The following is a 144179-nucleotide window of genomic DNA, read 5'->3' as shown; positions in this document are numbered from 1 at the left end:
GACTGTTGGAGCATTATTGGGAATAAAGACACAGCAGCTCGATTGGATCATTCTGCATACCCCACCTCGATCTGCAAGTATTACGTCTAGAACCATACGGTTCTGCAACGTCATGAGTCTATCCGCCTGAAGCTCAGCTGTCAAATTGCTAAGGGCACCAGCAGTTTCGGTAATAGTAGATTCAACTACCCGTGTTAGCTGACGTATGTTTCTACTATTGGCCATAGGCCCCCAGAACGGAATGAAACCTTTGAAGAAGTCTCCAGCTTCCTGACCAGTGGTGTCTTCCTTGCTGAAAACACCTCTTGCTACTCTGGTCTTGTGATAGTCTGAAGAAGCAGTGTATGTTGGAGGCAACAATCGAGCAATATAACATGAACCTGAAAAGTCAGCAGGCAACCATGTATACGCTCTGTCTTGACAGATGAAGTAAGTACCCCTAGCAGTAAGGAAGGCAGGGGAAGAGTTAGACGGAAACACGTAAGTCTCAACGCACTCACTCCTCCCTAGCTGAGCTCTCGGATTTCTCCCATTTCCTTGCAAACAGACCTGACCTCGGTGAGGTACAACCCAGATTGGAGTGGAGCTTTTACGCTTGCTTTCTCCCAAACTAAGGCGATACTCTGTAGAGTTCCAACTCAAATATACTCGTAATTCGTCTCTAGGGTAAGATGGAGTATTATTGACGTCCTTGATCATATCAATAATTCCCTGGACTAAAGCTTTGTTGGCAGAGTTATATTTAGTGGAACGTGGTGGACGCGGAGGACAGGTTTCAAGGGCATAGGCAAAAATGGTCTGAAAGGCCTGAAATGATCCATTATAGCTAAAAGGCAAAACCAGATAGGGAATGCCTTTATCCATAGTGTGGGGTATCAAGCCACACACCCAGCAGTCCGTAGTGTTGACCACCAGTTGGTGTTGGTGCAAGAGCTGTACGAAAGTGTTATTGATAAATTCTGAGCGTCGAGCTTGCTCATGTTCAGAAAACGAGTGAAAAGAGTGCATAGAAGAAACAGTAGAGGTAGCAGGATCAAGGGGAGGTACTGTAGTTACTGGCATAAAAATTAAATTTATACCAAAAACGATTCCACCCACCAACGTTATCAAAACAATTAAAAATGTAATAGCACATTGCATCAGAAAACATTTGCTATGAAGAATTCTGTAAAGTCTGTTTCTGCGAACATAAATCACATTTTCTCGTTGCAGCGCAGGAAGCTCCATCTTCTACAATCCGCTCGCGACCACTGATGATGTGTACGTAGATGAAAATGCCTCTATCAGCCCTGGGAGTTCCCAGAACCAACAGAAAGATCGACCTTGTGTCTGACCCCCGCAGATTCAACTAGGCACACAGCCACGACCCTACGGCTACCCAGACGGCAAGGCAATTTTAAAAACAATAAAACAACAGCAAACTTCCTGGCTGAAGGCAAAGTGTTAAAATTTCAAATGTGTAAAATAGGCAGTTTCCTGCTTTATTTGTCCATATTGCGAGATCGTAAATTGTATCTCAGTTTTGCAGGAACTGTTTGATCAGCAGAGGTTGCAATGTTCAAGTCTGCAGATGGCAAAGTTTCTTCTGATGCAGAGGGCAAGTGTTCAGGAATCAAAGAAGTAGTTTCAGGAGGAGAGTCAGAGTTCGATGTGTCAGTTATCAGTTCGGCATCGCTGAAAGGGATAAACTTGGGTGTTCGCTCGAACTCAGAGGCACCAATTCTCTCCTTAATCCAGTTGTCATAAGGAAGTGGCAGAGGCACACGTTTGACGTGTGTCGCATGTATCCAGTGTTTGCGTCCGGCCACACGAATAGCAGTTCTCGTTGCTAGCAGTACTTGATAGGGGCCGACAAATCTGGGTTGAAGGTTCTTCGTCCTCGCAAAGTTGCGCACCACAACGTGGTCACCTGGTTTCAGCTGATGACCTGGACTCTCCGGTGGCTTTGGCAATGTATCGAAAACCTGTTGGTGAATAATACTCAATTTAGCAGTCAAGTCGTAAAGGTAATCAATCAACATTGGATATTCCAGAGAACAGAATTCCTTTGGCCTTGGCACTCCCCAAATGTTAGCGGGACGGCCAAAGACAATTTCATACGGACTAAGCCCTACTCTAGAATGTACAGTCGCTCTCGTGGATAATAAAGCCAAGGGTAGTGCGTCTGGCCAGGATAAACCCGTGGATGCCTGTATTTTAGCAAGTTTTAGTTTGAGGGTGCCATTGTAACCCTCAACTAAACCAGCAGACTGGGGATGGTTTGCACTGTGAAACTTTTGCTTGATCCCTAAACCGGCACACACACTCTGCATAACTTTCCCTATAAACTCACTTCCGTTATCTGACCATACAATCCGTGGCATTCCGAACCTAGGGAAATATTCCTTGAGAAGAATTTTGGCAGTTGATAGGGCAGTGTTGTCCTTTAGTGGATATGCTTCGATCCATCTGGAGAAAGCACAAACTACCACCAGGACGTATTTTAGGTTGTTGCACCGATCCATGTGAATGAAGTCTAACTGAATCACTTCAAAGGGGCAAGAGGGAGGAGCGAAGTGACCAGCAGGTGTTGGGACTCCCTTGCCAGGATTATGCATCAGGCATACCATACAATTTTTCACCACTCTCTCTGCACATTTACTAATCCCATCATTCTTCCAGACTGGAGCCAACATCTTACAGATTCCTTTAGAACTAATATGCGCTACTCCATGTGCCATTGTCACCACTGCAAGCACATACGCATCAGGCAACATCCAACGCTGTTGTTCCGACAAATCAATCCAACACCCACTCGAGTCCAATTTACCCATACTCTCTTTCCATGCAAGCTTTTCCTCCTCAGTCGCCTCTTTCTGAATCTCTTTCACACTTTCCACTGTGTCTTCGCACATTCCAGACTCAGAAATCCATCTCGCAGATGTAGCCACATACATTCCACTCATCATATTTCTAGCTGTCTGTTTAGCGGTCTCATCAGCAAACGCATTCCCACGACCAACATCATCCTTGAATGCTTTATTCGCACTGCATTTCACAATCGCAACTTCAGTCAGCAAGGTTAGAGATTCCAACAAGTCGTTAACTAACTGACCATGTTGAATCTTAGTCCCATGGGACGTAATGAAACATCTTTCTTTCCACAAACGGCCAAAATTATGGGCCACTCCAAATGCGTACTGACTATCTGTAAACACATTCACTCTCTTTCCCTTTGCTAAAACACACGCTCTCGTTAGAGCGATTAATTCTGCAGCTTGGGCAGAATTCTGACTCACTCTTGCAGTCTCCACAATTGTACTCAAAGTCGTTACTGCATAAGCAGCAGTCACATCACCATTCTCCAATTTAAAACATGACCCATCAACATACAACGTGCCACCTGGATCTGACAATGGAGTGTCTTTTAAATCAATTCGTCCTTTTGTCTCCTCCTCGGTTCTGAAAAAGCAGTCATGGGGTTCAGAATCACTCGACTCTTGATTAGCCGGCAACAATGTTGCTGGATTCAATACATTGCATCTTTTGATCTGAATATGACTCGCTAGCAGTGTCAGCTCGTAGCCAGATAATCTGGCACTGGTAAGGTGTTGTGTCTTGGTTCTGTTCATGAGTGTATCCACAGCATGAGGAACCATGACCACTAGCATGTTATTCATCACCAAACCAGCAGATTGTCGAATGGAAGCCGCAGCTGCCGCTGTAGCTCTCAAACAACTAGGCAACGCTCTAGCTACCGGATCTAATGTTGATGAAAAGTACGCACAAGGGCGTTGTTTATCACCGAATCTCTGTGTCAGAACACTCAACGCGCAACATTCTCTCTCGTGAACATAGAGCGTGAATGGCTTGCTGTAATCGGGTGTACCCAATACAGGAGCTGAACATAGTGCATTTCGTAACTCAGAAAAACTCTCCTGACATTCAGCAGACCATGGCACCGGACTCGGAACATTTTTCCCAGTCAAAGCTACCAATGGTTTTGCTAAAAGAGAAAAATTTGGGATCCACTGCCTACAGTAAGAGGTAATACCTAAAAAGGCACGTACTTCTCTCTGTGTGCGAGGAACACTCATCTGCGTAATTGCTTTTATTCTCTCTGGGGTCAACTTCCTTCCCTCCTTTGACAAGAGATGACCTAGGTAGGTCACTTCTTGGCAGCAGTATTGCATTTTCGAAGGTGACACCTTGTGATTCAAATTAGACAAATGATGCAATAACGAAATCGTAGCTGCTTTGCAAGTTTCCTTGTCATCGGCAGCCACTAGAAGGTCATCTACATACTGCACTAGAGCAGAACCTGGAGGAAGTACAAAAGAATCTAACTGACTTTTTAATGCTTGGCTGTAAATGGATGGGCTCTCACAATAGCCTTGTGGAGCGCGTTTAAACCTGAAGCTTCGACCTCCTAGACAGAAGCCGAAAATATCTCTGCTTTCCTCGGCTATCGGAATGCTGAAAAAGGCATTCTTCAAGTCGATGACTGAAAACCATGTAGCTGTTGCAGGAATCAACGTTAACAATGCAGTAATATCTGGAACCACAGGAAACTGCGGAACCACAATTTTATTAACCTCTCTGAGATCGATAACAAATCTATATACTGGAGGCTTTGAAGGATCAGTACGTTTCAAAATTGGCAATACAGGACTATTACAGACATTTCCTCTAGTTTCTTCAACCACCCCTTTCTTAATCAAATCTTGCACAATCAATAAGAGTGCACGTTCGCCTTCACTAGATATTCTGTATTGAGGAATTCGTGGAAATTTGACATTTGCTTTCAAAGTGACTACATATGGTGGTATTTCTAAAAGGCCTACATCGTTAGGACCAGTTGCCCAAAGAGTATCAGGGAGAGAACGCAGCTCTGGCGGGAGTGCATCCATTGACAAGTACATCGGAGAGGTGATTCGTTTACCCAACGTAAGCTGTACTCCTTCCGGAGAACAGTACAATGTCGCATATAGGCGTTTTAACAAGTCTAAACCAAGCAGATTTTCATTACAACCTGTCGTCAAAATCAGGGGGGCTTTCAATTGACACGGTCCAACAGAAATAGACAAAGGACCAGATACTGGATTGTAAACAGGGGCGCCTGAAAAACCTACAGAAACATTTGTTAAGCCGGAAAAAGGTGCGCCAGGGAGTTTCGCATGAATGATAGAACTTTTTGAGGCACCAGTATCCAACAGAAACGGTTCGACTACACCTGATGTTGCTACTGCGACATAAGGCCCACTCTGATCCACTGGAACTGATACTACTCCCTCTCTCTGTCCATGGCTGTCCTAGTACTCATTTTGTTGAAATCCCTCATCATTTTCACAATAGTCTTCGACATGATACTGTTGCGACCTATTCTGTTGAGCAGACTGTCCATTTCGCTGATCAAAGTGATTGGAAGGCCGATCGTTCGTTTGTGGAGGCATAGCACCTCGTCCTCGACCTCTAGAATTTTGCACAAAACCACCACGACCTCTCTGAGCTGCTGCTGCGTTATTTTGCGCTAAGACTGGACACTCATTCTTATAATGACCCTCTTTCTTACAATACGCACATTGATTCCACTGGTATTGCGGTCTCTGAGAACCATAATCTGTCCTTTGATACGACCCTTGCTGTGTATTATTCTGATTCATGCGAGGCGGATATGCCTGTTGCAGAAGAACTTTAGTCTTTAAATCTTTCGTTTTTTTATCTGATTTCTCTTTCTCCTCTTTATCCCTGTTTTCATAATACTGTGCCGTTGCAAGTATTTGCGCAGTTGTAGAGACAGCCCACGCACTCTCGGAATCTTTCAATTTATTGCAGAGCTCTGGTAGCAGATTGTGTACAAATTTATCGACAAACAATCTCTGTCCTCCTTCTGTGCTCATATCCTGACCACTGTGATCTACAAAAGTCTCTTCGAACCTCGTGAAAAAGTCGGAGACACTTTCGTCTTTCTTCTGCCTGCATGCGGACAACTTGTCCCAGTTAACGCGCAATGCTGGCATCAGAGTCTTCATTAAGTCAATTATCCTACCTGGAAGATTAGCAATTAGAGGTTCGGGTTTGGAACCACCTATTTGCTGACCATCTGCTGCAATGATAGCTGCCCAATCACCAAATAGAGCAACAGGATGATTCTCTTTACGAATTTTAGCCCAAATTGGTTGCGGAACTACATTCCCAAATAACATGTCAATGTCCGCTAGATTCATTACACAAGCCTCAACTGTCTGTGCTAACTCCTTATAGTATCCGGCAGGATTCTTACGCGGATCTGGCAAGGCCTGTTTCACTGCTAACACTTCAGCTCGCTTCCACGGAATGTGTATCCACACTCTCTGGAATTGGGCCGGAGCGGCTGCAATACCATTAACAGCATCAGCTTGTACAGCGTCCCGCCAAATTGGTGGAACCTCTCTCATTGGATATTGGCGATTCTGCTTTGTACTATTCTTCTCTAAGTCCCTTGGTGAACGAAGTGATGGATCATTCCTATAACTTAAAATTAGTTCCATCGCTTCTTTTATATTTTGACCTACTATCATGCCTGCAGCAAACTCTTTCTGAACCTTAATCAATTCTTCTAAACTCGAGTCAGAGTCATCTTCTTCTAACTCTTCTCGTAAAAGAGAGCACATCTCGTCGAACACATATCGTTGTGTTGGTTCGTTCCACTGCATAAATGTATCCAATACATCTCTAGTACTGTATCTTCTACTCTTCGAAATCCATCTGAGAGCCGTGGAATCTAATATTCCCCGTTCCTCAGTACTTGGGAGCTGACTACGTCTTTGTACAGAGTCAGAAGTAGGAGTCTTAATTAAGGTTTTATGGAAAGGAGACAGAATGTTAGAGACAGAATCAGTGATTCTTTGACGAACAGAAAGCGGAGTCATAATAGTAGCAGATGTAGAAAACACAGTAGCAGTTGGAACAGATAGTACAGGGACAGTAGGAGTATCAAGTAAGGTAGCTTGTGAAGCAGTAGGTGTAAGCGATACAGGTATAGGCAAAGAAGTCGGCAACCCAGGAAGAGGGGGTGCCGAAGGAACATTCACATTAACCACAGGAAGTACAGGAGCTTGATTCTGAGGGGCAGGAGCAGGAATACCAGGTTGTCCTGCAACCGGCAATTGAACATTCGGTACAGGCGGAGCCGTAGTACCCTGTGCAAACGGTGGGGGTGACTGTAACAAGTAAGATAACAGAGGATCGTTTTCAGGGTCCTCTACTATCTTAGTTGTACTCGATGTCAAGGCAGGGTAGCACTTGTCTATCGCTAAATTACGCTCTCTAGTAGCTATCTCTATTGCCTTCTCAGACTCGTTGACTTGCAGCTGCTTAGCCGCCTGTTCTAAAGTCAACTCTTGCTCTTTCTGTTCTTTCTTCAACCTTTTAATTTCTCTCTGTTTAGATTCTTTTCGCCAGTAACGGAAAGAATCAAACATTGCCGGCCGGGCTTTCTTTTTAAACAATCTCACTTCTAAATTGTCAAGCTAAGGACACCATCTTTTTCCGTGTATCGGACCCACACCTCATTATAAGATATAGGACCCACACCATGCTTACAATACAGATCATAAAGAGGAGTCCCAATCGGAGGAACCAGACATGAGTCCTCCAACCGGGAATCACTGTTGCAACCAAAACACGACAACATACAATTTTTCCGACTTACCATTTTGTAATCCGGAACACAGAACAAACAATCACAAACAGGAATGTGCACTCGAACCAAGAACTTAGGCCTACCAAAAGCGAACCAATGTATCGATACCAGACTAAACCAATAGATTATCGTAACCAGAACAACCGGTGATAATCTTACGAAACCAAACCAAACCAAGAACTAAAAAGGATTTTAAACAACCCTTACGAAGTAACCAACTAGCAACCACTAAATACTTAACTGAGGCACTGAAGACGTCACCAAGGAGAAACCCGTCACATTTCGCCGTAATAAGGACTGCACCTCGGGTCCAAGACAGGGCGACGGTCAAGTCAACGGACCACTGCAGCCGTCCTGAACGGGAACCCTCGTGGAAGAGAACGTCGGGCCACTTTTGCGATATGCCGGGATCGATGAAGTGGGGCGCCTCCCTCAGGAATCTTCACACGAAGCTTCTCGAACTCTTCAGGCTTTTGGACCGGTACCGAATGACGTCGCCCCACATTGGGCGCCAATTGGAGTTCTGGACTTTTTGGTTCCGTCCAGAGGTGTCAGGGATAACACCCGAAGACCCCGGAGTTCCACCTGTCTCGGTGCACAAATAAACAGAAACACGGGCTTCTCGATGGTGGCGTCAAAGACCAAAGGTTTATTACTGCAGGGACACAGAAGTCACAGAAACTACACACGGGCAGTGTCTAGGAGCCTGTTCGATTTGTACAAGAGGGGTTGCTCCTTATATACAAAATATTAGCCTTCAGGCGAATTCTTCACAATGCTAGTACATTCCCAAACCTTTGTGTCCTAACAATAAATATTTGGCGTTGCACAGGAATCGTCGATAATATTTGATGTCAAACATTACGAAGAGGAGTTCCCACTATTCCATCACAATTCCATGTCAACATTTCATTCAAGAGCCGGACCGCCTCATCGTAAATTTCGTTACCTCCCCCTAATAAAGGCCCAGAAGGAAAGGAGCAGAGCCAGGTGCAGAAGATAGAAAAGCAGGATAAGGGATGTTTGTGGGTCGTAAATGGGCAAGGCTACCGGTGTTGGCCGCCTAATCATGATCAGGCCAACGAACACGAGAACCAGTATAGCAAGGCTGGCCTCGGGCAGAGGAGGCAGCCTTTGTCGAGTCATGCAGCTACAGCATGTTCTGTTCTAAGGTGCACGTGTCACTAGAAAGGTGAATCGCCGGCTAAGCCTACGTGTCTTTAATCGAAATGAAGTAATCAGAGGTCATTGCGTATGTGAGGGCAAGAAACACAAAATGGCTGCTATGATCTAAGATGGATGCCATGGGTAGATCGGAAATGTGTTTGTAACAGGAGTACTCTTGCTCGTAGCATAGCGAAAACACCAGGATATGCTAAATGGATCATTTGCGGTTCGCTGATACCAATATTATGTATTTACGACAATGTTGAAAACACGGGTTCAAATCGTCACGGAACCTCAGGACATGCTAGCCTCAATGGTGTAAAACTAGAACAGGTAAACGAGATGACTTACCTGGGGGTGGCTCTGGACCACAGACTAAGATGGACCGCTCAGCTAGACGTACTGTCATTAAAATTTTCACAGCTGAGTGGGACACTGGTCAAAGAGCATAGATCATCGCTAACTAAAAGAGTGAGTCCAGCACTCAAAATTTATAACATCAATATCAGATCAGCAATCACCTATGGTGCGGACCTATGGGGTTATGCAAACCTGTCACAACTTGAGCTAGTACAAAAAAAATTCTTACGTAACTTGGTGGATCTCCCTCAATAAACGACCATGCTTCCTCTTATGTTGGACCTAGGCTGTTATTCTATAGAGGAAATAGCCAAACTGCAAATGATTTTATTATGGAGGAGAATCTGGGCTACCCCGGAATTGGCCTCCTTTGTTGAGGGTATAGAAGACCTTAGAGGTATAATAGGCTGTGGCAATCTCCCTTGGTTCAAAGCGGTTAGAACTATCCTGGTACATATGGATCTTAACCAACTATGGAACGATCCTAGGCACAGTGTGTTTCCTGGAAAGAAGGATGTCAAAGACCAGTTTTGGGCTGCTTATAGAAGCAGACTGATCATGGCTCATAGCTCAATAACACTTTCTGGTAGATTCCTGAGTCATAAAGTGGACACACGGTTGGAGAACTATTGGGACGCCATAACAAAGAGTAGAGACAGGAAATTGTTCCATCAATTTAGAGCAGGAACGTTACCTCAAAGGTCTTTTACCCAGAAATGGAGAGGGGGTACAGGAGATTCTTGCCTTTGGTGCAAAAGTCAAAAGGAAACCGTGAGCCATTTCTTCTTTGTCTGGCCGGCATATGTTAGCCCACGGATAAAATGGCTGAAACCTATTTGCCAAAAACTAAAAACGAGAAGGGCTGGGGAAGCTCTAAGGTTATTAGGGGCGGTAACATCTCTCCCGGTAGCCATATCTGTTGCCAAATATTAAGGCTGGTCCTGGATAATCAGAATGAAATTTATGCATACCATAAGTTAGTTAGAAGGTTCTCTTGTTATTATTGTTTTCCGCATTTCTTAACTGTATATCTAGAGATATTACCTTGTACTATGTGAATATGTATTCTGTTGATTTTAATAATGTATTGTGTATTTTAAATTGTGTGTTTTATTCTGTGATGTCTTTTATGGTTAATTTTACTGAAATAAAGACTTAAGAACGAACGGATATAATGCTAAGAATCCTCATGCATAATAAATGAGGTTAGTTTCAAGGGAGCTTATCGACATTTATTTAGCACATAACTGGTGCAGAGCAAGATTGGATAAATGTAGTTAAAAGGTTGTTTTGCTACTTAGGCCTAGGTTAGGAAACATAACAAATGAAATTGACTTTCATACATTTGGAAATTCTAAAATCAATTGTGATGGGTTTCAGGTACTTCCCTTCCCACTGTCCATGAGTTTATCTCCGAAGTAGATAAACAATCCCAGTTGTACACCTTTATGTGTGATTCAGACCCTCTTGAAGTGTACTCTTGAGTCCAAGTCCAGCCAGCGGAGCTCTTTCAACGCTCTTTCAACATGCATTTGATGTGATCAGATTTCTTGGTATCCTTGATGAGACAGGTGGTCATATGCAGGGTGACCCTCAGCAGAGCACTGTAGACTTTGGAAAGCCAAGGAGAAAGGTTTTGCTGCCATCAGAGGTGTGATACTACTGGGCTAGAACAGTGGTCCTGAAATATTCAGGTGGCGAGCCAGACTTGAGTTTTTTGAGGCGGTGGAGATATATGGAGGCTATGTTAGTTAGTTTCGATATGTGTGTTATCCTGGATATATCCATCCAAAGCATCATGCCGGGGTGTCCAATGTTGGTGTGATGCATAGGTGTGTGAGCCCTTGTAACCAGTGATGGATTGTAGAAGGCGAGCTTTGGTAATGTTGAATGGAAATCCAGTTGTAGAGGCATTGTGTTGAAGAAACAATGTGTTCATCCACTTTATATGTTTTCCCATGAATAGTTTAATGATTTTAATGCCCAAACGGGTTCGGCATTTTGAGTTTGTTGGACGTGGCCCTTTTTGCAGGGTTGTACCCAAAATTTTTGCTTCTTCCTCCTATCTCTTCCAAACATGTGGAAGTTGGCTATTAGTAAAGATGTTTTTTTAATTGTGTGTTTGAAAATACCACTTTTAGAAGGAATGCAAAAACAACAGTTGATGGACAGAATGCAGAACAATGTTATACATTCACCCAGGTACAGAGATCGGTGCCTTCATCCATTGTTGTTTTGTTTGCTCACCATGCCATTCCAGTTTGAACCCAGCCATATGCAAATCAGTCTTGACCCGGTGCCCCATGGAACAGTACAGCCCGAACTACCAAGCCATGTCCTCCCTGGACTGGAAACAAGCATACTAGGACCTGTTTCGGGCTTTCAGTCCTTATCAGCCAGAATAGCTTGATTTCAGTGGCATGGAGAGCACGGACTCACGTCTGAGCATCCCCGTCCCACTCGGGGTGACAAATGCAAAAACAACCGTTGATGAACAGAATGCAGAACAATGCAATCAATACTGATTTGCATAAGGCTGGGTTCAAACTGAAATGGCATGGTGAGCAAAAAAACTTTGGATTTAGGCCCAGATCTCTGTACTGGTGTGAATGTATGACATTGTTCTGCATTCTGTCCATTGAAGGAACCAAATTTTACAAGGCCGTACTATACTTACCAATAGTCCATAGATATATATAAATCCTAAAGGAATAATAAGGCAGTCGACAATGGAGAAGGTCGAATCGTTTATTGAATCAAATGCAAGCCCTGACAGGGGAGCCTCGGTCTACACGACCCATGGAGGTGCGCAGAGGAGACTGACTAAATACCAATGATACAAAGCATATATACGTTTTCACACATTCAGGTTAACACCCTACAAAGAAAAGCACAAGTTGTCAGTAAGCCAGCAGGAAAACCCATATAAGGCATCACGAATTGTTGGTATCTAAGCTGAAACTATTCCAGGGGTAGGTCAGTGAAGCGCCCTGTCATCTATCTAAAACCCAGGGAGTACAGGAATGGGCCCTGCTAGAACGTGCGCATCCCACAAAAAGGGCAGGTGTGACCTTGGGTTTCCCTGAGCTACACACAAAATATCAGAGAAACAGACTGTGCAATTTAGCCTGGTTTCGTACCCTGAGCTAAACCATGTGACTTTTGGGAAACAGTACATGAACAAAGGGAAACGAAACACAGTGGCCCCAGCTATACCAATAGGTCTAAACGGACCTTCATAAACCTATCATTAAGCTAACATACATTGCTTATTTCTATATGATTATTAATGCGTATATGCGGTTATATGGTACATAGTGGGCCAATCATGATTACATACGATTTTATATCTCAACAGACGGCCCTTTTGGCCTACTATGGCCAATATAACTATTCTCTTCTATTCTACAAACACCCCTTCATCGATCTGCATAAGATCTGTTACTTCTTTGTGAATCATTTGTTTTTTTATCTTTTCTTGTCGAGAAAGGGTCAGAGCAGAGGCTATTTTAGTGGCACAAAAGATACAGCATGCCGGGCCAAAGTGAAGGCATAAGCAGCCGGTGAAAATTATTCCAAATACTCCTGCCAAGACCATGAATATCTTCCAGCCCCAAGTAGCTAAGAGGCCCCAGAACCACCCACTGAGGGACCAAGTACTGTTCTCTTCATGTAGCTCGCTAGCTAGTCGATGTAATTTTTTAATAGCGAGATGTATGGTAGGGGCCGAATCAGGAATGTAAACGCAACAAGAGCTGCCAATCACGCGACAAGCTCCGCCCCTATCTGCCAGGATGACGTCTCACACCATCCTATTTCGAAGAGAAACAAGCCTCATAGCCTGAAGCTCTACAGTGAGGTTGGTCAAAATTTCAGTTGTTGTTTGGACCACATTTTCCACAATCCTAGACAAGCGCCTTATATTCCGACTGTTAAAAATCGGACCCCAGAATGGGACCAGGCCCTTAGAAATGTCTTCAAACTGTTGTAGTGAGGTATCTGTCTGATCAGTACTATCAGTATCTTAGCTTCTAATAGTCCTTTTAGTTTCTATGTCTCTCTTCTTCAGATGATGAGTCCTATGGTAATCAGAAGGGGCAACATAAAAGGGAGGGTAAAGAAAAGACAGATAACACCGTCCTGCCCATCCTCGTGGAAGCCAAGTATAGGCATTTTCCCCGCAGACAAAGTATACATTAGGGGGAGTGATCATCCGGGGAGTACTGTCGGTCTGCAATGTATAAGTATAATTACAGGTACTACTTCCTACCTTAATGTGACCTCGCCCCCTAATACAAAACAAAGAAGTGGAATTTATAGTAGTGATTGGCAGGGCTCTGTCATTGGTAACATTGCATTCTTTAAAATGCTGAAAATACAAAGTGGAATTAAAAAGGTCAAAATCCTGCATCTCTTCTTGCAACCAGGTATCATTTTTGGAGTCAGTGTATACATTCATGCAGGCATTTGGATTCAGGGTCAAATCCTTGGTGTCGCTCTATATATTTTAAAATAGCCTCATAATCTCTTTCAGAATATATTTTGGGATTTGCGACATAGTGGGAGTACATCAACGATAAAAGTTGACACCATGCTACGCAACTGGCTAAATACGATAAAGGGAGAGAGATGAATAACTCATGTTGATGCATAACTGATGGTAACAAACCGCAAACCCAACAGTTCGTTTTGTTTGTGGTACTGTGGGTCTGGTGTAACATCTCAATGAAAAGATTCTTTGAATAAGTCTCCCTATGCCTAGCCTTATGCGGGGGCAGAGAATAAAAATGGTGTTCCTCTGGAGCAGGAGTAGTTTTCAACAATTTCTGCACTGGATGTTGGAATTCTAAGTATACAAACACACACATCATTATTACAGTAATTAGGGCAAATAAAGCAACGAATGCCACCTTCACTCTGGTGGGCCATCCGGAAAACAATTGCATATCATCAACCTGACGCCGAGGGGCCAGTGGTCATTCACCCTCCATCATAAATCGATCAAAGGGAAACATACTCTCTAAAAGTCCAAATCTATCTCGGTCCCTTGCTAAAAGTCCACAACTAATCTTTGTATCCACAAAGCACGCCAACCACCAGAGGGTTTCTTCTTTCCACCAAGGGATTTTCTCCCTGTGTCCGTTTTTAGAGACTCACAGGCAGACCCTTATCTCTTATCCAAGGAAAAAGTAAACTTTCACATTCCAAAGGTACGATCGCGGCCCTTAACTCAGTCTTTCTTTCTGAACAGAGCCTATTACACAATGTTCCAAGCTCTCTGCGAGTTCAGTCCAGTGTCTCGCTCAGCACCCCAATCACTCTACTCGACGTTTTTTTATCACAAAGTCTCGATCTAATTTCTTCCATGAGAGAGTGGGGTGCCGTGCTGTTTTCGGGACCACAGATCGTATCGACAACGACCAGGTTGCTCCTGGTCAGAAAACAATTCCGTGGCAAGGGTAACAGACTCGGTCACCTCTCGTGCTGCCTCGAGACTTGCAGTTGCTTCTAATTGAGCTATTTCACCTTCCCCTTCAGGCAACACTGCACTCGATTGCCCTTTTTCTCGAGCATCCGAAAAGGGCACAAAGCTCCGAATCAGTTCTCCTTCCTGACTCGGCACTCCGTCTTTGTTCTGCCGGTCAGAGGGCAGGGGCAGCGGGAGGCGCTTGATGTGGCTCGCGTGGATCCAGTGTTTGCGGCCGTGCACCTTCACCGCCGTCCTCGTCACCAATAGAATTTGATAGGGATCAGACCATCTGGGCTCCAAACTTGATGTTCGTTGATAATTCTTCACCAGTATCCACTGGCCAGGCTCCAATCGATGTCCAGGACCCTCCGGTAGTGGCTGCAATGTGTCCGATACCTGTTGATGAATAGAACGCAGATCTTTAGTCAAAGCATCAATGGATAATCAATATCTCTAAAAGATCTGGGTCTAGGGACTCCCCATACATTTGCAGGACGGCCAAATATGACTTCATATGGGGACAGACCAGTCCTAGAATGAGGAGTCGTTCTAAGGGATAGCAAAGCTAATGAGAGAGCATCGGGCCACATTAGTCTAGTATTTGCACAGATTTTGGCCATTTTAAGCTTCAATATGCCATTATATTTTTCGACCAGCCCTGCGGATTGTGGATGTCTAGCGGCATGGAATTTTTGTCTAATTTTTAGTCCATCACAAACACATTGTACAAGTGTGGCATTGAAATGGGGGCCGTTGTCCGACCAGATAATTCGGGGCAAACAGAATCTAGGGAAAAACTCCTTGATAAGAACTTTGACAGTGGTAATTGCAGTAGCATCTTTGGTGGGATAGGCCTCAACCCATTTACTAAATGCACACACTACCACCAATACATCCAAAACTGTAGAGAAAAATGCACAGGGTCTCTGTTTCCCACCAAAAATCTGTGTTAACACTGACAATGAACAACCGTCTACCTCATGCACATAAAGTGAAAAAGGTTTCCGGTAATCTGGAGTTCCCAACACAGGTGCAGAACAAAGAGCAGATTGTAAAGATTCAAAGGCTTCTTGACAATCATCCGTCCAAGGTAGTGATTCATGCACATCTTTGGTTGTCAATTACAACAAGGGTTTAGAGAGAAGTGAATAATTAGGAATCCACTGGCGACAGTAAGAGGTTATGCCCATAAAAGCATGAACATCACATTGAGTACGAGGGAAAGACATGTTAGTTATTACAGATATTCGCTCTGGAGTCAATCGTCTCCCCGCTTTTGACAGAAAATGGCCTAAGTAGGTCACTTCCTGTCGACAATATTGAAATTTAGAAAGGGACACTTTATTTCCTTTCTCAGCCAAATGGTGTAAAATTTTTACCGTAGCCTCCTTGCATCCCTCTTTAGTATCAGAGGCCACTAGTATATCACCTACATACTGGATAATGGAATTTCCGGCTGGCAGAATTAATTCATCAAGGACTGCTTTTAATGCCTGGCTATAAATACTGGGACTTTCAGCATAGCCTTGAGGAGCGCGTGTAAATCTGAAACTTCGGCCAGCCAATGAGAAACCGAAGACATGTCTGCTGTCTGGATGAATTGGGATGCTAAAGAAGGCATTCTTCAGATCTATTACCGAAAAATACTGAGCTGTGGGAAGAATCATGGTTAAAATAGCAGTTATATCAGGTACAACTGGATACTGTGGAACCACAATCTTATTAACTGCTCGAAGGTCAATCACAAAACAATATGTGTTTTTATAATCTGGAGCACCGTCAACTGGTGTTTTCTTTAAAATTGACAAAATCGGACTATTACAAGTATTTGCTGCTGTTTCTTCCACTACCCCCTCTTAATAAGGTCACAAATAATGTTTAACATAGCCCGTTCACCTTCAGGTGAAATTTTATACTGTGGAATGCGAGGCAGCTGCGCATTAGGCTTCAGGGTAATGGACACGGGGGCTACCTTTAACAGACCAACATCAGTGTCTCCTGTTGCCCACAAAATCTGAGGAATTGTAGAGAATTCAGGGGGAAGATGCTCATTTTTCGCAAAATATTGAGCGTCCTGCAAAGAAGGTTTTTGCATTGTCAAATATACACCATCCGGTGAGCAGTAAATCTGAGCTTGTAATTTTTTCAAAATATCTAAACCCAAAAGATTCTCACCACAGTTAGATGTTAGCAAAAAGGGCGACTGTAAAGAAATAGGTCCTATAGTGAAGGGCAGACGCTTGGAAATAGGGCTTACCACTGGTATTCCAGAGAACCCTACTGATACATTTTTGTGGTCAGACAGAGCCGCCTCTGGGACCATGGTATGAGCAACTGAACTATTCATTGCTCCAGTATCCACTAAGAATTTTACTGATGCACCCAACAGTTTCCCCTGTACATAAGGTCCTTCTTGGTCGATTGGAACTGTAATGTGGCCCCCTCTCTGTCCTTGGCTGTCTCATGCATAATCCTGCTCATCGTAGTTGTCATCTACGAAAGTCTCATTACAGTACTGTCTGTTCTGTGGATTATCGAAAAAAAATTTCTGAGAATCACCATCTTCTCTTCTCATGCTATTTCGGTCAATTTTTCCCAGGCCCCGCCCTCGTCCCCTACAGGGAACATTTCTGGCCATTATCAAAGGGCAATCCGCTCTCCAATGCCCCTCCTCTTTACAATGCGAGCATTGATTCAACCCAAGATTCGAGGGACCTCCTCGTCCTCTGCCGGTCCTTCTTTGGAAGGAACCGCGCCCACTTCGCCCTGAATTCTGTCCTCTACTGACTTGTTGTAGCAAAACTCTAGTCTTCAAATCTTTTGTTTTCTTCTCCGTCCTTTCCTTGCTTTCATTCTCTCGGTGCTCATAGTACTGAGCCATACTAAGGATCACAGATGGGGTGGACGTAGTCCATGTACTTTCTGCCGCCTGAAGGCGTGTCATAATCTCTGGTAACAAATTTGTCACAAATCTATTTACAAACAATCGTATTCCCCATCCGTGGATAAATCCTGCCCACTAAAATCTATGAATGTTTTCTCGAATCTAGTGAAGAAATCCGAGACACTCTAGTCCTTCTTCTGTTTACAAGCAGCTAACCTATCCCAATCTATCTTTTTAGGAGGCAGGAGTGTTTGCATGTACGTAATTATTTTGTCTGGTACTGCCAATATTTCATCTCTGGGTTTTTCCCCAGGTTTCCGTTCTTTATCCCAATCTTTTAATTGATCCCACGCTGCTCCTAACTCGAGAATATGATCTGTATCATGTATCTGTCTCCAGATATCGACCGGGATCAAGAGGCCAAAGAACAGCTCAATATCTGCTATAGTCATGATCGCAGAATTGGCAGCCTCGCCCAGTTCTTTGTAGTAAGCAGTGGGATTTTTACGCGGGTCAGGGAGCTGAGCTTTTAATGCAAGGACCTCACTTTGTTTCCAAGGGATATAAACCCATTGTTCCTGAAGCCTTGCGTCCTCCCTAGCTCTAGTTACGTTGCCCCTGGCATCCTTAAGTTCAGGTAATTTTGGGACAAAAAGGGGATGTACCTCTCTCATAGGATTCTGTGTTCCCCAATCGGTACATCTCCGATGCATTCGCTCACGATACTGCAAGAGAGTTGCCACGTTCTGATATACTTCATCAGCCTGTGGATGGAATTTATGGGCTCTGTCTCTAATATCTTTTAGTATCTGTGGTGCATATCATTCCTCAAAACACTGTTCCCACAGCGAAATCAAACGAATCGCCATATTTTCTAAAGCTAATTGTTGGGCAACAGGCTGGTAATCCTTCATAGTACTCCAAATATCCTCTAGTGTATAAATAATATTCTGCATCCATTGGGACGCCTGATTTACTATAGTTTGTCGTTCTTCCATTCCCATCGCAGACCTGGTATAAACCCGTTGGTCACTCAGATCCGATCTCAAACGTTTAGGGGTTGTATCTAAGGCAGCCAAAGCTCGAGGATCTATAACACTTCGAGCCGGAGGGGAGATAAATATTGGACTTGACATAGACGGTTCAACCGAATCCGGTTGTAATGTAACCAGGAGAGAAGTAGAGAGTCGGAGCGAAGGAGGGGGAAGCAACGCATCCCGTACAGACCCGTCTAATGGGGCCGTAGCCATTACTCCTACAAGATTTCGTATGGGAGGTGCTGGTGGTAGTGGGGGCGCAGCGGAGGTGCAGGCGCAGGCGCAGGCGCTTGATGAGCCAACGGCACTGCTGGATATAGACCCTGTGGGGCATAAGGAGGAGCCGGACGGGCTTCTAACAACCCCTCTAATTCATCTCCCGTATCGAGTCGGGTTACATAACTTTTGTCTGTTTCTAAACGGAACTGCCTATCCATTTGAGCAATATTTTCCTCTAGTTTCCCCCTATCATAAGCTACCGCTTTTTGAGTTATGGTCTGTCCAGCTTTAATTCTTCCTAATTTCTCTTCCCTTATTCGCCGTCCTTTAGCCTCTTTTAACCATAGGTTCAAGGAGTCAAACATAGACTGGCGACTTTTCTTCATAAACATTTTATTTTGCAAATACGTTATTTTGTTTTCATCAAACGACCCTGTAAGGGGCCATTGCAATTCGGTATTATCTTTTGTATACCTATTCCATAATGTATTAAATAAAATTGGAGTAAGACCATGTTTAACATACATATCAAAACTGGGGCTCCCTTCGGGAGGGGCAGGCTGTCTTTCTTCCAGCCGAGTACCTCTCCCACAGCAGCACCCAAAGCATAGTTTACTAAAAGAAGGCATGTTAACAATAACGTTACAAATGTTACAATTTTGTCAATTTCCTTCTTTCATACGGGCGCGCCCACTGCACCATTCACTCTCTTATACTCTTCCGATCGTTTTCATACAAGATGCCGCAAAGGCTGCAAGGTTTCACAAATGAGCTCTTCTACAAAATCAAATACCAATGACATGTCTTGTAATACGAACAGAGACCGTCGACTCCTGTTCGGGGAATCAAATTCCAAAGAATTCCAAAAATCACAATAAAGCCCCTTGGTAGGAAGACCACAAACTCACTTTTTAGGTATCCCTTGGTCACCTTCTGGTTGGGCTGGTGTTTCGAGGCCCAAGGATCCACAATCCTAGCTTACCCAGCCGCTCCGAGGACTTCTCCTGAGTGAGTTTGGCCGAGCGAACACCCCGTGCTTCGCTAGGCACGAAGTGCAATTTCACAAAGTAAATACAAATCTTAAAGGTGTTTGCACGTGCAGCCCCTGCACCGAAATGCCAGACCCTTTTTCCTGATTCCCTCGTGGTCCGGCTTCCCCGGCCACCGTCAAACAAACAATTTCCAAATAGACACTTCCTTCAAGTGTCTGATTCCATTCAGAAGATTCACTCACCTGGTGTACTCAGGTCGATCCCGACTTCTCCACTGCCGAATTCTAGACAGACTGACACAGTCTGTATTTCTCTCAGGTTAAGCCCGTAGGACTCCGGCGTAGGGTCTTCAGCAGCCGGGAGGGATACTGGGTTAGAGGGCGGACTCTCTGCTAACGGGGTCTTTAAATAAAAACTTCTTGTCCACCCACTCGGCCAGAACCCCTCCCTGTCCCTTCTGCTTCTGATTACAGGAGGGAACGAACCTAACGCAGAGTCCCAGCGGAGTTGCCAACTGAAAGATTCAAATTTCTTAAGGCTGGACTATACTTACCAATAGTCCAAGGATATATAAGTATATAAATATATCCACAATCAAGGAATAACAAATCAGCCGGCAATGGAGAAGGTCCAATCGTTTATTGAATCAAAATACGAGCCCTGACAGGGGAGCCTCTGTCTACACGACCCATGGAGGTGCGCAGAGGAGACTAACGAAATACACATAACACAAAGTATATATACGTTCTACAAATTCTGGTTAACACCCAAAAAGGAAATACAAAAGTTGTCCGTTAGTCTACCAGAACACCCATTTAAGGTTTTCACTCATTTGTCAATAGCTAAGCTAAAAGCTATTCCAAGGGTAGGTCAGTGAGGTGCCCTTCTTGTCTATCTTGGACCCGTGGAGTACAGAAACGGACCCTGCTAAAATGTATGCGTCCTACGAGAAGAGCAAGTATGACCTTGGGTTTCCCTGAACCATGTTCTAATCAAAAAGAGGCAGACTTAAGCGATTTAACCTGTTTTCGTATTTCTGTGTTATACAATGAAGCATCAAAACTCTTATAGATAGACGAAGGGAGATGATACCAAGTAGTCCTAACTACATTAATAGGACAGAATGAACCTCTATAACCTATCATTAGGCTATCATACAATAGTGTTTTATTCACGATCATGGATACGTATATAGGTTATATGGTACATAGTGGGGCAATCATGATTACATAATTTTACATTCCAACAGTGCAGCCCCTGCACCGCAACGCCAGACCCTTTTTCTGATTCTCTCGTGGAACGGCTTCCCCGGCCACCGACAAAAAGCAGACAGCTATTTCCAAATGGACACTTCCTCCAAGCGTCCTCCGAATCTAATCAAAAGGTTCACTCACCTGGTGCACTCAGGCCGATCCCGACTTCTCCACTGCCGATTTCTAAACAGACCGACACAGTCTGTGCTTCTCTCGGGTTAAACCCGTAGGACTCCGGCGTAGGGTCTTCAGCAGCCGGGAGGGATACTGGGCTTGAGGGATGATTCTCCAATTGTCAAACCACTAACGGGTGTTTCGGATCAAAAAATACTTCTTGTCCACCCACTCGGCCAGAACTCCTCCCTGTCCCTTCTGCTCCTGATCACAGGAAGGGACGACCCTAAAGCGGAGTCCCGGCGGAGTCACCAACTGCAGGAACCATATTTTACAAGGCCGGACTATACTTACCAATAGCCCATAGATATATATAAATCATCAAGGAATAATAAGGCAGTCGGCAATGGAGAAGTTTGAATCATTTATTGAATCAAATGGAAGCCCTGACAGGGGAGCCTCGGTCTACACGACCCATGGAGGTGCGCAGAGAAGACTGACTAAATACCAATGATACAAAGCATATATACGTTTTCACACATTCAGGTTAACACCCTACAAGGAAAAGCACAAGTTGTCAGTAGGCCAGCAGGAAAACCCATATAAGGCACCACTAATTGTTGGTAGCTAAGCTGAAATTATTCCGGGGGTAGGTCAGTGAAGCGCCCTGTCGTCTATCTAAAACTCAGGGAGTACAGGAACGGGCCCTGCTAGAATGTGCACATCCCACAAGAAGGGGAGGTGTGACCTTGGGTTTCCCTGAGCTACACACAAAAGATCAGAGAAACAGACTGTGCAATTTAGCCTGTTTTCGTACCCTGAGCTAAACCATGTGACTTCTGGGAAACAGTACATGAACTAAGGGAAACGAAACACAGTGGCCCTATACCAATAGGTCTAAACGGACCTTCATAAACCTATCATTAAGCTAACATAAATTGCTTATTTCTATACAGTTATTAATGTGTATATGCAGTTATATGGTACATAGTGGGCCAATCATGTTTACATATGATTTTATATCTCAACACCATCAACTGTTGTTTTTGCATTTGTCACCCCGAGTGGGACGGGTATGCTCAGACGTGAGTCCTGTGCTCACCATGCCACAGGAATCAAGCTATCCTGGCTGATGAGGGCTAAAAACCCGAAACCGGTCCTAGGATGCTTGTTTCCAGTAGAGGGAGGACCTGGCTTGGCAGTTCAGGCTGGACTGTTCCCATGGGGCACAGGGTCAACACTGATTTGCATGTGACTGGGTTCAAACTGGAATGGCATGGTGAGTAAAAAAACAATGGATTTAGGCCCAGATCTCTGTACTGGGGTGAATGTATGACATTGCTCTGCATTCTGTCCATCAACTGTTGTTTTTACATTTGTCATACCGAGTGAGACACGTATGCTCAGACATGAGTCCCGTGCTCTCCATGCCACTGGAATCAAGCTATCCTGGCAGATGAGGGCTGAAAGCCCGAAACGGGTCCTAGGATGGTTGTTTCAAGTCCAGAGAGGACCTGGCTTGGCAGTTCGGGCTGGACTGTTCCCATGGGGCACAGGGTCAAGACTGATTTGCACATGGCTGGGTTCAAACTGGAATGGCATGGTGAGCAAAAAAACAATGGATTTAGGCCCAGATCTCTGTACTGGGGTGAATGTATGACATTGTTCTGCATTCTGTCCATCAACTGTTGTTTTTGTATTTGTCACCCCGAAAGGGACGGGTATGCTCGGACGTGAGTCCCGTGCTCTGCATGCCACTGGAATAAAGCTATCCTGGCTGATGAGGGCTGAAAGCTCGAAACCGGTCCTAGGATGCTTGTTTCCAGTCCAGGGAGGACCTGGCTTGACAGTTTGGGCTGGACTGTTCCCATGGGGCCCAGGGTCAAGACTGATTTGCATATGGCTGGTTTCAAAGTGGAATGGCATGCTGAGCAACAAAACAATGGATTTAGGCCCAGATCTCTGTACTGGGGTGAATGTATGACATTGTTCTGCATTCTGTCCATCAACTGTTGTTTTTGCACTTTTAGAAAGAAGGCATTTTCTTGTTTAACCATTCTGTGTGCCTCTGCCTGTTTGTGTATTGACTGTCTGATTTTGGAGTGACAGGCTGGGGATGTGCATTCACTGTAGAGAGCCACCGTGGGAGTTGAGGTGTGCTTGACCCTTCCTGGATGACTCAGAGGTGAGCTGAATAGACCTTGGCTGAATTTAGAGTAGTGGGAGGAGATTTACTTGCACCTGAATAGAGCCTGTCTCCCTTGCACAATGCTGTCTCCACCCCCTGTGGTCATACTGTACCACTGAGGATAGAACTCATTTGGGCTGAGCTTAGAGACCCTTGCACAAACAGAACAAAGACAAATTGGGGTATAAGCAGTTGACCTTAAACCCGACAACTTGAGATTACTTCTGGAATCAAGAGGAACATTTGCCAAGGAGAAGAGCTGGAGAGCTGTGAGGATGAGTACTGCCCCTATACTGTGTTCTGTTGGAGTTGGCCTGTACTTTCTGCTTATGCCAAGGAAAGGCCAAAGGACTGGACTTTGCTGTGTATCCTGCTTGTGAAGTTTCTCCAAGGGCTTCTCTGTGCTAGCCTCCTGATAAGAAGTCTCAGGGACACAAACGACTTCCTGCAAATCTGCTGGTGCTGCTTGACTCTGCCACCTGTAAGTCCTACCCTTGCCTGGGGTGGCTCATTCTAGTACAGGGCCTTAGAGGTGGGTTTTGCAGCTAATCTCTGCAAGACCCGGCACAAAGCATTGCAAAACCATGAAAGCCTCTTGAAACTAACGGTGGACGATGCAAAGGCTCGCTGAGTCCCACCAAACAGCTAAAAGCCTCTCTGAACCAATGCCAGAAGAAGCGAAGCCTCAACGAGTCCCACCAGGCAACCCAAAGCCTTGCCACACAGCCTGCAGCACAGACACCGCATGACACAAAGCCTTGCAATACGAGTCATCACCTCTGGTGTGTCACGCATCGTACCTGTGCACCAGGTTTTTCCACATATCACCTGCAAACCAGTATCGTCTTGGATTTTGATGCCTCACCTTCCCCTACAGTCCGGATTCGGCGCATCACTTTTCCTGTGTGCAGCAGAACTGTCGCCTTACCTCCCCAAGGACTTAGGAACTGATGTATCGCTGTGCTTTCCAATGCTTCCTTTCTCTGCTGCTGTTTGACCGTGTGAAATTTGGCACATCTACAGGTACTGTGTGAAGAATCATGCATCCATAGTTTTCTATGGACCAAGTTGTTTGAATCATTTTTAAAGTCATATTCTTAATACATGTATGTTGGATTTTTTGTCATTTTGGTCTTGTTGAGTTTAGATAAAGATACATTATTTTTCTAAACTGGTGTGGTGTCCATTTGAGGTGTTATCACTGTATTACTGTGTGTTTTGAGTAAAAATTTACACAGTGCCCTTGGGATAAGTTTGTCTGCTCATGCCAAGATACCAAGGGGGTGAACAGAGGTTATCTAAAGTGTGCATCCTCCTTACCCTTATTAGAAGCAAGGGTCCCTATTTGGACAAAGGTACCTACCTCTGCCAAGTAGAGACCGCCATTTCTAACAGAGGTGGATTTGGGATGTGGTTGAGGTCAGTTTACTGGTGAATTCTTATCCCTTTCATGTGCACCATAGGTCAAAGAGTCTCCATATAAAGGTTGTATGGGAGAAATAGGAGAGATGTAAATGTAAATGTACAGGAATTTATATAGCGCAAATCACCAACCGGTCTCTAAGCGCTTGCTTAGGGAACCCGTCCTGGTATTCCCCTGTGAGATAACCCAGGCAGGGTATCCCCAAGGTGAAAGCCAGGCATCCTGCCACGAATTTTGCGGATCTCGCGTTCGCGAATTTTGCGGATTTGCGGATTCGCAATCCGCAAAATCCGCGAATTCCCGCGAATTTGCGGATTTTTTTTTTGTGTTCGCCCGTGTTTCTGCCAGTTCGCGAGGGTTTTTACAATTTCGCAATTTGCGAACTTACCTGTCGGGTCGCAAGTTTTGCGAACTTGTTGTTTCTACGTGTCCAGCCTGTTTGGGACACTCTTCTTCATCACTGCCACTCTCTGTCACCACTGCCACTCTCTGACTACTCATGCCACCCTCTGGCCCACCCATGCCACCCTCTGTTTCATCACCACACCCTCTGGTTGTCCAGTGTACATTATTTTCGGCAAAGCAAAGCACACCTTCCCTGCCTCAAGTGACCTGAATTAATTTGGGGCTGATTAATGTGTCACAGAATATTTTTTTAGCTGGCACCTGCTTCCTTAGTGCGCCCTGATTATTGATCTTTTGCACTTGCTAAGTGCTTTCATTGTTGCAAAATTAGTTACAACACCTGCCCTGCCCCAACTGACAATAATGAATTAGGGGCTGATTAATGGATTTTAACTTCCAGCCTGGCTCCTGCTTGTCTCCCTTAGCTGTAATTCAGGACCTTTGTGGCATATGTGTAACTATTCTGAGGTTCAGAGCAGGGTCACATAATAGTTTCAACTGGCAACTGAACTCTGGAGGGGCCCCTCAGGAAGCACTACAGGAAATGGCTACTAATGATGAGCCTGAACTTTTGAACCTGGTAAGTAGTTACTTTCAGTTTTGCAAAGATCGTATTTCTGCAATTTTGCACTTATTCGCGGGGCGCGAACTCACGCGAACAGTGCGAGCAGTGCGAGCAAAATCCGCTGCTCGCGGATTTGCGGATTTTGCGGGAGATTCGCGAATCTCGCGGATTGCGGATTTCCCGAAAATCCGCAAAATCCGCGAGCGGAACGGATTTTCCACCCATGCCTAGCCGCTGTGGAGATTAAGCAAGCTATTGCCCAGAGTCGCAGAGTGTGAACCAGTGAATCGAGTAGGCACCAGAGCGAGAATTGTCGAGTCCATGGACATTTTAGGACTCAAGACCCCACCGAGCCGGGAATTGAACCCTGGTCCCGGGCTGACCTCTGCTTCCAGGTCTGCCTCCGCTAACCAGTGAGCCACACTTCTCCACAAGATGACAGGATACTAAGGTACAACACAGCATAGAGCATAGGCTGCAAACTACATTTTTCCAATTTTACAAACTGTGATCTGCAGATGATGAAGGATTAGCACCATTTCAGAACAGTGTCTTCTTTTTCCATTCCGAATTTTCAGAAGCAGTCGATGGTTTATGGTGTTAAAAGCTGACTAAGAAGGCAGACTAGTAGGAGTTTAGGAAGTTGTTTGATAGGTTGGAGGAAAGCTGAATGAATGCAGCTTTTGCTAAGACCTTTCCAAAGAATGTTAGTTTGATAACTGGAGAGATATACCGCCAGATTCATCAACACAAATTGCGATCGCAATAGCTGTGAAATAGCTATTGCGATCGCAATTCCATGAATCGCAATTCATGAAATAAAACCTGACCAAATTACGAATTTGCAAAACATATTTTGCGACTTCGCAAAGAAAATCGCAGAATCAAGGTGGAACCACCTTTGCGAATCGGAAATTGCGAGTTCCCGAAGATTTTGCGATTTCATTTGTGAATTCGCAAAATAATCGCAAACCATGTGCATGAAATATTGCAATTAGCGAAAAACCTCAAAATCGCTATTTGTGAGGCACAATTTAAGGAGAACCCAAACCAGGTGGTAACCATGAAGTTATAAAAAAATTAATAAATACATAAATAAACCTAACTAGCCACAGGTGTGGGGCTGACCAAACACACTTAAGGAGACACAGAAGGAGCATGAGGACATTCACAATGCCAGGACTCTACATGGTGGTTAGGCGGCGAAGGCTCCAGGCTGCAGCAAGGAACAGACGCAGGATTCTGTAGCTAATTTTCTGCCAGCGGATCACACTACTGGGCCAAACTGAGGAGGAAATCTACTCAAAGTACCGGCTGAATGGGGCAATGATTACAAAGCTCATCCGGGACCTTGACCCCCTGATGCAGCACCTAACGAGGAGGGCCAATGCCGTGCCCACCCATGTCCAGATCTTGTGCAGCCTGCACCTCCTGGCCTCCGGAAGATTCCAGGGGATAGTTGCCGTTGCAGGCGGGATCTCCCAGAGCACCATGTCCTGCTGCCTAAGGAGTTTCCTGGAGGCCATGCTGACCCGGCTACACCATTACATTAAATTCCCAACCACCCAACAGAACTTGAATCAAACCAAGCTACAATTTTACAACATTGCACAATTCCCCCATGTAATTGGATGCATTGACTATACCCACAAACACATCTGCCCACCCGCAGAGACAGAATACATGTACCGGAACTGCAAGTCCTACCACTCACTAAACATCCAGATGATGTGCAACGCTAAGACAATCATCCCTGACATTTTGGCACAATACCCGGGTGGCATGCATGACTCCTTCATATTCCGGCACAGCGACATGCACACACGACTGGCCAGGGGAGACTATGGCGAAGGACACATTCTAGGTAAGTACACATGCCAACAAACAGTAAATCGAGACCATGTAGCTGCGCATGACAAGCACTCACCCTCTGCTCCTTTCATTTAGGTGACAGCGCATACAGCCTCCGTGAGCACCTCCTCACTCCATTTCTCAACCCTGCCACACCACAGCAACAGCGTTACAATGCTGCACACATTCGCACTAGAAATTGCATTGAGAGGACATTTGGGCTTTTAAAGAGTCGATCCCGCATTCTACACAAGACTGGTGGGGCCATCAAATACCAGCCTGAGGTCTGCTGCCGCATCGTGGCCGTGGGTGTAATACTGCACAACATTGCTACCAAGCGAAGGATCCCTGTGGATATCTCTGGCAGTGAGTCGGAAGGGGACAACCGCCCACCTGCACATGTGCGTCATGCACGGGGGGAGAATCCTGCTGAAGGACACAGGCACCGCAACCAAATCACAATGAACTGTTTCTAGTGCACCCATTCCCCTCACACAAAACTGCACTCATGCATGACAAATGTAATAATGACATGAGTCGGATTTACTTGTGACCATAAATTCCTATTGTTTTTTCACAATAATGGGCACGACAATTTTTGTAAATATTACATGCGAACTGTATTCCCTCATACAGCCCCATGATAGGGTAGAGGGCCTGCTTGTGTAATCAGCATGGCCCTGCTGGTAGAGTTCAATGTGTCACTGGTGCTTCCAGCTGGACGCACCCAGTTGCCTCTCCACGTCCTCCACGACACTATTGGCCCGTGATGGTGCAGTGGGCCTGGTGTAGGCGTGGGCGGAAAATCCGTTCCGCTCGCGGATTTTGCGGATTTTCGGGAAATCCGCAATCCGCGAGATTTGCGAATTTCCTGCAAAATCCGCAAATCCGCGAGCAGCGGATTTTGCTCGCACTGCTCGCACTGTTCGCGTGAGTTCGCGCCCCGCGAATAAGTGCGAAATTGCAGAAATACGATCTAAGCAAAACTGAAAGTAACTACTTACCAGGTTCAAAAGTTCAGGCACATCATTAGTAGCCATTTCCTGTAGTGCTTCCTGAGGGGCCCCTCCAGAGTTCAGTTGCCAGTTGAAACTATTATGTGACCCTGCTCTGAACCTCAGAATAGTTACACATATGCCACAAAGGTCCTGAATTACAGCTAAGGGAGACAAGCAGGAGCCAGGCTGGAAGTTAAAATCCATTAATTAGCCCCTAATTCATTATGGTCAGTTGGGGAAGGGCAGGTGTTGTAACTAATTTTGCAACAATGAAAGCACTTAGCAAGTGCAAAAGATCACTAATCAGGGCGCACTAAGGAAACAGGTGCCAGCTAAAAAAATATTCTGTGACACATTAATCAGCCCCAAATTAATTCAGGTCACTTGAGGCAGGGAAGGTGTGCTTTGCTTTGCCGAAAATAATGTACACTGGACAACCAGAGGGTGTGGTGATGAAACAGAGGGTGGCATGGGTGGGCCAGAGGGTGGCATGAGTAGTCAGAGAGTGGCAGTGGTGACAGAGAGTGGCAGTGATGAAGAAGAGTGTCCCAAACAGGTTGGACACGTAGAAACAACAAGTTCGCAAAACTTGCGACCCGACAGGTAAGTTCGCAAATTGCGAAATTGTAAAAACCCTCGCGAACTGGCAGAAACACGGGCGAACACAAAAAAAAAAAAATCCGCAAATTCGCGGGAATTCGCGGATTTTGCGGATTGCGAATCCGCAAATCCGCAAAATTCGCAAACGCGAGATCCGCAAAATTCGCTCATGCTTAGCCTGGTGCTGCGGCGGCGTTCCGTTACCAGCGGCAGTAACAGGCTGCTGTGACTGGAAGTGCCCTCGCTGGCATCATCCCCCTCACTTGCTTGGCCATGGCCAGATGCCTGCAGACTCTGCACAGCTGTTGTCACCTGTTCAAGGGCCCTGGAAACGTCCTGGCAGCATTGGACCATCTGCATCTGCATTGCAAGGGAGCGGCGCGAAAGTTGGGAGGTGGCATTTCCTATGATATGGTTAGATCTGGTGTAGGCTGACAGGCGGGTCAGCAGCTGGTGGTGGCGGCGGCGGGTGATATCCTGCTGGGACACCAGGATCTGGCTGTTCTCACAGACAGCTGTGGTCATGACCTGCATGCTCTCTGTGAGCTGGCCCACATTTCGCGGGGTCTTATTCAGCTGCAGGTGGATGGCTGCAAAGTGCCGTGCCTGCTTCTGATGTACTGCAATCATCCGGCGTTCTATGGCCAGCCCAGGATCCCGGACATGTACCCCCCAGCTAGCGCGTTTTGAGATGTCGCGCTGCTGCCTCATCAGTCCACTGGACTGGGATCGCACAGTGGCTGTACGCCGTGTCTGCCTCCTGAGTGCTGGTGGTGTGGCCTGTACCACTGCCATGGGTGTCACTTGGGGTGGTTGCTGGGCACCTGCGACTGCAGGGGTGGCCCTGTTCATATGGGGAGGTGGTGGTACTGCTGCTGCGGGCTGAGATGATCCGGGTCGTGGGGCAGGATGGCCCTCTCCCTCAGTGTCCTCCTCTATGTGTAGGGCCTCACTGTCGGTGCTGGGTTGTTTAGACGCACCTGTGATGTAAATGGGTGCATGATTAATGATATGTATCTTGCACATGGGATGTTGCTACATGCACGCAGGCTTGCATTCCCTGACTGGCTTTAGGAATAACTTTCACTTGACAGGTCTAGCTGTGTGGGGCTATCCGGGAATTGTGGTCACACTACAAGTCCCACAATGCAATAGGGCATTTCAGGTGTGCCTGGCCTGCATAACTGGGGTTATCAAATAGCTAGCTCTGGAGTCATGGGCATTGTTAGGGGACGGGGTCGCAGTCGCATGGCACTTAACTTGGGATTGTTGGGTGGGTCGAGTGGAGTCCAGCCGGGTGACCCCCACGCAGGCTGCAGGATTTAGGGTGTCCTCCACAAGGTCTTCCAGTGGAGTGTTGGGTGCAACAGTGGGGTCTCCTCCGCCGGTGGCAAGTCGCTCCCCCAGCCTCTCAGCAATGCGTTCTTTGGCATGCCCTCTGAGGTCGTACCACCTCTTTTTTAGTTCATCGATGGAGCGCTGGGTCACTCCGACTGAGTTCACCTTTGCGCGGATGCGCAGCCAGATGCGCCTCTTGTCCGCCTCAGGCACCCTCCGGGACTCCTTTCCAAAAAGGCGATCATGGTCCTTAGAGACTCCCTCAATGAGGTACTCCAGTTCCTTCTCTGAGAATTTGATTTTCCTCTTTCTTCCTGGTGCACTGCTCCCTGCTGCTTCCTGGGACATTTTCAGTAGTTCTTTGTGTCCTCGTGTGGTGCTGCAGGTAGTCTGTTGTGGAGCTCTGGCCAGTGCTGCGTCCACTCTCAGGCTCAGTGATCAGAATGAGGGAGGGAACTGCCTACTTCCTGGTTGTGATGTCATCATTGTGCTCAAAATGCGACTTCCCGTTTTTGCGATCTCGCAATTAGCGAGATCGCAATTTGCGATTTCGGTAATTGTGAGTTCGCAATTTCTACATGGAAAACGGGCGACTCTGCAATTTTTATGCGATTTTGGGAAAATCGCAATCTGCAATTGCGGCCGATTGCGATCCGCTTTTTTTAATCACTTTTCTTGATGCATCCCATTCTGCAAATTCTAAATTGCGATTCAGTATTTTTCGCAGAATATGGGCTTGATGCATCTGGGGGATAGTCTTTCCAGATTTGAGGAAGGATGGAAACAAACTTTAATAACAAGAGGAGTTGATTATTTTGAGCGAAAGGATGGCAATTTCCTTCACACAGTTTTAGTAGGTTGGCTGGCACACAGTATACAGAGTTAGAGGGGGGTTTCATTGATTATATGATATGAAATACCCTGGACAAGTCTTTTTAGTGACATTTTGACTGCTTTGGTGTAGTCCTGCATGGAATGTTCTCAATTATGATGTTTTTGATATATTTTTCTTTCTGTTGTGAATTTGTTGAATTTTTTCAAGAGCAAAGTTAACAATATTTTTTTTGTTGTAAAAACGTTATTTCGCCCATTCAGGCCATAAAAGTGCATAATATTCCCACGTATACACACAATTTATACAGCAATTACATTTTCCTAGTGTATGCACGGGTAAAAACACCCACTACAAAATACATTTTTCTAAAAACGAGCCGGACAATCAGTGAAATGCGCTTTAAGAATGAAAAAGGGGTGCCTCCAATTAATCCTCCCCTATACATGCTTTAAAAATCCTCTCCTAATGTGCCACATGGCATTTAAAAACAGAGATACCGTGAATACAATTGGAGGATCGGTATCATGTTTTAAAACTCTGAAATGCTCTGAACAGTGGGTAAACCCTACATTTTTACATAATTGGGTTACCCAGCGTTTTCAGGGTAGCACATATGCCGGGCAGAAAAACAGCACATGCAGATAAGTTTCAGCCGTTAATTTACAACTAGGGCACAAACTCGAGTTCTCCGGAGCCCATGAAGTAGTGTACTCTGCCAAAAGTAAATTCCCCAATCTAAATTGTGCATACAGTTTTCTCGCCATAGGTGGCTGGATTGCATCCAGAAAGGTTTCCTTTATGTACATCTGCTTACTTGTAGAAACTCCCTAGTCAACCTGCTCTCTTTAGTGCTCTCCTGTAGTGACGGCAGGTTGAATTGCCTAAACTGTTTCACAAGATCCACCATGGATATCGTGGGACAGGATAGCTCAGCAGATAATCAAAGCTCTGGTCTCCCAAGCTTATTCGCAAGGCTTCTAATATGGGCCAACCATGGAGTTTTACTAGGATTGAGTCTGGGGAGGAGCTCCTTCAGCTCTTCTTTAAACATACTTGAGGGCGAGCTCCTGATCAATTGGCCTAATACCCAAATCCATGCAGAGGGGAACCAATGGGGTGCTGCGTGGTAGCCCTATGAGCTGTCTCATGAAATTATTTTCTAGCTTCATAAGGTCTGTGGTAGAACTCTGCCCCCAAAGCTCCGCCCCATATAATGTGGCCCCTCTTGCTTCAGCCTTGTACATCTCCACCACCGGGGCTGCTGGCTTTAAAGTAGATGTTCTGAGCATTTTCATTATCCCCCCTGATGTCTGGGTGAACCTAAGCCGTGCTTTGGTCATCTGGGGGCCCCCACCAAAATTGTTCGGACAATGTTATGCCCAGATAATCAAATGTCCTTACTTTGTCAAGGAGGGTGCTATTAAGAGAGGGGTTTGGACACAAGCTCTTTGGAGGGTAAAAGACCATAAATTTGGTCTTTTATAAATTTATCTCCAGACCTCTCATATTGCAGAACTGTGCAAACCCATCCAGAATGCGTTGAATGCCTAGGGGTGACTTAGAAAATAACAAGGTATCGTCGGCGAACATCAACGCAGGAATTTTCCCAGTGGCCAGTTTTGGTGCATCAGTATCTTTTATATTGTTTAGGAAAGCAATAAGCCCATTGATGTAAAGGCAAAATAATGTGGGGGCTAAAACGCAGCCCTGTCTAACCCCCTTTCTGACAGGGAAGCGCAAAGAAAGTTCCCCAAATTTGCCCCATCTAACCTGTGCATAATTGTGTGTGTGTAGCCTCACTAGCACATTAAGAAGGTATGGTGTACACCTAAGCTCATCAAGCACCTCCCACAGCTTCTTTCTAGGCACAAGATCGAAGGCGGACTTCATATCAACAAATATGAGACAGAGGCTGCCACCCTCCATCTTCACCGTTTTCCAGAAGAGTAGCTGTAGTCTAAATATCTGGTCCACGGTGGACATATTTGATCTGAAGCCGGCCTAGTAGGGGCTCAGAATTCCCTGCTCCTCCTTCCACCCCTGTATGCGGATCAATAAGACCCTGCCCATCAGTTTTTGGGTGTTATCAATTAAGCTGATGGGTCTATAATTGGTGGGTAGGAGAGGGCAACCCTTTTTTAATATGGTTACTATCTCCGTGCCCTTCCAAGTATCTGGGGGACTCATACCCTTTAAAAATTGCGTTAAATAAGGCACACAGGTATGGGGCCCAAAGAGTGGGCTCTTCCCGAAAACAATCCCCCGGGAGATGGTCAAGACCCAGGGCTTTATTGGGGAGTAAGCTTGTTAAAGCATTTCGAACGTCAATCAGCGTAATCTCCCCACCTCCCTCCTAGCAGATATCTAAAATGTTACTCAAAATTTCTGGGCTTGGGTTGCCTTCCGCCAACCAATCATACAGGGACCCAAAATGTGACTCCCAAACTTTGTGGGCGCTATGTTGGGCTCAATAACTGCACATCTCCCCTCCTCACCAGAGTTAATTAGCCTCCAAAACAGCCTGAAATCGATAGCCCCCCAAGGCCTCCCACCTTTCTATTTCCCAATCTTTCTTTTCCTGATACAAGATTCTCCTATGCTTTATTCTGGCTGACTTGATATTTGGCCTATCTTTGGCTTTCAACACATTTACAAGCTCTTGTTTTGCTTTATGGCATTTGCTGTAATACCAAGAGCATTTAGGTTGATCTATTTCCCTCTTAGAGGTTTCCGGGTAGAATACCTCTGTCAGCTTTGCTACTAGCTCTTCATGGATTATTCTAGCTTTGTTTTTGTCCGCTTCAGATGTCTTCACCTGTCCCAACGTTCCCATTTTGTCTATTATAGGTATTGCAAGCTAGTACACTTTTGCCATTTGGGGGGAGATTGCCGGACACAATTCTATCTTACTTTCCTCCTGTTATTAGTGGTTACTAGACCAACAATGCTGGTCGCCGGGTTTGCAAAAACAACAACTGATGGACAGAATATTGCACAATGGCAGAACATTCACCCCCAGCCACAGATCTGGGTTTAATCCATCCCTATTTTACTCACCAGACCACCCCAGTTCAGACATGACCATATGCAAATCAGTCTGTCCATCAAAGGTTGTTTTTGCATTTGTCAGGCTGATTTTCATATGGCCATGTCTGAACTGGGATGGTGTGGAGTGCAAAAAACAATAGATTTAGGCCCAGATCTCTGTACTGGGGTGAATTTACGACATTGTTCTGCATTCTGTTCATTAACTGTTGTTTTTGCATTTGTCACCCCGAGTGGGACGGGTATGCTCAGACGTGAGTTCCGTGCTCTCCACACCACTGGAGTCAAGCTATCCTGGCTGATGATGGCTGATAGCCAGAAACCAGTCCTAGGATGCTTGATTCCGGTCCAGGGAAGACATGGCTTGGCAGTTCAGGCTGAACTGTTCCCATGAGGCACAGGGTCAAGGCTGATTTGCATATGGCCATGTCTGAACTGGGGTTGTGTGGAGTGCAAAGAAACGATGGATTTAGGCCCAGATCTCGGTACTGGGATGAATGTACAACATTGTTCTGCATTCTGTCCATCAACTGTTGTTTTTGCATTTGTCACCCCGAGTTTGGACGGGTATGCTCATACGTGAGACCCGTGCTCTCCACACCACTGGAGTCAACTATCCTGGCTGATGACGGCTGATAGCCAGAAACTGGTCCTAGGATGCTTGATTCCGGTCCAGGGAAGACCTGGCTTGGCAGTTAAGGCTGGACTGTTCCCATGAGGCACAGGGTCAAGGCTGATTTGCATATGGCCATGTCTGAACTGGGGTGTGTGGAGTGCCAAAAAACAATGGATTTAAGCCCAGATCTCTGTACTGGGGTGATTGTACGACATTGTTCTGCATTCTGTCTATAAACTGTTGTTTTTGCATTCATCACCCCGAGTGGGACAGGTATGCTCTGACGTGAGTCCAGTGCTCTCCACACCACTGGAGTCAAGCTATCCTGGCTGATGACAGCTGATAGCCAGAAACCGGTCCTAGGATTCTTGATTCCGGTCCAGGGAAGACATGGCTTGGCAGTTCGGGCTGGACTGTTCCCATGAGACACAGGGTCAAGGCTGATTTGCATATGGCCATGTCTGAACTGGGGTGGTGTGGAGTGCAAAAAAACAATGGATTTAGGCCCAGATTTCTGTACTGGAATTAATGTACGACATTGTACGGCATTCTGTCCATCAACTGTTGTTTTAGTATTTGTCACCCGGAGAGGGACGGGTATGCTCAGAGGTGAGACCCATGCTCTCCACACCACTGGAGTCAAGCTATCCTGGCTGATGACGGCTGATAGCCAGAAACCGGCCCTAGGATGCTTGATTCCGGTCCAGGGAAGACATGGCTTGGCACTTTGGGCTGGACTGTTCCCATGAGGCACAGGGTAAAGGCTGATTTGCATATGGCCATGGTGAACTAGGGTGGTGTGGAGTCTAAAAACACAATGGATTTAGGCCCAGATCTCTGTACTGGGGTGAATGTACGACATTGTTCTGCATTCTGTTCATCAACTGTTGTTTTTGCATTTGTCTCCCCGAGTGGGACGGGTATGCTCAGACGAGAGTTCCGTGCTCCCCACACCACTGGAGTCAAGCTACCCTGGCTGATGACGGCTGATAGCCAGAAACCAGTCCTAGGATGCTTGATTCCGGTACAGGGAAGACATGGCTTGGTATTTCGGGCTGGACTGTTCCCATGAGGCACAGGGTCAAGGCTGATTTGCATATGGCCATGTCTAAACTGGGGTTGTGTGAAGTGCAAAAAAATGATGTATTTAGGCCCAGATCTCTGTTCTGGGGTGAATGCACGACATTGTTCTGCATTCTGTTTATCAGCTGTTGTTTTATCATTTGTCACCCCGAGTGGGACGGGTATGCTCAGACATGAGTCCTGTGCTCTCCACTCCACTGAAGTCAAGCTATCCTGGCTGATGAAAGCTGAAAGACAGAAACCAGTCCTAGGATGCTTGATTCCGGTCCAGGGAAGACATGGCTTGGCAGTACGGGCTGGACTGGTCCCATGAGGAACAGGGTCAAGGCTGATTCGCATATGGCCATGTCTGAACTGGGGTGTTGTGTAGTGCAAAAAAGCAATGGATGTAGGCTCATATCTCTGTACTTGGGTGAATGTACGACATTGTTCTGCATTCTGTTCATCAACTGTTGTTTTTGCATTTGTCACCCCGAGTGGGACGGGTATGCTCAGTCGTGAGTCTCGTGCTCTCCACACCACTGGAGTCAAGCTATCCTGACTGATGACGGCTGATAGCCAGAAACCGGTACTGGGCTGCTGGATTCCGGTCCAGGGAAGACATGGCTTGGCAGTTCGGGCTGGACTGTTCCCATGAGGCACAGGGTCAAGGCTGATTTGCAAATGGTGTTGTCTCAACTGGGGTAGTGTGGACTGAAAAAAACAATGGATTTAGGCCCAGATCTCTGTACTGGTATGAATGTACAACATTGTTCTGCATTCTGTCCATCAACTGTTGTTTTTGCATTCGTCACCCCGAGTGGGGCAGAAATGCTCAGAAGTGAATCCCATGCTCCCCACACCACTGGAGTCAAGCTATCCTGGCTGATGATGGCTGATAGCCAGAAACTGGTTCTAGGATGCTTGATTCCGGTCCAGGGAAGACATGGCTTGGCACTTCGGGCATGACTGTTCCGATTAGGCACAGGGTCAAGGCTGATTTGCATATGGCCATGTCTGAACTGGGGTGATATGGAGTACAAAAAAACGATGGATTTAGGCCCAGATCTTTGTACAGGGGTGAATGTACGACATGTGTTCTGCATTCTGTCCATCAACTGCTTTTTTTGAATTTGTCACCCCGAGTGGGACAGGTATGCTCAGACGTGAGTCATGTGATCTCCACACAACTGGAGCCAAGCTATCCTGGCTGATGACGGCTGATAGCCAGAAACCGGTCTTAGGATGCTTGATTCTGGTCCAGGGAAGAAATGGCTTGGCAGTTCAGGCTGGACTGTTCCCATGAGGCACAGGGTCAAGGCTGATTAGCATATGGCCATGTCTGAACTGGGGTGGTGTGGAGTGCAAAAAAATGATGGATTTAGGCCCAGATCTCTGTACTGGGTGAATGTATGACATTGTTCTGCATTCTGTTCATCAACTGTTGTTTTAGCATTTGACACCCGGAGTGGGACGGGTATGCTCAGAGGTGAGTCCTGTGCTCTCCACACAACTGGAGTCAAGCTATCCTGGCTGATGACAACTGATAATCAGAAACCGGTCCTAGAATGCTTGATTCCGGTCCAGGGAAGACATGATTTGGCAGTTCGGGCTGAACTGTTCCCATGAGGCTCAGGGTCAAAGCTGATTTGCATATTGTTATTGTTATTGTTATCTGAGGTTTGTATAGCGCCAAATCACCGTCAGGTCTCTAGGCGCTTCTGACAGATGCAGTAACAATTGAAAGATGAATGGAAAGTACATGTGTAACAAAACGTGATCAATTGGAACAGAAAGCTTCCCTAAATAGCTGCGTTTTCAATGACTTCCTGAAGGGGAAAAGATTAGTTTCTTTGCGGAGGGGCTCGGGTAATTTGTTCCACATCTGTGGGACTTGGACAGAAAAGGATCTCCCACCTTTAGTTGCCATTTTGAATCGCGGACAAGACAACAGCTGGGAGTTGGAGGACCTCAACGCTCCGTTGGGCTTATAGACCTTAAGCCGTTCTTTTATATAGGCAGGGGCCTGCCCCTAGATTGCCTTATGGGCGATGCATAAGCTTTTGAATGCCACCCGTTGCTTAATAGGAAGCCAGTGTAGCTTGTGCAATGATGGGGAGGCATGGGTCTATCTAGGTGATCTAAAAATTAGCCGCGCTGCATCGTTTAGGAGAACCTGCAGGTGATTGATCAAATTTTTCGGCAAACCTAGGTAGAGTGCGTTCCCATAATCAATCCTTGAGATTATAGTAGCCGAAATGATAGTTCGGAGCATATTTAGGGAGAGTAGGGGAACTAACTTGCGCAATTGCCTAATTAAGTTGGTGCAAGTTCCGACAACGGAGGATACTTGACTAGCCATTGTCAGCTCATGGTCGATCTTAATACCAAGGCTTTTAACATTAGGACATGGTTTTGGAGTGGGGCCGAGCTCTTGGGGCCAGAACAAATCACCCCAAGGCGAGGCAGCAGTTGAGACCACTAGGACCTCCGTTTTTTCAGGATTTATCTTCAACAGGTTTGCCGTCATCCAGCTCACCGTAAACCTTAGTATATTCTGGGCCTGAATCTGTGCGGATGTCGTGTTGTCAATACTCAGCAGCAGCTGAGTATCATCTGCATAGTTAGAAATTCTGCAGCCCATACTTGCCAGGGACTCTATCAGTGGTTGTAGACAAAGATTAAATAAGAGTGGTGACAATGCAGAGCCCTGCGGGACTCCACATTCAAGAACACCCACCTCAGATATGCAATCAACTAATTGAATCCTCTGGATCCTCCCTGACAAAAAGGATTTTAGCCATTGAAATGCCAGGTCTTTCATCCCAAATGCGGCCAGTCTGTCCAGGAGCAAGGCGTGGCTGACAGTATCAAACGCCACTGAAAGATCTAAAAGTATCAGGGCACTTGGTTTTTTACTGTCAGCCATGCTTCTGAGCTCATCTAGCACCGAGAGCATTACTAACTTGGTGCTATGATGTCCACGGAACCCCGCTTGACGCTCCTGGAGTAGATGGTGTGACTCCATGAAGGAAGGCAGGGATTTTAGCACATGTTGTTCTAGTATCTTGGACAGGAACGGCAGCTGGGATATAGGCCTATAGTTTTTCAAAATGGCCGGGTCCGCCCCCGGCTTTTTTATCAGGGGCTTGAAGATGGCATGTCTGAACTAGGGTGGTGTGGAGTGCAAAAACACTATGGATTTAGTCCCAGATCTCTGTACTGGGCTGAATGTATGACATTGTTCTGCATATTGTCCATCAACTGTTGTTTTTGCATTCGTCACCCCGAGTGGGACGGAAATGCTCAGACGTGAGTTCTGTGCTCTCCACACCACTGGAGTTGAGCTATCCTGGCTGATGACGGCTGATAGCCAGAAACTGGTCCTAGGATGCTTGATTCCGGTCCAGGGAAGACATAGCTTGGCAGTTCGGGCTGGACTGTTCCCATGAGGCACAGACTTTGGATGGGGTGATCTGTGGTTCAGTGATTGACCAATAGAGGTCTTCTTCTGAGGGGTCTTCCTGAAAATTGTCAGTTAATGGTTCGAATTGACAATTAAAATCACCTCCCATAATCAACAGAATTGCTGGATCCAAGGTTGGAAGATATTGGCTGAGGTGGTCTATAGTGTCAGATTCTACAGGTCTAAAATAGACATTAATTAAGGTCATTTTCATGTTATCGGGGGTATGACCATATAACAATATCATTAATTGGTTTGGCTGAGCTAAATGTATTTGTTTCTTTAGATGTGTAAGTGAAAGTTTTGGTGGTTTAGAACAGCATCATATGGGAGCTCAATGTCCCACCTAAGTTACTTTTAAGGAATTGGTCTTTGTGTGAAAGTCTAGATCCTTGGGTGTTTTTCTTTGTTCAGGGCTTGAGTGGATGCTGTGGTATGTGTCTGCCAAGCTCTTTCTTGCTAATTTTCAAGTTTTTCTTGCAGGTATTTTTCCTTGATGGATATTGACATTGGCGGGCTAGTTTGTTGATTAGGTGCATTTTGACTTGTTTAATTTGTGAGGGCATCTGTGGAGCTTTGTGTGGTTGAAGAATAAGTTAATATCTTTTTTCAATTCTTCAAAGTGTTGGTGAATGCAGATGTCTTTTAACAACTATGTCAAGATTGAGATGGTTTTGGTTAATCTTTTATTTTATGCACTGATGCAGTGATGTAGAGTGATGAAAGTCTGACTAACCAAACCTGAAAAGATCCTCTTCCTTACTGATTACAGGGGGAAATTATTTGTCTAAGGTGGTAGTTTCAAAGGGCAGGGTTTTCAGATGTTGCAGGGGATTTTGAAGCTACCTATTGAATGACCAGGGGATAGTGGGAAAGGTGGAAATAAATGGATACAGTGGTAGTCCATCTCTTTCCACTGAACAGCAAGAAGTGGATAATTGCCATCCTACAGGTTGTTTTGTGGGTAAATGGGGAAGAGGAAGAAAAGGGAACTTCAGTTGGATGATTTGGTTCACAGTGGTTCCCCTTGGTAAACATCTCTCTCTCCTTCTAGAAGGTGTTAAATGGACTGCACTCACTACTGGTACAGCTACTCTGACTATAAGGACAAAGTTATTTCATTAGACAAATAAAAAATACCAGTGGAAACTGTCATTGTCCAATCCCCTTCTCCAGGTACTTTGTGGAGACCTTCACCTAACTCAGTAACACCAGTAGATGCAGAGCAGGTGCAGTAACATTGAGCAGCAATCAACGGAGGAAGGGCAAGCTTGCAACGTTTATTAACAAGTGCGATGATAGAGAGGAAGAAAACATAAAGGAAAGGGGAAAAACAAAATAAATCTGTAGGGAATGCCATATACGCTAAATGAAAAGGAAACCAACAGCCAATCAGTTGTGATGGAACTTATTCCCACTACCTGGCTGCCTAAATTGCACTGAATGCAATCCCATTGCTATTCTGATTGAGTAACGGTTTCTCTATGACCTGGAAGACCCGGCTACTGTATCTTAGCCCAAGCCACCATAGTCTATTTATGCACAATCTCCATGTCTCTGGTTTCAATCATTTTAGCATGTGTTTATTGCATTTTTACCTGATCTATTCAAACCTCAGATTCTAATCTGACACATAAGGACCCCTTGAAAGATATTGATGAAATATTTGGGTCAAGATGGAGGTAAAGAGGTAACTGAATGTGTGTTGTGCCCTCGATAGCAGTAAATAATGTAGAAAGAATGTCTCTTTTTTGGGTCAGTTTAATTGAGAATCTAAGGTTTTCAAAGGATGTGAATGTAAGGGAGTGGCGTGGTGCATGACCAATTATTCATTCGGATAAAGGCTAATCAATCTCCATCTTTGTTGGATCTGTCTTTTGCTACCATGATGTCAAAGGAAGTCAAGGAAGTAGGTTATAGCCTGGTTTCCATAGTGAAGAAGAGGTTTATGGTATAGGGTATAACATGAGCTGCAAATTCCGAGGCATTAACATAGGAGGATTTTGGAATCATTAGCATACATTTTAGGATGGATTCTTTGAGGGGTTAAACATGAGCACGGTGAATAGGTTTTCCAGAGTAGAGTACCCCAGTTTGGTTTTAGCATGTGGCATGATCATTTCCCGTTGGAGTGAATTTAGGCTGAAGTCTTTTCTGTGTTTGTGATGGACATATCCAAAACATGTATATCAGTTTGCCAAGTACATCATATTCATGGCAAATAGGTGCTATTGTAGTTTAAAGTGGATAGGAAAAATTGAAGCACCTTGAGACTCACTATAACTAAAGGTGGGCGTAGTTCGCGAAGTAGCGCTACGCGAAGCTACGCGAAGTGCACTTCGCACTACGCAAACTTCACGTAGCACTATGTGAGCTGCAATCATTGAAAGCAGCATCTTGCACAGTGCGAGCTGTAGTTTCTGCTGCTCAAGTAGATTTTTACTCGAGTGGCAGCTTTCTCAACGTGGACTGGTAGTTTCTCATTGCGAGCGGTCGCGAGCATGCGCGACCACTCGCAATGAGAAACCTGACCTCCCCGCGTTGAGAATCTCGCCGGGATGCCATTTTGCTTGCTCGCGGTCGCGAACATGAAGTTGAGGACTGCGAGCGTAGCGCTGTGCTTCGCCCAGGGGTTAATTATAACAAAGAACTTTGGGTTGTATTACAAATGGTGTACTGGGTTGTAAAGGGAGTTTGCACTCATGTTTACACCTATGCAGTGCTTTAATATTATAGAAATGTTTGAAGATGTTTGGGTGGTCCTTTCTGTAACATGAATTCTGAGGGTGGATATTTGGCATCTGTCCCAACCAAAGGGTTGTTCACTCATTTGTATGAAGGAATACCCCAGTATAAATGAAGAAACACCTTTACCCCTGTACTCCATCAAAAGGGGAATGTTTTTTTCGGATAACCCCAAGCCAGTTCCCTCAAGCAGATGCAGTGGCACCCCACACCATCCTGTAGATAGAACCTGCCCCCTCTTGCAACCCTGGCCAGCCTCACATTTAGCAAAAGATGGAGGCACAGTTTTAAAATATGGGCCCACCTTTCACTGATGCACTCTTCCCAGCACAGAAGCAAACTATTAGAATTGGCACCTGTGTTGGTGAGGAGCATTATGTTCTAGAATTCAGTACAATGTCCCAGTCTTTTCTGGAAGCACCCACCTAAAGATGTGCTGAGGCACAGAAAGGGGAACTGCACCTGAAAGCTAATACCGCCAACAAAGCTTACACAGATTGCTGACTTTATTAATTATATTAATTTGTTTACTAGCATACTTGTTGGACCTGGGCCTTTTTGATGGGTTATCCCCAAACTTTTTGACTTCCTCCAATAATTTGTCTGACCTGTTTTTGTTGCCTTTAGGACTCCGGGCACTTTACCACTCTATTCAGTGCTAAAGTGCATGTCCTCTCACCTTTAAATATGGTATGATTGGCCTACACCAGTTTGTCATATTTAGCTTACCTGTAAGTCACTTGTACAATGGTATCCCATATACCCAGGGCCTGTAAATTAAATGCTTATAGTGGGCCTGCAACGCTGCTTGTGCCACCCACCGAATCAGCCTTTCAAACCTCTCTAAGGTCTGCCCCTGCAGGGCGTGCGTGCGCAGTGTACTGCCACACTGACTTGGCATTTTCAATTACTTGCAAACTTGAATTTCCCCTTTTACTACATTTAGGTCACCACTAAGGTAGGCCCTAGGTAACCCTATGGGCAGTGTGCTATGTAGGTAAAATGTAAGACATGTGCCTTTATTGCTTGGCATGTCCAGGGAACGACAAACAGCCTATTTGGCTTCTCACTGCTGTGAGGCCTGCTCTTCTCATAGGTTGACATTCAGAATTCCCTGATATATTTTTCAGTGGTAATTTCTGATCTGGAAGGACTAGCGTCACCATGTTTGGTATGTTTGGAATAGTGGTGAGAAATCCTGATTATTGGTGTTGGTGGATCTTTCATTACTCTTGTCGGAATACCACTTTTAAAAAGTGTGCATTCCTATTTGCTCTTGACTTATTGTGCTTTACAGCCTGACTTCAGTCCAAGTCTAGTATAAGTGACAGCTGGGCTTGTGAATACTTTCCAGATAACCATCACACAGGAAGGGTTGGGTGTAACAGGTTTGTATCCGCATTCATCTGCATGTTGAATGGTCTTCCCGGACTGGAAGAGAGGAGTAGGGTCACACATTTGTAAAGGCTGGGCCATGCCATCACACAAAGGGTTTGTTTACCCCTACTGATGTCTGTAGCCAGAGCTGGGATTGAATGAGGGTGTAGTGCACTTCTAAAGTTCTTTTGAAGTTACCCAAACATAAAAGATATTTTGAGTATAAGTACAGGGGTTCTGACACCATGATTTTAGGCAGTGCATTGGACGTACAATGAGACGCTCCTGGCCCCTGCACAAAGCCTACTGACATCTCACTGGTGGGAGAGCAACTCTCTCTGCACACAAGAGAGCCTGCACCCTGGCGAGGCTGCAGGTGTCTTTCCCAACCTGTAACACTCCCACCTGATGGTACCTGCATTCCACACTGCCATCTTGATCCCCAGGGGCTGTAGCCACTTTGTGCTCGAGGCAGTAGGGACCCCCTGGGGCCATACTTGTGAGTGCTCTTCCCACGCTCCCTCTGAGAGGAAACCAACGGAATGATCCCCGGCTGGGATCACAACCAGCCCCAGAAGTCCTTGAATAGTGTGCCTATGCGCTCTTATGTGTCCAGTCTTGTGACCTGGGTGATCGGTAGGGCTGCAGGAATACTATGTTTCCCGGGGGAGACCAAACAAGGCCTTCCAGCTTGATTTCTCAGTGTGGGCGCCCCCGCACACGTTGGCGCATACTTTGGGGACACTTGTTCTTTATTAGGGGCATTCTGGGGAGAGTCCTCGACAAAGGTCCCACTTCATTGAAAAAAGTCACTGAGATTATCATATTCACTGTAGTAGGGGTTCAAATGCCTCTGTAACCTACGGTTGGTTACCACGTTACTGCCTAACATATAATAGAGGTGCACGAGCACCCTGTCTATGTGTGTATGATGGTATTTTGTTATTCAGGTATTACTGATGGTATGTTAGAGCCACAGTTGGTGTTTTATGTACTACAATGATATTTGGTGTTTCACATGTTTTCTCTCACTAACCTAACTGCTGCATTTCATGCCCTGATGTTATGAGATATGTCTTTATCTTATTGCACTAACTGTGAGGTTTTGACAATTGCCTAGTTGGAAAGGCTAATGCTGGTTTGTGTGGTATATGTTTATATGCAATACAGAAATTTATTTTTATATAATATAGCGTGAAGTCTCTTTAGTGGTGTATTTATTGTGTCAGTGGTGTGTGCGTGTGTGTTGCACAAATGCTTTACACTCTGCCTCAGGGATAAACTGAACTGCTCTGCCAAGCCACCCAGGAGGTGAGCATGGGTTATCTTGGGTGTGTAACTCCCTTGCCTTGACAAGAGTGGTGGGTTCTACCTAGATTAGGTGCATACCCTAGCCAACCAGAAACCCCATTTTTAACAGTATCTAAGAAAAACCCGTACAAAAGATACAAGACATTTTCTGGCTGGACCTAAAAAACCAGAAACTCTGTAGTGCGGTAGTCATAGAAGGGCGCCCTGCGATACAATAAAATTAATAAAACAACCGTTTTTGCCACCATTACAAGACACAAATATAACCCATGCTTGCATTTCCAAATGCATTTTGCTGTAGCCCAGCAACTGTGCAAACAATTTTAGAACTTTATCCATGGATTTAAAAAAAAAAGCTGCTAATTAACTGGGGATTATCAATGTTCGAATATGTTAGCACTGATTCTTGGCAGGTGCAAATCCCCAGTTGATTCAATGCCTGTTTCCATAAAAGACCACACTCACAAATCAAGACTGATCAGCAGCATAAAACATGAGCTAGGAATTTATTAATGAAAGCGCACTGTCTATAGCAGGAGGGAGTTGTACACTAGTTCCAACTGGAACGAAAGTCATCCAATGTGAGGAGGGAAAACAAAGCTGAATCATTTTGATTTTTACTGTCGAAGTCAGAGATAAGCAGCATAAGGCTGATTGTAAGAAGAGTAATAGGAATTAAGAACCGCCCATGAGAGTTTCTTTGTTGTAAAAGCCATAACATCGAAAAAAAATGATTTTGACTAATTCATTCAATTTATTTTTGAACACCAAATATGTTGATTAAGTTCTCTTCATTATTCAGTGATATGTGTTTCGGGTTTTATTAAAAAGCGTGGTTTATTGGAACCTCGCTGAGCTGCCAGGGAAGTGTATTTCATTTATAAGATAGACTTTAGTGTGCCATTAGGCACTAAAATGGATACAGAACCACATCTTCAAATGAGAAGCTTTAATGGTGAGTTTGTTTGGTTAAACTAACCTCAGGCGAAGACACGTTTGAAATGTTTTTTACTGAACTAAAGCAAAGCAACTTTAATTTGCCGATGTGTCCTCAGTGCTGTAGATCAGGGATAACTGGTCCTGGGTTGCTTGTGCTTCCGTTCAGAGGAGACCTGGCTTGACAGTTCAGGCTGGAATGCTCTAATTGGACCAGGGTAAAAACTGATTTGCATATAACTGGGTCCAATCTGAGGTGACTTGATGTGCAAAAAAACGATGAATTGGGATTCAGCCTGAGTATTTACCAGTGTCTGAGAATCGTTTAAGCATTCCATTCATTACTATTTTGTATACTTTAGTGTGTCGCACTAAGTCGGATGGATATGCCTAGTTGTGGGCCCTGTGCACACAGTATCACTGGAACCAGGCAGTAACCGTCTGATGTGCCTATAACTAGGGTGAAACCAGACCTGGGATACTTGTTTTCTGGTTCAGGGAGGACCTGGCTTGGCCGTTCTGGCTGGACTATTTCAATTGGAGCAGTGTTAAGACCTATTTGCATATAGGTGGGTTCAAACTGAGGTACTATGTTGTGCAAAATAATGGATTGGGGTGCGAGTCAAGTAATTACCAGTGCTTGACACTTATTCAAACATTCCATCCATAATTATTTTGGATACTGTAAATCAGAAATGGCTTTAACTTTTCTAATATTATCCTCAGAAGGGAACCAAGAAGAGGCTTGTATGTTTCGTAAACTCTTGATATTGTGCAAAATTTGAGGATTAACGTTTTGTTTATATTGTCGAAAGAGGAAATATGTTACCCACTTTTCATGGGAAGCATGGGGCCCTTTGCAGTTCAAACCCATTCAAATGCCATTATCTGGGTTTTGGCCTAAGACAACAACATTAGTCTTTTATTTATTTATTGTGACCTTATCAACACTCATAGGGAGATATTAAACACTGAGGGCTCCAACTTGTGTGACTTAAACCACTGTGTCATCAGCATTTTGCATTACTGACACTGGTTAGCTCCCAAGCTTGAATGGGTCATTGGAAACCCCAGGTCTGCCATGGTCTGAAACTTATAAACATTAACAGCACTGATGCAAGAACACATCCCAGCTTCAATACTCTGTTAATTTAAATCCTGGGAGAGATACATGAATTTGGTTCCAATTTAACCCGATCCTCGGTATTCCAACAAAAGGATCTACTTTATTCTCAGTAGTAGAGGTGGAATGCTCAAGCTAAGAAGTGGATCCCATAATAGCCCTATTTCTATTCCATTAAAACATACTTTAAATATTGTACATCAAGCATAAATAATGGAGTTATTGACCAAACGATGCTCCTCCATAGAGTGTGACAAGATGTTATCCTGAGGCCCACAGTTTGCTTGGAACCCTCTGTTGTATGATGGAATGAAGTTTAAATTATCTGCCAAAGGGTTCTTTCCATAAGACCTTTGCATAACATTTGTCTTCAATATCCATAAGGGCGATGGGGCTGTAATTAGAGTGCTCAGCACTTTTCCTTTTTAGGTCAAGCCTAGATTTGCAGCGCATGCGCTGCTCGCTCTGCGAGGCAAATTGTAGTAGGGACAGATGTGGAAGTGCCGTGGAAGCTCCACCTATGTTTTTCATTGGCTGGTGTCATTGTCCATGGTAAATGCTGGCTTCCAATTGATAATGAGGCTTCTGAGTCCCGCCTTGTTACTACCTTGTCTCCTTTTGTGACTGCCGATCAGGGCTGTGGGGCATATTTTCAAGGACTTATTGCTGCACTAGTGGCACTTTTCTGCCGCTAATGCGGCGATATTAATATCGCCGTATTACCAAGCTGTCGCTAATAGCAATTAGCGACAGCTTTTTGGTGAAAAGCATCCATTTAAAAGATCGCGACTTCTTAGAGATATTTATTGCTAATGACATGCAAGGGAGGCGTTCCCATGCAAAATCTGCCGTTAACCCAACAGCTCCATATTCAAAAGGGGATTCCTTAAGTCCTGAGGACCACAATAAATTGCTCTAACTGCAACTAGAGGCAGTTTTTTATGCCAGAAAATATCTGGTCTTAAAATGGTGATAACCATTGGTGCCTCATAATGCAGCCGGCATTACGAACAGGGAAGTGCCATGACTGCTTTGGGCAGCCTGAGTAGACCAACCAAACAGTCGTTGCGCACTTGAGTGGGCATGCCAATTCCCCATGCCTTGCCCTTTGCTTGGAGCAGTCCTAAAGTAAGGGAAACATAGCACGGTTACATCAGTAAGTTATCATCATGTGATGATTGTTCCTCCTCTGCACGGCTTGGAAGCAGTGGGGTGATGCTCTTCCGCCGTAGTGGATGAGACGACACTGGGGGTGCGTCATCTATGTGTGCTAGGCTTGGGGGACTCGACCCCCGGGCATCCTGGGCTACGTTTCTCACCTTCTCCTTATATGGTCATTGACACCGTGGCACAATCCACTGCACTCTCTGTGACTCTGTGACTCAGCCAGCAGGAACCTCAGCCAGGAGGGATTTCACAAGCCTGGGTACAGCAGTTGCCACCAAGTCCGCAAGTAAACCTAAACCAATGAAGTTGATGCAGCAGGCCCCCCTAGGCATGAAGTTGCAGCGCTCACACTGCACAAGTTCGGTGCAGCTCAGGGGCCTCACCTTCCATTGCGTCCGGCCAGCCCAACATTATCCAGCCTGTGACGCAGAGAGGCTGCACTCACCATTGGTAATCCCCTCCGTACACCACGGTGTAGTGGTGGACCGTAGTTTGTGATGCAGACCTTCCTACATTGGGAGCGCAGGAGCGCCTCTACTATTGACAGCTCCACGGCAGTCTTCGCACACAGGTCAGCAACGTGTCCCCATGCGACCTTCCAGACTTCACCACCAAGTACAGGCGATCGTCGCACATCAGTGTCTACCTCCACGGCTCATCGATTCCACAGCTCCTCCACATCCCACTCCAGATGCTGGTCCAGCAAGGCATCCAGGCTCCAGACGCAGGTCCAGCAAGGCAGCCAGGCTCCAGACACAGGTCCAGTGAGGCATCTAGGCTCCAGACGCAGGTCCATCGAGGCATCCTGGCTCTCAATCTGGTCATCCTGGATGTTGAGTGGCTTGAGTGGGTTGTTGATGTGTGGTGCACTTGGCCCGGGCTGCTCCATTCTGCAGTTTATTGGATTTATGCCTATTTTACAATGGAGGTAGACTGATAGGCTGTTTTTTTAATTAGAGCCAAAAAAACTCATGTTAGGCTGACTAACATGAGTTTTTTGGCCCTAATGGGCCTATCAGTAGTTTTTGCCTGCTAACGCCGGATTTCCTATTGCTTTTGTGCTGATGTTAGCGGCAGTTTTCACCACCCTTCCCTGATACTATAGCCATGTAGCAACGGCTTGGTAATACATCGCTAACATGGCGATAATTTTCAGGTTTAGGTGGTGATAAAAAAACTGCTGCTAACTGACGTTTGCTGTTGGTATCGCCGGTCCTTGAGAATATCCTACTGGATCTTTTACTTGCGGTGTTATACGGCCTCCTTCATAAGTCGGTAGGCACTACATTTTTTTCATTCAGCCAAACAAGCGGCTGCCTTTGCGCAATGGCGACAGCTTGTTCTGTCTGGTGCTGGTTTTGTCCCATGATGCCATTTCCCATATCGATGAGACGTCTCCGCTTAATCCCCCACCCATCTCATGTTGTTTAAGTGTGATAAAGCATACACCAGTAACTGGCTGTTTTTACTCATTTTTCCCCGTTTTCTTTGTTTCCTTTCCCACCCCTACCTCCTAAGCTTACTCCCCAAACCTTTACCGTGGACATAACGTGAGCTTGTTTACCAGCGGATTTTTCATGTTTTGAATGTTTTATTTCAGGGACCTTGTCCTTCTGCCACTTTGGAAATGGGTCCATCCTTAGTAACATGTTTTCTGGAAACTGTTGTCTATCATGCCCAGCGAATGGTACCGTAGGCTACTAGCCTTGCATTTCCCCCAGCAGCAGTTGTGCCTAGATAATAGCTGTAGAAGGCGACAATGTTTTATCAGAGGAATTAACAGTATTCATGTCTGATACTCATGCTGTTTCAGAACTCTACATTTCAAAGAAGCGAAGATAATAATAAACAGGTGATGACATTTCATGGATTTGTACTGTTAACAGAAAAGCGACTTGTGTTTATTTTTGATAAATACATGATTAAAGGTTTTATTTTCTTTATACAGACGTTTGTGGTGTTTTGTTTAGTCGTTTTATTTAGGCCTCCTCAGTGTGATACAAGCAACTGTGGAGATTATTTTCATGAATGTGTAATAATCAGCGCAAAATGAGCATAACATGACATTGCACATCGCAGTCTATCATGGGAATACAACGCTGTGTTAACGGCGTGTTCACTACATGGGGGTACCATCTGATAGGCCCATGATAACACGTCAAATGTCCTCGTTAAAACTAACGCGACACCGAAAAAATGCGAAACACCAACGCGAAAATAGTAGCGATGAGGCCAATCGCGATACAGACATCAGCGATAACTAGCAACAGGCCTCCGATTCCTACGCGTCATGTGGGAAAATGCTCCAGAAAAAGCAGAGTAAACAATACGGTGAGATCACAATGTACGAGCAGAACCCCACAGCCGTGACGTACAACAAATGACCATTGCCCTGCAGCAGACAGGCATTTCCTTACAAACAGTCACAATGCACATTGACATGCAATCTGTATGTAGCCTGCACCAAAGCAGAAACATACATGGAACACACTGTGAAAGCGCATCTCCTCTTCACATTGCTGAGTGGCAATCAACAACCCCTGCACAGAGACGTGGCATGTCCATGATCAAACAATAATTAAAGCATGGACCAATGTAGGGGCAGTGACTCCCCCGTAAGTACATGTTGCCTATGTTGTGGGACTTGAGTCAAAGGGTGCATTCCTGCATCATGGCGGCACATATCAGAGCCCAAAAGAAGCACTGTTGTCACTTGTAACCACAAATGACAGCCAAAATGGAATGAATTGGGACACATTTCAAACACTGAAGAGTGGGATACCGTACCAACTGTGACACACAGAACTGGCAGTTCGAATAAGTGACTCCTGAAACAGCCCCACTGCACAGAGGTGACACACCCACTATCCATTAACAAATTCCAAAATTGCTAGCACTACACGTTGCACCCACACTTGCCTGAGTGATGTGCCTGTACAACTGAGCGACATATATGCAGGGAATGTGTATTGGAATGCATTTATTTGCACATGCTGTGCCTGTGGTCGTTCATCGTACTGTCCCATGATAGCTAAGGACCGTCACAATGTGACATCAACATGATAAGAAATTGTCAATGATGGTGTTCCTACGATCAAAAAGCTGCTGTGGCTGCTGTGGGGTGTGGTTCACCTGCCCCATCTTCATCATCATCGTCTGGTGTATCTGGCACTAGTATCCATGGAGCATTGCTGCGTACACATATGTTGTGCAACACACAGCATTCAACAATCATCACATGATGTTGTGGCCTTCCACCTGTGAAGTCCAGGCACCTGAAACGTGACATCAACATGCCAAATGTGTGCTTCACAATGCCCCTGGTGCGTTTGTATGCCCCATTTTACTGTATCTGGGCCTGTGTGTTCGGGGCTCGGAGGAGTGTTATCATCCAAATGCAGAGTGCATATCCTTGATCACCTGTGACAGTGCAGAGAGACATGAGTCAAGACTACGCACTGCATGATGTGTTGGCAGGCTCACTGGTTAATTGGTGTGTGATATGTGTGACTTAGTGATTTGTGTATGACATGAAAAGCCTTATGCAAATGAGCGGCATCAATGTGTATTAAATAGCCTCATTGCTGCTTCCCCCTCCCCTGAGCATAGTCACTAGTGTGTGCAGTGCGGTTGCATCACTTGCATCTCTACAGCACACCATTGTCATGCCTGTCTGCGCATGTCCACAAGTCTGACTATGACACAGTGATGATGTGCGCTGAAGGTGGCCGGCCATGTGTGTGCAGGCCCATTGTAAGGACACGGCTGACACAGATGTAGAGCACCTGCCTGGCTGAATTCGCCATGCGATTGAGAGTTGAAATTTGGGGCATGCTGCGCTAATAGCGACAAACACAACAGTTGGCATGTGTGATCCCTGATGAAGTAAGCAAGCCTCAGCTAGGCCTACCAGTGCAAGGGGTTCCCCCTTCTCTGCACAGAGTCCTCAGACCATAGGAAGAAGTTGGCACAGAAACTGGAAAATACAAAAGCATAGTTTATTAAACTTTTAAAGGTGGTACTACAGTCCACACAACACCCTTCAGTATTGTATAGAGTAGCACACTGAACTAAAGCACATGGCCCCTTTTATACACAATGAGGGGGATCAAAAGAAGGCGGTACAAAATATAAGAGCAGTTTTATGTACATATAATGGCATATTGGAAGGCACAATCGATAAGTGGGCGCAGTTAACAGTTTTCAGAAACTAGTAAACACATTCCTATCTGGAACTAATTAGTAACAGCTGCAGACCCTACTTGACATGCCTGGGCATGCTGAAAGTGGGGGATGCTAAATATAGCCTGTTGCCGGGTAGACTTCAGGCGCAGTTAACAAGGAGGTAGGACAAAGCACATGATAAGCACATGGCAATGTATGGCATACAAAATGGCCGCTACGAATACAAAATGGAGTTGGTTCATTTGCTACAACAATGGTCAAATACAGCATGTCTTCTACTAATGCTTAACGTAATCGCCGTTGATTTACAACAAACAACCCTTTCAGCATTAGCTGAAGACATTGGACTTTCTAGGATAAGCAAGATGCTCATCCCTTATATCAATGACCATCATCTCAGCTATCTCCTTGTTCAAATTATTCTGCATTTTGACTTCTGCAACATTTCTTTTGGTCTGTATGCAAGCAGCAATGGCATAGAACATATCATTGGACTACACTGGATACACACACAACATGTGAAGACTATTGCAATTATTATACATAGAGCAGTCAATACTTTCCAGCCTCAAGTAGAGATTAAAGTCCAGAACCATCCTGCAAGAGTCCACGTACCATTCTCTGTGTGAAGGTCTGCAGCGATCTTATGGAGTTTATTGATCGCTTTATACGTGTGATCTGGGATGAACACACAGCAACTACTACCTATAATGCGACATGCACCACCTCTATCTGCTAACATAACGTCTAGAACCATTTGGTTCTGTAAAGCAACAATTCTAGCACTTTGTAATTCTTCAGTGAGGTTTCCTAGGGCTACAGCTGCTTGATCTGTAACAGCGGCTACAACTCTAGTTAATCGTCGTACTTTTCTACTATTTAATGCAGCACCCACAAAGAAGAACAATCCTAAAATAAAATCTACATATTGTTGCAGGCTATTATCTGTTTGATCTACATCATCAGTATTCAAGGTCCTCTTATAACGATTTACAGTAATATTGTTGAATACAATGGAGGTGCCAGAAACACAGGGGCAACAAAAATGACACGTAGCAAACACCTGTCCACCCAGCTGGCAATTGATAATATCCACGATTTCCACACACAAAGTAGGTGTTATGTGAAGCTAAAAATGTACTATTGTTTAATCCATCTATATTCAAAACAGTAATACAATCGCTAATTCCAACAGGAATATGTCCAATACTCTGTACACATAATTCTGCTTGTGCTTGAGTAACAGAGATAACAAAATGTTCACTTTCAACAGAGTCTCTTGTGTTGGTGAAGATATATGGCGTTGAAATATTGTCCGGTCGATATTCCTCCCACTCCCATTTAGTCCCATTCGCTTGGGATACCCATCTTTATCTTAATAACACTCTTTATTCAACCGGAAAAGCAATCTGCCCACTGTAGGCTTCCTAGTTGCAAAAAGCAGGGTATACCAGGCTCGACAGGAGCCATTATGCGAAAAAGGGAGAGGTATAAACGGTGTACCTCCCTTCTTTTGATTTGCAGGCATCATCCCACAAATCCAACAGTTCGTAGCATTTGTAGCAAGGTGAGTATGATGTAGCATCTGAATAAAAGTGTTATTAAGGTAGGATTATCTGTGCTTCAATTCTTGATTTGGGAGCGTGAAGAAATAATGTTCCTCAGGTGTCGGTGTAGTAACAACAAACAACTCACGAGCAGGAGTTGTCTCCTCAACAGACCATGTTATTGTTGCCACAATCACCAAGACAACAATAAGCCCTACAGCACAAAAAATCTTATTCTTTTCCATTTTAACAAAGCACATAACAACTCTTCCTGAAACTAAAGTAGTTGTCAGAGCTCTTACCCCTGGGTAGACGTTGATTTCTTCACCACGGGCCAAGACGGGTGTCACTACTCTAATGCAGGGCTGATCCCCCCCTTGCCACATTGCCTCTCCATTTCACTAACCCAGGAAATGCTCAGACCACTTTCACAAGCAATGCAGACTTCTTTGTTGGTCTCAAATTATATCTCGTTGCTCCAGGGATTGTCTGGTCCGGGAAGAACTCCTCAGATCTGTCAGGTGTCACAGCACGGCCTTTCTCCGCAGTCAGAACCTCTTGATCTTCGGTCAACACAGCAGGCTCCACCGAGGTAGGAAGTACTCGCCAACAATGGATGCTGTGGATCCAATTTTTCCAGTTCCTGACTCGAACTGCTGTCCTCGTGGCAAGTGACACTTGCTCTGGTCCACACCACCTCAGCTCCAAACTGCTTGACCTCTCAAAGACCTTAATCATCACGTGGTCACCAGGTCAGAGTTCATGGCCTTCACCTGTAGATCTGTCAGGAAGTGCTTCTCGAACCTGTTGATGAATAGAAACCAAGTTATCAGTTAATTGTGCCAAATAGTCATTCATTAAGACACAAGGTATATCATACACAGAACTTGGTTTAGGAATTCCCCAGATATTCATGGGCCTACCAAACAGGATCTCATAAGGGGTGAGACCTGTTTGAGAATGAGGCACTGATCTAATAGACAACAATGCCAGTGGCAACGCATCTGGCCAAGTCAGAGAAGTAGAAGCCTGTATCTTGGCTAATTTCTGCTTCAGAATAGCATTGTATCTTTCCACCAATCCTGCTGAATATGGGTGGAACACTGCATGAAACCTCTGTTTGATCCCTAATCCTTTCAGGACATACTTGATAACGTTGCCTATTAAATGAGGTCCGTTGTCACTCCACAAAAGTCTACAAACACCATAACGAGGAAAAAATTCCTTCAAAAGCACCTTTGCCGTGGTAATTGCAGTATTGTCCTTTGTAGGGTACGTCTCAATCCGTTTACTGAAGGCACATACCACCACCAAGACATACTTCAGATTATTGCAGCGTTCAAGCTGAATATAATCCATCCGCAAAAATTCAAAAGGTGCAGTTGGTGTAGCAAACCCTCCTGCTGGAGTTCGTGTCCCTTTTCCAGGATTGAATTGCAGGCAAATTTTGCAGGACTGTACTACTCTCTTAGCTGTGCTAGCAATTTCTGGATGCTCCCAAACTTGTGTAAGCAATTTCACTATTGTTGAAGCTCCAACATGTGCTAGCCCATGTGCCATCTGAACCATAGGTTGTACAAAAGCTATAGGCAACTTTCATCTATCCATCTGTTTGTTTCGCCAACCACCTTCATCATCCAACTCTCCATCCTTGGACCATTGCTCCCGTTCTTTGTCAGAAGCGGTCCTCTGTAATTCTAATACTTATTTCCTAGCATCATGCCACCGCTCAGCTTGTGACTTCACTACATACATGGAAGTAGTGTCAGGCTGCATAGCAGTTTCACGTGCCACTCGATCTACAAAAGCATTTCCTTGTCCCACCTTATCAGACACTTTCTTGTGCGCACTACATTTCACTATAGCTATTTTCTTTGGATATGTTAATGTAGTCAAAAGATTATGCACTAGTTCTCCGTGCATTATCTGCATCCCGTGTGATGTCAGAAAACCTCTTTCCTTCCAGAGCAGGCCAAAATCATGCGCCACTCCAAAAGCATAGCGGCTATCTGTATAAATGTTCACACGCAAACCTGTACTAAGCTCACATGCTCGTGTCAAAGCTATTAGTTCTGCTGCTTGAGCTGACTTCTGTGGTATGCGAGCTGTCTCCACTATTGTGTGAAGCGTAGTAATTGCATATGCGGCTGAAGTTGTACCATCCGGTAACTTCAGACAAGACCCGTCAACCCACAATTCTCCATCTACATCTGGAAGGGGCGTATCTTGCAAATCAATGCGACCCTTTGTCTGTTCCTCAGTCAGGAAAATACAATCATGTGTTTCTTGCGCCTCAGGCTGGGTCGCCAAAAATGGCAACAACGTGGCTGGGTTTAGTGTTGCACATCTCCTCAGTGTAATATGAGGAGCTAACAGCGTCAGCTCATATCCTGTCAGACGAGCACTAGTTAAATGCTGCGTCTTTGTTTGATTCAAAAGGGCATCAACAGCATGGGGTGCCAGCATCAACAGCTTATGTGATAAGACTATCCCTTCACTCTGGCGTATTAACACAGCTGTTGCTGCAACCGAGTGAAAACATCCAGGCAACACTCGAGTAACAGGACCAAGTACTGCTGAAAAATATGCACAAATGCGTTGCTTATCACCATGTGTCTGTACTAAAACTGACAATGCACATCCATCTCTCTCGTGTACATACAATGTAAAGGGCTTCGTGTAATGTGGAGTACCTAACACTGGTACTGAACAAAGGGCTTGTCGAAACTGTTGTAAAGCATTCTCACATTCATCTGTCCATGGAAGGGGTATTGGAGTGTCTTTTGTCAAAAGTGCTAACAAAGGCTTAACAAAATATGAAAATCCCAATATCCATTGCCTACAAAAGGAAGTAAGACCTAAAAATGCTCGAACTTCTTTCTGTGTAGAAGGTACTGGTATGTCTAAAATTGCCTAAATGCGATCTGATGTGAGTACACGCCCCTCCTTAGACAAAAGGTGACCTAAGTAGGTTACCTTTGGTCTGCAATACTGCAATTTCTTTTTTGAAACTTTGTGATGATGTGAAGCAAGGAGAGAAAGCAAGGACAAAGTGCATTGTTCACATTGTTCAGGGGTATCAGCTGCCAACAAGATATCATTGACATATTGTATGAGCTCCACACCTTCGGGCAGAACAAAAGAATCAAGTTGTCTCTTTATTGCTTGGCTGTAAATACTAGGACTCTCAGTATAGCCTTGAGGAACTCTACAAAATCTATACGATTGATTATTCAAAGTGAAACCGAACAGATATCGGCTATCAGGATGAATAGGCATCGAAAAGAAGGCGTAGTTGCAGTAGGTGGAACTACAGTAAGAAGTGTTGTGACGTCAGAAACCACTGGGTGTTGTGGCACCACTATCTTATTCACCTCCCATAGGTCAATTATAAATCGATAAATTCTAGTATCTGTGTCTTTCTTCAAAATTGGGAGAATCGGACTGTTACATACATTAAATGGAACTTCTTCAACAACCCCAACTTCAATGAGATCTTGTACAATTTGTGTGAGTGCTTCCTCACCCTCCTGTGAATTTCTATATTGAGGCAAACGTGGTAACACAGCTCCCTCTTTTACATTAATATGCACCGGTGGAATAACCATCTGTCCCACATCAGTATCTGAAGTAGCCCACAAAGTTTTAGGTAGGGAGGCTAATGCAATATCCTCTTTAGCAATGCAAACTCTGTCCATCACTGGGTAATTATCATTCAAAATCACACGTACTCCTTCAGGGGAACATCTTATTGTAGCTCTGAAATATTTAAGCATATCAAGACCCACAATATTATCTGGTGTATTTGGGGAGAGCAAAAACGGGCATTGTGCAGCAAACTTATCAACAAGAAATGCAAGTGGTTGTGATAGTGGGCTAACGGAAGGTGTTCCATCGAACCCTATCGATGTGATCGTTAAGCCAGACAGGGGAGCCATCGGAACCAATTGTTTAGACAGAGTGCTACGAGTAGCTCCTGTATCAACCAGAAACTGATCAGTAGAACCCGAAACATGTGCTGTAACTTAAGGACCCCTCTGATCTACTGGAACTTCAACTGATTCCTTACCCCATCCTACGCAATCCTATGGATAAGCAGAATCATGTAAATCAGGCTGCACATAATCAGACATCTGGTATTGGTTGCGCCTGTCAAAAGTATTGAACCCATTTTGTACCCGCACATTAGAATTAAACATAGCGAGATCGTTCGCGTTGCCTCTGGGTCCTGAATATCCCGCGCGATTTCTCATTGGTCCCCGACCACGGGCATAGCGTTGTGAGCGCAACAATGGACACTCATCTGCCCAATGGCCACATTTCCTACAATACGCGCATTGATCAACAGCCAAATTCAAACGAGTGTAAGAAGAACCAAAAAATCCTCGTCCACCTCTATCATTACCTCTAGGAGGTGGACCATAAACCTGAGATAACATAACCTTCGTTTTTAATTCCTTAGACTTTTTATCCTCACTACCCTTCGCTTCTAATTCCTGACGCTCATAATATTGAGCCATCGTCAGGAGAGATGCCGGAGACGAGGTGGTCCAAGAGCTTTCACTAGCTTTTAAACGGCTAGCCACTCCGGGTAATAGATTCGTAACATATCTACGAACAAATGTCGGCCCGTATCGTCCGTTAGCGACTGGCCACAAAAATCATGAAAGGCTTCCTCAAAACGCGTAAAGAAATCTGAAACCGATTCATCTGTCTTTTGTTTACACAATGTTAAAATTGTCCAATCAATCTTTTTAGGGGGAATAATAGTTTTTAACTTAGTTAATATAGCAACTGGAAGATCTAAAATCAACTGACATGGCTTTTTCGCTGGTTCCCTATCCTCATCTTCCGTCTCTATCTCCTTCCATAATGCCTCATACGTTACGCGATCATCAACTTTACTTTACGTACGGATCTCCAATTATCAGGAGGTAATATTAGCCCAAAAAATAAATCGATATCAGCTAATCTCATGGTACAAGAATTTATAGCTCCCTCTACTTCCTCATAGAAAGCGGCTGGATTTTTCCGCGGGTCAGGCAATGCAGCTTTAAGTGCCATTACATCTGCTCTATTCCAGGGAGTGTACACCCAATTATAAATAAAATAACCTTTAGCATCTACAGAGAATTTTTCATCACTTGTACCCGCTCCCTTAGGAGGAACACATAAAGGCGCAGCCTCTCGCATAGGCTTTGCATGCACTATTGCGGTCTTATCTGTTACAAAGATAGATGATTGTTTCCCGCCGAGCGAATCCGTCTGTGCATCTGCATCTGTTTTCCGTTTCTCCTCTCGCATACGAAGCGCCTCAGTTCGTAATTTGAACAACCGTCTTATCATATCAGCCACCTGGGGGAGAGTAAATAGCTCATTACGTATTTGCTTACAATCGGCTGCTAATTCATAAGGTTCTAAAACACCAGAGACTTTCCGAAACATGCCAGCAACTTCTTCAGCAAAGTGCTCAGTAAAATATAATCGCTCTCTGTCCTGCCACCCCTGTAAACTATCTAAGATATTAGAAACAGTAACAGAATCACAAAGTGCTTGACGAGCAATCTTTCTAAGCTCTGCTGCACGTTCGACCGACAGCATAGAGCGAGTATCTGGTTTTGTTCGATCTGCACCGGAATCCTCATCTTCGCCAGATGGAGCGGACGGAACGGCATACGGAGGACGATCTAGCATTGAAACATCATCTTGTGATTTATTAAGGACAGGATAACGAGGTTGCGGAACAGCATATTGGCCAGATATCTGTAATCTGCGCTCCTTCTCCTGTCTCTCTTCCAATTCTTTCACTTCATTCTTCCTTAATTCTTGCGCTTTTTCATACAGATTCTTCCGTTGCTCTTTTTCAATCAGCGCTTGCTCACGTTTCTCACGCTCACGTACTTCTTTCACCCACATTCGCACACATTCAAACATGTCTTGTCTGGATTTCCGCTCGAACATACACTGTTCCACATACTCAATCTTTCGCATATCAAATGACCCATACATTGGCCAACGTAACTTAGGATCCTTTCGCGTGTATTTCCTCCATAATCTGCCATACATTATAGAAGAAAGGCTATATATTATATACATCTCTCTATTAGACGTGCCCTCTGGGAGAGCCGGCTGCGATTCCTCAAGTCTTAACCATTTATTTCCACAAAAGCAGCACATCCTACGAAGTGCGCTAAAAGCAGGCATGCCAAAAATAGTGCAAACTATGCAGTATTATAATCAAAGTAGCACTTAAAGTTTCTGGAATACGTTGTGCCGTTCAAATCAAAATCGCAATTTTAGAGAAAAATCTACTCATTACCTGCCTATATGTGTTGCAACGCATATATTTCACTTACACATACACATCATGACTAGTCGTACCAAACCAAAATTGCCACAGCAAGCGTATCCTAAAACTGCCTTGCCAATCCCAGGCTTCCAAAACCCACAGCAAGTACCGTACAACGGTTCTTACCAATCACAGGGCATCCAGATTCCAACTGCCAAGTTCTAAATTCGACCAAACGGCCACTGCACGGCAAGCCAACAGAAGAGATCTCAGTCGAGGACCGGCACCACCTGGATGGTTAGATCGGAAAGAAAGGAACAACGCCTTGGATGCCAAGACTCAGGTCTCTTCTGACAGTGATCACGTCCGCGGCGAGATTCCAATCCTTCATCACGACCACTTCTTCGGGCGTCCGAGTCGCCGATGAGCCCCACGTGTCGGGCGCCAATTGAAGTAAGCAAGCCTCAGCTAGGCCTACCAGTGCAAGGGGTTCGCCCTTCTCTGCACAGAGTCCTCAGACCATAGGAAGAAGTTGGCACAGAAACTGGAAAATACAAAAGCATAGTTTATTAAACCTTTAAAGGTGGTACTACAGTCCACACAACACCCTTCAGTATTGTATAGAGTAGCACACCGAACTAAAGCACATGGCCCCTTTTATACACAATGAGGGGGATCAAAAGAAGGCGGTACAAAATACAAGAGCAGTTTTATGTACATAAAAGGGCATATTGGAAGGCACAATCGATGAGTGGGCGGAGTTAACAGTTTTCAGAAACTAGTAAACACATTCCTATCTGGAACTAATTAGTAACAGCTGCAGACCCTACTTGGCATGCCTGGGCATGCTGAAAGTGGGAGATGCTAAATATAGCCTGTTGCCGGGCAGACTTCAGGCGCAGTCAACAAGGAGGTAGGACAAAGCACATGATGAGCACATGGCAATGTGTGGCATACAAAATGGCTGCTACAAATACAAAATGGAGTTGGTTCACTTGCTACGACAATGGTCAAAAACAGCATGTCTTCTGCTAATGCTTAACCTAATCGCCGTTGATTTACAACACTGACCCCAAGCAGGCATGCCCCTACTCATGTACCCCTTCGACCGAGCATGCACTCCGGGGGGCATGCTTCATAGCAACATCGTCCACTGCAGGACGGGTGGCGCAGACACTACAACAGAGACACATGCATTATTCACTTCCTTGGCAAGATCTAAACTTAACCACACCCAGATTCACATGTGGAAGAGCCACACCCCTACGGTGTACTGTCGTAGGCCTGTCCACTCTGCTGACGAGATGGCTACATGTCCCAGGTCTACCTCACTGCCTGCAGTGACATGGTTGTGCCCGCTGTACACAGCACAATGTAATGTGGTATGGCCCGGGGCTCTCATGCATACACAATGACCACACGGACACACTTAGTGAGTTTGAGGAACTTGTCATGGGTATGTGCGCGTTCCCTTTTATTGGCAGGGTCACATGTCAAGTGACGCCTGTGCTGGATGGGTGTTGGGTAGTGTAAGCCACCCCTCAGGGGTTGGTTGGTGCTGGCAACAACCACAATGGTAATCAGACAATCAGCAGTACAAGGTTCAAACAGCAAGGATCCATGACTTGTGCTGCACATAGTTAGTGGCCCCGAATGCACTGCGGGCGCCACAGGCACACTGCCAAGGGACGGTGACTTTCGCTGCGCTGAAGAAGGGCCATGTGAGCTGAACAGGTCCTCGTCGATGTCCAAGGAGAATGTCACGGAGGGTTGCGGGGCATAGTGGAAGGTGTCCTTCCAGGGCATGATGCAGAGGACAGAAGCAAGCAGAAACAGGCAAATGGCAGAGTTAAATGCTACAGACTCCTCTTTAACACCATGTCAGTATCAGCTACATGATGATATAGACAACCCCCAGCCCATGGACTCAGACGTCTCCAAAGTTCATCCAGAGAGTGCCCATGAATTTCGGAGCACATACTTAGTGGTACCAGAGCTGAAAGGGGATGCAGTCTGTGATGAGGCCTGTACAATGACATGAACTCTGCCATGAAGCGAGCAAGACTCAGTTCCAATTGTGTGACCTACTCAACCGCAGTGTGTGCCAGAGGCAGCGTTCAGCAGTGGCCCACAGCCATGTGTCGTAGGCCTGCAATGTACAGAGTTAGTGGCACCAGTGCAGTTGTTGGTAGTGTCCCATCAGCTTCGCAACGGAGACCCTTTTCTCCTCCGGACTGAAGCGCATCTTCCTCTTACTTCTCTCATTGTGTACTGTGACATGCACACTGCCATGACAAAATCAAGACTGAGTTATAAATTTGTGACCTTGTTGACCGTATTGTAGACCAGAGGTTGCAGTCAAGGCGGGTCAACCGCTGTCCAGCCATCTCCTCTTGGTTCTCTAACACACGACATTGGAATGACATGTAGATGAGATTTGTGGCTGACGGAGGTAGTGGCACCAGAGCTGAGCGGGTGTGCAGTCTGCGACAATGCTGTGTCCTGCCTGATAGATACTGCATTGAATTGGTCTGCACCAAAGTTGTCACCTATTATTTTTGAGAAACTCGCTCTCTTATGACGTGTTAGTCCTTGTTTTATTTCACTGATTCTATTATTATTTCTATCTACGTGGTAGACCTTTGCCAAAAACGATTCCAAAATAACAACTACCATACCAATGTGCAGGCAACCTGTAGTAGGCTTTCTTACCACACACATAGGAGACTCCTAGGAAAACAGGATCCGTTCCACCCTTTAATCCCCATACTCCAGTAATTTGGAAAGTATGCTCACACTCACTAGTACCAATGAAATAAATATTATAGTTAGTCTAAGCATACAAATTATCCCTTTTTGATACCAATCCAGGGACATTACAACGTATGTCTCACCTTTCTCATAATTTCCTTTCCTAAAAGTCCACGGGAGTACATGTGACTTCTGTTCAGCAGCTTTTCTTTGGAACATTTCTCCTCTATCTTCTACTATGTCTATGAACACTTTTTCTTCAACCCCCAAACTACATGTTAGATTATGTTTGTAAGCATATTCTATATCTAGTGTCTTGGTAATATGGAAGAATTCTCCCATATAACGTTCACTCTTACTATTTAAAACCTTGTTCAGCTCTTTTATAATAGGTATTTCTGAAAATACTAAGTCTATATTGGAATAATGATACTCCAGCTTCCCCGTCACGTAGAAAAGGTTTGTTAAAACACTACATGATACACCATATGTTTAGGCAGACAAAGGTAATTGCATGCACATGTAACAATCACTCATATTCATTCTTCTGACTCTTCTTGATCTGTTTGACTTGAAACCTCATTAATTTGTTCCGGTCTTTTCTTTAACCTTCTCTTTAAAAGGGTGTATTTCGGTCTTTTCACTCCATCTGGCCAATTGTCACCCTTTCTTGCTCTCTTAGCTTGAACTGCTTCTTCGCCTTCTTTCTCTGGCTCACAGGTTCTTTTACATGGCCCTTCTTTGATTTGTTCCTCTTCTTCACTTTCAGTAACTTCCCTTTCTTCTGTTTCAACAGCAGTCTCATGAGACCCAGTAGCTGGCGCCCACTCTACTCGACTTGTGCTTGCTTGTTTATCATCTGTTTGTTCTTCAGAATCTGTCACTTTAGATTTTTCAACTTCAAAAACTTCAGCCTCTGGCTTTTGTCTTTGGTTTACAGTTGCTCCTCTTCTTGTCTTTCAAGCGGACTTGGGACTCGTCTGATATAAATCCAATTTGGCAAGCTGCCACACTTCACTGCTGTAGTTGTCACCAGAATAACTTGATAAGGTCCATTCCACCTGAGTTCTAAACACGACTTCCTCACATGTTTCTTCACGAGAACCCACTCTCCAGGACTCAGATCAACAGCTTGATTCAGCTGTGTTGTGGTTGCATTTTCTCCAACTTGGTGAGACACCGAACGCATCAGATTAGTCAATCCTCTGCAATACCCAAGCACTAGATCATCAGACATATTCATCAGTTTGTTCGCTGGTAGAATCAGTTCTCTCATTGCTCTTCCCATCAGGACTTCATGAGGACTAAATCTAGTCTTTTTATCAGGAATGCTTCTAAGACTGATCAATACAAGGGGTAAAGCATCAGGCCATTTCAGTATTGTGGATGCACACACCTTTCCTAACCTAGATTTTATTATGCCATTTATCTGCTCAACCACTCCAGATGCTTCGGGTCGTTAGACACAATGCAGCTTCTGCTCAATTTTCAAAGCTGCACAAATCATACAAATTATCTCATTATTAAAATGAGTTCCTCTAGCTGTCTCTAAAGTGACTGGAAATCCAAATGTTGGGATCAACTCTCTTAGCTGTAGTTTTGCTACTATGAGACTATCGCTCCTTCTCGTTGGATAGGCTTCCACCCAGCGAGAGCTCAAACAAACAACAACCTAAAACATATTTTAGCTCGTTACATGGGGAAAGCTAGATAAAATCCAATTGGAGTTGGGTGAATGGTCCTGCCACCTTTCCAATTTTTCCCCAACTAACAACTGTCTTTGTGCCTGGCATTTGCTGCTGACAGGTGATGCACCTCTGGCACAGACTCTCTGCAATGACCCTGAATTTTGGGTTATGCCGTGACTGTTTGAAGAGCCTAATCATTGCATCTCTTCCAACATGTGCAATTCCATGGTATACCCTTGCCAATTGTGAAAGTAAACAATCTGTCATGACTGGTCTTTCGTCTATATAAACCCAAATTGTATCCTCTGCTCTCTTTCTCCAGCCCGAATTGTTTCAAATGTCCTTTTCCTGATCACTTGCCTCTTCCTACAACTGCCTGATCTGAAGTAGTGGTGGTCTAATTATTTATATAGCAAATAGAAGTAGTGGTGGTCTAATTATTTATATAGCAAATACTCTATGCAACGAGGAAATCGTTACTCTGAAATTAAAAGAGAACTATCAAATAATTATTCTAAAGAGAACTAAACAGATGATATATGTCATAGTAAATTTCTATAACAACAAGAAAGCAGACAAGTTGATCAACCTTCTCTTAGAGATTTTCCTAGTTCTTCAAGATTTAAAGGAACAATATGTTAATAAATCATGTACAATACTTTGGGGTGGTGACTTTAATCTCCACCTATGTGGGAATAATAACACTGATAAGTGTGGAATTGAGGAAGACGATGGCAATAGGATAACACACTTCACACACTCGATTGAGGGCGAAAAAATGACGGGGTTCCTGTTGATATTTCTAAACATGAGGAAGATCTCTGGTCCCCGCTCTTGACGAATGTCTTAAATGCCACCACAGAAGAAGGTCTGTTAAAATTATGGAAAACATCAGTACTTGTCCCGATCTTTAAAAAGGGAGACCGAAACTCACCGACCTGTTACAGGCCTATTTCACTCCTGGACTCTCTTGGGAAGGTCGCTGGTCGGATTGTTCTCGAGAGACTGCAGGAGTGGTCAGCTATGCAAAACATCATATCAGAAATACAGTACGGATTCCGAGAGGGGTTAGGTACTGTAGATCAAGCATTAAACCTGTCTTTATTGGCAGGGAAATATGTGGAGGCTAAGGGGACTGTGTTCCATATGGTGTATGTAGATTTGTCCGCAGCCTTCGATTGTGTTATACATTCGAGGCTGTGGAGAATCATTTTAGCAATGGGAGTTGACCCTCCTATTCTGTATTTCCTTCGAGAACTCTACACCGGAACAACAGGTAGAGTGCGATTTGGGACCAAGGGCCAACTCACAGAAAGCTTTGGAGTGGAAATGGGGGTCAGACAGGGATGCGTGCTGGCCCCCTTTTTATTCACCCTTTACACAAATGGGCTTGAGGCCGCCATGTTGGAAGAAAGCAAAGATCTCCCCTCAGTCGGTCGTCGGCAGATACCTGCCTTGTTATATGCCGACGATGCAGTCATCTTAGCTAGAACCCCTGTGGAATTACAACGAGCATTGGATAAATATTGTGACTTCATGTTGAGCTTAAATTTGACCCAAAACGTAAAAAAAACTTTTACTATGCATGCGGGGAAAAAAAGTGCAAAACCCAAAAGACTATTTGTGAAAGGAGAAGTGCTGGAGAGAACATCAACATACCAATATTTGGGAATCGTAATCGATGAAAACTTCAAATGGAAGGCAGCAATCAACGCCAGGAAATTATCCTTTTTAAGAGCAACAACGGCATTGAGATCATTTGCACAAAAACTTGGCCAGAAACCATCGTTAGAAATGTTAAAAATATACAATGCCAAATGTGCCAGTACCGCCACCTATGGAGCCGGGATATGGGGCTTCACAAACGTGACTGAACTACAAAAAGTGGAAAATTCTTTTTTTAAGATTCTTACTTGGACTACCGAAAAATTCCTCTACATATGCTTGCCATGTAGAGCTGGGCATGGACTATCTAGAAGACATCATAAAAGCCCAGCCTGTAATGCTATGGCGCCGAATTTGGGTCACTGAACAATGTCTCCTAACAAGATCCATCATACAAGACATTCAGACACTCGATCATTACAGAAGGATAAAATGGTTAGCTTACGTTAAAGCCCTTTTAACAGATATGGGATCTGAAATTTTTTTTACAGATCCATTATCCCTAAACAATATCTCAAAGTCAGATTTAAAGAAAGCATGCCTCGCGCATCTGCGCCAGGTACGTCTTCTAAAAGAGATTCAGAAACCTTCTGTTCAGCAGAGTCTATTGGTACAAACTGTGTTCTCTGTAGAACCTTATTTGACGTATAGAGTAACCCAATTCGAAAAACCGCTGCTGACACGTTTTAGATTTAACATGTTCCATTTAATGGTCTCCTTTCCCATACAGAATGACTGGTCATCAAAACTATTACCATGTCCTTGTGATTCTCAATCAAAACAGTCAACTATACACACAACATTATTTTGTAAAGTCTTTGTGGCACCCCAGAGGCACTGGCTACTACCCATATTGAAATGTTGGGGCTTACGCCAATGCCGCCCAGCATATTTGGCGCTTCAATATCTTGAAAATGAATTAATAGCAAAAGCGATTGCACGCTTTCTTAAATTTTACATACGCCATCGCTCCAATCTTTGATATTGATGAGTTTCTAATTTGCCCTAATCAAGATTTGATGAATTGACTACAAAGAATATACTTTATAGCTAAGTGTGTTTTTTATAAACTGGTCTTTTTATTCTTCTTTTTTTCTAAATAGAACAGTAATAAATAAATTCTGTTTTTTAACTGTTTTTATAAATTGAGCAAATGTGTAAAATGTATTTTATGAACTTTTATGGTGTTTCTATTACTATGAAAAACCGAATAAAGTTGGTTTTGATTTCATCCCAAATTTCAAATGAAGAAGAGAACATTAGGTGGCAATTGGTATTTTCTTTTTCCATCCCTCTGTTTAGGGCTATTAAATTTCGTTAACAGAAACCTGATCTGCATGTCTGTTGCTTTTTGTCACGTAATGATTTCCCGACTTATGTGAGGAACATTTGACCACTGCAATCCTTTTGGGCAAATTGCAAGGCATCCAATACATACTTTCACAGTTTTGCTGTTCCTGATTGGGGAACCTGGAGAGGTCAGAAATCCCCTTTGCATCTACAACTGCCTGTAGTAGTGGACAACCCTGAAACTACATTGACTGCCAGTAAATATGGTTACCCTCAGGCTTTTGGCAATTTTGCATGTTCTAATCATAGCTAGCAATTCAGCAATTTGTGCAGAGTTTACCACTTTTAGACAGTATACTTCCAAAACTCCGGCCATGGTGCATACAGCATAGGCAGAGCACAATTCACCTTTCTCATTCCTCAAACATGATCTGTCAACAAACATAACACAGTCTGTTTCTTCCAGTGAGATATCTTCAATGTCCGGCCTTGGTTTTGTGCACAATTCTGTCACATCTAAACAATAGTGATCTGCTTCATCCCTCACTTCCTCACAATATGAATTTGGCAACAGAGTTGCCAGATTTACGGTAGTGCACTTTACCACAGTCACCTTTTCAGCACCCAAGATCACTCTTTCCTACTTAGTCAGCCTACTACAGGTAATATATTGCATTTTCGTCTGTGTCAAAAGAATCTCAACTGAATGTGGCACATATACCTTGACTGGAGGTCCCATCACAGTTGCTTCACTCTGTTCCAGACTCATACAAGTAGCAGCCACTGATTTCAAACAGCCTGGCAACGATGCAGCCATGGGATCCAAAGTAGCAGACAAATATGCCACTGGACATCGTGCCATTCCTTGTTTCTGAGTTAGGACTGAAAGTGCACACCCATCTCTTTCACAGCAGTACAACACAAAATCCTTTGCATAATCTGGCATGCCCAACGCAGGTGCTTGTCAAAGACTATTTTGCAATTTAGTAAAAGCTTCCATGCTTTCATCATCCAAAACAATCAGATCTTTCACATCTTTTCATGCCAACCTCTGTAGAGGTTTAGAAATCAGTGAAAAACCACTGACCCACTGTCTACAGTATCCAACCGTTCCCAAAAACATTCAAACTTCTTTCTGTGTTTTAGGTAGGCTCATTTGCTTAATCACACTAATTCGTGTCACCTTCCTTACTTCTATTTCTATTTTGTGTCCTAAGTACTGAACTTCCTGTTTACAAAAATGCAATTTTGCTGGTGACCATTTGTGTCCACCTTCTGCCAAATGGTTCAGTAAGGCAATGGTATCTGTCACACATGCCTCTCGTGTCTTTGATGCCACTAACAGGTCATCAATGTACTGAACCAAAACTGAATTTCCTGGCATGATCAATGTCTCTAAACACTTTTTTCGAATCTGATTACAAATTGAAGGACTCTCTGTGTACCATTGAGGAACTCAGCACCATGCCAATACACGGTCTCCGAACCAGAAAGCAAACAAATATTGGATTTCTGGATGTAAAGGAATCGAGAAAATTGCTTGGCGCAAATCAATCACTGTGCACAATTCGGCATCACAGGGAATCTGATACAGGATCACTGCTGGATTTGTCACTATTGGACAACAGGGTACTACAATCTTATTAATTTTTCTAAATCCTGTACTATTCTGTATTTTCCACTGAGCTTTTTAATTCCCATGATAGGCAAATTACAAGGACTGCTCAATATTCCTTTCAGAATTCCCTGCTCAATAATTTGGTCAATTACAGGAGTAACTCCTGCAATTACTTCGGGACTCATTTTGTACTGAGGTGTGTTTGGATATGTGACACCCTCTTTCACTGTAATCTGAATAGGATCTACATTTGTTATTAGACCAATCTCCTTTCATGTGAAATCCCGTATATCCGACCATACTGTACTCTTAAACTCTTCGGGCAACTTTTCTTCTGTGAGAAGTGAAAATAACTCATTCACTTCTGTCCCTTGCTTCGCTAACATCATCTTGAATGCGACATCCTCATCAGGTGTCTGAAACGCAATACCATCTGGCATACAATAGATGGTACAATTCATTTTGCAGAGTAAATCTCTTCCCAAGAGATGCACCAGACTCGTGTCACACACTACGAAACAATGCATGTCTCCGAAACTCCCAATATGAACTTTAGTTGGACTTGTGACAGGTGTTCTAATATGCTTATTCAAGACTCTTACAACTTGGATAGTTTCTCCCAAGAGGGGTAGGTTCGGAATTTCTGCTGCTCCCACAGTAGAATGGGTGGCGCCAGTATCCACTAGGAATGTAATATCATTACCTTCCACCTTTCTGTCAACAAATGGACCTAACTGATCTACCGCCAAAGATGTACCAAGCACACACTTTTTCTCCCCCCTCAGGCACCGTTATTGAGATGAGTCTGAATCACTCTCATTGCACTGCAACCAATATTGTTGAACCATTTGCACATTTTGATTCTTACCAACTTGGTCACCTCCGTGAAATCCAGTGTTCACACTGTACCTCTGCGCTTGAGCATTCACATTATTTGGCATAGGGGCTTGTGGCAACTGTGACTGTGGAGTAACTACCTGCTGCTGCTGTTGATTCACAACCACCTCTTTCTGCATCTGTGGATTTAAACTTTGATTTACCCCATTATTCTTTTGAGCAGATCTACACTCGTTTTTCCAATGTACATACTTTCCGCACGCATGAGTATGACATTTCTTTTTATCCCCTCTCTACTCATTTTACCTCTACCTTTGCCTCCTCTGAGTACCAGACCATTTTGGCGCTGGCCATTCATCTAATAACCTGTTTGAGAACCACTGTTTCCTTCTTGCTGCTCTGCTACCTTCACTTGCACCCACATCAATTTCTCTTTTAACTTTTTATGTCTCAATTCAATATCAGCACTAGAATACTTAGCATATCTCAAAATGTCATCAATTGTTTTGCTCTGCCAGCAGATCAAATGCTGCTGAAACATGTTACTAAACTCTGGTTCAATGTAAACACAAAACAATATGTAAAGTGTCCCATATCTTTGTCTCCAATATTCTCAAACCCACTGTACTGTGTGAATACCTGCAACAACCTTTCATAATAGACATGTACTGATTCTTTTGGTTTTTGGGTTCTCCTGTCTATCTTAACCCAATCTGTTTCCTTAAGGGAAATATTTCCTTTTAATTAAGTGATTACCTGATTATACCTTTTCATCACTTCATCTGATGGTGCCCCCGTTTTAGGATCTCTAGGATATTATTCTCTTGGCCAATCAACAGTGATCTTACACTCTGTCCATAAATCATCTGGAACAACAATCTCAAATAAGCCATCTAAATCTTTTAGCAAAACCTTGGAAACGTTCACAAAGCTCCCTACCTCTTTGTACCATTCGACAGATTTCTCCCTTAACCTGGGAACATAATTTGTAAAGGATAATATATCCTGTCTCATCCAGGGAATGGGAACATATCCACCACCTTGAACTTCTCTCATCAGACACGCCCTTTGGACTTGTCCTGTCTCTCTTAACGGAAACAAAGATACCTCTTTGACAGCTGCTACTTCTTTCTTTTTCGTCCATCTACCTTTCCACCATTCTACATCTCCCCATTTCTTCAAAATATTATTCAACTCCTTTACCTGTAATCTTTTTCCAGACGCATTCAAAGTTTCCAAATCCTTATTAGTAAAATCCAACCTGTACGTTTTCTGCAACACCTTTGAATTACCTATATCTATTCTATATTCACTAGCTGCCTCTGGTATTTTCTCATGAAGATTTCTTGCTCTCCAAGTACAATTTTTACACAAAAACAACAGCTCTTCAAATTGGTAAGTCTCTAGTCTGTCTGGACGTATTGTACCGATAATCATCTCTTCCAAATCTACTCTCAGTTTGCTCACATCTATACTCTGTGGTTGAGGTTTTTACTTTTCAATTCCCTTTATCCAATCATCTAATACATCTGGTGAAGGACCTATTGAACTCCCTGTCGCTGGAGGGACATTTGACCCTCTTCTCCTGGGATCAATTTGTGTATTTCTCTTGGGGTTTCAGTTATCATCTCATAAACTGGAAGATCCAACAATGAAGTATTTGGGTCAACTTGTCCATCCTCATCAACTACCATCACTATTTAATTCTTCACACTATTCCTTGGAACTGTCAATGCATGTACCTTTGATATATTCTGTTTTTCTCCATACAATGGAACTATGGGACAAATTGTTACTGGTAGCATCAATGCTTCCACATTCAAACTCAACTGATTTATTTTCTGAGTCAACTCTCCTCTTACCTTATTCAACATGTCCATTTCACTCTCTCGTACTACTCTACTTATTGTCAAGACTTTTGGAATTAATGGGATTCCCATTAGTGTGGCATTCGGAGCCACTTCACCTGAATCTTTTTGATATGCCGGAGGTCTTTTGGTCAGAATGTCATCCAACAATTCATCATCAGAATTGTTCGGGTCATAGCTTAATCTTGAAGTCTCTATATTTTTCATTTCCTCTTTACATTTGCTCCTGTCTTATCTTTAAAACTAAAACTGGGTACAAACCCTCAGTTATCACAGCTCTCCTCCATCTTTTCATTTTATCTTCCCTTTACTCAAAAGGATATCTAGACATTATATTTCTGTATCTCCTGCCTTCTCGATATTTCACTCTTTAGAATGCCTCTGCTTCCTATTCCTCTAACGCTTCATACTGTGTAGGTATGGGATTTGGCTCTAGTGAATTCATTCGATATCTCAAATTCTGTAAAATCCTTACATTAAATGAACCATGCTGTGGGAAAGCTATAACGCCATGATCCTTTGTATATTTCACCCAATTCTCCAACCAAATACACATATGGTATCCTCGCTCCAACATCATAAAGGAAGCAGGCATTCTTGGAGGTGGAATAGGAGTTCCTTCACTATTGGTTTGTCCTTTTAAAAAGAATTCTTTATTTTGTTAAGTAGCTTCATTTTTCTAACTCTTTTCACTAATGAATCTCAGCAAACAACCAAGGAAAACCTTTCCGTAATTCAACGTATTCTATTTGTCAGTGTTCGTCCTATTCTAGCACAGCTCACACCAACAGTCTAATCACAGTTCCCTATGTATCTATTATCTCAACCATTACCAGCATGGCTCACACTTACCGGCCAATCCGAACTGACCTCAGGCACGCTGCCTGACCAAAGCCAGGGCGGCCTTTTTGTGACATCAGTATTACGCCTGCTACTGTCCCTCCCTTTACAAAATAATATGGTGATGTATTTCTAAGTTTTCTAAATTAAAATTCTTGTTAGAAACAACATAAAAAATGCTACTTTATCTGCTCCACTAAATAAAGAGATAGTTTTCACCTTTTCATAGAGAATTCTTTCACTACAAGAAAGAATAACAACCAGCGCTATTTTGGGTCCAAACAAGCTACAGTTGGACTTGGTACTCCTCTAGGGATCAGGCCAAAGTTTTGCAAGAGGACTTTTTGGTGTAAAAGAGGTCTTGCTACTCCTCTGTGGATAAGGTCAGAGTTTCGAAAGAGGACCATTCACTATTCAGGTACTCTACTCAAATACGAAATAGTCCCTAAATATAACACCTACAACCTTTCCTCGTACAGTTTTATAAGAACAGACAAAGTACTTCTGTAGTGTGATTTCTTTATCCACACTCTTCCTCTACCTACTTCATGCTAAATTTCCACCCCAGGATCTCTCAGGTAACTCCGTACATGTACTTCTAGACAACAAAGATCAGGACACTAACTTTTCATGTGAAGAAAATAAATATAATCAATAATTATTACCAAGCTAATCAATAATTAAACTGTCCTCTGCTACCAGAAAACTGATCAGGGATCAAAACTCAATAACATTGCATATAAATGGCCCATACACATTCACCCAAATCCCTGTTGCGCTGGGGGTCAAGTTTTAATGATGTGATCATTTGTTTTCTTCTACAGGTTCATATCTGACATTTCTAAATAAATAACTGAACCTGCATGTCAACTCTCTTTCCTCTGGTCCATGGACCATTAGTTGAGAAGTTGAGGGTAATAATAATAGTACTATCTATCTATCTAGTTAGCTAAATAATCACAGACTCTCGGTAAGATCAATAAAGTTTATCTCAAAATAATGTGAGAGAAAGAATGTTCATTGCATACAAGTTACAAGTCTAACATAGAAAATTCCCAAAAGGGAGAGAAAATCATCAACACAAATGTAAACAGTGTCATTCTCATCAAATGAACAAAATGCATATGAAGGAGTGCATAGATGAAGAGACATAAGTTTCAAAGACAAAAAAACATTTGCAAATGATTATGCAAAATGTAGGAAAACATACTAACCCAAAGCTGTAGTGGGGATTCCCTGTGATAGAGTCAGGGAACAAAGATTTCAAGATACAGGAACGGGACAGGGACAGGATCAGTTAGGCCTCTCTGCAAACCGACAGACAACAACAAAACACCTATCTCTTGAATGTGCTCTCTCTCTCCTGCAGCAGCTGCTAACACCACCGCCAGGGCACTCCAGTTATACCCTAAAATCTACACGTCCAACCCACAATAGTTGAAACAATTTTCCAAACTATGGGCCCGATTACGATGTTGGACAGAAAGCCTCTGACCAGCGGTCAGAGGCTTTCTACCTGACATCGTAGATTTCATTCTGACCACTGTATTAGGATGACGGCGGTCAGAATGAAATCAGCGTGGGGATTCCAATGCAGTTCTGACGGGCTCAAGGAGTCCTTCGGAGTGTCGAAAGTCAGCATAATCCCCTAATGACGTTTGAGCCAGGCTCAGAGCCGCCATCGGGATTATGATGGCACTTTCCGATGGCCATTTCATTTCGGCCTCTCGAACATGAAAAGGCAATCGGAAAGTGTCTTTGGATGCCCCTAGCAAAGTCCCCTTCCCCCCTGACCATCCGCAATGGGACCATAGGTGCCGCAGTAAATGTCCATGCATCGTGTGGCATGTTTACAAACATCCATCTGACAATGGAAGCTTGTGTGCGCGCCTTTTCTGCCTGCCGCACAAGCTTCAATTGACAGAAGGATGTTTGGTACTGCCCTATGGGCATTCGCATTGTTATCTTGTGGTCGGAACCGCTGACCTTAGGTCAGGCTGTTCCTTTCCGTAATGATGGCGGATGGACATAAGTCTGCCCGACATTGTAATCAGGCTCTCAGTTTCCTATTGGATGGTTTGGAGGGTGGTTAATCATACCACCATGATCTCATTCATAATTCTACAGTCTTCTTTGTTTTTACATCGTTCTCATTACGTGTTCCTCGACTTGTATATACTAGTTTATTCATTCATGACATATGTAATACATTTAATGTTTCGCATGAGTCCATTTTACTGTGTCCGCTGAAGAAGTATATACACTGACTTTGGGTCCCACGGCCAGTATCGTATCTTGGCAGACAAACAATGTTTTTAGTAGCTGATCAACCTTGGCCTTTGGCACTCTTCTGCAGCGCTCAGCTTTTCTGTAAATTTATTAGGTTATTCATGATTTTGTCCAGCCCCCATCTATTATGTCAATTTTAGGAAATGTAGGCCCATTCAGCTCACTATGAGTAATAAAACACAGGCATTTATTAATTACATGAAATGCACTTTTCACTGTTTACCACCCAACTATACCATGTTAATATTTTTCTTAGCAAAACTTTGAGCAAAAGCAGCATTAATTATTATTATTTTTAAAGCAAGATGCAAGATGTGAAATGCGGCCTAGTTCGTTCATGCATTAGTTCACATTAGCGCACGCATGTGTAAAGGGGTTTCCCGTGTATTTATGTAATTCATACATTAGTTTCCAGTGCACACTGTTAGTAAATATTACGGGGTGTCAATTCGGGCAGGTTTTTCTTTTTCACAAAACCTTGCTCCATCAAGTAAAACAAAGGTATGCTTAAAAAACAGAGGCAGCATTTCTAAAAGTGGAAGGCAAACGTGGTGTGTCACCTACAGCTATCTGCTGTTCTTGTCCTGCATGAGGAGTTGGTTGTAGACTGCTGTAGGGTGAGGCTTGTATACAGCCAGTCAAGTCCATGGATGTACTGGCTGTTATGTTAAAATGTTTAAAAAGTGCTCAAATACCCATAGATGTCTTGGCACTGGTATATTGTAGATTGCAGTGCACTGTGGCATAATTTCATCAGTAGCTGCTAGGCATTTCTTCCTGGCCTGATGTGCCCATACTGAGAGCCCCTAGAGGTGAGACTTGCTGTGCTCACACTTGCAATGTTCTTTCTGAACTCTTCGCTATGGGTTGACAAGCCCATGTAATTTGAGAAGTGGAATACATAGAAGAGAAACGTCATACTAGTCATGACATCCCCCGAATTATAATAAAGGTATATCTGGTGAATATAAATAAGGCTATCTGTGCAGCGATAAATTAAAGAACCCAGGAGAATCTGTTTGTTTTTAACTATTGCAGCTGCCTTCAAAAAGTGTGTAAAAGAGTTGTAAAAATTGCACATTGTCCCGTTATGATTTTTTCTTCATGTTATCATTAAAACAGAGGAACAGTTACTTCCCCTTTGCACTGTGATGCAATCGTGTCTCTGCTTCTTTCTCCCAGTTGTTGGAGTTGACATGAATCTTCAAGGAATGCAGATGTTGAAGACATCGAAGGAAAAGCAGCCATTCATGATGATGATGGAGCTCATTAGCTTGTAAACCAACACCACCTGAGCTTGACGGCACCGGTCTTCTTGTCATCATAGATTGGGTGTGCACTTGTGTACAAGCAGCATCAATGGAATCCAAGGATGGATTTCATTCATGCTGCTTGCAGTCTGACTCTTGCCAGAGACAAAGTAGTGTTGCCAGTATTGATGTTCATTATGTTATGTTGCATCTTATTTCAAGGTACTTAAATTGGCCCTGTATTTTGCAGTATTCACTTTGATGGGTGGGTCTAGTTCGCTCTGCTAACGGGTAAAACGTACCTAAATTTGGGTTGTATAACTTTTCATGAAAGGTAGAAATGTGTACTTTATCTCGTATCCTGGACAGATTGGAGGTGCTGCACCACCTTCAGTGGCTGGTAAGCTAGTTCTTTGGTTTACATTCCTGTCTCTCTTTGCAGCTGTGACCATGATCCCTTACAGCCACAGTTTCTAGTGAATCTGTCTGCAGGCCTAAGTTACCATATTTAGCCACAGACATTGGTTCTAACACGTGCCTTTGGCTGCACTAGACCCCTTACAACTTTCAGTTATGTTCACTGTTTTGCCACCCAGAGACAATCATGTATTCCTGACTCACACTACATGACCCAGTGTGTAGTAATTTTATAGCTATTCAATCCCTAGCAGCACGTGACCCAGGATAATATGTTGCATGGCTAAACACTTATAAGGTCGCAAAGGCGAGACGATTAAATTGCAAATGCTTGTTTTGATTGTTGACTTGTAAATTGTGTTAAGCTTGTGTCTGTGAAGTTTGTCTTAAGTACTATTTGTTCTGAGCGTGGTGCATTTCATCTTTTCAATTTGTTGTTTTTATCTTTTTAAGTTCAGCATTCCTCCAAGGTACTTGTTTACTTTTGTCCTGTTTTGTTGTTCTTAGTGGTATTAGGATATCAAACACTTTCTGAAGACACTCATAAAGTTCTCCAAAGAAATATATTATGTCTTGATCTGCATTTAAAATTACTTGTGATTTTTAGTATTCAAAATTGAGTTCTTTCCACGGTCGATGGGTGGTTGCATGTATGGTGGCCTTATGCATATTGATTTGTGGTGTTTTGCGTTGGAAAGACACCAGATGGTGGTCTGACCATGTGATTGGAGTAATCCTTCAAAAGGTAACTAGGTCTGTATTTGCAAACATGACATCTAGGATGTGTCCAGTGGTGTGTGTGGGTTTGTGGATGATCTGATGTAGGTTCAGAGTGTCCAGTACAGTGATGATAGTTCTTGGATGGGGCATATTGGTTTGACAAACCATAAGTTTAGGTCACCAATGATGTATAGGTTGGAGTGTTGTGTCATAAGGTTTGAAACTGTTTCTAGAAATGTGTCTGAGAATGTTGCATTGCTAGGTGGTGGTCTGTGAAGAAGGAGGAAGTTACATTAAGTAGTTGGTATAGGATTGCATCTGGTCATGAGTGCCTCACAACCTTGTATGAAAATGCAGCTAGTTTTGTTGGGATTTATTATTTCCTTGAATAAACCAGCTAGTTTACCTCCTCTTTTTCTTATGCAATTTTTACGTGACAGTTTAATAACCTGGACGAATTACTTCATGCAAAACTGAAGCCATGTCATATCCCAACCATCATTCAGTTATGAAGAGTAAGTAATGTTGTATGTCAGTGAGTAGGTAAGGCTCATATGCAAGCAAGTGACGATCAGTAGAATGCACCAACAGAAGCTAGGTAAATGGTAAATGGTGATGCAAAACTCTCTTCAGCTAGTCGAGGAACTCCACTTTAAGCGGGAAAATTCATCATTGGGAAAATGTCCCTTAGTGTGTACTGTTATAGCAGAACCACAGGTTTTACATGGATCCATTGTATTGGACTATATCTTACCAGACATTTCACCCTATAAAACAATGAGGAGGTAGTAACCACAGGTGTAGAATTATGGCCTGAGATTCCCAAGCGGCTTAAAAAACATTTGAAAATGTTTCTAGTATCCTAAGCCTTAACACTTCTGCTTTATCACTATTTTCCGGGTCGCCTGATTTGTTATTACACCTGTCCAATAATATTCCACAGGATAATATATGTATCTCTAACTCACTGATACGTCTTGAACATGTTTTGTCATCAATCGTGTCTCTGCTGGAGAAGACCACTGATAGCTCTGATCATATCTTACCTAGTCTGTCAGTGATACTTAAAGAATTACCTTTAAAACCAGTATTAGAGAGTAGCATAGTGAGTGTTAAAAGTCTGGGCCCAAGTAGTTGGGAGATGGGAGTCCAAACAGGGGTTTCTCAGTTGGAATTCAAAATAAAGGTTAATAATTATGAAATGTCGGGTGACATATCCCAGTTGGAATACTTCTTTAGAGAACAAGATTTTCTAAGAGAAGTCATCCACAATAAGGGGGAGGAATTGCCGGATCCAGCACGGGATATAGAGAAAAGTAATAACATTTTCCTGATATTTTAAAAAGTAAAAAGGTGTTAGAGGCCAGATAATATAGAGGAACCTGTTATTAAGTCAGGCATAAGAAAGAGAAAAAGAACAAGTTGAAGGCTGAATAAGAAAAGAACAAGAAGGCTTGAATTACCTATTATGGTGCCCCAAAAAGAGACCCTTGTTGGGCAATCACTAGCAGTAGAATGTTCTGCTGATTCCCTAGGCAGGGTAGCCGTTTCCTCAGTGATCCCTAACTCTCATGAAGGGGTAGGGGTGCTGATGTCCCATGGAATTAATCTGAGCAGTAGGTCCAGGACAGAATTGTGCAAGTACAGGGCAAGGTCGGTCTCCCCCTGAAGGCAGGAGCTCAGGTTTTTAGGTCTGAGGCTGAACAAGGATAGGGTAAGGGATGAGTAGTTATACCCTATGAGGAAGCAGAGTAGGTCCTGCAATTGGAGGATATTTTTCCCGATATGGAGTTGCCTGGGTCTGTTTCATGATTGTGGCAAATAAAGTCCTACAATTATTGCATGAGCTTCGAAGGTCAGGTTTTTACATCAATTACCCATTAGGCCAGTCTCCTCTGAAATTTCAGCAACCCAGGTGAAGGCACAGGGGGAGGGTGCGGGAGCCTCAGTTAATCAGTCCAATCATGTTCCCTCACTGAGGGGGGTTGGGGTCCATGAGCTTGCTAGCTTTGATAATATCCTAATCGTCAATTCTAAAAAGGAATGCATATTTTCTCCAATTGTGACATTTTTGTAAACCAGAATGACAACACATGGGAATGGATTGTGGTGGCAAAATAGATCATCTCTAGACCCTTGTTTTCTATATCCTGGTGATATTGGGGTTAACTTGTTGTCATGGAACATCCCAGCCTGAAAAGGAATTCAGAATCTTTGTTTGCTGTCATTGAGGAGAGAAACACTATGATCATCGTATTGCAGGAAACCTGGGAAGTGAATGATGTTAATATGAGAATTTAGTACTAGAGAAGTTAAGAGGAAGTTCGGACGGCTTGCGGGAGGCCTAGTTGTAATGCTAGGTGAAAAATATGAAATTGATGGGCGCATCATATTTCAGGAATATGCAAATGTTTTGACAATCGTAAATGGTGGCTTATGATCAGAAAAGCAGCGCGAAAAAGGGCTCAAAAGGCTGCCTAGATTTAATACTAATTAACTGCTATTTTCCTGTGAATAAAATGCTGGATAAGCAGTTGAAGGTGCTGGCAGCTCTGATGGACATGGTGAGCTCAAGTTTTCCAAAGGTATCAATCCTGCTGATGGGTGAATTTAATGCTTCCACTTAACTCAGGGAAGGATGATTACCGAAGGGAGAAAGAAAATGCGCTGAGTATCCCGTGTCAACATTTGGAGCATCACCTGGGGGATAGGAGAGGGAGAAAACTGGATTTATTACTTGATAGTTTGAATTTGACTACTTAAGTTTTTTTTTAAGTTGTAAAACTTTGTTTCGGCCATTCAGGCCATAAAAGTGCATAGAGGAGAATACCCACAGTTTTACATAAATGTACAAGTATTTACAATTCCATAGTATATACACTCTTTAAAAATACATATGTACAAATTCAATTTCCTAAAAGAAGCAAAATAATCATTTCACTCCGCTCTAAAATAAAAATAGGATTTCATCAAATAATTCCTCCCCTAGTATTACTTTAAAAGACCTCGCCTGATGTGCCATATAGCAATTAAGAACCGAGATACTGCAAATATTATTTGAGGGTCAGTATCATATTTTAAAACTCTAAAAGCCTCTGTACAACGTGTAAACCCTACATTTTTGCATATTTGGATTATCAAACATTTGCGGGATGAAGCATAGGCCGGGCAAACAAATAATACATGCAAATCAGTTTCAACCGTTGTTTAACAACTGGGACGCATACTTGAGTTCTTGGGAGCCCATGAATTGGTGCATGCAGCCAAGGGTAAGTTCCCCAGTCTGAATTGCATTTAGAGTTGCCTAGCCATGGGTGGCTGAATTGTATCTAAAAAGGGTTCCTTCATGTACACCTCTTCCACTTGTAAGAACTCCATTGTCAGCCTACCCAATTTAGTACTCTCATTTAGAGACAGCAGATTGATTTGCCTAAAATGTTCTACGAGATCTGCCATAGATATCATAGGACAGGATAGCTCAAGGGACAATCATAGCTCCGACCTCCCCAACCTGTTCGAAAGACTCCTAATATGGACCAACCATGTTATTTTGATGGAATTAAGTCTAGGGAAAAGCTCCTTCAGCTCCTCCTTGTACAGGTTTAGCTCAGGGGTTGTCCATAACCTCTTCCAGAATATCAACGGCCTGAGGGCAATTTCCTGGTCGATTGGCCTCATACCCAGGTCCATCCGGAGTGGAATTAAAGGAGTGCTGCGTGGTAGACCTATGAGCTGTCTCATGAAGTTATTTTCTAACTTCACGAAATCCATAGAAGAGCTATGGCCCCAAAGCTCCACCCATATAGTGTAGTCCCTCTTGCTTGGGTTTTATAAATCTCCACTACAGGGGCTGCTGGCTTGAAGACAGATGTTCTCAACATTTTCATTATCCTACCCGCTGTCTGGGTAGGGCTTTAGTCATCTGAGGGCCCTAGTCAAATTGTTCAGATAATGTAATGCCCACATAATCAAAGTTCCTAACTTTATCACGGGGATGCCATTAAGTGAGGGGTTTGGACTGGACGTTTTTGGGGGATTAAATACCATAAATTTGGTTTTAGATAGATTGATCTTTAAGCCTCTCATAATGCAGAACTGTGCAAACCCATCCAGGATACGTTGGATACCTAGGGGGGACTTAGACAATAACAAGGTATCGTCTGCGAACATTAACGCAGGAATTCTCCCGGTAGCAAGCTTAGGGGCATCAGTGTCTTTTAAGTTATTTAAGTAGGTGACAAGCCCATTGATGTATAGACAAAATAATGTGCGGGCTAGTACGCATCCCTGTCTCACTCCCTCTCTGACAAGGAAGAGCGAGGAGAGTTCCCCGTGTTTCCCACATCTAACCTGTGCATAGTTGTCTGTATGTAACCTTATCAGCACGTTAAGGAGGTATTTAGGGATGCCAAGATCCCCAAGCACCGCCCATAACTTCTTCCTAGGTACATGGTGGAAGGCCGACTTCAGATCAACAAATATAAGATAGAGGCTGCCACCCTCCATCTTCACCGTTTTCCAGAAAAGTAGCTGGAGTCTGGATATCTGGTCCACGGTCGATATACGTGATCTGAAGCCTGCCTGGTAAGGGCTTAGAGTTCCCTGCTCCTCTATCCACCCCTGAATGCGGACCAATAGCACCTTTCCCATCAGCCTTTGGGTGTTATCAATTAGGATGGTGGGTCTATAATTAATAGGTGGAAGGGGGCAACCCTTTTTATATATAAATACTATCTCCGCACCTTTCCAGGTGTCTAGAGGGTTCATCCCCTTCAAAATGGCATTAAAGGGGGTCACTGATAAGAGGTCCAAACAATGGGTTCCTCCTGGAACAGATCCTCCGGGAGTTTGTCTAAACCCGGGGCTTTGTTAGGGAGTAAGCTAGATATCGCACCTTGAACCTCCATCAGTGAGATGTCCTCGTCTCCCTCCTGACAGTTCTCCATGATGTTGCTCGAGATGTCTGGGCCTGATATACCATCTGCCTCACAGTCATACAGAGACCCAAAGTGTGATTCCCATACTTCAGGCGCAATGTTTGGCTCTATAGCTACACGCCCCCTCCTCCCCAGAACTGACTAGCCTCCAGAACAATTTGAGGTCATTATCCTTCAGAGCAGTCCCGATGGCCTCACACCTTTCTAGCTACCATTCTTTTTTTTCCTGATGCAAGATCTTCCTATGCTTTATTCTCGCTAGTTTAATTTTTGGCCTGCCGTTAGCTTTCACCGCTTGCACAAGCTCTTGTTTTGCATTGCGGCATTTGCTATTATACCATGAGCATTTGGGTCAATCTAAATTCTTCTTGGATGATACAGGATAGAATACATCTGCCAGCTTTGCTAATATCTCCTCAAGGATCACTTTGACCTTTTCTCTGTCCTCTATGGGTGCCTCTACCTGTCCCTCCTCCCTCATTCTGGCTATCAAAGGTATTACAAGCTGATAAACTTCTGCCAGTTTATGGGGGGATTGCTGGACCTGGTGCCATCTGCTTTTCCTCCGATTATTGGTTGATTCTAAAGCACCGGTGCTAGTTATCAAGTGAGGACAGGTGGAAGGTAAGCCGCGATTCCCCAGCTTCAATGTTACAATCAGGGCATTGTGATCACTGTCCTGCCTCTGTTGTACAAAGAAGTCCTGGACTTTCTCCCAGGTCTCGTTTCAACCATGATATAATCAATTAGCGAAATCCGCCCCTCACAGTTGAATGTATATTTACCAGGTCAGTCAGTCTTTGTCCTCCCATTGCAAGCCCTCAATGAGTGTGACAGAGTAAAAGAATGAATTTGCATGGCTGTAGGGGACCAGACTTTAATTGGGGTAATATGTGGATCAGGAATTGACCAATAAAGATCTTCTTCTGAGGGAACCTCTTGAGAGGTGTTGGTTAGAGGTTCAAATTGGCAATTAAAATCGCCTCCTAGAATCATCAGAATTGCTGAATCCAGGGTTGCAATATAGTGGTCAAGATGGTCTATGGTGGCGGATTCTAGTCTATTAGTCACCTGCCTAGAATAGACATTAATAAGGGCAAGTTTCTTCTTGTCAGGGAATGTCAGCAGAACACATTGTATGTCATTAGTGGGAGTTACCAACTGCTCTGCCTTACACCCAAGATGTGTGCCCACCCAAATCGTAAAACCATCAAACAGGTGCCCCCTCCCCCCCTTGGTAGCCAAGATGTTAAAAGGCGCAAAGCCTACCCTCTGGTGTTCTTCACAAGCCCAAGTCTCTTGGAATAAACAGATATCTTGGTTGTCCACAAGAGACACCCAGTCAGGACATATTAATTTATTTCATAGTCCTGCTAAGTTCCAAGACAGGATTCATAGGTCACACTCCTCACTCCTACCTCTACTAGAGTCTCCTGCGAAAAGAAGTGGAGGGGGTGAGGTGCAACCTCGTCTGACCCAGTTTAATTTGCAAATAGTGCACTAGGTGCTCCCATATCAGTATCACTCAACTGGGTTTTGGAAAGGATAGGAGCAGCCTCCTCTCTCAATTGACCACCCTCCAGTTGTGGGCTATGCCAGTAGACTAGTCTCCCATCACTAGCTCCATTCGCAGCTCTCTCAGAACAATCTTGTGCAATGGATTTGCCATAATACAGTTGCTTACAGATATTACCAGTACGGTGACCTCTCTGTAGTCAGTCAACCTCTTCCAGATTTTCAAATCTATTGCTTACTGCAACATTGTACAGAGTGCGCCTGCAAGAGTTGCTCCATCTTCCTTCTGTGTGGGGACCAGGGCCCCCAGGGTAGATTAATGGAAAAGCGTTGTCTCTATGGCTGGAGTTTAACTATGGGTAGAAAAAATCCAACGAGCGAAGACTAATTCCTGTGGGAGTATGATGCTCTACATTTGGGGTGGATAGCAATCTGCTCACAGTATTTGGGTTGTTAAAATTAATCACAACGCACTTCCCAACCTCAGTTTTCCGAACAACTCTCAGCCAGCCTACCCTGCGGACCATGATTATTTCCCCTGCACGGGCATACTCAAAGTGCTTGAACCTCGAGAGCCAAAAAAAAGCACTTGTTCCTAAGATCGAGCTGAGGTTTTTTTGTGTTATGAGTTATTGGAGGGATGCCCTTCATTACAATGACATAGGGGGCACATGCAGGCGGAAGGTTAATGGTAGGGAGTGGGGACACCATATTCTCACTTCTGGAAACTTGAGTTAGCGGTACAACCTGGTTTCTAGTAAAGTCCCTGTTTACAGCCTTGGACTTAGCCCCTCTTACCTCCGTTATACTCCTCCTATGACTAGGTTCTTGAGTAACAGTCTAGTATTATTGCTTGCTTCCCTCTGTAGGCCACTGGCTGGTGAGGTCTCAACAAGCTCTTGTTTTGCATTGCGGCATTTGCTATTATACCATGAGCATTTGGGTCAATCTAAATTCTTCTTGGATGATACAGGATAGAATACATCTGCCAGCTTTGCTAATATCTCCTCAAGGATCACTTTGACCTTTTCTTACCTCCGTTATACTCCTCCTATGACTAGGTTCTTGAGTAACAGTCTAGTATTATTGCTTGCTTCCCTCTGTAGGCCACTGGCTGGTGAGGTCTCAATTGCATGGTCCCCCCACCTTGCATGTGTGTTATACCCTGCGCTGCCTCTGGATCTCCATTATCAGTCCCTCTCCCTGCTTTCCTGGTCACTGGGTCAATTTGCACTGCAGCTCCTGTGCCCTCCCATAGTCCTTCCAGTCTCTCCAAGCGGGCTACTAGAGGAGCTATTTCTTCTTTAATGGTGACTCTTAGTTTCATTACAAGGTCCACTGTAAAAATATTTACCCACGATGGTTGTTCTACTATTGTGTTATCAGTTTGGGATTGGCCCATTGTCTGATCCATTTCTTTAGGTCCCGAAGCGTCAACCTGATTGGTCACAAATGGTTTTTTCATTTTTGGGCCTGTGCCAGAAGCTGCTTTACGTTTCCCTTTGTTTGAATTAACAAAAGCACTATCCATAGGTGGTTGCTTCCTAGAGCGAACAGGTCGGGGTGAATGCATCATGGTGTATGTTTGTTTATCCTGATCCCCAGTTCTCACTATGGGAGGGTGATCGGAAGGGGGGAATGACAATGAGCTATACTGTGATGTGTCAATTGTCATTGGTGGTGTGTTAGAAATGGGTTACCTGGATGGCTAGGGCTTGCGTCAAAGTCAGTCAGAGACCACCACTCCTAAGTCAGGGCAAGGGAGTTACACGCCAAGATAACCCCTGCTCACCCTCTAGGTAACGTGGAGCGAGCAGCAAGGCTAAACTTGGAGGCTATGTGAGTTAAGTATTTGCGCACGCACCCCAGCAACAACACCCAAGGCCCACCACAAAGGAAACTCCACACAAGGTTATATATAAAAATAGCCTTTGTATTATACCAAAACACATTAGATAAACACACACTTTACAATGTGCCAACAGGCACGGGCAGAATTTACAGGGGATATGTACAGGACAGGGCCACATGGACCACTGTCAGGAATCAGCACTTTACTTAGAATATAAATCACTGTAGCACAAAATAGAACATAAAGCACACAACCAGTAACTACTGGTAACAGGTAAGTACCACCTACGCAACCCTAACCACCTTAGGAACAGGGCACGCAGGGAACCAGGATCTCACTAGCACCACCTGTACTAGCAAGACAACCACCTAAGTATCACAATACCTGCAGGGGTATAAGCACTTTACACATGATGCATCACAACACATTCAGAGGTGTAGGGAAGGAAAACACATGATGCAGAACCTACATTCAGCGGTGTAAAACAAGGCACATGACGCATAAAAACACATTCAGAGGTGCAGCAAAAGAACAATTGCGCCAAACTCACATAAGTCACCCTCTGTGACTGTCCCTAGGCCAACTGGCCTCGCAAGGGCTGAAATGCCCTTAGTCCCAATGTCAGGCAGGCTGCGCAGGCAGCCAAGAACACAAGCCTAAATGTAGCAGTTGCCCACAAAGTGCTGGGCAACTGGTGCAAACAATGGGGCCACACGTTGGAGCTTCGCAGGCTCTGGCCACAAGAAATGCCCCCTAGAGCCTCTCTGGGCTCGTGGACAAATGTGGGCGGTGAGCTTCTCTCAGGGCTCTTGAACAAGAACTGGCACTCGAACCTCTCAGGGCTCGTGAAGCAAGGAAATGCCCCCAGAGCCTCTCTGGGCTCTAAATACAACTGCGGCGCTTCGGAGCCTCTCGGGGCTCTGGAAACCAATAGGGCGCCTCAAGCCTCTCAGGCTCATCAAACAACTGGGGCGGCGTTGGAGTCCCTCACGGGGGACTCGAAAATCACTCGGTGGCCCCAAGAGCCTTGGGAGCTCTACTGACACGGAAATGCCCCAGGAGATCGTGGGAGCGGCCCGCTGTGAACCGGGGCCGCTCTGAGCACACTGTTTGCCACCTCTGAGCCCCCGGCACTTCCCTGAGCAGAGGAGCCACCCAGAGCCCGCCCGCACTCACCGGCTGTCGGAGGCGGCGGCTCCTCGCGGCCTCAGCTCCTCTCTGCTGGGCTCTTCTGGGTGGCAGCTGTAGACGGAGAGCTCCCGCTCCTCGGGACTCTCCGGGGCCGCGGCAATACTGTTCTCTTTTTCCCGGGGCTCTCCCTTTGCTCTGGAGCCTCGGGACGGGCAATGCAGGCTGCTTCCTGCTTCTTCCTCCTCCCCCGATGACGCGGCGGGAGGCTTGGCCGGCTGGGCCAATCCCAGCGCGGCCTGGCTGTGACGCTGGCAGCCCCTTCCTCTCAGCCCGGTGCTGCGGCGGTGATCTCTGGGCTACTACGAGGGGTAGGCTCCCTCCATAATTAAATCCAAAAACCGTGGCAAATAAAGGCGGCAAATGAGCGGGGTGGCACCCGCGCTGCTCGGTCACCACAGGGGGTGAAAAGATGCCGGGTGGGCACCGGCCCAAGCACACAAAGCGCTCCCAAGCGCTAGAAGGGAAATAAAGCGTCTTCCGGCGCTAAAGGCAATCCACAGCGCTGCCAGGCGCTTAGAGGCAAAGTACAGCGCTCTCAGTGCTATATGCACAAGCAAAGCTCCAGCAGGGTCTGGAGGCAGGCAGGGGGGGCAAGGCAGGGCCCAGAGCCAGCTCACTGGGTCTCCAGGCAGGGAGACAGTCCAAGTGGCGGTCCTCCTGGCCCCAGCAACAGCAGCAGCCCCCTCAGGATCCTGGAACAGAACAGTTTGTGTGGGCACACAGCCTCATTTTTATACACTAAATCCCTTTGTCTTGGTCACAGGGTGAGGGGAAAAACCAGTCGCAGCTGGTTTTGGAGCACCCTTGATGTGCTCATCCCCTCACTCTATTCACTAGCAGGGCTAGGGTCATCAGTTGCACCACAGGGGGCGGAGCCAGCATTGTGTGGGGAAAGCCCAGCCCCATTCAGGAACCAGGTGCAGCCCTCCCAAGCCATCAGCATGCTAATCTCACACTCACCACCGGGCAGACCCATCCAGCCTTCCTGGAGCCAGGCTCCCCAGCCAGCTCCAGCCAATCACAGGCCAGGCATATTTTACACTAATATGCCAACTCCTAGAAGTGGCACTTCCGCACAAGACAAACTCATGCCACATACATCATTGCGAAGCATTCAATCACACGAGTTCACACATACCAAACTAGAGCATGCACACCTCACGCATCAGAAACTACCAGGGTCACAGACATTCCCTATGCATTCCTATGGGAGGGCAGGCCAACCTTACTCCACGCATTCAGAGTGTGCACGCACTTTCCACTAGGACACAGTGAAAGTGCGCAGAAACCAAAAATCACTACCCCCAATTCATATTTAAAAAGCAAAAAGTTTAGGGGTGAACCTGCCAGAAGGGCCAAGTTCAACATGGTGTGATCGCCTCAGACTCACGCTGGAAAATGTCTGGTGTAAGGTATAACCTTCTTTCTGTCCGTTCTATTTCAGAGGACACCACCCCAATGGCCCTCTGGAGCATTTTGTCTATTGTAGTTGTTGGAGGTTCACATGGTTGTTTGTTTCTATTGGTGGGTACCCTTTTTCCCATTTTCCCCTCAAATGACATTACGACACTCTTACAAAATATACCTTACGCCACCACTACCCAGATGTAAGGGACGCCCTTGGGGATTCGGGAGGGGATCAAAATCACAGAGCAGAGCACCCAAATGTTCAATTTGTATGATGGGATTGCCCAGATCATCCCCACATCATTTACAACAAGTCCTTCCCTCCTGGGCAGTGCTCAGAAATAAAAAAAAGTGAGCATACAAGTGTTCTTTGCTTAATAGCAGTCAGCAAGTGGTTGCGGGTATATTAATCAAGAAGAGTCTTACCCCTGGTAGTCACTGCAGAGATAGACAATTATGCAACCGCTCGGAGGGGTGACCCTACCCTGCCTCTTCCTGTCACTGACTGGCGCGGGACCGGCCGCCCTTGGCACGGGCTTCGCCCGGGCGGGCCCACATTCGTCCCGCGTTGCGGGCAGGCCGCTGTCATTTTATCGCGCACCCCAGCGCGGTTTCAGGCGAGTGAGAAGCAGGGGCCTCTGGGAAGTGTAGTTTGTTGGGCCATTCCCCTCCCGGCCGGGAAATAAGAATAATGGTCGTTCCTCTCACGGTGGCAGGGGAGGCTGCTTCAGGTTGGCCCAGCCGAGTTTTGCATCCCACGTTGCGGGTGGGCTGCTGTCGTTTTATCGCGCCCCCGTGGCGGTTTCAGGTGAGTGAGAAGCAGGGGCCTCTGGGAAGTGTAGTTCTTTTTGCTGTTCCCCTCATGGCTGGGAAATGAGAATAATGGCTGTTCCCCTCACGTTAGCAGGGGAGGCTGCTTCAGGATTGCCCAGCCAAGTTTTGCGTCCCTAATTTGACTACTGTAAATGCAGATGCATAGGGGACCAGACTGCTTAACGTACCTTCAATAATGGAATGGTATCTACATTGATAGATTATGTTATGATCTCCACAGAAAGTTTTGGTGTAGTTAAAGATTTTGCTGGCAGTGATCATAAGCCCCTCACACTGCATAGGGATACACATTAATGTACTACTTGTATGAGCATAGACGTGTACGGACTGGTAAACTAAAATGATAAACTCAAAATAAAATGAAGGCGGTACTTAAAGCGCAGTCTACCCTGTACAACAATTTAATTGCCTCCATAAGCAAAATAGTATCAGGAGGCTGAAGGCATGGCCAGGGAAGGAATGGTTCGCTGGGCCTGTCTAAAAAACAGACCAAGGCTGCTCTAAATAAGAACATAGGGAAAGTCTATAAAAGATGCAGAGCGAATGAGGAATATCTAATTATATGCTATGGGTGTTCTGCTGGAGAAGTTTTGCCCACTCTATGCTCCACTTTCAGTGTGGAGTTTCAGTAAACAACTATGCCAACTGCAGACAAAGCGTAGTTTTCTGACCGGCTGTGCCGGGAGGGCTGACTGCTGAAAAGTGGGAGATCCAGCAGAAGAGTGGTTCAGGCAGCTTGGATGCTGGTGAATGCAGCTAGAGCTGCTGCTTACGATCCAATGCTGCAGCCCACTACCATTTCATCACCAAGGCTCCCTCACATCTTTTTTCTCTGCCTCCTCCATCCCTTGTCAATTATTGCATCCAGCAGCCCCTGCCTCATTCACCCAGCACCAATCTATGATTTGCTAAAAATATATCTCCAATGGGCTTTAAAGTGCTGGGTTGGTGTTTGGCAGCCACCTTTAGTTCACCTAATAACTGCTCTCTCTCTCCATTGCACTTGCTGTGATTCTTTCATCCTTCTTGTCATACACGACTGCCGTGCACAGATACCACATTGAAAAAACAGCAGAACACCATCCACCCATTCTGGCATTACCACTGAGAGAGCGCCATGTTATTTTGAAATTGTGATTTTTGCAATTGTGTAGGGGTGCATTATAATCCCAAGTAGTCAGCACCCACATATTTAGAGGACCTTTACTAATGTAGATTATAAATGTAATAGTAGGCTGGGGATCAGTGCAATATGAAGGGGTGTGCTTATTAATCGTAGATTAATGTAGTGCCTTAATTAGAAAATGTGATGTTGCATAACGTAGGAAGTCTTATGTGAAATGTTGTGTTAGCAATGATGTGCCTTAATGATATGATGCATGTGTTTATTAACGAGTGGATTAATATAGAGTTTAATGTGAAAGATATTCCTTGTAGAATTTATTTGAAAGTGATGACATGTAATGTAATGTTGTGTTACAAATGTGTTTAAAGGTGCATAGGTCTGGGACATGCTGAAGCCAGTAGAGGCCTAACTGTATTTTTTTCCTTGGGTAGCCTTAGTCGGAAAGAAATGCTTTCCCTCGCCTAGAAGGCTGTCCTCAGCAAATATTAAAATGATAATTTCGAATGTTGCAAGGATGGTCTCACATATTTTAGCTTGTAGGTGCAAGGCCACAAGGCTTGTTAGGTAGAAAAGTCCATTGTTTAGAAGTAAGGATAGTAGGCGCAAACGCAGAGATGCTGCCAAAGAATTTGGGATTACAACATTCAGCGGAGAAGGTGTCTGGAACCCAAGGACACTCCAACGGACGCTGGATGGAGAGGTGCCATAGTGGAAAACTTCGTGGAGCTACACTTGCCAGAGGGGCGTGTCTGAAGGCGTGTCAACTGTTTTTGGGGTTTTGTATTAGGAACAGCACCCGAGGGTGGAGAGGCAGTCTGGAGCAGAGAGCAGAGAATAGACAGCAGTCTAGGAGTTTGGAAGTGGGTTTGGGAAAGGCAAGATGTAGATAGTTGTGAACTTGAGGCAGAGTAAGGTGTAGCAGGGAGCATCTGAGAACGAGCTCAGTATTGAAGTCACCTATTGGAAGTGAATGTACTTCTTAGGAAGTCTTCACAGCTGACACCTTTCTCTCACCTGGGAGGAATGTTAAGTAGGGATGTCACCTTTGAGTTAGAGTAGGGACAGACTAACAGAAATTCTTTCCTTTTTGTAAATGCAGTCACGACTTTCTACTTTATCGGTAATGGTGTGTTTAATGCTTTTTGAATTAACCCTGATTTTTATTTTGAGTTGGTTGAAACTCTTGCGTAGGATTACCTTTGTATCAGTGCCAGTCTATTTCTTGAATCTATTGTTGAGATGTCTGTATGTCCAATTATTTTTGGCTTTGTAATAAATCTTCAAAACTTCAGTTCATAGTCAATGGTCATTTGAGTAAAATTTGGATTGGCCTTTATGAAGTTGTTATGAGCTGTGTTTGTGAAAACCTTTCCTTTACGCTTTAATGACAGGGAAAAAGGTTCAGTCGACCAGACCTGGGATTCTAGACATTGGTAAGGAAATCTAGATGAGAATCCCAGCTTCCCCAGTTGGTAGCAGAGTTGATGGTTCCCTTCTAGATCAAGGACAGATATAGATTAGGATTAGAGGTTCCCAAAGCCCATAGAAATTAGGTGATGATTGCCCAGTGGATTGTCGGCATAAAACAGCACTCCATGGGGATCGACGGAGAGTAACAGTGTGGCGAAAAGCAGCAGTTCGTAGGAGAGTGAGTATAAATAGGGTTATATGTTGCTAGATTGTGGTGTTTATATGTTTTGCATTGCAATGTCTTGCGGAGTTAGAATGCTTGTTGTATGAAAGGAGATCAGGCAGTGAGCGCGTGCAGCCCGGGAAAATCTTAGGCTCAAGGAGTAGCTTAAGTGGTTCAGGTGTATCGCACACCTATAGTAATTGTCGACCATTTTAAGGGGATCATGAGGTACCATCGATCGCCCGCTGGACCGAGATAGGGGGAACGTATGTGTGAGTGCATGAGTAACTGACACTGGTCATGAGTTGCTGTGTGTCTGTAACCTATCAGTGAGGTGATTGTCCAGTCGTTTCGTGGACAGACAGTTGCCAGTTCGGTGACAATTACGCGACTGTGGACGTACAGTCAGACTGTGGACGTACAGTCAGCGAAGTGATTGCTTGGTCGGAAGTGATCATTTCAGTGTATGAATGGAACGTGTGCATGAAGTGAGAGACGAACTGTAAAGGAGGGGAACTGCTGAGAATGCGGAGGCGAGTGACGTCAGAAGGTGCCACTCTGGGATTGGGCGGTTGGTGTGAAGCCACGCTGAGATTGGTGGATTGTCATCAGGAAGTAAAAGAGCGCAGCGGGAGAAGAAACCCTGGTTTTCATCATGAAATATTTTAAAGTTTTATGAGATTTGTTTCGAAATGAGAAAAAGTTAGAACCCCGGGGGGGAGAAGAGGCTCCGCCCGAGGATACTCTAGCTCATTACATGGCTACAAATGTTGGGTTGCATACTATATTGTGGCTAGAGAATTGGTGCAAGATGACTGATGGAAATGAGGAGCTGACCTTTCCTAGATACAGGACTTTCAGATTGGAAGTGTTGTATCAGTTGAAATCGATTATGGCTTTTTTGCGACCTCTGCCTAGACCGACACAGTTTGAGGCAATAAATGCACGGATCAAGGCGGCGCACGAAAAAAACAGGGACAGGCGACAGGAAAGAGTCAAGAGTTCAGTTAAGTTAGGGCTCTTCAAGATGCGAACTGGGATGCATTGGCAAAGAGATGGAGGGTACAGACGATTAAGGGAGATAGGTTGTACCCACTGTTGGTTAAAACAGGGGAGGCGCAGAAAAAGAATACAGAGGAAGACAACAGTGGTACGGATCACAGCTTGATAGAAAGGCTGTTATCTGAGAGACCACCTCCATACAACCCAGAGTCCGGGGAGGAGAAGTCAGCCCCGGTAGAGGAAGCTAAGGTACCGCAAGTCCCTCCTAGAACTGAAGTAGTGGAAACGCTCTAGGCAGGAGAGGGACAGAATGTAGAAGGTGTCAGTTCTCAGAGGTTGCCGGATGCTCTTACAGTACCGGTTACCATTGGTCCCATAGAGTCAGTATACAATCCAGAGCAGGTGGGTAGCGTAAGTACACCACAGACGGGAAAGGAAGGGAGCATCAGTTATGAGAGGAACAGTGTGGTGGACAGACTGAGTCAAATGCCAAGGCCCGTAGAATCAAGTACCCCTTTACCAGCGACTGTAGACTCGTCAAGAGGACCGATGGATTTAAGGGGCCCAAGGCCAAAGTCTTTCGGGCAATTGAGACCAGACTTGAGAACATGGGAGACATTTGAAGGGGCACAGAGGGATGTATGACGTTACCATGCATACTTTTACCACGTATACCTTTACAACGCGGTATTTACAACGAATACCGTAACAAAGCATAGCGCTTAGAGGTGCTGGATAGTGGTAAGTATAATTTTCTATTCCAACTCCAGTCCCCGTGGACACTAGGGAAGGTGTTGGATAGAAAATTAAACTTATTCCCTATCCTAGAACGCCCCCCAGCGCAATGCGTTGTAATGGTATGCGTGGTAATGCCTGCGTTGTAATGGTAGTGCGTTGTAAAAAATGTGTGCTAAAGGTTGTATACCGGCACAGAGCTACAGGCCAAGGGAGGATTGGGACCGTGGAAGTACCGAAGGCAGGATGGGTCCTCACAACACCCCTAAAGAGAGTAGGCGCAGGGGACCGGACAGTGATTGTAGGGAATTGGGTGGTGCATCTAGTCGAGGTACCTTGAGTGCAGCAATTAAGGCAAAAAGGATTGATGTGATGAGGTTAAAAGCGGAAGTGGATGAAATTATTGAAGGAAATTTGCTGTTAGAGAGAATTGAACTTTATGAGCCAGATGAGTTGCTGTTTGTAGCGAAGGATGTGACTCAGAAAGCTAGATAGACGCATGAGTAACTGACAGAGTTGGTGAATAAATATGATGTGGATCAGTCTGGGACAAAAATGCTGCAGGGCAATCATCGACTGCAGTATACCGATCTGGACCTGGAAGAGAAAAGGGTTATTGGACTAAAGACTCATATTCGAGAACTGATTATAGGGTTACAAGCTTGGAGCAGACTTGATAAATGGGAAGAAAGGTGGTCAAAAAAAGAGTGTTAGGAGGAGTGCGGCAGAAACACCCCCTCCAGGAGGAGGTGTTGCAGGAACCTATCCTTTACGTGAGGTGGCCAATGGAGGATATGTACATGCGCCCTGGAGTCGCTGGGATTTGGCTTCCTTTACAAATGATTTCCCAAAGCTGAGAGAGAGCCCAGTTGAATGGTACAAGCAGGTAGAGAGGTTTGTTAAGATGTCGAAAGTACTGTGGATTGACCTGAACACCTTGTTTGATATTGTGGTTCCAGGAGATTTGTGGGTAGCATGCAATATTGCTGCCGAATGGCCCACTGTGGAGCCAGAGAGGTATGCTGCCATGAATGGCCGTCACCTTTGGTGATGAGGAAATACGAACAAGTGATTACTTGGTTGAAATCTATTGTATCACCACAGGATATTGACTGGGTGAAGATAGATCGAACAGTTCAGGAACCCAAAGAGACTGTACATGAGTATTACTAACGGTTGCTGCAGGTCTTTAAGCAGTACAGTGGTCTAGATGTGTGAACCATAAGGACATGGGACAATTTGTTTCAAAGTCCGTTCTGGGGTTGAGACCTGATATCTTCCTTATGATCCAGCAACACTTGATCTGTTGGCAGAACAAGCTGCTGGATGAGATCTTGAGATATGTATTGTAGTGATTAAAGCGACTCAAAGCACAAGAAGCTTAAGGACAAGCTGATGCTGGTCAAGATGCAATCAGCTGACAAGGGAGGTCAGGCCCAGTCGGGAGGTGGAACTTTAGGGAGGAGACAGAATGGTCCGAAAAAGGGAAATGGAGATGACTCTCAGCCGAGGGTAGATTTGGCGACTTTAAAAAAGACTACTGAGTGCCACCAGTGTCATCAGATTGGACACTGGAGACGTGAGTGCCCCTATAATACCGAAAATCAAGAGCAGCAGGAGGAAGTGGCTCAGGTGCAGGTGCCCCGGGTGATGACGACTTCAGTACCAAAGACTAAGTCGATAAAAGGGAGGACTTCGGCTCCTCAAGTCCAGGTTCCCCAGCCGTCAAAGATATCAACAGGGACTCAGACTTACCAGCAGATGCCTCTCTTTGATGAGAATGACGATTGTTACTTAGATCCGTTGGCATGACGGTGCCTGAGGGGGGAGGAAGACTGCACTCTTGGGGCAGTCTTGGAGGTAGACCAGAGGGTCATTTGTTGAAGCTGATGTGGATGGTCATCCTACCACCTTTTTGGTTAATACTGGTGCTACCCGCTCTACTGTGAGATCTGCAGTAGTCCCCAACCTACCCCTCTCGGGACAGACAATCCAAGTTGTAGGTGTTGCAAATAGGAAATTGACAAATCCTCTGACAGAACCGATTCCTGTGAAGATAGGAACGTTCAAGGATAGACATCAATTTGTGGTGTGCGATTCAAGTCCTGTGTGTTTGCTAGGGAGGGATCTCCTATGCAAGCTTAATTGCACCATTTACTGCACCCCCAATGGAGTGGAGTTGCAGACGTATGATGATGATGCTACCTTTAAGGTCGCAAATCAGCATGTGTGCATAGAGATGTACCCTGCTTTGGCAGTGGAGAAGTTTCTACTTGACTTGAGAGATTCAGTTTCACGAGAGGTGTGGGACATCACTGGAGAAGACATAGGCTTGATTAAAGGAGTTGAGCAAGTTAAAATTCAGGTTAAGCAGAAAGATGATTTCCCCAGAACGCCACAGTATAATTTGACCCCAGAGATGATTGCAGGATTGAGTCTATGATTAGACAAGGAATCCTGAAGGTGAACAACATAGTTGTTTCCTGCTGTCCAGTGATACCGAATCCATCTGTAATCTTATTTCAGATACCGTGGCAAGCTGAGTGGTTTACTGTGATTGACCTTTGTCAGGCTTTCTTTTCGATACCTCTAGATGAAGAGAGACAATTTTTGTTCGCTTTCAAGCTGGAAAGCTGTGTCTTAACATGGTGTTGTATCCCTCAGGGGTATACAGAGAGTCCATCTTTAATCAGATTTTGAAAAAGAATCTGGAGAGTCTAGTACTGCCGCAGAACTGTGTTCTCATCCAGTACATAGAGGAACTCCTTGTGGCATCAGAGACAGAAGATGTGTGCAGGATTGATATCATCGCTTTGTTGAATTATTTGGAAGAGAATGGACACAAGGTTTCACCAAATAAGTTACAGTACTGCTTGAATGAGGTGCAGTATCTGGGTCACAGAATAGAGAATGGCAAAAGGATGGTGTCACCTGACAGGATTGAGGCAATCATGAACATGTTGGTGCCTTCAACCCAGAGAAAGGTTAGGATGTTCCTAGGGATGGTTGTCTACTATCGCCAGTGGATTGCCAACTTCTCGTTAAAAGCAAAGCCTTTACAGAGACTGACACACAAGGATGGGAGCGATCTGGTACCATGGGACAACGGCTGTAAGAAGGCGTTCCTTGAGTTGCAAGAGGACCTTTGTCATGCTACGGCAGTGGGAATGCCTGACTACAATAAATGTTTTTCACTGTCCTGCTGTGAATGAGAAAGTTGTGCATTAGCAGTCCTAGTTCAGGATCATGGAGGTGTCCGTAAACCAGTTGCCTATTTTTCAGCTACTTTAGATCCAGTAGCTTCAGCGTTGCCTGGAAGTCTCAAATCCGTTGCTGCAACAGGTGTCAGCATTGAAAGGTGTGAGAGCATTGTAATGGGTCATCCTTTGATTGTATATGTACCGCACTCTGTTGAGCTATTGATGACCTGGATCAAGACACAGCACATGACAAATAACAGGCTCACATGCTAAGAGCAGGTTATGTTGATAAACCGTTGACTGACCCTGATGACATTTTCTTTGTTGATGGTTCATGTATAAGAGACAGTGTTGGCCAGTTGAGAGCCGCATTTCCTGTATGTACTATCACAGGAGTTGTTGAAGCTGCGTGCCTTGAAGGAGTCTACTCCGCTCAAGGGGCTGAGATCATTGCCCTAACTCCTGCTTGCTTGGCAGCAGATCAAATTCGGATCACCATCTACACTGACAGCCAGTATGGGTTTGGTGTGGTTCATGACTTCAGACAGTTATGGTCTCAGAGAGGTTACATGACCTCATCTGGATCCCCTATCAGGAACGGGGAATTTGTAAGGTTGCTCTTTGAAGCTTTGCAATGTCCCAAAGAGATCGCTGTTCTAAAGTGTACGGCCCATGGTAAAGGGACAGATTTATTGTCACTTGGAAACAGATATGCTGATGAGGTTGCACGTTTCTGTGCTGAGCAGGGCTATTCCTTTACTGAACAAGACATAGGGCCAGATGTAGGAGACCAAATACCGGTCGGTAACGGCCGATTTCGGCCGTTACCGACCGGTATTTGGGTATTGAAATGTAGGGGGCCTTTATTTTACAGAATCAGTAAATTTACTGATTCTGTAAATTTACCGATTCGGTAAAATACAGAATCGGTAAAATTTACCGATTCGGTAAATGCAGATGTAGGTGGCACTGCAAACAGTGCCACAGGCCCCTAAGAATTTGTTATTTACCATGTAATACTATTGCATGGTAAATAACGAATTCCTGTTTACATGCACATCTGTGCATGTACACCTGTGTTATGTGACACACATACATGCCCTAAGGGCATGTATGTGTGTCACATGGCACACAAGCCAGAAACAGGGGTGCAACAGGGTGTCAAAGTGACAGCCTTTCCCCCTTCGCAATTCATTATTTTTACCGATTCGGTAATTACCGAATCAGTATTTGCCATTGATTCCTATGGGCTTCAAGGCCCATAGGAATCAATGGCAAGTACCGATTCGGTAATTACCGAATCGGTAAATACCGAATCCTACCGATTCGGTATTTGTTACCGAATAATTACCTACATCAGATTTACCGATTCATGAATACCGAATCGGTAAAATTTGGTATTTATGAATCAGTAAATCTGATTTACCTACATCTAGCCCATAGAGGGATGTCAGAAGATAACTGAGTTGAACATGATGATGGAGATGGCAGATACATGGGATGAGCTTAAGGGCATGCAGGAACAAGTGTCGTACCTTGAGAAAAATGTGTGGATCAATTCAGGCTGTGTGAAAGGAAATGTAGATATTTGGGTCTCGACTGATGGGAGAGCTGTGTTGCCGGATGAGTTGTTGAGTTCAATGGCGAGGCAAATTCATGGTGCAATTCATTTGGGAAGAGATGCTATGGTGCGAGTGTTCAGACAAACATGGTACAATCCGAGTTTCGTGTGGTGGCAGAAGCTGTGAAAGAACTGCAGTTACCATGAATCACATTGGGAGGTCTGGAGGACCCTTCAATAGGATGCAATTGGACTTTATTGAGATGCCAAAATGAAATCATTTGAGGTACATCTTGGTGGTGGTGAGTGTGTTCTCACGCTGGGTGGAGGCATATCCGACATGCAGGTGTGACACACTTACAGTAGCTAAGCTATTGTTGAGGGAACTTGTGCCTAGATTCGGGGTTTCAACCTGTTTGGATTTGGACAGAGGAACTGACTTTCATAGTGAGGTCATGAAGATGCTTTGCACAGCACTGAACATTGATCAGAGACTCCATTGTAGTTACCGACCAGAGACTTCTGGAATAGTGGAGCAGATCAACGGAACTTTGAAAGCCCGGATGGCAAAAGTGTGTTCATCCACGTCCTTGAAATGGCCAGACACTCTACCTTTAGTGCTGATGAGTATGTGCAGTACCCCAGACAGGTGAACAGGTCTCTCGCCTCATGAAGTGCTGATGGGGAGGGCAATGAGGTTACCAGCTGTGCCATTGACAGCCTTACTGATTATCACAGATGATCTGATTCTTGATTATTACAATGGACTCGCTGATGTCATCCGTTCTGTGTCCCATCAGGTGTAGACTGCTGTGGTCCCGGCTTCCATTGATCTCTGCCACGACCTGAGTGCAGGGGACTGGGTACTGGTTTGGAAGCATGTGAGAAAGAGATGTTTGGATGTTCATTGGAATGGACCCTATCAAGTCATCCTTATCACGAACACTGCTGTGAAGTGTGGAGGGTTACCGAATTGGGTGCATGCTTCACACACTCGTCGAGTTCCAGCACCCTTGGAAGAAGCAGCTCCTCTCCCAACTGAAAATCCAGCTGAGGTTGCGGAGCCACAGGAGCGGACAAGCCAAGCTGAGAGGGTGTCTGATGAAGCTGGTTGCTCACTAGGTCAAGCTGGGGAAAGTCACAACGAAAGTGAAGCTGACACTGCCTCAGAAAGGGGAAGTGACTGTGAAAGTGAGCCAAAACCGAACTCAGCTGAAGAAAACTGTGAGCAGAGTGAGCAACAAGGCAGGAGAACCAGCAGAGCAGAGGAGCAGTGACCAGAAAGACAGAGGCGACTGAACCTAAGGTTGGTTTCAGTAAGAGATCTTGCTCCTGTGTCTGAGTAGTCTTAATCAGATAGAGACGAAGAAGGACAGCTTGTGGAGGATTGAGGAGGTCTAGGAGAAAGAGGGTGCCTTGTCAAAAGTACGCAACTCCAGAGTGGACCTATCCTGTGATTGATGCCAGGCATATTGTGATCGGGAAGGGTGAGGGCAGTGACTGTGATCAGTAACAGTCCCACCATCAAATTGGATGTGCTGCTGTTTGCTACCGGGACTTGAGATTGAAGGTGAAGGTGTACTGACCATCACTGTTCCAAATACACTGATTTTAAGCAGAATTTGTCATCTAATTTTGAGTAGATTGCTTTTTCCTACATTTCGCCCTGAAATATCAGCTCACGAATCCATAGTTATTCGTCTTGAACTTTTGGAATATGTGCTAGAAGCGGTTGGAACAAATCTTTTTATTGATGAATGAGACTTTTGTAAATACTTGCTGTAAATAACCTAGGTCCGAGTGGAAGAAGAATAAATTTAGGGACTTCCCATAGAGGACGGAGAAGAGCTAGGGTTGTCTGTTGTTGCAGTAAATAAGGAACTGAAATCAAAAGGGGACTTTCAGCCTCTGAGGTGTGGTTGGAGTGCTTCAATTGTAAAGAAGGAAGAAAGAGACTTGAATATTGTTGCAGAACAACTGTTTCGAGAGACAAGTCCTGAGACCATGGAGGCTGGAAACCCGAATCGTAGAGCTAGGTGCATTGTAGGCACACTTGTAGGAGGAGTGATACTCCCTACTACTCCTAGTAAAGAAGAGGTCAAGCTATGAAATGACAGAGCTTTGCTGCTGGAGGAGAGTCGTAGATTACATGCAGATCTGTCTAGAGGTAATTTCAAGCTTAACTCGTATAAAAAGTTGTTGTATGAGTATATTGATGCAATTGATGCAAAAGATTGTTATGTGTGTATGCAATAGCCAGCTTCTGTAGATGAGGGTATTAGGTATCATCACCTTCCATTGACATATGGAATTTCATGTAGTTTTCTGCTTAGCATATTTTATGGTCGCAACCATTTTGAATATTTCTGTTTGAACTATGATGCGGTCTTTCCTGGAGTGCCTGCATACACACATTTGAACAAGTATGTTTATTATAAGTCTGAGGACAGGCTTGGAACGTATTTTATTCCGACCCAGGAGTTTGATACAGCTCATGCACATTGTCACAATCTGACTTGCTTGTTGTCAGATACAGAGAAGAAATTCATTGATCAGGTAGAAGACAGATATCGTAAACAAAAGCAGTTACAAGATCCTGGACAGGGTAGAGTGGATTGGACAGATGAAGAGAAGTTGCACAAGTCTAAAGGGAGTTTTGGTACAATAGCTTTGGATGAAGTACGGAAGGGGAAATTGTGCACTCACGACCACAGACTTATTATGAGAATGTCAATGTAGGTCACACTACGTGTGAGCATACATTTACTTTAGAGTATTGTGCGAAAGATTTCTTGCAAAGTGTGGTACAAGTGATTCCGACTGCGTATTTTGTCTGTGGGAGGAATGCTTATTTGCGATTGCCTGAGAAATGGTATGGAACGTGCTATTTTGCAATCATTTTCCCTTAGATTTATCATACAGAAGATTTTGATGTTATAGAAGGAGGACAACATGTGAGAGTGAAGCGAGGTGAAAGTGTAGGAGCCATAGTTGGAGATGTTTTGGATCAATGATACCAACTCTGGGAGTGATTTTGAATGATGTGAAGATTATGAGATTGGCGACTGTTGTGGGCGAGTTATCTATGAGTACAGCCAAGTCCTGGTGTTGGTTGAGGGTGAGATGTTATCGATAAGGACTATGGTTTTACCAAACTGTCTTGCTTTAGACGTCCTTCTAGCTAAAGAGGGAGGAGTCTGTAAGCTTTTAAAGGTTCAAGAATGTTGTACTTATATACCAGGGATGTATGACATTAGCACGCATACTATTACCAAGCATACCTTTACAACGCGGTATTTACAACGAATACCGTTACAACGCATAGCGCTTTGAGGTGCTGGATAGTGGTAAGTATAATTTTATATTCCAACTCCAGTCCCCGTGGACACTAGGGAAGGTGTTGTATATAAAATTAAACTTATTCCCTATCCTAGAGCGCCCCCCAGCGCAATGCGTTGTAATGGTATGCGTGGTAATGCCTGCGTTGTAATGGTAGTGCGTTGTAACAAATGCGTGCTAAACGTTGTATGCCATATACCAGATAACAGCAAGGATCTGGAGAAATATATAAGCAACATTACTGCGATTCATTATGAGATTGAGGACTTGACAGAAGAAACAGTGTGGGAAAAGATTGGAAAGGGTTTTGGTGAGGTTGGTAGTTGGTTTGCAAACCTTGGAAAGGGGATTCTTTGTTATATCCTGAAGCCAATTATCACAGTGGTGTATTGTGTGATCGGATTGCGGGGTTTGGTACGAGCCTACAAGTGGTACAAGTCGAGTAGACTGGAGAGGTCAATGAGAATGCAGGAGAGGCGAATGGAGAGACTGTGGGACAGTCAATATCGAAGTCTGAAAAACATGGAGTTGCTCAAGAGAGGGAAAGTGGAACCGAGCACTGTTTAAGTCAGTTCTTCCCTGAGGATGGTGTAGTATGTGATGACAGAGGCCATCAAAGGGGGGGACTGAGAGAGCACCATGTTATTTTGAAATTGTGTTATTTTGAAATTGTGGAGGAGTGCATTATAATCCGAAGCAGTCAGCACCCACATATTTAGAGGACCTTTACTAATGCAGATTAGCAATGTAATAGTAGCCCAGGGATCAGTGCAATTTGAAGTGGTGTGTTTATTAATCGTAGATTAATGTAGTTCCTAAATTAGAAAATGTGATGTTGCATAACCTAGAAAGTCTTATGTGAAATGTCGTGTTAGCAATGATGTGCCTTAATGAAATTATACACGTGTTTATTAACGAGTGGATTAATATAGAGTTTAATGTGAAAGATATTCCTTGTAATATTAATTTGAAAGTGATGAAATGTAATATAATGTTGTGTTACAAATGTGTTTAAAGGTGCAAAGGCCTGGGACATGCTGAAGCCAGTTGAGGTCTAACTCCATGTTTTCCCTTGGCTAGCCTTAGTCGGAAAGAAATGATTTCTCTCGCCTGGGAAAGGCTGTCCTCAGCAAATATTAAAATTGTAATTTCGAATGTTGCAAGGATGGTCTCACTAATTTTAGCTTGCAGGTGCAAGGCCACAAGGCTCTTTAGGTAGAAAAGTCCATTGTTTAGAAGTTAGGATAGTAGGCGCGAACGAATTTGGGAGTGCAACATTCAGCGGAGAAGGTGCCTGGCACCCAAGGACACTCCAATGGACACTGGATGGAGAGGAGCCATAGTGGAAAACTCTTCGGAGCTACACATGCCAGAGTGGCGTGTCGGAAGGCGTGTCAACTGTTTTTGGGTTTTTGTATTATGGACAGCACCCGAGGGTGGAGAGGCAGTCCGGAGCAGAGAGCAGAGAGTAGACAGCAGTCTAGGAGTTGGGAAGTGGGTTTGGGAAAGGCAAGATGCAGATAGTTGTGAACTTGAGGCAGAGTAGGGTGTAGCAAGGAGCATCTTAGAATGAGCTCAGTATTGAAATCACCTATTGGAAGTGAATGTACTTCTTAGGAAGTCTTCACAGTTGACACCTTTCTCTCGCCTGGGAGGAATGTTACGTAGGGATGTCACCTTAGAGTTAGAGTTGGGACAGACTAACGGAAATTCTTTCCTTTTTGTAAATGCAGTCACGACTTTCTACTTTATCGGTAATGGTGTGTTTAATGCTTCTCGAATTATCCCTGATTTTTATTTTGATTCAGTTGAGACTCTTGCGTAGGATTACCTTTGTATTAGTGCCAGTTTATTTCATGAATCTATTGCTGAGATGTCTGCATGTCCAACTATTTTTGGCTTTGTAATAAATCTTTAAAACTTCAATTCGTAGTCAGTGGTCCTTTGAGTAAAATTTGGATTGGCCTTAAGAAGTTGTTATGAGCTGTGTTTGTGAAAACCTTCCCTTTACGCTTCTATGACAGGGAAAAAGGTTCAGTCGACCAGACCTGGGATTCTAGAGATTGGTAAGAAAATCTAGTTGAGAATCCCAGCTTCCCCACCACCATGGATGATCTTGCCCTGAATGTCACTGGAGGATGCTAACTTCAGGAGTCACCATTGATGTTTAATAGCTGGTTTGGTGCACATGGGTCCCTGCTGCTATTTTGAGGAGTTCCTCTCTTTTTATGTTCAACAGTAGACTTGATCAGTGCTCTCTTATCCTTCCTCCCAAGGTTACACAAGCATTGCCTCCACTTGTTCTGGGCGTCCACGTTATCCTGACACAGCTGCTGAATAATTGTGTGTTTCATAAATAAAGAAACCATATATATTGTCTCGCCTCGGTGCAGACATGCTCTTCTTTTGGGGGAACATCAGCGACATCCCCACTTCTGAACAGCTAAAGCAACCAATGACTGACATTCTGTTATGGAATACACCTATTTCTAAGTTGGTTTTTCGTGTCATTTTTTCTTTTTCGAGGGCGTGTCCAAATAGATGAGTACATGAAGATCTGATCCCAATTTGTGACACGTGACCGTGAGAATAAAACACATTTTATGCATCGGGTAAGAAGCCTATCTCAGTGTTTTTAAAACACATGTTGTCTCCAGCTACTCATAGGAATTTCTTTTATTTTCTTTAGTTACACTTTTTACCCAGTTTTTTATTGTGTAACAGCTACCATTATTGCTGTGCTTTTGTGTATTTTTCCTCTCTTGGGGACCAATTCACAGAACTAATCTGAGACAAAATCCTAAACTTGCTACTTTTGGTATTCACAGAAGACATTTAGTAGCAGTAAAGTTAGGATTTTTCTCAGATTAGTTCTGTGAATAGGCCACTTAGTGTTTGAAAGCAGCATCAGTTTGTCTGTCATAAAAACAGGCTGGAGCTATGAATGGCAGATATCCTTCACAAGTTCCAGTGTGGCGTTCCGTAGAATGACAAAAAAACTAGACGTTTCTTGACTCTGTTTTCTTTATTTAAATCGTAAATAGCTCCTATTTACTCAGCCACTAGACTAGGCACTGCATGCAAAGACATTTTTATAAAGGCAGTGTATCACACATTATGTGTTATTGCATATTCATTTTTTCAGTATATATGTTTAAAGAACAAAGATCGATCACAAAATCCTTGTGTGAGCTTTTATTATTTATATAGGGTTTTTTACATGCAGAATGCAATTCTAGCAACCATTACCGCATCTGAGATAGGATGAAGTCGCATTTTTTAGATAATTTAGAAACTCTTTAATGATGCCTGCATCCTTTTTTTTAACAATTTTATTTTCATTTCACCAATCATCAGATACAGAACAATCAAGTAGAGTCTCCTCCATATACAGTAATCGAGTCTAAATGGCCGGGCATCGTTTACACAGAAAGGTTCAAAAACATCATATCCACATTAACTGTCCCACTAAGCCTACTCTCCCGCCTGATGCCTGCATCCTTGATGCAAAGTATGAACGCACAAGTACAAGTGAACCATTGTTTCGTACGCCTCAAAAGATGATGTAAAGCAGGTCATATGTATAGATAAAGTTTGAGACGCTTATATGAGGTGTGACCCGCATAAAATGTATTTCAAACTGAGGCTTGAAGGGCTGGAAGTCACCTTCCAGGGAGGGAAAAAGAGTTAACTTTCACTTTGTCTGCGACGTGAAGCATTTTCAGAAGCAGGCCCAGATGAAGGGGGATCCGTCTGAACGGATCAAAAATGTGCTAGCATTCGCACCAAGAATTTTCAATTCGATTAAGGACACGGAGGCGAGGATTATGCTTCTCAATCTTTACTGCAATAAACACAGCAGCCAATGAAAATGGATATTTTCATAAATAACAGTAAAATAAACTATATTTCCCATGAGTACACATGAGTATAGGCACGCCCCCATAGTCCATAAGAACCCCTTGCGTGCTCCCATCATCCTCTTTCTTTGAGGCGAACCAAGTCCAACTATAACTTGAACAATGAATAACTCCTCCAACATGGAAGAAACAAGGTTTCAGGCCAAACATCCTGTCGTCCGTCGTCGATCAATCAGACTTCTTATCTGATCCTGAAAGAAAGGAAACAACACCACCGTAATCAGTGCATAACTGGGTGGGCAAGCTTATTTACTGTAAATTAAGCTGGGTGGGATAATCCTCGTCTCCGTGTCCTTAATAGAATTGAAAATAATTCTTGGCGCGAATGCTAGCAAATTTTTGATTCTATTACAGGACCGGAGGCTTCAGATTATGCTAATTTAACGCTCATTAAAAACCACAAAAGTAATATCTCCCACCGGCTTATAATAAAACGTCTTAAACGTTGATACTGACGACCAATCTGCACATCGCATAATGTTTTAGAAACTAGATCCCAAACCATAAGACTTTGACGCCATAGTGCCTCTCACTGAATGAGCACCAAAGATCTGCGTATCAATACCTGCTTCCTTCATTATCACCTTCGCTGCGGCAGCTTTTCCCGCTGTGTGCGGGAAATTTTTAAAAGCTGCTTTCCGCACATGACCACCGTGGTTGATGACGAGCTGAGCTCGTCATCAGCAGCGAAGGGGTTAAGAAACGAAGCCATCTGGCAATCGTGGCAGCTGCCACAGGTTTAAACGGCTTTTGCAAAGCAATCAATAGCTGTGAGCAACCTTGAGGCCTCAAGGCCTTTATACATTCCTCATATGCTTTTAAACATTTGACTACACATACTTTTTCATTGTCTGGAAATGCATTATAATCAATGTATCTTAACAGTTTTGGTACGACCTGTAATGGTCCGGGGTAAACACTCTACCTGTAACGTCGAGTGCTCTCACATCCGAAGACCGTCTGCATGCTGATAGGCAAAGTAACATGGCCAATTTTGTAGATAATTGCTTCCTAGACAAAAGTGCATTATCCGGCCATCTGTTGAACAAAGAGATGACTAATGAAACATCCCACAAACCCGTAAATTTGGGTTTAGGGGGATTCGCTAACCTAATCCCCTTCAGTAGTTTACAAACCATTGGGTGCATGCCTACCGGTTTCCCGTCTATCTGAGCATGCCCAGAAGAAATGGCTGAACGGAAATTGTTTACCAAGCGATAAGCCAGGCCGCCAGCCGCCTTACCCGCCAAAAAGTTTAACGCGTGGGGTAACTCTGCCCCCACACGATCCAGCTGTCTTCCCACGCACCATTCCATCCAGTACTTCCAGGCCGCGGAATATCACTTCCTGGTGGATGGTGCTCATGCTTGCTTGATAAATTCGGAAGTTTGGCTTGAAACTCCTGGCAGCTGCCACTGTTCCCTGAAAGCCTCCATGCCATCAGCGTTAGCCTGCCCTCTAATAGTAACAGGTGCTGCTCCTGACGAGGGCCCTGCAACAGCCACTCGGAGTCCGGCAGAAGCCGGGGGCGATCGCAGCTCCACTGTAACAACTTGGGAAACTAAGCCTGTGACGTCCACCACGGTGTCACCATGACCACTTCCGCCCGTTGTCTGATCACCTGAGTCATTACTCTGGGAATCAGCAAGAACGGGGGAAAGGCATACTGGATCCCCTGTGACCAGTCCTGAAGGAAGGCATCGGTCGCCTTTGCCATCGGATCCGGCCTCCAGCTGAAGAATCTGGGAATCTGATAGGTCAGTCTGGAGGCAAATAGGTCCGTCTGAAACTGACCCCAAATCATCTGTAACCACTGAAAAACCTGTGGAAGCAGCTTCCAATCGCTGTAATCCCTGGGGTGCCTGGAATTCCAGTCCGCTACCTGATTGGACTGCCCCGGAATGTATTCCGCTATTACCGAGATCTGATTCTCGAGGCAATAGTGCCAAAAGTCCTTGGCCATTTGAACAAGAAGAGACGACCTCGTGCCGTCCAACTTGTTGATATACCTCACTGCGAACACATTGTCCATCCGCAGAAGGATACAACAGGATGTCTGCCTCGGGAATAAGGTGTGAATCGCAAACAACCCTGCGAGCAGTTCTAAGCAATTTACGTGTAATGCGAGTTCTTACGTTGACCATCTGCCTCCTGTGGAGATATCTCCGCAACGCGCGCCCCAGCCCCATCTGCTGGCATCTGACTCGATCACCACCTCTGGCTGTGATCCGAAGATCGCTCTGCCATTCCAGGCCTCTACATGACCTAGCCACCACTGCATCTCTGTTCGGACCTCCTCCGACAGTGGAATGGAGTCTGTGTACGATAGACCTCTCTGAAGATATTTGATCTTCAGGCGCTGAAGTGCCCTGTAGTGAAGGGGACCCGGGAATATTGCTTGAATGGACGAGGCTAATATCCCCACTACTCTGGCAATTGCCCTGAGTGTAACCGTCTGGCTGTCCAGCAACTTCAGAATTTCCTTCTTCAAATCCCTCAATTTTGCTTGAGGAAGACACAGCTGTGCCATCTGAGAATCTATTGTGAACCCTAGGAAGTCTATTATCTGAGTCGGTACCAACACCGACTTCTTCTGATTGATGACAAACCCTAAGCTCTGAAGCAGCGACATCGTAAGTTTCAATTGCTGCTTGAGCGTGGACTGGCATTGTGCCAGGATCAGTATGTCATCTAGGTAAATTATGAGCCTGACTCCTCTTTCCCTGAGGTGCGCCACCACTGGTTTCATCACCTTGGTGAAGCACCAGGGAGCTGAGGAGAGCCCGAAAGGAAGAGCCGAATATACGTAGCACTGGCTGTTCCAGAGAAACTGCAGGAACCTGCGGTGTGGGGGAAAATTGGTATGGACAGATAAGCGTCCTTTAGGTCCAGCCGGACCATCCAGTCCCCTTCCTGTAACAAATCCGCCAACAGGTGAATACCTTTCATTTTGAAATGGTTGTAAGTTAGGTACTGGTTGAAATCCCTGAGGTTGAGAACTAACCTATTGCCACCCCCTTTCTTCTGAACAATAAAGACGTTGCTGCAGAAACCGCGAGGTCTGCCTCGGCATTGTACAATCGTGTGCTTCTGCAACAAGTCTGCAATTTCTTCTTCTATGAAACTGCGATCTTGTTGGGAAAAATGGAGAGCAGGGGGAGGGGACACTTGTGTCGGATGAGAATAAAATTCCAACTGAAAACCTTGTACAGTCTGCAGGACCCAAGCATCCTGTGTCAAAGTCTGCCACTGTGGAAGACAGTGCTGTGTACGACTCCCCAGTGGAAGCAGTGAGAGATATGTTACACTCACCTGTCTTTTGCTGGGACTTGAAAGTCGCCCTGTTGTTTCCCGATTGGAAACGGCCCCAGTTGAAGCTTCTGCGGGACGGGTAAAAGGTTCCACCGCAGGTGGAATCCCACTCTCCTCTTCCACGGCCATAATGGCCTCTGTGGGAGCCTTGTTGGTTGCCCCGGCCTGACGAGCGGCCCCCACCTCGCACGGCCCTGTTGAAAACACCCTGGGTAAGGGCTCATTTAATACCGCTCTGGGCCTTGTCCAAGGCAGTGAATGTCCCCATATATTTGGACACATCTTTGACAAATCAATCTCCGAACAAGTGACTATCAGCCAGGGGGCCTGGTTCTGCCTCAGCCAATTCCGCCAGGTTGTTGTCCATTCTAAGGAGCAGTGATTTGCGTCTCTCAGCGGAGATCCCACAGTTAGCATTGCCTAGGAGGCAGATCGAGCACTGAGTCCAGCCTGCCAGAATGTCCGGATCTACAGGCATTGCACCTTCTTTGGCCGCCAGAGCCATCTCTAGTATTTTGGCTAGGGGACCCACTACGTCGAGCATTTTATCTTGGCAACCTCTCCAAGCCCTGTCGAGTCCACGTTTAGGGTCCTTCGAGAACTTTTTCAGGAAGGTCAGCATGCGGGCATCAATATCAGGAGTTTCTGCCACATTGTCAGGCAGTTCCGGACGGGGACACTCGGATCTTAAATGATTGCGGACTTCTCTAGAGAAGCTCTTCCGCAGGTTATCATGAAGGTATTAAGACACCTTCGTAGGCGGGATCCAGTCTGAGGACCGGGGATGCATAATGTTCGAAGGGTCAAAGGTGAACGGCGTGTTGACCTTGTCCACCGCAGCCTTAGGGGCCACTTTGGCTTTTTTCATAGGAGAAGGCTTCACCGAAGTGTCAGTGTCAGTGTCTGTATTGGTGGTGGTAGTGTCCGTATCCACTTGAGCCTTTCGCTTAGCTTTCGCCTTCCCTCCTGCTTATGCGTGTTCCGCCGAACTTGACGCTGGCAGAGATGCCAGTGTTTGAGAGTGTGGCCACTGATCTTGAGAGGTAGTGGCGGTTGAAGGGGCTTGCACCTTCTTCTGCTTCTTCGGTTTGTCATACCCATGACTTTTTGAAAACCCTTCTAGTTGCTTCCTGATAGGGCGGAGTGCCACAGCCAGTGCCTGCTGCACTGTTTGAGGAACCTTAGTCTCTATTGCTTTGTGTACCGAAGCCTGGACTGAAGCATCTAATTCTTCAACAATGTTGTCCTCTAACACAGCCTCCTGCTGTCCATCTCCAACTTCCTCCTCTCCTCCATAGTACTCCTCAGGGTCCTGAGCCCACTCTTCCATGGTACTGATGTCTGGAATAAAGATACACTGGGACAGTAGCCCACTGTCCACACTCAGGAGGGATAATGGGGGGGGGGGGGGTCAGCCAACAGCACACAGTCAAAGGAAACGTTACCCAAACCCCCTCAGCAAAGCTGTATTCGATATGGTCAGTAACCTGGCCCAAAATTTTCCAGAGCGTGTGCTCACTCTAAAGTCCTCTTATTTTACAACCTTGCCATTTTTTATACTGAAGGCGATCACACAGGGAGCCTGCCGGTGTGTAGGACGCCTAGCAATGCGTCCCATGTAAGCTTTGGAATCGCGCCGAGGCGCGCAGCCCAAACGCGACCAAATCCAACTAAAAACAAGCCCAAAACTGGTCGAGTTTGGGCGCGCGTGTCGGCCTTGAGCCACCCGGCCTAGCGTGAAGGGCGTACTAGGGGAGCCCAACGCGCGCTGAAGCGCTTCCGGGAACGGGCTCTCCTGGGTATTGCGACAGGCTCCCTGCCGGTCAGAGACCGTCAACTAGGCGCGCTTGAAGCGCAAGGGCAGAAGAGCGTCTAAAACAGGCGGAAAGCCAGCGACGCCAAAACCGGAGTCCTTGAGCGCCTCGGAGGCGGCTACAAGCCCCTATGAAATGCACCAATAATAAAATTCAATCGGAAGGTAAAATATAAACGCTACCAATGCTATAAGTAATCAATCACTTAAATACATTATAAACTTCGCTATAAATCTTCCATACAGATATAAACTGTCAATATAAGCAAAATAGCCCCATGCTAAAGCAGAGTGAGGGGACCAGTAAAATAGGTGCACTTAACTCATGTGAGAAGCAAAGAAAGAGGATGATGGGAGCATGGAAGAGGTTCTTATGGACTATGGGGGCGTGCCTATACTCATGTGTACTCATGGGAAATGTAGTTTGTTTTACTGTTTTTTATGAAAATATCAATTTTCATTGGCTGCTGTGTTCATTGCAGTAAAGATTGAGAAGCATAATCTGAAGCCTCTGGTCCTGAAATAGAATCCAGGACTGCTGTGAATTTAGGAGCCCGAGGTAGCTTGCCGGGATCAAACGATTTGACAGTCACAACATCAATGATGAGACTGATGGCAGAGTGTGGGCAGGTGGTAAGACTTCATCACAATATATATTTCACAGTAAGGGTGTGTGAGAGGTGGCAGGAATGAACGGTAGGGTAGCACCGGGCCACCGCTCCCTTGCCATCTGAGCAGTGTAGGGTTTAACATCTTTGGGTCTAATATCTGCAACACTGACTCAGTAAAATAGTGACCCTGCACATACATCTTGCTCTGGAACTCTTGCTGACATTTTCAAAGAAAAGAAGCCCAGAACATCAATCATTGGTAGTGTCGAAGCCTTATTCCATCTATCTGCAACTCCTCTGAATTTTTCTGAGTTTTTCTTCAACTCCACGGAATTCTGTAGAGTGCAACTGTGCGAGCTCCACCCAGGCCTATTAAATGCTATAGGAAAAGCTATAGGAAAGATCTCAGAAGTATAACTAGGAAGACAAGAAGAGTATATTTACAAACAACAATTGTCTCCCTGAGATCTGGAAGTACCAAGGGCTTTTGAAATATAGTGAATAGTGTGCTGGGGTGACCAAAAGTATTGAAGCAGCTCCCATCCCAGAGGAAACATGGGTGAGTTATATATCAGAGCTGTACAAACATAAAGAGATAGATGATGGCGTCTGCAGGTTTTTGCCTTAAAATTTGTGGCAGTGGAAAGCCACTTGATGTTGACAGTGGGGAGTATAGAAACAATTCTAAAAGGCCTAAAAGTTCAAGGACCCCAGACCCTGATGGCCTGTCCTCTGATATATTTAAACCCAAGCTCGGCGTCTGCCTTGGTGCAATGGCTACACTTTCCCACTAATACTGCCATTGTGCATTTTGATTATCAATATAACTTGTTATTGTCTCCACAAGAACCGTTGTTCCTTGATATACAGTACTTACCCTGGTTCTTAGTGAGTAGGTTTCCCTTGTGCTTGTCAAATTCTCCTAACGTGGGAGCAGAACTACACACTCGGTGTCAAGCTTTTGTACCTGATGTAGCGCTTCCACAGGAGCTGAATAGCTGAAGTCCGAACTCGATGAGTATTTCCCAATTCCCTTACGTATCTAAACTAGAAAACTCTATCTGATCTCAGAAACGAGGGGGGAATGGGGAATGGAAATGAAAGAGAGACTGCCACACTGGAGTCTTCACTGGATTCTCCCAGAGGGAATAGCCTGCACCTGTAACAATAAGCAAAAAATTACTACAGTTCTGAGCTCCCAAATAAACCCCCTGTATACCCTGCCTAGAACATTAATTACCTTAATGTGTGTGGAATTGTGCCTCTCTCTATGCTGGTTGAAATATATTGTGTATTAATGTATTCTAATCAAATAACAAACGCTTTAACTGCCTTTCTCTGGATGAATTTGAGAACAAAAATGATAAACAGTCTTTTCTTATATCTTTTCAGAAAAAAAACTCCTGCCAGTTCTGAAGTTCCAGCTGAACACGTTGGTAAGTAAAATACATATACATATTCCTATTTACTAGTTGAGTCAAAAGAATGGATACATTCACAAGGGATTATGTCACTAACAATCCTTGTAATTGTCCTTAACTCTTACTGCGCAATTAGTTGGTAGTCTCAGATTCAGTGGTTGCGCATGCATGCGTTAGTAGCGCTTTGAATATATCTCAAATAGTCACCAGCATACTGCCTTTTCTCCTGAGGTATTAGAGTAGTTGAATGAAAGTTTTTACAAAAACTTGAAATAGTGCAGAAGTTTATTCACCAAGCGTTTCCCAAGGACTGAGAAACGCTTAAACAAGAACGGAAATTTCTGGTATTTAGACGCCGGCTTTGAGACCAGAAATTGCTCAAAAGAAGTATCACAAGCGATACCTGCTTCCAAACTTTGTGAGCGAAAAATCCTCGCTAAAGAACTCCGAAATATGCGAGCATGAAACAACACCTCGCTGAATTGGAACAAGATATTTTCTGTGGCGCAGCAGGAAGACACGTCTCTTCAGGAGAAAAATGACAGTTGAAGTGTGCTGAGTTTCAGGGGCGCGCGCACCATACTGCTGAACCTGTAAATGGAATGGTATGTACAGTAGAACGCTAACCTACTGTGTGCATTCTCCATGTTGGGGATATGCAAAGGGAGTCTTGCTGGGGCTAACTATATGTCTGCAAATAATCTCACTACACGGTGGATCCTTCTGATTGGTGTGTGCAAAAATGTATAACCCTGCTTGATCTTAAACGTGGGACCTGATTGCCTGGATCTAGGAACAGTCTGTTCAAACCTGACACTCGGATAGATATGCAAAGGCAGAATGGCTTATTTATTAGTAAGTCAAGAAGCAGCTTTGAACAGAAGAGTAAATAATAACAAAGTACAGTGTTCTGCTGAGGCAAGCAATACTAAATAATGAGGCCTAGTTCAGACACCGCCTAAGCAGGATTACAAAATACAAAATGGAGTCACACTCGCTAACTGAAGCCTGCACATTAGGGGGATAACTCAGTGGGTTGCATAACGTGAATACAAATGGCGTCTATTTAGCCACACACTGCTAACCTAATATAGCATGAAACGAGTGCATTGCAGGAATGGGATTTTCAAATCTAACAGACCCTCCTTTTAGCATGCGTGGCTAAACGCTTTATTGAGGCTATCCGGTAGGGTCTTTACAATTCTAAGTGAGGAGAAATAAAACGCATAGTCACTCAAGTTATTAGGAAGAATAAAGCAAACACATGATTATCAAAATCCACTTAGTATTCAAAAATGCCCTCATCAATGAGCATCATATCCTGGATATCCTGCATCATCATAGTAGAGAACTTGTTATCATATCCTGACAATTTAGGGGTAGGGTTGAGCTTGCTCACACAAGAGTTGCAACATGCTGGAAGGTAATTAATACACAGGCAACATGTGAAGCTGACACCTGTGATAGCTACTAGGACAAGTAGTACCTTCCAACCCCATGATGTCAGCAGACCCTAGAGCCACCCTGTGAGGGACCATGAACCATTATCCAGATGGATATCTGAAGCAAGTCTATGTAATTTCTGTATTGCGGAGTACACATTAGGGGCGTTATCAGGAATGTACACACAGCATGTTACACGCCTGACTTTGTGTTCTCTGGCATGGCTGAAAACCACCTCACTACGTTTCCCATAATGCACCTTGTTAGTTATGCTGTGTTATTAAAAGTGTACTGTTGCTGAAAACACCCAGGCATCAACAGGGCAGATGACTCACAAGGTATAAAGTTGGGTTTCCCACCCACATCGGTGCTTGGTTTACTCCTTCCAATGGATGAGGACCACACCGCTTTAACCAGATTCTCTTGTGAGCCCTTCCTGTTTGTTGTGAGATCATGGTGAACACACAGCACAGCGTTTCTTGGATACCTTAAGATTCCGTTGAAGCCTCCTTTCCGAAAAAACTTGTGTGGGCCTCTTTTCTGCTTATTTCTGATCTACTAGTCACCGTTTGCAGCAGGGACCAGACTTGTTTTTTGCAAATGCTTTCTCTACTGAGAGAGACTGCCTGTCTCACCGAGTGTCCATGCTTCTTGTGCCCGCTTCAGACTGAAACCCTTCCCAGTTTGAGGGCCAAGTCGACGCCGGATCATCGCCTGCCTCAATCACACGCTATGACTCCCCCCAACCCGAGCCTCCATCATAAAGCTGAGCCGGTCCGCACTGCGGTTTCAAGACAAATTACTTCACTCCTTTCATTTTTACTCTTCAGAGGCCCGCTTCATGCTGAAACTTCCCGTGACTTTCAGAATCCTTCAGGAGACCTTTTTTTTGCTTTATTGTTTAGTAACTTTGTAGCAGGATTTGGCTACTTGCTAAACATGCGTTAGATACAGTGCTCTCTGTCTCTCTTCTGACAGAAGGTAGACCTTTGCCTCTGACTTTGCAAGACGGCAACACTTGAGCACCTCGGCTCTGCTAACTAGAGCGAACGGAATACTTTTTTTTTTTGCTTAAACCTCGAAGAGACCTCGTGAATAAAGTCCCTTCCACAGTAGCTGTGTAAGTAAGTAAACGGTGCACTGTTAACAATACAAAAGACTTTCACAGAGAAATACTCCTAGCTGACAAGATCTGATAGACATATATTTTGTTAATATTGGTTGTATTTTTTTCCCTTTCCTTTTTTGTTCTTCTTATTATGCAGCCTGGAAACATATGCTTAGATGAGTTCCTACTTCAGCTCCCCTGTTCAACTGCTGGTCACCCCCTGGTTGTCCTCCCCGAACAGTCTCTTCTCTCCTAGGAGGTATTAGGCGTTACCCCAGTGACTGGTTACTTGGACTGACTATACCTTATCGGAGAGGTGAGACACATTTTCGCTCTCTGTGGATACTGGTCTTTCTATGTGATGGAAGTAAGTCCTTATACATCAGCTGCGGCTGATGACGCGGCAGGCTCCACCCCTATCAGCAAGAATGACGTAAAAAAACATCCGGTTTTGAAGAGCAACAAACCTCGTAGCCTGAAGCTCAACTGTAATATTAGTCAGTGTAAGACCTGTCAGCCCTAGGGTGGTCTTACCCCATTTTTTTCGCCCTTTGCCTTGTTTTTCCACCATCTTTTTTTGTTGGACCTAGGTCTCTGGGCGCCTTACCACTGCCAATCAGTGCTAAGGTGCAGGTGCTGTCTCCTAAAAACATGGCTGCCGCAGGCCACTGCTTCTGCGGAGTGGCCTTTTTAAACACACACTAGTAGTCAGGAGCAGGCTGGGACGTTAGGATACAGTAGCACTGCCATCCCGCCTTTTCTGCCCATAGCCCAGACTAGGGAAGCTCCTGGAACCTTCCGTGATAGGGGAGGGGTTACACTTTGCCGCCTTTAGAGAGAGCTCACCTGACCCAGGAGTATCTAGGGATAGGAGGGAAACCTGCCTGTCAGTTGGGGCATCACTGGACCTGGGGGAACCTCTGCAGGAGTTTAGGCAGTAGGGCCTAGGAGAGGAACCTACACCACTAGAATTGACTGGGCCTAGGCACTGCTTTCTAAGTTAGGTGAGGAACTCTACCAAACCCACTGATCTGGCCCAGCATTGGGGAACCCAGGGAACCACCTCCAGTGAGCCACGGGAACCATCTGCCTCTGAGCCACCAACTCAACCCCCCTTCTTTTGCCCCCCAAGAAACTACAGAAGAAGGACGCAGAAACCATCAAGTGCCACAAGGAACCACTTAACTGCTGTGAGGACTGCTGGGGGATCAACCAGGTAACAGCGCTGCACCACCCAAGCGCTTCCCTGACTGAGCTGTGCACCCCTGCGCTGTCCTGCCTCAGCTGTGCCCTGAACTGCCAGAACTGCTTACTGTTGGGACAGTCTGCCCCCCTAAGTGCTATAATTCCTAAGCGCTGTCCTGCCAAGAACTGTGCCTTCCAAGCTCTGTGTGATCAAAAGCGCTATTGCCAGCATCGTAACTGCCGAGGCTGCTTCTGTGACCCATCACGTGTATTGCATCCTAAAAGCTCTGTGCTCTCACTAGCGCTGTGCCCAGGACAGCGCTGTGCCCCCAAGGTGCTGTGGAGTCCAAGGCGCTCACCTGCTTTTGCTCCCAAAGCGCAGGGTGCTAGAAGCGCTGTGCCAAATCACTGCCCGGCGTCACCTGCGCTGTCCCGAAAGTGCTGTTCGTAGATCCTCTGGGCCGGAGAACCCCGCCGCAGCCCGGGCGCCACGCTGAAGGAGTCTGCTGTGCGGCGTGGCCTCGGATGCACTGTCGGGGCCGCCTGACCTGCTGCGCGCCATTCAATTCCACCGGGTGGCCCCCGGAGCCTGGGGCGGGCCGCTGCGGGATTGCCAGGTAAGCCTCGCCGGGCCTAGAGAAGCAGAGGAGGGCAGTATCACGAGGCTGAGGTGCCAGCTACGTTACCGGCCACGCCCCACCCACCGTGCATGGATTGGGCCTGCCACCGCACCCATTGGGAGGCACGCCCTGATTGGCGGTTGGCGCCGCGCCCCCAGGAACTGGGCCCTGATTGCCTCCTGTGCCGTGGAGAGACCCGGAAGGCCCGGAGCCATCCCGAATTTGAGGGGAGGCCCAGGGAAGAGCGCCTGAGCCGAGCAGGCCACCCCTGCCCGGACCACATGATCAAGGGGTCAGGATTAGAGTGATAAAGCCCCCGGGCGAGGGCGACAACACCAAGGAATAGCGGGGCTGCCAAGGAGCCTCCAGAACCCCGAGAGGCTGCCCCCTGACTGCCCCACCCTGCCGCAGACTGCAGCTGGGCCCTGTTGGCCCTGATTACCCCGAGATGGCCCTCCAACGCTGAGGTGAGAGGGGAAAGTGCAAAAAGTCCCCTGAACTGGGCATTAGCTTCACTTGTTGACTGCTTTTGGTGATAAAGTAAACCCCTGGCTAGGGGAGTGTTCTCTGAAGCCTGTCCTGGAGCAGGAAACTTGGTTGTTGTTATTGGTGTGCCATGCAAGTAGGGGTTCTTGTGTTTAATGACCCATGGAATGCTGTTTTTACTGACTCTGCTGAGGCCCCATGTTGTTATCTATGCCTACCTAATGAAATGTTGCCTGAGTTCTCAAGTACTTATGCTTCTACAATGAAATGTTGCCTGAGGAATTGATGCGTGGTTATAGTACTGAATTACCTAACTACAATGAGACAAATCTAGATAAAAGCATCTTGTTTTAAAACGACTAGCTGGTGTGGTGTCCTTTTATTGCGTGCGTTCCCTGTCTCAGTGTGAGTGTGTGCTGCACTTCTACTTTACACTTAGCTTTCAGGTGCCTTCCCGCTCGCCCCAAGCTACCACAGTGGAATTGGTGACCCCAGTTCTTACAGTCAGTATACCTGCAGTAGTATTAATAACTCCCTTAACTACTCTGGCAAGGCGAAAAATATTACAACTGTTGAACATGGGACCCCAGAACAGCAGAATGCCCTTAATTATGTTAGTAAATTGCTGTAGGGAGGTATCTGTCTGATCAATATCGTCTGGATTGACAACTCTCTTAACTCAATGCAAATGGAGATCCCTACGCAGTAGTCTATGATTCTTGTGATAATTAGATGGTGCAATGTAAATGGGAGGTAAGAGGAAAGAGACATAATCCCTGCCAGACCATGCCCTAGGAAGCTATGTATAAGCCTGTTCTTCACATATGAAGTATAAATTTGGAGGTGTAAGCAAAGGAGGGCTACTAGTAGTGTTCAATTGGCATGTGTAGTTACAACTACTCTGTCATACTGGAATGTTCCCTGAGTCTTCAACACAGAAACTAGCTGTTGCATTGATCACAGCGACGGGCATGGAATTGCACAACAATTCAATGACTTTTGAATTTAGGTGACTTCCGCTGTCACTCCAGATCACACGTGGCAACCCATAGCGCTGAAAGAACTCTTTTAACAGTGCCTTTGTCATTGCCATGGCTGTATTCTCTTTAGTGGGGTAAGCTTCAATCCATTTACTGAATGTGCAAAGCACTACTAGCACATACTTCATATTGTTAACTCGTTCCATTTCGATAAAATCCATCTGGAAAACCTCGAAAGGGAAAGAAGGCGGTGCAAAGTTGCCTGCGGGTGTAGGAGTACCTTTCCCAGAATTATGTTTCAAACAAAAAATGAAGTGTTTCACTAGGTGTGTGGATACCTTAGAGATATTATCATTCTGCCATACTGGATCCAGTAGCCTACATATTCCTTAGGCACTAATTTGTGCTGGGCCTTTGGCCATGGTAACAACAGGGACCACGTTTGCGTTGGCAGCACCCATCTATGTTTCCCAGATAAGTCAGTCCAACACCCATCCTCGTCCAAATGCCCTGTATTCGCCTCCCATAAGTCCACTTCATCTATGGTTGCCTCCCTCTTTATTTCCCTGACTTTTTCTAATGTGTCCTCAAACATTCATTGTCTGGAACCCACCTAGCGGGACCTGCCATGAACATCTTTCTCATCTTTGATCTAGCTGTTTCCTTAGCTGTCTGATCTGCAAAAGCATTTCCCCTTCCAACGTCATCTGTCACTGCCTTATGAGCGCTATATTTTAATATTGCCAACTTATTAGGAAGTGTCAATGCTGACAGCAATCTATGTATCAATTGGCCGTTCTGTATTTGCAATCTGTGCATGGTCAAGAACCCTCTCTCTGCCCAGAGGCCCCCAAAATTATGGGCCACCCCAAAGGCGTACTGGCTGTCGGTGTAGACATTGACAGTCAGTTCCTCTCTCAACTCACGAGCCCTAAGGAGGGCAACCAACTCTGCAGCCTGGACCGATTGATAACGGATACGGGATGTCTCAACTACAGTGTGTAACGTCGTGATTACATAGGCTGTAGTGGTAGTGCCATCTGGTAGTTTGAAACAAGAGCCATCGACATATAGTTCCCATTGGGTGTTGGATAAGGGAACGTCAGTCAGATCTACCCGTCCTTTCGTTTCTTCCTCAGTTCGAAATAAACAATCATGGACATCATTTGGAAATTTGGAAATTTGGAGGGGTATTTATAGAGCGCGGCGTTCGCTCCGGAAGGAGCATCATGGCGCTGTCAGTCCTTGAACCAGGTTGCAGAGGGATAGAAGAAGGGGACTAGATGGCCGCTTTTGTCCAGTCATCAGGAAGATTGAAAATCCAGGTTTTAAGGAGTTTCCTGAAAGGCTTCTCAAGAGTCTGAAGTCTGAGTTGTCTAGGCATGCTGTTCCAGGCTTTAATAGCTAAGGTGGTGAGGGTTTTCCCACCTTTAGACTTCAGATTGAATTTGGTGGGAGTCATGAAGTTTTCATGAGAAGATCGGAGGGTGCGACTCGGATTATAATGAGGGAAGCGTCTGGACAAATAGGAGGGACCGGATTTGTTAAAACCACGAAAGGCTATGATGAGAATTTTGAAGAGTATTCTCTTGTGTAAGGGGAGCCAATGCAGGGTTTTAAGGGCTGCAGAGATTGATGATTTGCGTGGAAGTTTTAAGACAAGGCGGGCAGCGGTGTGCAGAACACTTTGAAGTTTCGAGAGAGTGGACTTCTTAGTTCCTGCAAGAAGACCATTACAGTAGTCTACTCGGGAGAGTATAAGCGCTACCGCCACAGTCTTTCTGGAGCCTAGGGGGAGAAATTCAAAGAACTTTCTCAGGGACTTGATTATGCCGAAGCATCTTCCTGCTACGGTCGAGGCGTGGAGGTCGAAAGAGAGGTCGGAATCGAAGAGGACCCCGAGGTTTCTGGCTGACGAGACCGTCTGAGGCGGGGCTGCGGAGTTGTCAGGCCACCATAAGGCAGGGCAGGATGAGGCATTTTTTCCAATGGGAAGGATCTCAGTTTTATTTGAGTTGCAGCGTAGGTGGTTGGCATCCATCCATTGAAAGACAGCTGTTAGGCAGTGCTTAAAATTGAGCTCTGCCTTGTTGGAATTGTTCTCTAGTGGGATGATAAGCTGAGTATCGTCGGCATAGGAGGTAACGGTTATGCCGAACGATTCTATGAGGGTGAGAAGGGGAATGAGATAAATGTTGAAGAGAAGGGGGCTTAGAATGGATCCTTGAGGGACTCCGGAGGATACCTTTTTCTCATTGGATTGGAAGGAGCCAAGGGTGACGGTTTGGTACCTATCGCTGAGAAAAGATCTGATCCATGACAAGGCTGTGTTGGTGATGCCGATGTCCATAAGTCTATTGATCAGGATGGAATGGGAGATAGTATCGAATGCTGCCGTGAGGTCAAGAAGGATCAGGATGGCCTTCTTCCTTTGGTCTTGAAGGATTTTAATAGTCTTGGTCAGTTCGATGAGGGCGGTCTCGGTTGAATGTTTGGCCCGAAAACCGGACTGTTGGGGATGAAGTAGGTTATGGGCGTCCAGAAAGGATTTAAGCTCTTTATGAACTAGCTGTTCAGTAATTTTACCCAGAGCAGGTAGCAGAGTGATGGGACGGAGATTAGTCAGATCCGTTGGGGGTCTGTACGCTTTTTTCATGAGCGGCTTGACCACGCCTTTTTTCCAGGAGAGTGGAACAGCACCGGAGTTGAGGGAAAGGTTGATTATTTCGTTGATGATGGGGTTGACTTCATCGATGATAAGGTGGAGGATCTTAGGGGGACAGGGATCGGAGGGGGAGCCTGATTTGCAAGAGAGGATCGCCTCTCTGGTCTGAGACAGAGTCACCGGGGTGAAGTTTTTGAGACTGTTAGCAGTCAGGCACGATGTGTCCGAGTCCGGGATTACATGCGCCGGAGGGGAGGGGGGAAAGTTTTTTTGAATAGAAGAGATTTTGTCATCGAAATAGTCGGAGATCTTGTCACAAAGCTCCTGAGATGGAGGGATTTCAGGTTGGAGGGCTTTGGGGTTGGTGAAGGTTTTAACAATTGAGAAAAGTGTTTTTTGCTTTTGGCTGGCGTCTTTAATGGCATTTACGTAGTATGTTCTTTTAGCTTCTTTGATGGAGGAGAGATAATTTTTCCTCTGTAGAGTGTAATGACTACGGTCGTCATTATCATAGGTTCTTCGCCATTTGCGTTCCGCTTTCCTGCAGAGTAGGTGTGCAGCTGCTAGGTCAGGTGTGTACCAGGGGGCTTTGAATTTCGTATTTTTTGACGTATTGTTCAGTTGCTTAGGTGGGCATAGTTTGGTGATTTCTTGTGAAAGCCAGCTGTTAAGGCGAACTGCGTCACTATCAATGTTGCCGGACAGGGGGGGGGAATTAGTGGGGGAGAAAGGATGAAGGATAAGATTTTTCTGAACAGTTTTCCAATTTATAGAGGGGGCGTGGTGGAGAGTGCATTTTTTACTGGATGGAGGGAGGTGGCTGAAGATGTGGAAAGGGATCAGGCAATGATCGGTCCAAATCTGAGGTAAAGGGGGCAGGATGGTGATGGACGGGAAATTGGAGCATACCCCGTCCAAGGTGTGGCCAAGGGAGTGGGTAGGCAGCTTAACGTTTTGTGGTAAATTGAAAATTTCCAATGTCTGCAGGAAGCTTCTAGTGTGAGAGTCGGTTGGGGTCTCGAGGTGCAAGTTGAAATCTCCCAGTAGGGTAAAGTGTGGGTAGCGGAGTAGGAAGTGCCCAAGAGCGTCGTTCAGGGAGTCGAGGAATTTCGTAGCATTGCCGGGAGGGCGGTAGATTAGGCCGCCGGAGAGGGAGAGAGAATGACTGAGTTTGATGGAAAAGCCTAGTCCCTCTGCATCGGTGAGAGGGTCGAGGCAAAAAGTATGGCAGCTAAAGGTGTTCCTCAGTATGATTGCAACACCTCCTCCTCTACCTTTCTGTCTATCCTGTCTATGGAAGGAATAGCCTGGAGGGAGGGCAATGGCAATGTCAGGGTTACTGTCATTAGTGAGCCAGGTTTCAGTGATCATGAGACAATCAAGGTCATGGTCGGTGATAAGGTCGTGAATGTCCTGGCTATGTTTGCACATTGATCTAGCGTTTATCAGGCCACCTGTAAAGAAAGGTCGCTGGGTTTTGTGGGGGGTTGTCTGCTCGGAGTCGACGTTGAGAGTCCAGTGACATTTGTAGCAGCTGGTAGAGCCAAGTACTTTTGCCAGGTCAAACTTACAGGGGCAGCCGGACCCGCCTCGGAGTTGGTGAAGGTCGTTGGGGGCATACCTGATGGTGGGGGGATTAGGGCAGGGGTTCCTGCGCCTGGCGCGGTCTTGGCGCGGACGGGCGCAGACGGGCTTGCCTTAGGCGCGCCTTTGGCGCGCAAACGGCGCTCCCGCTGCGCTCGCCCACTGCGCGTCCTGTGTATGCACATTTATAGGGCAAGGAAGGGGGCGTGGCCTTAAGTGGGCAGAGTCTGCTTGCACGCCGCAGGTAATGGCGGCAGCAAGCGGTGCGCTGGGGTCGGCGGACAGCTTTTGAAATCAGCTGAGCGCTGAAAAGGTAGGAGCGAGCAAGCGTTAGATTCTGCTTTGTTTTTGTTTTTTAAAAATATGCAAATAAGAGGGTGACACCACACGAAGAACAAAGTGCAGTGAAACGTACAGGAATAAAAACAATAGAGTACCTCCAACCCCGGCTTCCGCCTCAGGGTTGGGTCAAGGTTTGATGCAGACCGCTAGAAGTCAGCGGTATATGTAGGGCGAGGAAGGGGGCGTGGCCTCAAGTGGGCGGAGTCTGCTTGCACGCCGCAGGTAATGGCGGCAGCAAGCGGTGCGCTGGGGTTGGCGGACAGCTTTTGAAATCAGCTGAGCGCTGAAAAGGTAGGAGCGAGCAAGCGTTAGATTCTGCTTTGTTTTTGTTTTTTAAAAATATGCAAATAAGAGGGTAACACCACACGAAGAACAAAGCGCAGTGAAACGTACAGGAATAAAAACAATAGAGTACCTCCAACCCCGGCTTCCGCCTCAGGGTTGGGTCAAGGTTTGATCATGGCCCTTTTCTTCCAAAGGGAGGGATAGTATCGTGGCTGGGTTCAGAGTAGCACATCGGTTGATGGTAATGTGCGGAGCAAACAAGGTTAATTCATATCCAGTCAGAAGTGTACTAGTAAGGTGCTGCATCTTTGTCTTATTTAATAACGTGTCCACAGTAAGAGGTACCATTACTGTGATATCAGTATCAAGGGTGAGCCCGATTGTCTGATAGAAACTGCCACCACTGCTGCAGCTCTCAGGCAGCTTGAGAAAGCTCTGGTGATGTTATCAAGAATAGCAGAGAAATAATTGCAGGGTCTCTGTTTACCACCGAAACCCTGTGTAAGTACCTAAAGCACGCAACCATTCACCTCATGTATCTGGAGCACAAAAGGCTTCTGGTAATCAGGAGTACCAAGCACAGGAACAGAGCAAAGTGCAACCTTTTATTGCTCAAAAGCTTGCTGGCATGCATATGTTCAAGGCAAGGGTTCATGCACTCCTTTGGTGGTCAGGTAAAGAAGGGGTTACGTTAGTAAGGAATAGTTAGGGATCCAGTGACAACAATACGAAGTTATGCCAATGAAAGCGCGCACCTCGCGTTGAGTCTAAGGAACAGGCATATTAGTAATAGCAGCTATGCGTTTAGGTGTTTGTCTTTGTCCCATTAACTGGGGTTTTAGGAAAAGACATATTAATAATAGCAGCTATGCGTTCAGGTGTTAGTCTGCGACCCTTTTTCGACAGTAGGTGACCTAAATAGGTGACCTCCTGTCGACAATATTGTCATTTTGAAAGTGACACCTTGTGTCTGTGGTGTGCCAAATTCAACAGTAACTTAACTGTGGCCTTTTTACAACCATCTTCAGTGTCTGAAGCCACATGGAGGTCGTCAACGTACTTCAACAGTACATTACCAGGGGGAAGTTCCAAAAATCCAATTGAGCTTTCAAAAGATGGGCTATAGATTACTAGGACTTTCTGTATAGCCTTGTGGAGCACGGCAGAGTCTAAAGCTCCCGCCAGCTATTGCAAATCCAAAAAGATATCTGCTATCCATATGGATTGGTATGCCGAAGAAAGCATTCTTCAAATCGATCACGGAAAATTATTTTGCTGACAAGGAAGTCATTGTCAAGATCGTAGTAATGTCTGGAACCACAGGGTACTGGGTATTCACTATCTTGTTCACCTCTCTAAGGTTGATTACAAAGTGGTAAACATCGGGGTGAGCATCAGAAGAATCCATGGGTGTTTTTTTAAGTATAGGAAGAATAGTGCTATTACACACAATTGCCACTGTCTCTTCAACCACACCTGACCAAATCCTGTATTATTTGTAATAAAGCCTTTTCTCCTGCCTGAGAGATCTTGTGCTGGGGAATGCGTGGCAATTTGGCGTTGTCCTTTATCTGGATGGAGACCGGTGGGATTTGGAGCAACCCGAACTCCGTGTCCCCTGCAGCCCACAATGTGCGTGGCACGTTCTTGAACTCCACGGTGAGGGGAGCATTGCTTCGCATGGGCCACCTGTGGTCCAATAGTCATGTATACACCATCTGGAGGACAAAAATATTGTTGCATGTAACCTTTTTAATAAATCCAAGCCCAACAAATTCTCCCCACAGTTTGACGTTAATAAAAACGGAGAATCAACCGTGAAGGGGGCAATAGTCAAAGCAAGAGGTTTGGAAATGGGGCTAATAATTGGCCTGCCTGTAAAGCCTACCGACACATTATTTTGGTCAGACAGAGCTGCCTGTGGGACCAGTGAACATAGGGTCTACGCTGATCTACAAGCACTGGAACTGGTCCCTCACACTGTCCCTGTCTGTCCTAGCTATGGGACAACCCGTCATCTCATCCATGTCATAGTCATTGTGATAGTACTGTCGGCATCGGGAGTCGTCAAAATAGTTCCCGCTCTGTCGATTTTGTGATGCGTTCTCTTACTGCATCTCCCCTCGGCCTCCTCCTCCTATTTCGCGTCCTCTAAAACCTCGACCTCTCTGGGCCTCACCCTTCTGCAACAACTCCGGACACTCGTTCCACCAATGTCCCTCCTGCCTACAATATGCACATTGGTTAAGCCCAATGGGCGCATGCGAAGCACCACCCCTAATAGACCAGGGGAGTCGCTGGGCAGGAACCAAACCTCTTGCTCTTCCCCTCTCAACTTGCTGCATCAACACCCTTGTCTTCAAATCCTTTGACTTTTTCTCCACTGTTTCTTTGTCCTCATTCTCTGTATGCTCGTAGTACTGTGCCTTACTCAAAACCACTGATGGGAATGAGGTCATCCAGGTACTTTCCCAAGCCGGCAACCGAGTTGCGATCTTGGGAGGCAAATTAGTGACAAATCTGTTACCAAATAAACGAACACCACCCTCCTGTGACAGGTCCTGACCACTAAAGTCTAAAAACACCCCTTCAAATTTGGTAAAGAAATCAGACACACTTTCATCTGTCTTCTGACGACAGGCAGTGAACTTATCCCAATCCACTAGTCTTGGCGAGAAAAGGGAGTGCATGTAAGTGATAATACGCCCCGGCAAAGCAAGAAGCTCAGCTTTCTGCTTCTCGCCTGGCTTACGCTCCTTATCCCAAGCCTTGATCTCATCCCATGTACCACCAAACTCCAGTGCATGATCCTGCATATGAACCTGCCTCCATATATCTACTGGTACCAGCAGACCAAAAAATAACTCTATATCTGCTAATGTCATCACTGTAGAAGAGGCAGCCTCCGTCAATTCTTTATAATATGCAGTAGTGTTTTCTGAGGGTCCGGTAGCTGACTCTTTAGGCATAGGATCTCACTCCTCTTCCAAGGAGTATAGATCCACTGTTCCTGAAACCGAGCTTCAACCCGTGGTCTAATTACAGTGTCTGTGGAGTCACTCAGCTCTGGTATTTCAGGTTGGAAAATGGATGGACCTCCCTCATGGGGTGCTGGGTCCCTATCATCAGAACCCTTTGGAGCAATCTGCCTCGGTAACCCACCAATGTTGTTACGTTGCTAAATACCTCATTGGGAGCCTTACCTGTAGCATATAACCTGTCTCGTATGTCATAGATGATCTGCGGTGCAACTATCCTGAAAACACTGCTCCCACAGTCTTATCAGCGTTGCTGACAGGTGCTTAAGAGCATGCTGCTGTATGAATGGCTCATGATCTTTCACCACACTCCATACATCTTCCACACTATAGATCACATTACATGGCCACTGAGCTTCTTTATTCCCCACCATTTGCTTTTCCTTATCACCCATAGCAGAACACACCAACACTTTCTCCATGCGGTCTCGCGCTGCAGCCCAGTTCGCTTCATGCATCCCACGCACAGGCGTTTCGACATTTGACAGTGTTTGAGGTGTCACACTCAAGGGAGAAAGAGCAGATGCAGAGTAAGGTACCATCATGTAGGGAGACAGTGTTCTAGGGCTGAAAGGGGGTATAGCAGTTGAAACGGTACCAGTAGACAGGACAGGAGAGCTAACGGCTCCCGCCCCCATTGGCTGGCGCGGGTAGAGGAGAAGCAAATGGGGCCGGGGCTGAGGCACTAGTGCTAGAAACAGAAACAATATTGATGGCAGCATTAGGGGCCCAAGACTGGAACGTCGGTACTGTCATGTATATCCATTCAGGGGCATAAGGAGGTGGGGGGCGAGAATCTAACAACTCTTCAACAAAACGTCTTCCTCCTCTCTGGTGACATAACATTTATCATTTTGTAATCGAAACTTCCTATCTGCACATTCTATGTCTTTCTCTATCTTTTCCCTTTCACAGGCCACTGCTTTCTGCATTATCGTTTGCATCTGTCTTTTCCGGGCCTCTTTCTCTGCTCTCATACATCGCTACTTCGCTTCCATCTGCCAAACTCTTAGAGAATCAAACATTGACTGCCTACTCTTTTTGGCAAACAATTTGTCCTGCAAGAAATTCAATTTCTGTTCATCGAACGAGCCAGTAAGCGGCCATTGTAACTCCGCATTGTCCTTCGTATATTTAGTCCACAATGTGCTAAACATAATAGGGCCAATACCATGCTTGACGTATACGATAACATTTGGGCTAACCTCCGGAGGCACAGGCTGGCTCTCTTCCAGTCGGGCATCAGTAGAACAACATTGACATCCAAAACACCCTAACTTACTTAAACAAGGCATCTTAATATAAGACACATAAGCTGTCCCCAATGGACAAGAATAAAACCAACGAAAATAGTAAAAGGAAAAATAAACAAGAGAAAAATTGTTCATGAACAAACCAAAACATTCTGAAAACCACTCACTGCAGTCTGCAGACTGTACCAAGTTCAAGAAGACAGGCTCTAGCCCCAGACCTTTTCAAGAGTAGACAAAATTACCAGTTGGTAAGTTTTCAACAAAAGGCGGAAGGCGCACTCGTTAAGAAATTACATGAATGATGTTTATAGTCCCAAAAAAGTTTTTCTTCTTTATTTAGGTATTTTTACCAAGTAAAAACACACAGCCAACGCGTTTCGTTACTCGTTGTAACTACATCAGGGCATATGCTCTGCTGTATGAAGTGAACCAGCAAGCCAGAAATAACAGATAACAGAGACAAGATGAATCTCGAGATTCATCTTGTCTCTGTTATCATGCGGGGAGGTCATTATCTCTGACTTGGCTTCTATTTCTACATAGGAGGCAACATCTATATTCCGGAGGCCCCTTTTTTCATTCTCTTATTGGGAGATTATGGTCGAACTACTGTTCATGGCCGTATAGGATACCACTAAAAGTACCGTCTGGTCTCCTTTCCTCGGATATATGTGGATCTCTTAGTGACAAGTATTTTTCAAAGCTGTGGTATTGGTAATCCTTATCCACGCTCGCGTCTTATGATAATTGGCTTGCTGGTTTACTTTATACAGCAGAGCATATGCCCTGACGAAGTTACAACGAGTAACGAAACGCGTTTGCTGTGTGTTTTTACTTGGTAAAGTTACCTAAATAAAGAAGAAAAACTTTTTTTGAATATAAACATCATTTGTGTAATTTCTTAACGAGTGCGCCTTCCGCCTTTTATTGAAAACTTACAGACCGGTTTTGTGCCTTGGGACAACAGGCACGGGAAGTGAGCTGCACCACATTTACCTTGGATTACACTATTGTTTTGGTTGTGCTGAACCTTGGTCAGGTTGTCCTGTTCATCCCCAAAATTACCAGTTGGCCTGGCAGATTGTTTGCAAACACTCTGTGTCTTTTAAAGGGGTCCGCAGACCTACCAAGTTCAAACCAAGACAGCCTGAAGACCATACCATGACACAGCTGTCGGATCGTGCCATTCAAGCAAGGCAGTCTGAAAACTGCTCCAAGACAGTCAAGATACTGTACGAAGACACAGCCCGCAGGCTTGTGCCATTCAAGAAAGGCACACTTTTTCCAAGTAACAAATTACTCACCTGGTGAACACAGTTTGAGTCAAATTATTCTCCACTGCAGACTCTTCAGACCAAATGGTTAACTCCAGGGTTTCACCTTCTCAGGACCACAGGCCGTGACCACTAGATGGGTAGTTGCCCAATCAGATGAGAGGGGCAGCTAAGAGAACTAAGCTCAATTGTGTGGGGTACCCCAATGTACCTGACCGACCGGATGCAACCCGGACCCTGCAACCCATTTGCGGGTGAGTCGTGTCACCTTCTGGGGTCCCTAATCGGGTGCCAACTGAAGGAAGTGGTCCTTAGGGGCCACCTGCTATGTCTTCCCAAGAATGAAGAATCGGTCAGACAGTAGAAAATACAAACATGTGTTATTAGCAATACTCTGCAGAGGAGTCCAATCTGACCTGCATCGTAACATGCCTGCGAGGGACTGACCCCACAACAGTCTGCAACACGTAATGATTCTTCCCAAGAGCCTCCAACCACACCCACAATGGAAAGTTACCGGCCTGGGCCGAGCATGAACAAAGAAGGCACAGAGGGATGAGCTACCACCTGACGGATGGGTACATGCTATCTGTAACTCAAGGTTACCGTGCTGAGCCTCAGCGCCTCCTAACGTGGGAGCAGAACTACACACTCGGATAGGTATGCACAGGCAGACTGGCCTATTCATTAGTAGGAAGAGAAGCAGCCTTGAACAGAAGAGAAAATAATAATGAAGTACAATGTTCTGCTGGGGCAAGCATTACTAAATAATGAGGCCTAGTTCAGACACAGCCTAAGCAGCCTAACGGGGATTACGAAATACAAAAAGGAGTCACACTCGCTAACTGAAGCTTGCACATTACGGGGATAACTCAGTGGGTTGCATAACGTGAATGCAAATGGCGTCTATTTAGCCACACACTGCTAACCTAATATAGCATGAAAGGAGTGCAATGCAGGAATGGGATTTTCAAACCTAACAGTACAAAAGCAATTGTATTTTGCACAATGATAATTGTTTACCCTGCCGGTACAATGCCAATGCCTATCTTGCTCAATCCCGCAGTGTGTAAAAACAACTGTATTTTGCACCACTGTTTCTTTATCTTGCACAAAAGAAATTGTGTTTTGCATAATGATAATGTTCAGTTTGTTTAGAAATATCACCAATAGTGTATTTTTATCCTCAGATTGGACTGGAAGAAGGATAGATTCATGTGTTTTAAATATTGGCTAGGGGCGGGTGGAATTTTTAATTTCCCCAGCGGAATTGGAAGAATTTGGTAATTTTGTGTTTCTCCTGTAATGCAGAATTACTTATAAATTCCACCACTCTGCTCCACCTGCAGAATTAATCACTGAGTACTAGTTTGGAGCCTGCAGTCCTCTCTAAAGGAAACAGTCCTGCAGCTGAGGAGACATAACGCTGAACTGAAGCGGGCTGGTAGTTGAACACAGAAATGCAGAGGTGATGCATTCCTCCAACCCCTTTCAACATTTACCCTCAAATCACAGAGGGATCCCCTTAGACCAATGCAGGAATGAAAACAGAGAAAGGGGTCATCATTATCTCCAAGGTGATGCTGTAAAATATCTGAGCCATTGTCTTTCAGTCAATAATTAATAATCATCAGACTCAGCCCAGCCATAGGTAGACAAAAGGGAACGGAAATAGTGGGAACACCTGACCTACTTGCATGGAACAAGTCTAAGTATCAAACTTGTCTCTAGCAGGTAACTGCATACGGCAAGGCAGAGGTGTCAATGTAGTATTGCACACCCAAACGCCAAGGTGAGCCTTTCAATAGTGCAGGAATTATTTTGTTGTACGTTAAAGGAGAAGGCAGAATATTTGAAGGGGGGCTGTTGTACTTCGTTAGGAAACAAGTGTGTATATATAAGCCCATGGAAAACAACAATTTAAGAGCTTCCCCAGCTTAATTTCACTAATGAGTGTTAAGTAGGTGTCATATGTACACAGGCATACTTGTTTTGAGGATACACAAACTGTGAAAGGGCTTTGGTTGGATAAGAAGTTTTCAGCCTGATTCATGTACATACCGTTTTGCGTGTCCCTAATAGCGAATCATAGCGAATCGCTATTGAGGACACGCAAAACGGCATTCATGTAGGAATTGCTACTTAAATAGCGATTCCTACATGTTCTTTATTTGCGAGTAGCAATTTGCTACTCGCAAATACTCCTCAATCATTCCTATGGGCCAAGAGGCCCAGTGGAATGAATGGGGATTTGCGAGTAGCAATTTGCTACTCGCAACTGAGATAGCGATTTTAAGGGTGCCAGGGGTGTCCAAAGGACGCCCTGTAGCACCCCTAAAATGCACTTTTGGACAGGTGTTGCGCACACACATGTCCAAAGGACATGTGTGTGTGCTACATGCAACTTTGAATGATGCTTTTAAAAGCATTTTTCTGAGTTTTTGCTATTTACCGACAGGTCTGACCTGTCGGTAAATAGCGGCCCCAAAAGTCCAAAATCGCAATTTTGTTGTGTGTCATGAATAGCATTTGAGGAATCTCTATTAGAGATTCCTTAAATGCCATTCCACGCAAATATGCGAATTCTTACATAGCGATTTTTGCATTTGGTATCATGAATACCAAATGCAAAAATCGCACTCGCTAAGGGCCAGATTCTGAGAATCTGGCCCTTTGCGAGTGCAATTTACCTACATGAATCAGGCTGTTTGTCTTGCGGCGATGGGTCATTTTTGTGTGCTTTTTTATTTTTGTTATTATTTTGATGAAGACTGTTGTATGGGCTGGAGCCACATAATAATGTAAGAACCATAGTTATATCACTCTAGGTGTGGATTTCTCACCCTGCCTTCGAGCTGGTGCCAGCAGTTTCCATTTTCCTTTTACAAAATGACAGCACTACAAGTTCCAGATTACAAAGGAGAAAAGAAACACTACCTGAGCTTGCCCGCTTACCAACTCAAATCTATCTTTAGAAGAGGTATATTGTGAGATCTTCTCCCAGAATTCCTTTTGCTGTATGTTACCGACTCTGCCTTGTAAATAATCAAGGCCTCACACTACACACTACACAGGTGTCCTGTGTAATACAGAGTTATTGTAGCAGCAAGCAAACACAAGGTTTCCAGAAGGGCGCATTGTTGTTGAACCATCTTCCTGAACTGAAAATCAGACTGTAATGGCAGTTTACCCATGTTCGTAGCACAAGAAGCATTAGGAGGGTGTTCCAACCCATTGCCCCCAACCGGCAGCCACCTTGCCTCTGCACTGCTGCAGGGAGCACCGCCGGCCCTATGACTCCTTCCTGGAGATGCCGCGAAGCCCCACCGGGGCAGGAGGAGGGGGTATCGCCCAATATTGGGCCCCACAGCTCACTAACAAGTAAAGCCCACAAATAATCTGTCTGAACCAGCCGTTTACCAGAATTTAGTTCAAATGTCAGTCCCTGCCTTCTAAATATGAGAGCAATTGCCAAGTGTAGCTGCATTTGTTTTTGGTGATTACTGAAGGGATACGTGATTTGCCTGCACCCAGAAGCAGTTCATCAATAACAAAATGCCCCCGGCCCTCCAACTCCCAGGAGCCGTTCAATAATTGCAACAAAAAAATATTTGGAATTTGTGCTCATAATTTTGTGATGTCAATATTTGGATTTGCTTGTGGTCCTTGTGCCGCCCTTGAAGTAACTGATTACCTATTTTTTTCCGAAGAGGGATGTGCAAGATGCCATCAATATATTTGTACACAAACACGTCGAACGTCATGCAAAGTTGAAGAATAAATTATACCAGCGGGCGAGTTAACTTGTGGATTTAGTTGTTGGCCGAACTCTGCTGAATCATGCAGAGTTTTTATGTGACTCCTTCAGAATTCTGTGACGTACACCTCCTTGAGTTCCGCCCACCATTAATATTGGCTAGACAGTTAGTAAAAGCAAGCATTATTAGGTCTTAAAATATATTTTTTATGGGGGTGGGTAGAACATGGTAGTAATATTCATTTTTAGTGTAAAATTGTTTATGTTTTTAAGATGAGTGGAGTTTCTTTTTAATGTTTATTTTGTGTTGCTTCTGTATGTGAACTGTTTGTATTGCCTTGTTTGGCATGATTTCAAACTGTTAATATAAAGAAAAGAGAATCAAAAGATTAGGTCATAGATGTAGTGCTTGTTTTTAGAGAGTGATCGAGCGTTTAATAGTAGGCAGTCTAGACTAAAGACTGTTTTTTGGAGGTGATTTGACTTTGTTTGCTAGAAGATTGAGTAGTTCTGTTTAAACAAATAGCAGTTGTACAATTAGTGTTAATGTTAACTGTATGAAAGTAGACATCATGCTGTTTGTCTACATCTTAATCCTCATCCAATAGGGTTAGAAGGTATTTTTTGGCTCTGTGTTTGTAGGTGGTGGAGTTTGTGATTGAGAGTGAGTTTGTGAGCTGTGTTGTTTTTGTAGAGTAGCCTTGTTGTGTAATAGACATGGAGATGCAAGTTTGTGAAGAGTGGCATGTTGTTTATTTTGTTTGCATCATTTAGGGTGGAAGGTTTGTGGGTTAGGAGTGGTGGTTGAGCAGGTGGGTCATATTTTAAGGCACTAAATTGTGTAATGGATGAGAGGCGAGTGAATGAGTACTGTTGTATTGAGGTTTTTGTGGTAGGTGTTGGGGAAGATACAAGATTTGGGAGTAAAGATGATTTAGGATCTGCATAATTTGTGTAGCTGTGAGGGTGGGAGTGGGTGTTTGTTTCTCTTTTGTGATGAAATATAGTATGAAGTTGTGTGTGTGAGGTTTTGATGTGCTGGTGTGTTTGTTATGTTTTGTTTTTGTGGAGTATTGAGATGTGATATTGATAAGTCATTTTCTGTGAAGGATTCAAATGTAAAGTACTGTTGGTGACTGGAAGTTGAGTTGTAAAGGGGTGGCGATGTGCGCTGGAGGAGAGCGTATGTAGTGTGTGAGTGTGGATGGACAGGGGTTATGAGTGTTTGTATAAGATATGGTAGTAGGAAGAGGTAATATGTGTGGTGGAATGGAGTGTGAGGATTTTTTGTTGTGTGTTTTGGTGTAAGGAGGAGGAGGGTATTGTTGGTGGATGATATGAGGGAGGGTTATGTAAAGAGTTGGTAGTCATAGAAAGGGGTCTGTTAGGGATAGATGGAGAGTTGAGCTGGTGTTTTGTATGAACAGAAAGTGTGTATGTGAAATGATTTAGGTTATGTGTAATGTGGATTTGTGTTGTGATGGTTATTTGTGGATTTAACAGTTGTATAGGACAGTGTCATATTCTGAGATGAGCTGGGTGAGTCTGATGCTGCTCAAACATTTGAGAAGTGCTGTGGAGCAGGGGTCATTTCAGTCTTCCAGGTGAAAGTTGAGAACATCAAGGAGAATTTAGGGTCCGTAGTCGATGGTGAGTGTAACAACCAAGGGGCTCATTAGGATTGCGGATAATCCGCATCCTCCAGGCCGGCAGAAGCCACCGCTGGCCCGGAGGATACAGATTATCCGCTACGGACTGGAAAAAAACCCCCCGCCAGATTAGGATGGCTGGGGAATCTATTTTCCGTCCGACGCTTTTCCGCCGTGGTCGCCTTCCGACCGCGGCGGGAAAGCTCTAACATGGCTGGTGGTGTCTATCAGACACCGCCAGCCATATTACGATAGCTGCGGTCATATGCCTTTCCACGGCGGCATTTCCGCCGTGGAAAGGCATACGGTGTTGTCTACGGGGGCCCATTGCAGGCCCCCAGGGGTGAAGTGGGGGTGGGGGGTGCACATGGGGGGGTACCTGTTGTACCCCCCTGCCTTTGCGTGCACAAAGCGGCAGGCACCACGCGGTGCATGCAGCTTTGTGTACGCAAAGGTAAACATGGTTTTTTTAACATTGCGGCGTGTGCTGCTTCAAGTCACAAGACGCCGGGATCCTTTATCTACGATACGTTGAAGAAGCCAGACGACTGACCACACTCTACCCTTAAAAAAATCATCCTATCATTTCCATATGAAAATCGATCTGGCCTTTCTTCTAGATGCTCATATCTTAAGAGCCAATATCCACAACGCTGAGATATTTGAAGTGTTTTATTATTATCACCATACCCATTTCCAGAATTAATGAAATCCTTTACGTCGCGATCAAAATACATTCAAGGAGATCACACGTTTATATATCAATTCTGTATCAGCACTTCCCCTACCATTACGCTAGATCTACGAGATTGAATGTACAACTAGCTAGGATTTCTGACCAGCTTTTCCACTCAACTCAAGCTGTTTTTAGTCAAAGACGGGTCACCTGATGAAGGCTAACGAGTCGAAACGCGCGTAGTGTGTATCTACCGCTTTGCCTACATCATGTTCATTCATCTTCCTTTTGTCTGATTTTATGTCTCGTCATATGAATGTTTCTGCACCTTTAATGATAAACCATTATTGATTTAGCAATGTATAAAAGACTTCTTTAAAACTATTTATCAGTCATCTTCTAAAAAACTCATTTTTTTAAAAAAAAGTATATATTCTTTATAAAATCAAACAAATATAATACATTTTGAATAAAAGTACAACAAAGTGGTCCATGGTAATTTATATATAGTGGGTTCTTATATCACTATTTGTTTATATGTTATGTGTACTAGTTATAGACCTTTTTCAAACTAGATATCAAGCAGCACCCGTTGCAGTGTTAAAAATACAGGATGTGACCGCCAGGGTGGCGGTCACATCCTAATTGGCACGGAGGGACCGCCACTGCCCCTGCGGACGGTCCCTCCGCCTCTGGGGTGGCGGACGGACGCAGGTCCGTCCGCCATCCTAATAGGCCCCAAAGTCAATGATGAGGTTGGTAATGGGGACTTGGAGTCGGGTATTCTCTGTGGATGTAGTGCATATGGTGGATACCTTGTAGATGATAGTGAACCCTTCTCCTGGATTGTGAAGACAGTCCAGTTGAGCGATATTATCACCTGAAGGGATGGCCATGGCAATGTCGGCAGAAAATGAGGGGTTGAGTCAGGTCTCTGTGATGTAAAATGTCATCCAGGGTTTAGACACCTAAGTAATGCTGCGAGTGTCGCTGGGTTGTGATTAGACCAGGGCTCCTTTCACTGTGTGAGGTCAAGGTGCAAACGGGTGCAGGTGGGTTTGCATTTGGCACACTTTTGATGAGACAGCAGTATGCCTGCTTTTCACATCTGCTGTGTGCCTGTGTTACAGCTGCTACTAAGTAGGTCTGTAATTTTCTGTATTGATGGGTGATGTGAAATGAAGTGCTCTGGCTTTCCCTCCTCTTTTAAAGGCTGTTTTGGTGGTAAAATAAGTAGTGTCTCTTCCTGTCCAGATGGAAGATGGGAAATTGAGTGGTGTCATTTCCTTTGCAGGTGGATGATGGGAGATCAGGTGATGTCACTTCCTGCACTGATGTGAAATGAAGTCCTCTTGCTGGATGTCTTGTTTTAAACATGTAATATCTCTTCCTGGCCCGATGTATGAAGGGAAATTCATTGATGTGTGCAGGTAGATTATGAGAGATTCAGTGATGTCACTTCTTGTGCTGATGGGTGATGAAAAATGAGGTTCCATCGCTTGACTTCTTCTTTTAAAGACATTGTTGGCGTAAAAAACATTAATATCACTTCCTGTCATACTGGATGATGGAAAATGCAGTGGTGTCACTTCCTGTGCTTGTTTATGATTGGAGATCCAGTGATGTCACTTCCTGTGGTGATAGGAAATTAAGTCTTCTTGCCTAGTTTCTTTTAAAGACAGTTTGGTAGGAAAACCAGTCACTACACATCCTGTTTAGATGAATGATTTAAATTTCAGTGATGTGTGTGTGTGGATGATGGAGATCCAGTGGTGTGACTTCCTGTGCTGAGGGATGATGGGAAGTGAAGTTCTCATTCTTTGCTTCTTCTTTTAAAGACAATTGTGGCAGGAAAACAAGTAATATCACTTCCAGTCCTGCTGGATAATGGAAAACTCAGTGAGGTAGCTTCTTCTGCAGCTGGATGAAGGGAAATTCAGTGATGACACTTTCTGCCCTGATTGATGATGAGAGATTTAATGATGTAATTCACTGTGCTGATGGGTGATGGGAAATTAAGTTCTCATGCTTGGCTTCTTCATTTAAAGACGGTTTTCACAGGAAAACCAGGGTTGTATGACGATCCAATCACAAACACTCGCATCGCATGCCTTTACATCGCAATTAATACACCGCATCTGCCCTTACATCGTGAGTAATCACATCGCATACCATTATGTCGCATTGATATAGGCATGCATGTGAAATACCGTAACATCGCATACAGACACCCCGCATGGTATTACATAGCAATTTGTTGCCATATGCGCATTTCCCTTCACCCGACCCTAAACCCTAAACCTTAAACCTTGAACCAGTACCCTACAATATGGCACGCTAACCCTTCCCTAAACCCTAAGCCCTAAACAGTAATACAAGCCTACACTCTGACCTCAACCCTAAAGCCTAATCCCCAAAGGTGAAAACAGCCCCTATACTGTAAGTAGCCCTAAGCCCTACCAAACCCCCAAAACAGTACCAATATTAAACGAAGCCATAAGCCCTAATGCAACCCCAATCCAGCACCCATTCCCTAAGTAGCCCTAGTAGCCCTAACGCCACCCCAAATCAGCACCAATTTTCTAAGTAGCCCTAGTAGCCCTAACGCCACCCCAAAACAGCACCCATTTTCTAAGTAGCCCTAGTAGCCCTAATGCCACCCCAAAACAGCACCTATTCTATAACGACCCCTAGTAGCCCTACCGCAACCCCAAAACAGCACCCATTCTACAAGTAGCCCTAATCCCCCACCTGAAAACAGCAGCTATACTGCAACTAGCCCTAAGCCCTAACGCAACCCCAAAACAGCACCTCCTTACCTGTGTTGTCGATGTTCCCGCATTGTCTCCCTGTCGTCTGTGTTCCCCGGAGGCCGTCTCAGCTGCGTTGTGAATGCGTGCATTCTAAATGCACATGCGACGTAACGGCGTGCGTAGATAACGCATGTGTCGTACCGTCCCGTGCAATGTAGGTGCACGCGATGTAAACACATGTGCTGGAACGCATGCGCTGAGCTGGTTGTTTCCCGAAAACCAGTAATGTCACTTCCTTTGTAGGTGGATGATGGGAAATCCAGTGACATCACTTCCTCAGCTGATGAACGATGGGAAACCCATGTTTTACCCTGGCAAGGATTGTTATTGGTGCCTGGATGAAGCTCCCACCCCTCTCAAAGAATAACTTAATTTCTTACAGCAACAATAAAAGTTTAGTTGTTATTTTACCAAATTACCGGACAAGCAAATGTTTACTTCAGGCATAAATCATACATTCTAGAGTTGCTCTCTGGCATCAGGGAAAACCAAACCATGCATAATGTAATAATAAATACATCACACACTATTGTTTTTGCTGTCAAAAATAAAAGTGTTCAAACTAATTTGTCAATTTAAGCTTAATGCTTGGAATGGTGTTGTACAGCTATTATTTAATGGTAGGGATGGGAGAGACATGACTGCAGCAACCATGTGAAACAATTATGACATGGGTACAATGTTTCTGTGGAGGATGAGAAGATGTAAATGTATGCTTAGGCACACATTTGGAATGCCTGTGTACCACAGCTGCTTATTTAGTACAATATTGTTTGCAGCATAATGAATAACAGCTGCACACATTTATACAACATGCCCTTCCAGCCAGAGATTCAAGCAAGTTTTAGTGGAATGGTAATAACATGTTCACTTTGATTCCCTTTATTCTAAGGATAATTAATTTCTGCTTCAAAAGAAGATATTTACTAATGACTTGAAAGGATGTCTCCAAATAGTGTATTTATTTGTGTGGGTATTGGAAATGGGGTCTCTAGTAGGCAGTGGTTTGCACCCTGTCCAAGTAGGGGCCACCACTCTAGTCAGGGTAGGTTAGATACACACCCTAAATTAACCTGTGGTTACCTTCTGGTAGGTTGGCACAGAGCTGTCGGTCTTAATTTAGGAGGCAATGTGTAAAGTATTGTTGTAACACTTAAGTTACAGTAACTGAATTGAAAAGACTCCACACAGGTTTATAACAATTAAGAAAATGTATCTGATTAAATCAATACCAGAAACAAACAAAAAACAATAAGTAGAAGTCAAAATAGGAATTTTTAAAAATTCAAAGTGGAAACGGTACTTAGAAGTCAGTAGAGGCAAAAGGTTACTTGAGGTCATGAATGACCAGTGCACAGTCAAAGCTCAGGCCTACTGTGATCGACAGCAGGCTGGCTACACAACCTTGACTGGTCCAACTGAAGAAATACCTTGGATGGAGCTTTTGTCAATGTCAAGAGTCTACTGCGCTGTCATCGCTGTCCTGCTTTATCGTTGGCTCTGTTGAAGTCAATGCAAAGCTTCAACATCGAGCAGCCTCTGCATCGCCGATGAGCCAAGCAGGCTGTGGAAGCTTCATCATTTAGCAGTTTCTGCATCAGGGTCAAAGGGCAATGCATCGGAAATTATCATAAAGTTGATGCAATGCATCACATTTTGCAGAAATCAGCTGCAGTACCAACTTCTGAGGCCCATGACTGGAAGGGGCACCTCAGGCAAGGGTAGGACTCACAGATGGCAGAGTCCAGCAGCACCAACCAAGACCAAGACTTGTTGTTTACCTTATTCAAAATTGTAGGCGCATATAATACCAGCAGACTCCTCAAGTAAACACAATTCCACCAAGACTCCTAATCATATGGATGTCATTGCATGAAATCTGGAAAAGAGTAGATTTTTGAGAATGTTTTAACTTTTATTGAATTTGAGATGAATATCACATGTTGGATCATTTTGAATATTTGTAAACATAAAAATGTATTTTTTATAAAAAGTTTGTGATAGTCCATGGTTTGGAGCATACATCTTTCAGAGTCTACTACATGGGCTGTAGAAATGTCTTTATCCTTATTTGTGTTTTAATTGAGAGTGGAGTCTTGCTCCCAATCTAGTGTGTAGCAACCAAGGGATAACTTGTTTTTACTTACGTGACCCACAAAAGTCCAAGGACCTTGGTAACGTTTTGGTATAGAAAACAATGGTCCTAGACAATTTTGAGCTTGCACTTTAGTTGTTAGCGGCATTCATTAAATAAACGCATATCAAGTACATATAGAATTCCCTTTGTATCATTAATGTACCACCTATTCCTACAAAAGCCAAGCATGTATATCCTCAAGTGACACAAAGGCACAAAAGTATATCTCAAACAGTGTCTGTTTTATTTCTTAATTATGTTTTATATATTTATATCATAGATCATCATATTCAATGTTAAATTAGAGAAAAAGGTTGCTCCAAAGGGAGTGTGAAGAAGGAGAGTGCTTGTGAAGTAGGACAGATATGAAGGAGGGGAAACCAAAAGTAAAATAAACAATCAGTTTCACGTGTTCCTAGAAAACTGGTCGTGGTTCACAGTTAGTAGCACCAGTTTTACAAGTAGGCCTGTCCCTCAAGTTTTTACTATTTTCTGATGGTGCACAGCGATTATTCATCCGTGAGAAGGGTAGGGATGGGATGATGTCAGGTACAGGCTCACTTGAGGACATTGTTGAGGTTTCAACCCTAGCGCATAGAGGGTGGCTTATTCCTCTGCAGGCGGGTCTTTCTGAGGACAGGGGAAGAGGGGGAGGCAATTTAGGATGAGGTGAAGTCAGGATTACAGCCCTTCAGACGGCGGTCTGCACTGAATCTGTGGTGTGGCTCAATTTAATTTAGGAGGATGGAGGCTGTATTTCAGAAGAAATTAATCAAGGGTGAGTAAATCACCCACATCATCTCATTCTGTGGTTACGACGCAGCCTAGGAGATCCGTGCTGAACTCCTCGAGTCGCGTCAAAGCCAATGCACTACGTAGAAGTTGCAAAACGTCATTTTTTTTATTGATTGTTTATGAGCAGGAAGGGTTACCTTCCTGCTCATAAACAATCAATGTCCCTTTGCTGTTTCTATGTGTGCTGCACAACACAGCACAATATGAGGCAGCGTCAAAATCAATGGGTGTTGCGGTAGAATGCCACACACATGAAGCAGCAGATGCACCGCTGAGCTGGCATACTGGATAGGGAACAGGACCTGCTGGGCATCAAGGTGGCAGGGCTCAGTGGATCATTATTTATTTATTGTGTACTACAATGCCATTATATTTATTTCGAATACCATGCTGCTCACACTCAGAGGTACGTTAAGTTTACGTTATGAATACTATGTGACCCAGCTTGAGCTAGCCATTTGTTCAGTGCTACCGAATAGTAATAATCAGCTCTCGCTTGAGCTGAATATTTAAGAGGTTCTGCAGACTCCTCTGTCCTCTCACTAAGATAGTGATAGTAGTAATATAAAATTTAAATTTAAAATTTAAATTTCGCGGTACTTATATAGCGCACGGCTACCCCTAACGGGGTGTCCCGGCGCTTTTGCATTGGGAACCCGTCCTGGCTTTTCCCTGTGAGATAGCCCCTACAGGGCATCCCCAAGGTGAAAGCCAGGCATCCCGCCGCGGGGGGCCGTTGTGGAGATTAAGCAAGCTAATGCCCAGAGTTGCAGAGTGAGAACCCATGACTAGAGCAGGCACCGAAGCGAGAATTATCGAGTCCGCGGACATTTGAGCTCAAGACCCTGCCGCGACGGGAATTGAACCCTGGTCCCGGGTCTGACCTCAGCTTCTGGGTCTGCCTGCTCTACACCGTGAGCCACACTTCTCCTCTCAATATCAGTGAGTTAGCATTGTCTGTGCCTTTCTTTCTGTAGCTCATACAGTCCCAATATCCCAGTGATGTGAAGTATGGATCTATGCAATAAAAAGGGAGACTGAGTAGATCCATCAAAGAGAATTGAAAAGCAAAGATCATTCATTGAAATGCATTAGTACTTCCAAATGTATTTTAAATTTAGGAAATTAGGAATAGGTCAACTCAATACTAGTGCTATAGTCAATTTGATTTAGAAACATAAAATGCCACTGTGTTTACCTGTCAAAATATTTTTGGGGAGATTAACTGTACCACTAATCTGTTTTTTAATCTTCTTTATTTCTTACATCAGCATCCGAGGGCAAGAGGTCATCATCAATTGCGGGTGAAGTTGAAAGGTCTGCCATCACCAGTGCCTTGGCAGGTAGAACTACCAGTGCCATGGCCAATGGTTCTGCTGGCCCCGGTAAGTCCTCCTGTTATCATTATTTCCCTAACTTTTACCCCTCCCCACTATTACAATAATGTTGCCTTGCTTAGTTTTTTTTAGATTATCTCCTTTTGTTCTACTCCTCTTCTATTTAATTTTTGTTAAATTCCTATTATACCTGCATTCTTCTTTTTTCCATGTTTTCAGTTTCTGTACATGAGTTCCTCCTGTTTGCGCTAGTCTCTAGCTTTCCTCTGTATTATTAGTAAGCTTTCCCTCTCCCCTTATATACTCTGTCGACTGGTACTTTAAGACTAAGAAAACAGGTACTCTACTGTGAAGATTGCAGGCCCAAGTAATCTAATATTCATCATGCATGTTTGTTGAAAAGGCTTAAAACCAGGTTCTGTGACAGTGCAGCAGGGCATGAATGTATGAGGTTCCAGTGCATTTGCCAACCCGGACCATATGTCCTTCATTGACCATTATTCCTCCACTTCATTGCACTCAGTCATCATAATTGTGCCCCTTCATTACGAAAGGTTTTTGATTGGCTTGACTACCTGGCTTTTTAAAAAATGTCAGCCAGTAAAATGCCCGAAGTAATAGTTTTGATAAAAGGGCCTGCTAAACAAACTGTAATTAGCTATTTTAGTTGTACTTTATGACAATAATAATAACAAGAGGAGGTGTACCTGGCATCTCAAATGTTTAATGTTTTTTCTAGCCACACAGACCACCAGTTCCAGGGCTAGGTGCAGCACCAGTGTGCCCGATGTGGCAGAGCAGGCGGTTCAAGGGGGAGTCCCAAATGTGGCAGGGACCCTTGCTGGTAAGTGACATTGCTTACTTATTGACAAATTAAGTATATTCATTGTATTTCTTAAGGGTGGAAGATATCCCACCAATAACCATTCATCACCTCCCTGCCTATGACATTTTGTCACATGTGACCTAACTGCAGCATGGCTCAATTTGGCACTGCTGTTTTGGCTGTGTATTGTGAATATGTGTCAGTTAATGGGGCACATACGAAGTTTTTAATGCATTACAAACCAAAAACAAGGTGTGATTCCCAGTGTCCAGACAGTCACCTCCTAGTGCGTCACTCCTTTGTTCTTTCCTAAGTTTTGTCCCAGTCTACAAAAAAAAAAAATCCATTCTTGGCTTGTGCCATAGTTTTCTGACCAAGTGATATATGAATATATATTTCATGGTTTCCATACTGGATTTACACCTGTACAAATCTTTCCCTTTCAATATTTGTCAACTGCAGTGAATGAGTAAGCCACTTGAGCACATGATGGTCAGCGACACCCCTCTATTCTATAGCAAAACCTCTACCTACCCTGCCTAATCCCTCTACTTTACCCTACATTAGAGTAAGTTAAGTTTCATAACTGCCAAGCAAAGGTATCTGTTTAAAATAATTTGTGGTCGAGGGTGAGGCCAGGAAGTAAAGTGGGAGTAAGTGCCTTATTTCAAATTTGACAGATGGGTTACTCTGTGACAAACCCGCCAAACAAAATCAATGTCCTGTTCCTTTATACTGCAGTGCATTATTGTTCCCACTGTTTACTTACAGCAGACAGGATATCCACGTGTTAAATGTGAAGTGTGTGAAATAGAATTAATATTATTATTTTGTCTCTTTGAAGCATTGGTAGAATTGAAAGGCAATTGGAGAAGAACAGGGCCATTGGAATTAAAGTAAGATAATAAATTGTCCATTATAGCTGCCCCAGCCGCGGACTGCAGAGAGTTGCAAAGTACCCAACACGCTAGCATGCCTCCATTAATTTAGCACACTGGTGGTGCTTCATAGTGCATAATGCCTTACTCATTAATGAGATGTAATTTATTTTTA

Source organism: Lissotriton vulgaris, chromosome 4_1 (assembly GCF_964263255.1).
Source record: "Lissotriton vulgaris chromosome 4_1, aLisVul1.2, whole genome shotgun sequence".
Taxonomy (NCBI): Eukaryota; Metazoa; Chordata; class Amphibia; order Caudata; family Salamandridae; genus Lissotriton; species Lissotriton vulgaris.
This window is presented reverse-complemented; position numbering follows the sequence as displayed.